Source organism: Trichoderma harzianum, assembly GCF_003025095.1.
Source record: "Trichoderma harzianum CBS 226.95 unplaced genomic scaffold M431scaffold_2, whole genome shotgun sequence".
NCBI classification, from domain to species: Eukaryota; Fungi; Ascomycota; class Sordariomycetes; order Hypocreales; family Hypocreaceae; genus Trichoderma; species Trichoderma harzianum.
The window spans coordinates 494524-624250 of NW_020209250.1; the positions used below are offsets into that span (position 1 = coordinate 494524).

The 129727-nt window shown below is 51.4% G+C and overlaps 44 protein-coding genes and 2 non-coding genes across 46 annotated transcripts; 28 read left to right on the top strand and 18 right to left on the bottom strand.

Annotated features, from left to right (window-relative positions):
• Positions 1-1157: 1157 nt before the first annotated feature.
• Positions 1158-1241, top strand: M431DRAFT_t26. The gene has a single exon. It is a non-coding gene; the product is annotated as a tRNA-Thr (tRNA).
• A 618-nt stretch (positions 1242-1859) lies between these two features.
• On the bottom strand, positions 1860-5846 carry M431DRAFT_503591 (hypothetical protein). Its single transcript, XM_024918331.1, has one exon. It carries the CDS (start codon positions 5739-5741, stop codon positions 2085-2087), a length of 3657 nt encoding a protein of 1218 aa, XP_024778316.1. The 5' UTR covers positions 5742-5846; the 3' UTR covers positions 1860-2084.
• Positions 5847-6060: 214 nt separating this feature from the next.
• M431DRAFT_13145 (hypothetical protein) lies at positions 6061-7442 on the bottom strand (the record flags this gene model as incomplete). Its single annotated transcript, XM_024912469.1, has 3 exons — positions 7276-7442; positions 6891-7224; positions 6061-6828 (listed from the first exon to the last, which is right to left on the bottom strand). The coding sequence occupies exons 1-3, from the start codon at positions 7392-7394 to the stop codon at positions 6061-6063; spliced, it is 1221 nt and encodes a 406-aa protein (XP_024778317.1). The 5' UTR covers positions 7395-7442.
• Positions 7443-7770: 328 nt separating this feature from the next.
• On the top strand, positions 7771-9749 carry M431DRAFT_75700 (hypothetical protein; the record flags this gene model as incomplete). The annotated part of the gene is made up of 6 exons (XM_024922377.1): positions 7771-7798; positions 7865-7893; positions 7947-9065; positions 9131-9395; positions 9447-9658; positions 9723-9749. 6 exons carry the CDS (start codon positions 7771-7773, stop codon positions 9747-9749), a joined length of 1680 nt encoding a protein of 559 aa, XP_024778318.1.
• A 724-nt stretch (positions 9750-10473) lies between these two features.
• On the top strand, positions 10474-11535 carry M431DRAFT_133192 (hypothetical protein). Its single transcript, XM_024912499.1, has 4 exons — positions 10474-10903; positions 10978-11010; positions 11141-11187; positions 11262-11535. Exons 1-4 carry the CDS (start codon positions 10702-10704, stop codon positions 11433-11435), a joined length of 456 nt encoding a protein of 151 aa, XP_024778319.1. The 5' UTR covers positions 10474-10701; the 3' UTR covers positions 11436-11535.
• M431DRAFT_503594 (hypothetical protein) lies at positions 11442-12332 on the bottom strand. The gene is made up of 3 exons (XM_024918332.1): positions 12157-12332; positions 11859-12067; positions 11442-11793 (listed from the first exon to the last, which is right to left on the bottom strand). Exons 1-3 carry the CDS (start codon positions 12289-12291, stop codon positions 11721-11723), a joined length of 417 nt encoding a protein of 138 aa, XP_024778320.1. The 5' UTR covers positions 12292-12332; the 3' UTR covers positions 11442-11720.
• Positions 12333-12551: 219 nt separating this feature from the next.
• M431DRAFT_527347 (hypothetical protein) lies at positions 12552-15635 on the top strand (the record flags this gene model as incomplete). Its single annotated transcript, XM_024920708.1, has 2 exons — positions 12552-13063; positions 13113-15635. The coding sequence occupies 2 exons, from the start codon at positions 12552-12554 to the stop codon at positions 15160-15162; spliced, it is 2562 nt and encodes an 853-aa protein (XP_024778321.1). The 3' UTR covers positions 15163-15635.
• A 3678-nt stretch (positions 15636-19313) lies between these two features.
• M431DRAFT_1378 (hypothetical protein) lies at positions 19314-20003 on the bottom strand (the record flags this gene model as incomplete). The annotated part of the gene is made up of 1 exon (XM_024912567.1): positions 19314-20003. One exon carries the CDS (start codon positions 20001-20003, stop codon positions 19314-19316), a length of 690 nt encoding a protein of 229 aa, XP_024778322.1.
• A 2108-nt stretch (positions 20004-22111) lies between these two features.
• Positions 22112-22824, top strand: M431DRAFT_282096 (hypothetical protein). The gene has a single exon (XM_024914022.1). It carries the CDS (start codon positions 22199-22201, stop codon positions 22691-22693), a length of 495 nt encoding a protein of 164 aa, XP_024778323.1. The 5' UTR covers positions 22112-22198; the 3' UTR covers positions 22694-22824.
• A 5772-nt stretch (positions 22825-28596) lies between these two features.
• M431DRAFT_282217 (hypothetical protein) lies at positions 28597-29431 on the top strand. Its single transcript, XM_024914023.1, has one exon. The coding sequence runs from the start codon at positions 28771-28773 to the stop codon at positions 29239-29241; it is 471 nt and encodes a 156-aa protein (XP_024778324.1). The 5' UTR covers positions 28597-28770; the 3' UTR covers positions 29242-29431.
• Positions 29432-30656: 1225 nt separating this feature from the next.
• On the top strand, positions 30657-31640 carry M431DRAFT_282245 (hypothetical protein). The gene has a single exon (XM_024914024.1). The coding sequence runs from the start codon at positions 30896-30898 to the stop codon at positions 31430-31432; it is 537 nt and encodes a 178-aa protein (XP_024778325.1). The 5' UTR covers positions 30657-30895; the 3' UTR covers positions 31433-31640.
• Positions 31641-32107: 467 nt separating this feature from the next.
• On the top strand, positions 32108-33918 carry M431DRAFT_282360 (hypothetical protein). Its single transcript, XM_024914026.1, has 2 exons — positions 32108-32431; positions 33382-33918. The coding sequence occupies exons 1-2, from the start codon at positions 32201-32203 to the stop codon at positions 33766-33768; spliced, it is 618 nt and encodes a 205-aa protein (XP_024778326.1). The 5' UTR covers positions 32108-32200; the 3' UTR covers positions 33769-33918.
• M431DRAFT_282333 (hypothetical protein) lies at positions 33917-35323 on the top strand. The gene is made up of 3 exons (XM_024914025.1): positions 33917-34955; positions 35118-35241; positions 35303-35323. Exons 1-2 carry the CDS (start codon positions 34069-34071, stop codon positions 35131-35133), a joined length of 903 nt encoding a protein of 300 aa, XP_024778327.1. The 5' UTR covers positions 33917-34068; the 3' UTR covers positions 35134-35241; positions 35303-35323.
• A 1203-nt stretch (positions 35324-36526) lies between these two features.
• M431DRAFT_105978 (hypothetical protein) lies at positions 36527-41588 on the top strand. Its single transcript, XM_024911600.1, has 8 exons — positions 36527-36830; positions 36916-37532; positions 37595-37990; positions 38885-39156; positions 39318-39972; positions 40058-40375; positions 40441-40504; positions 40572-41588. The coding sequence occupies exons 1-8, from the start codon at positions 36729-36731 to the stop codon at positions 41388-41390; spliced, it is 3243 nt and encodes a 1080-aa protein (XP_024778328.1). The 5' UTR covers positions 36527-36728; the 3' UTR covers positions 41391-41588.
• Positions 41589-41824: 236 nt separating this feature from the next.
• Positions 41825-42276, top strand: M431DRAFT_515835 (hypothetical protein; the record flags this gene model as incomplete). Its single annotated transcript, XM_024920290.1, has 1 exon — positions 41825-42276. The coding sequence occupies exon 1, from the start codon at positions 41959-41961 to the stop codon at positions 42274-42276; it is 318 nt and encodes a 105-aa protein (XP_024778329.1). The 5' UTR covers positions 41825-41958.
• A 404-nt stretch (positions 42277-42680) lies between these two features.
• Positions 42681-43454, top strand: M431DRAFT_76091 (hypothetical protein; the record flags this gene model as incomplete). Its single annotated transcript, XM_024922426.1, has 1 exon — positions 42681-43454. One exon carries the CDS (start codon positions 42681-42683, stop codon positions 43452-43454), a length of 774 nt encoding a protein of 257 aa, XP_024778330.1.
• Positions 43455-44114: 660 nt separating this feature from the next.
• On the bottom strand, positions 44115-44713 carry M431DRAFT_490269 (hypothetical protein; the record flags this gene model as incomplete). The annotated part of the gene is made up of 3 exons (XM_024916782.1): positions 44115-44413; positions 44522-44571; positions 44700-44713. The coding sequence occupies 3 exons, from the start codon at positions 44711-44713 to the stop codon at positions 44115-44117; spliced, it is 363 nt and encodes a 120-aa protein (XP_024778331.1).
• Positions 44714-45818: 1105 nt separating this feature from the next.
• M431DRAFT_1385 (hypothetical protein) lies at positions 45819-48446 on the top strand (the record flags this gene model as incomplete). Its single annotated transcript, XM_024912578.1, has 2 exons — positions 45819-48205; positions 48269-48446. The coding sequence occupies 2 exons, from the start codon at positions 45819-45821 to the stop codon at positions 48444-48446; spliced, it is 2565 nt and encodes an 854-aa protein (XP_024778332.1).
• An 824-nt stretch (positions 48447-49270) lies between these two features.
• Positions 49271-50194, top strand: M431DRAFT_74840 (hypothetical protein; the record flags this gene model as incomplete). The annotated part of the gene is made up of 3 exons (XM_024922275.1): positions 49271-49347; positions 49436-49647; positions 49767-50194. 3 exons carry the CDS (start codon positions 49271-49273, stop codon positions 50192-50194), a joined length of 717 nt encoding a protein of 238 aa, XP_024778333.1.
• On the bottom strand, positions 50019-51447 carry M431DRAFT_282587 (hypothetical protein). The gene is made up of 4 exons (XM_024914030.1): positions 51326-51447; positions 51122-51246; positions 50949-51024; positions 50019-50853 (listed from the first exon to the last, which is right to left on the bottom strand). The coding sequence occupies exons 2-4, from the start codon at positions 51151-51153 to the stop codon at positions 50398-50400; spliced, it is 564 nt and encodes a 187-aa protein (XP_024778334.1). The 5' UTR covers positions 51154-51246; positions 51326-51447; the 3' UTR covers positions 50019-50397.
• A 204-nt stretch (positions 51448-51651) lies between these two features.
• M431DRAFT_74492 (hypothetical protein) lies at positions 51652-53561 on the bottom strand (the record flags this gene model as incomplete). The annotated part of the gene is made up of 4 exons (XM_024922231.1): positions 51652-52334; positions 52427-52685; positions 52781-53071; positions 53142-53561. The coding sequence occupies 4 exons, from the start codon at positions 53559-53561 to the stop codon at positions 51652-51654; spliced, it is 1653 nt and encodes a 550-aa protein (XP_024778335.1).
• Positions 53562-54394: 833 nt separating this feature from the next.
• On the top strand, positions 54395-55561 carry M431DRAFT_105998 (hypothetical protein; the record flags this gene model as incomplete). Its single annotated transcript, XM_024911601.1, has 4 exons — positions 54395-54774; positions 54840-55023; positions 55219-55378; positions 55444-55561. Exons 1-4 carry the CDS (start codon positions 54688-54690, stop codon positions 55559-55561), a joined length of 549 nt encoding a protein of 182 aa, XP_024778336.1. The 5' UTR covers positions 54395-54687.
• A 265-nt stretch (positions 55562-55826) lies between these two features.
• On the bottom strand, positions 55827-56915 carry M431DRAFT_75261 (hypothetical protein; the record flags this gene model as incomplete). Its single annotated transcript, XM_024922321.1, has 3 exons — positions 55827-56500; positions 56560-56776; positions 56889-56915. 3 exons carry the CDS (start codon positions 56913-56915, stop codon positions 55827-55829), a joined length of 918 nt encoding a protein of 305 aa, XP_024778337.1.
• Positions 56916-57600: 685 nt separating this feature from the next.
• M431DRAFT_1391 (hypothetical protein) lies at positions 57601-58380 on the bottom strand (the record flags this gene model as incomplete). The annotated part of the gene is made up of 1 exon (XM_024912586.1): positions 57601-58380. One exon carries the CDS (start codon positions 58378-58380, stop codon positions 57601-57603), a length of 780 nt encoding a protein of 259 aa, XP_024778338.1.
• A 1440-nt stretch (positions 58381-59820) lies between these two features.
• On the bottom strand, positions 59821-61176 carry M431DRAFT_13163 (hypothetical protein; the record flags this gene model as incomplete). Its single annotated transcript, XM_024912471.1, has 1 exon — positions 59821-61176. One exon carries the CDS (start codon positions 61174-61176, stop codon positions 59821-59823), a length of 1356 nt encoding a protein of 451 aa, XP_024778339.1.
• Positions 61177-61241: 65 nt separating this feature from the next.
• M431DRAFT_503615 (hypothetical protein) lies at positions 61242-61791 on the top strand. The gene has a single exon (XM_024918333.1). It carries the CDS (start codon positions 61385-61387, stop codon positions 61544-61546), a length of 162 nt encoding a protein of 53 aa, XP_024778340.1. The 5' UTR covers positions 61242-61384; the 3' UTR covers positions 61547-61791.
• A 2310-nt stretch (positions 61792-64101) lies between these two features.
• Positions 64102-65400, bottom strand: M431DRAFT_1393 (hypothetical protein; the record flags this gene model as incomplete). Its single annotated transcript, XM_024912590.1, has 2 exons — positions 64102-65222; positions 65310-65400. The coding sequence occupies 2 exons, from the start codon at positions 65398-65400 to the stop codon at positions 64102-64104; spliced, it is 1212 nt and encodes a 403-aa protein (XP_024778341.1).
• Positions 65401-66429: 1029 nt separating this feature from the next.
• M431DRAFT_477851 (hypothetical protein) lies at positions 66430-67575 on the top strand (the record flags this gene model as incomplete). Its single annotated transcript, XM_024915613.1, has 1 exon — positions 66430-67575. One exon carries the CDS (start codon positions 66430-66432, stop codon positions 67573-67575), a length of 1146 nt encoding a protein of 381 aa, XP_024778342.1.
• Positions 67576-67957: 382 nt separating this feature from the next.
• Positions 67958-70529, bottom strand: M431DRAFT_282571 (hypothetical protein). Its single transcript, XM_024914029.1, has 3 exons — positions 70121-70529; positions 69545-69667; positions 67958-69484 (listed from the first exon to the last, which is right to left on the bottom strand). The coding sequence occupies exons 1-3, from the start codon at positions 70139-70141 to the stop codon at positions 68300-68302; spliced, it is 1329 nt and encodes a 442-aa protein (XP_024778343.1). The 5' UTR covers positions 70142-70529; the 3' UTR covers positions 67958-68299.
• A 772-nt stretch (positions 70530-71301) lies between these two features.
• On the bottom strand, positions 71302-71952 carry M431DRAFT_282536 (hypothetical protein). Its single transcript, XM_024914028.1, has one exon. It carries the CDS (start codon positions 71832-71834, stop codon positions 71445-71447), a length of 390 nt encoding a protein of 129 aa, XP_024778344.1. The 5' UTR covers positions 71835-71952; the 3' UTR covers positions 71302-71444.
• M431DRAFT_503620 (hypothetical protein) lies at positions 71829-72788 on the top strand. The gene has a single exon (XM_024918334.1). It carries the CDS (start codon positions 72071-72073, stop codon positions 72521-72523), a length of 453 nt encoding a protein of 150 aa, XP_024778345.1. The 5' UTR covers positions 71829-72070; the 3' UTR covers positions 72524-72788.
• Positions 72789-75533: 2745 nt separating this feature from the next.
• M431DRAFT_75793 (hypothetical protein) lies at positions 75534-76916 on the top strand (the record flags this gene model as incomplete). Its single annotated transcript, XM_024922389.1, has 4 exons — positions 75534-75617; positions 75751-75794; positions 75896-76534; positions 76736-76916. The coding sequence occupies 4 exons, from the start codon at positions 75534-75536 to the stop codon at positions 76914-76916; spliced, it is 948 nt and encodes a 315-aa protein (XP_024778346.1).
• Positions 76917-78011: 1095 nt separating this feature from the next.
• Positions 78012-81563, bottom strand: M431DRAFT_477854 (hypothetical protein; the record flags this gene model as incomplete). Its single annotated transcript, XM_024915614.1, has 4 exons — positions 78012-79093; positions 79164-79276; positions 79387-81039; positions 81118-81563. 4 exons carry the CDS (start codon positions 81561-81563, stop codon positions 78012-78014), a joined length of 3294 nt encoding a protein of 1097 aa, XP_024778347.1.
• Positions 81564-87865: 6302 nt separating this feature from the next.
• On the top strand, positions 87866-91571 carry M431DRAFT_477855 (hypothetical protein; the record flags this gene model as incomplete). Its single annotated transcript, XM_024915615.1, has 5 exons — positions 87866-88005; positions 88082-88393; positions 88466-88602; positions 88720-88849; positions 88937-91571. 5 exons carry the CDS (start codon positions 87866-87868, stop codon positions 91569-91571), a joined length of 3354 nt encoding a protein of 1117 aa, XP_024778348.1.
• Positions 91572-92374: 803 nt separating this feature from the next.
• On the top strand, positions 92375-93690 carry M431DRAFT_503626 (hypothetical protein). Its single transcript, XM_024918335.1, has 3 exons — positions 92375-92573; positions 92816-92888; positions 92963-93690. The coding sequence occupies exons 1-3, from the start codon at positions 92501-92503 to the stop codon at positions 93192-93194; spliced, it is 378 nt and encodes a 125-aa protein (XP_024778349.1). The 5' UTR covers positions 92375-92500; the 3' UTR covers positions 93195-93690.
• Positions 93691-96874: 3184 nt separating this feature from the next.
• On the top strand, positions 96875-101812 carry M431DRAFT_503630 (hypothetical protein). The gene is made up of 10 exons (XM_024918336.1): positions 96875-97434; positions 97536-97556; positions 97621-97628; positions 97734-97745; positions 97807-97844; positions 97927-97958; positions 98026-98145; positions 98212-98273; positions 98366-101410; positions 101472-101812. Exons 1-10 carry the CDS (start codon positions 97287-97289, stop codon positions 101577-101579), a joined length of 3594 nt encoding a protein of 1197 aa, XP_024778350.1. The 5' UTR covers positions 96875-97286; the 3' UTR covers positions 101580-101812.
• M431DRAFT_283392 (hypothetical protein) lies at positions 101457-102680 on the bottom strand. Its single transcript, XM_024914032.1, has one exon. It carries the CDS (start codon positions 102568-102570, stop codon positions 101950-101952), a length of 621 nt encoding a protein of 206 aa, XP_024778351.1. The 5' UTR covers positions 102571-102680; the 3' UTR covers positions 101457-101949.
• Positions 102681-103996: 1316 nt separating this feature from the next.
• M431DRAFT_477859 (hypothetical protein) lies at positions 103997-108064 on the top strand (the record flags this gene model as incomplete). Its single annotated transcript, XM_024915616.1, has 2 exons — positions 103997-104108; positions 104166-108064. The coding sequence occupies 2 exons, from the start codon at positions 103997-103999 to the stop codon at positions 108062-108064; spliced, it is 4011 nt and encodes a 1336-aa protein (XP_024778352.1).
• A 1729-nt stretch (positions 108065-109793) lies between these two features.
• M431DRAFT_477860 (hypothetical protein) lies at positions 109794-110527 on the top strand (the record flags this gene model as incomplete). Its single annotated transcript, XM_024915617.1, has 3 exons — positions 109794-109850; positions 109963-110208; positions 110318-110527. The coding sequence occupies 3 exons, from the start codon at positions 109794-109796 to the stop codon at positions 110525-110527; spliced, it is 513 nt and encodes a 170-aa protein (XP_024778353.1).
• A 3340-nt stretch (positions 110528-113867) lies between these two features.
• M431DRAFT_1403 (hypothetical protein) lies at positions 113868-114542 on the top strand (the record flags this gene model as incomplete). The annotated part of the gene is made up of 2 exons (XM_024912608.1): positions 113868-114034; positions 114155-114542. 2 exons carry the CDS (start codon positions 113868-113870, stop codon positions 114540-114542), a joined length of 555 nt encoding a protein of 184 aa, XP_024778354.1.
• Positions 114543-115529: 987 nt separating this feature from the next.
• M431DRAFT_477862 (hypothetical protein) lies at positions 115530-116345 on the top strand (the record flags this gene model as incomplete). Its single annotated transcript, XM_024915618.1, has 1 exon — positions 115530-116345. One exon carries the CDS (start codon positions 115530-115532, stop codon positions 116343-116345), a length of 816 nt encoding a protein of 271 aa, XP_024778355.1.
• Positions 116346-118598: 2253 nt separating this feature from the next.
• M431DRAFT_13175 (hypothetical protein) lies at positions 118599-120855 on the top strand. The gene is made up of 2 exons (XM_024912472.1): positions 118599-118915; positions 118983-120855. Exons 1-2 carry the CDS (start codon positions 118722-118724, stop codon positions 120466-120468), a joined length of 1680 nt encoding a protein of 559 aa, XP_024778356.1. The 5' UTR covers positions 118599-118721; the 3' UTR covers positions 120469-120855.
• A 266-nt stretch (positions 120856-121121) lies between these two features.
• Positions 121122-121230, bottom strand: M431DRAFT_t44. The gene has a single exon. It is a non-coding gene; the product is annotated as a tRNA-Ala (tRNA).
• A 503-nt stretch (positions 121231-121733) lies between these two features.
• Positions 121734-122820, bottom strand: M431DRAFT_74541 (hypothetical protein; the record flags this gene model as incomplete). Its single annotated transcript, XM_024922237.1, has 2 exons — positions 121734-122354; positions 122413-122820. The coding sequence occupies 2 exons, from the start codon at positions 122818-122820 to the stop codon at positions 121734-121736; spliced, it is 1029 nt and encodes a 342-aa protein (XP_024778357.1).
• A 638-nt stretch (positions 122821-123458) lies between these two features.
• Positions 123459-125091, top strand: M431DRAFT_13177 (hypothetical protein). The gene is made up of 2 exons (XM_024912473.1): positions 123459-124000; positions 124107-125091. The coding sequence occupies exons 1-2, from the start codon at positions 123742-123744 to the stop codon at positions 124742-124744; spliced, it is 897 nt and encodes a 298-aa protein (XP_024778358.1). The 5' UTR covers positions 123459-123741; the 3' UTR covers positions 124745-125091.
• An 845-nt stretch (positions 125092-125936) lies between these two features.
• On the bottom strand, positions 125937-128431 carry M431DRAFT_74664 (hypothetical protein; the record flags this gene model as incomplete). Its single annotated transcript, XM_024922250.1, has 2 exons — positions 125937-128183; positions 128258-128431. 2 exons carry the CDS (start codon positions 128429-128431, stop codon positions 125937-125939), a joined length of 2421 nt encoding a protein of 806 aa, XP_024778359.1.
• Between the last annotated feature and the right edge of the window lie 1296 nt (positions 128432-129727).

Sequence of the window (129727 nt, forward strand, 5' to 3'; positions counted from 1 at the left end):
GTGCCGTTGCCCCCATCCCGATGCTACTGCAAAAAGTATTTGCATTTGATTTCTTCTGCCGCTACCAACTGCCTGCTACATACAACCACAGCAACAATGTCTGCGCTTTCATACCAGCCATTGCTATTGGTGAATTCGGATGGCTTCTCTTGTCTGGGACACACCCGAATATTCAACATCCCGACCGCCTTTTTCCCTTTATTCCCGGCACTTCTCTCTCTTTTGTGCTCGTTAAGCTCGCGGTTTATTTTAGCCCGGTCCTGTTCTGTTCCCCCAACATCCATCCCATCCCATCCATCCCTCCACAGCCAACCAAAGGAATCGACTTCGGCAAACACGAAATCTATCCTTTGCCCTTTCTTTCTTTTCTTTTTCCGTTTTGTGCAAACTTATTTACGGCCTGCATTAGTAGCTGCACGCACTGCTTACTCCAAGTATCTGCTTCCTGCGGCGCTACTGCACGACGGGGCTTTGAATCACCATTTTGCTGCATGCATGCGGCATATGCACGCTGGCAAAGAGGGGAGAACGATGAAGATGGAGGCCATTTCATCTACTTTACAGCACATTACGGAGTACTACAGTATGTACGGAGTACGCAGCATTGAGAGAAGAGATTTTTTGGCTGCGTCTCTTAGCGTCGTTTCATTGTGCGACATTGTGTGCTCGTATGCATGCATGTCTCGTCTTGACTTGGTTTCTTGTCTCTCATTTTTTTTTCTTTTTCTTTCTCTCTTTTCTGACCTTTGCTTACCATGATGTGTAATTCGTGCTGGTGGCGCATGCAAGTACTATGCCGTAGTGACCATACATCTCGTAGTAGCACCAATCATCTCTTCCATGTTCTTGATTTCTCTCTCGGCGACTGAGACATTGCAGGGGGCTGGAGAGAATTGCTCACGCCCAAAGTGAGACATTGAGCGTGAGCAGATGCAAATCAGATTAGGCAGGCGAGATTTCAAAAGGACAACAGTCAAAAAGTCACAAAGGCATTGGCATCCAGTGACGTCAATCCCATTCTCATTTCTCTTGGCCTTTGCTTTTGTAGTTTTTACACATTTTGCTGTAAATGAGAACGAGACGAGATGAAACGAGATGAAATCGGCCAGTTTTATGACTCGGTTATGCCAGCCCGAGCATCAACTCACGAGCTCTCGGCCCGCTTGGCTAAGCGGTATAGCGTGTCACTAGTAATTTCACTTGACATGACAAGGTGATCAGTTCGACTCTGATAGTGGGCAGCTTCATTTTTGGTTGTTTCTGTAGCATTTTCCTTTTTGTTGCTACACCTCTTCTTTTTACCTCTCTTTACTCTTTCAAAGCGTCCATGTCGTTGAGTTTGCCGCATGATTCAGGCTCTAGGCTGTATATACGCAGATGAATCCATCAACATATGATCGTGTACTTGTACTTCATCAACTCAGGGTTTCTTCACCCATTGGAATGTCCAGATAAGAGTAGCGCAAAAAGCAAAAACTACAATAAACGATTCACACGCATCCAATGCGATGCAAGGCGATGAGACGAAACAAGTTCAAGGCGAGACAATGACGCAGGCTCTGGTATCCTCCATTCCGGTAAAGACAAGAAGCCTTCCCTTTCTCAGAAGCTGAAAGTGTCTCTTTGTGAAACGAGCAACTCAAGGGAGCTTTTCACATGTCTTGAGCCCTTGCTCACGGCGTCATCATACATACCAGTGAAAACAAGGACGTCATTGGCCGTGGTGAATACCTCTCGTATAGTTCGAAAGAGGAGATTCACCCAGAAATGGTTCGACCGCCGTCATCAACAAACAAGATACACAATCACCGTTGCCGTGCTAACAGCTGGCATATTCAGTTACTCCAAAAAGGGCGGATGGGGGGAAAAAACACATTTTCTTTTTGGTACCTAGAAAAATCTAACAGAATAAACGCCCAACGCATGCCACTGTAATTCCACCCTTACACATTATTAGAATTCAAGCAGAAAAATTCAGAGTATCCCCTATCCCACTCCTTCGTTCAGTATACGGGAGAAGAGCCCCTCCCCTAATCTCACCACGGTGGCCACTTATCGTAGCAGAGAGCAGTCGTAAAAAGCAATCATAGAATAATGGCTAGTTCTGGTCGGTCTGAGATGTCGTCGTCCAAGTTGGGATAGTATGGCACCATGGCATCGGCCGCAGCCACGTAGGCATCGTTGTACAACCGCCAGTACGGCGTTCGCACTTTTCTCGCCGGGTGGAAGAGTCCGGCCCAGACATAGTTGAGCACCAAGCCAGGACCGGCAGCCACGCGAATGGCCTCAATGGCTTCGATGATACGGTCAATGACGTGGGGACTGGTCTCGAAGAGGTTGGGATACAGCAGGTTGAGCAGGTGAATCATGGCGTCTTCACAACCAAGACCAACCACGCCGAGCGCAATATGCTTGACAACTGATGCGGCCGTCTGTCGATGCACTTGGTCTCGGTCTGTGAGGGCGTCTTCCAGCAGAGGCGTGACAGCGTAGACATAATCCTTTGCCATTTCGCCAATGTACTCAAACAGGAAGGACAAGGACTTGAGCACACCGTTCTGGACGTTGAGCTCAGGCACACGGTATTCGTTCATTAGGGCCGGCAGGACGGTGAACGGGGCACAAGTTTCGGCAACGATACCAATGGCAACGGCAGTGTTGACACGAGACTGTCGTTCCTGTACTCTCAGGTTGTTTAGCAGCGTGGCCAAAACATCCTGGGGACCGATGGCTTTGGCAATGAAACCAAACGTGTTGTTTGCCGCTCGACGGATTCCCTTCTTGTGAGCTTTGAGCATATCAAGAAGCTCAAAGCAAATTCTCATCCACTCTCGAGCATTGACACTCTCGGGGCCTCGGTCGGCAATGCGTCCCACCAGGTCAATCGTGTTTTCCTGCACCTTTTCGTGTCGGTTACGTAGAATAGGGGTCAATCGAGGAAGCAAGTCCTTGATAGGAGGCTGCATCTGAGAAATACCCACGACCGTGACAATGGATCGTAGGGCTCCCAGAATCGATCCGAGAACTTCAGGATACTCTTCTCCGAGGTACTCGTACAGGACAATGCCCAGTTTGCCCATGAGAGCATCCTCTCCGCATTGCTTCATCACCATGGCGATTCGAGAGATGAGATCCGCGGCCTGCTGTCGAACAGTGGCAGACTTGTTATTCAGCCTCCACAGGATTGTGCTGACAATTTGTGGCAGGTAGGGCTTGCATCGTGATCCCAGGGCGTTGACCACCGAACCAAAGCCGTTGAGCATAACAATGTCCTCGACACTCTGCTCTTGGAACGCATGAAGGATACCGTCAATCAGGCGTTCCTCGAGACGCTCGCCGATATCTGCGGCACCGAGACTGGCCACCACTTTCTCAACCGTCTCTACCGTCATTTTTCGGTAGGCTTCGCTCTCATCCTTGAGATTGTTGACAATTCTCTCCAGAATCTCACTCACGCCAACCTTTTGGCCAATGTCCACTGTGGTCTCAACGACTTGCTTGTAGTTTCGCTTGTCCAGAGCCATTCGCCGCACCCAGAAACTCTTGAAGAATTCGTCCAAGACGTGTTCCTTCAAGTAGCCGGCTGTCACTCCCTCTGTGCCTGCGCATTGAGACACCACCTTCAACACCACCTTCTTCATCTCCTCATCTGGGGAGGAAAACTCTCGCAGTAGAATCTCCATGATTTGACTGGTGTAGTAGTTGGCGTACTCTTCGTCCATGAGGGGGATGATGTATCCCACAGCCTTGAGAAACCCAGCCAGGCCCTTTCCTCGTTGTTTGCGGGCTCCAGTCCACAGTGGGTTGAGGATATCGTCGAAACTCTCGATACCATACGGATTGGATGCCTCAGCAAGGGCGGCAATAGCCAGACTCGTAACGGTTCTAACTTTGGTCTGGTCATCGCTCAGGTTGGGGGCGATGCAGTCTACCAAACCCTTAAGGTGAGGCAGCACCGCGCATCCCATGAGGATAGGAATCTGCTGGACGATTTTGACTCCGGTGTGCCTGGCTTGCCAGGACTTCTTGCTTCGGCACACAGCTCGGAGGAAAGGCAGCAGAGCGGGAATTCCGAGGGCAGATGCGACAACAGCAAATGCTCGGGCGGTCGTGTTACGGACATACTCATCAACATGGTCGATATCCGGCCGCATTGTACTGATCATGGTGGCAAGACCTGCTGCTTTACTGAGGTTGGAAATAATCTCACGACCTTCGACTCTGGCATAGTAGTCTTGATCAATCAAAAGTGGCTCGATAACGACAAGGATCTTGTGCACGTAAGGGCGGACCAAGTCGTCCAGCTTGTAGAGAATTCGGTCAATGACCTTGACGAGCAGATGTCGCTCCTGATCCTCCAGTGACTTTTCCATCAACAGGGGTAGAATCTGATCAAAGAGGGCACCGGCGCCGAATTGCCTGGCATTGTCCGTAATCTGTCGAAGAGCCGTCTTTCGCATGGGCGGGGTTCCGTTCTTGATTTTGAGAAGCAGTCTCATAATCTTTCGCTCTTTCAGCTCGTCCACGCTGAGGGCGTTTTCATCAGAGCCGTCTGTAAGCTTGCCAAAGTACGCCATGTCCTCGGGCTTGAAAAACTGCAAGTCTCCCACTCCGGGAATCTCAGCTGGCATCGGCTTTCCACCAAGTCTGACTTGGTCAGGGTCCTGCATCATGAAGCCAGTCTGAGGTGCCGGAGTGGCCATGATCTTGTGGGTTGGGGCCCGGACAGGTTCATATCCAGGAGGGGGGTCAAGGACTTTGTAACCCTCGGCTTCGCCTGGCAGGAGCAGGTCAAGCTCTTCGTCGCTCAGGGGCATGTTTCGTCCAGAGATGTCAGTTCCAAAGGTCGTGGGCATCGAGGTTGCCTGGGACTGATGCATGGGAGTTGCGAGCCCCTGGTTGCCCATGGGTGTCGCAGATGGTGCTTGATCCCATCGCGAGCGTTTCTTGGGGCCGTCCATGGCATCTGGTCCCGGAACAGAGGGCGTCTGATCCCACCGGGAGCGCTTAGGCTTGACTGCGTCCCCATTCTCCTCCTTTACTTCCTCCTCTCCAGCCGGCGCCGATGAGACATCCCATCGCTTCTTACGCTTGCGTACCGATGTGACGGCCTCCGTGGAGCCCGCCTCTGCGTTTTCCTTGTCATGATCGGCGAGTGTCGGCTTTGCGTCTTCACCACTGTCATCGTCCAACTTGGCTTTGATAGCTTGCTTCACACGCTCCTCCTCGCGTTCAATCTCGCGCAGCTCCATGATTTCTCGATAGCTGGTCCCATTCTCTGCAGCACCAGCTGCTCGGTTCTCAGCAAAGGGATCAGCTCGAGTTGGCGTGAGCACGCGATTGAACCGTCGCTTCTGATAATCCGTCTCGCGGTCGGTGATGCGTCCGCTCTTCTCGCCTTTGCCAGCCAGAATATCATCTTCCTCAACGCCATCGCCGCGGGCAAACTCGTCAATCATCTCACGAGATGCCGTGTACTGACCAACGAGTCTACGCGTGTTGTCTCCATCTTCCATCTCATCGTCATCATCCCCCATTGGCAGAGACGTGTGGTATCCCGCAAACTTGTCGGCTTCCTGTCGGTCGTACAGGTCGTTGTCTGCGCTGTCGGTGAGCCGCTGCTTCGTCGAGTCATTGCGTTGATTCGAGGCTGCCAACGCGCGGGAGCCTTTAGTAGCGGCTGCCGCAGCGTTGCGCTCCTGCTGGAGCCTCTTGATCGTCTCGAAATCTGCATCAGACATCTTGGCTCATCGAACTTCCTGCTTCATCCCGGTTCTAACGTGTTTGCCGTGGTTCCAACGAGAGCGTTGCGCATGGAGGTGTGCTGCTGAGAAGCTTGTTGATTTTAGATAGGGATTGCATGCCAAGCTTTGCATAGAGGCGGCAAAAAGTCTACCGCCAACGCAATTCCGACGTTCAGCCGACGCGCCACTACGTGCAGCCAATGCGACGACACTTGCGTTATCACGTTAGCCTTGGACCAAGAAAATATTAGAAATACAGAGAGAAGAAGGATGGAGAAAAGAATTCATATTATTATTATTATTATTATTATTGATTTCATGGCCGGGCTCTTGTTCGCCGCCTTTTGGTTGTCGTGTCTACTTCCAGAATGACTCCCTCCTTTGTATCTTCCTCCTTCACAAGTACTACACTTTCTACTTCAACCTCAACAGCAACTTTCCTCTTCCTTGGAGACCCCTTCTTTGAGACTGGAGCATCTTCTTTCTGTGATAATTCCTCGACTTTTTCCTCCCTGACTTTCTCCTCCTTGATACGGCTTGAAAACTCTCGCAGGTCGGCTGTAAACAAGACTGAATGAGCCCAGCCCGCATATTTGCCCCATATGCCTCTGAAATGGTCTCCGATCGCATCGTACATGACCTTGTTGATCGTTTTGGGGCCCTTTTTGCCAAAGCGATAATCTCTCTGCGCAATCTGAAGAACATGTGTATCTACCGGGACTGATTCTCCCCATCCTAGACCCATTAAGCATACACAGTCGGCCACCTTTGGACCTACGCCAGTGAGGGAGAGGAGTGCAGCCTGGGCATCTTTGTAGGTGGATTGCGGCGCATCCACTACTGCCACGGCGTTGAACGCAGGGAAATCTGGGTTGCGTAGTGAGTCTAGCCATGCCGAGGGTTTTTCTTTGGCAATGATGCGAGCCGTCTCTGCGATGTACTTGGCGCGATAACCAAAGCCGAGCTCTCTTAAATGGGCCTCAACTGTCTTCTTTGTTAGAGACTCTGGGGTTGGGAAATCGTGCATGGCCTCGCCCTCTATATGGCCAATCAACGGGCCATAATGCTTGCAAAGTTTATGGACCTAGAGTTCAAGTTATGTTAATCGAAAGTCGTCCTTCGTAAATCCTTCTCATGAGGACTCACCATTTGAGAGATTCGAGATATGTTATTGTTGCTGCTGCATATAAAGCATATCAACGCCTCCCACGCATCTTGGTTCAGGATCCGAACTCCCGTAAACTGCGGTGCCTTTTTCCGAAAGTTCGGATCATCCTTCGACCACTGCTGATACAGGGAAGCCAGATCAATGTTTAAGCTGAAATAGTGGCGAAGAAGATCTTCTGTATCGTCCTTCTCTGATGGCACGTCTTTGCCGGATGATTTACTCTCAGCACGGTGTTCTGGCCAAGTCACTTTATAATGTAGATGAGTTTCATCTTGCTTCAAGGACAGTATCCTCCCATGCAGGGTACACGTCCTATTTCTGTTAGTTCAGCATCTGTAAGAGCAACAAAGATGTGAGACCAACCATTCATCATTGAGTTTCCGCCACCTAAATGATTGGCCACATCGCAGGGTCGTGTCAATACAGAGTTCCGTGAGGCTCACTGGCAGTTTGCGCCAATCGACAATGCGCTTCATCGCCATAATTGATGTAACTATTGAGTTGGATTCTAGAAAACAAAACAATTACAGATACAGGTTAATACCGTATCTGCAGATAGTGTGTAAGTCGTCGATATGATAGGGGCCACCACTATGGACTTTTCGGGTCCTGAGGCGCGTCACTAAAGCACTAGCCGCAGATAATCCGGCAGGCTCTCTAACACTAACGCCGAAGTGGATTAGCGCCTATCTTGCAAAAAGCTCCAGCCTCGCCTTCCATGCAAAGCATTGGCAAAGGAGCTTTTGGCCAAGAATCTTGCCGGCGACTCCATCGACTGTCTTTTTCATCACAGAATCCGGCATCACCAATTTGAAGGAGTTGTCCGGCCGCTAGAATTGGCGACGAGAAACCACAACAATGAACGGCGACAGTTATTCATCTCGAGGTACGACGCGCGTTCCAGCCGCTGCTCAATTGGCGCCTGTGCTAACCAAAGTTTCGCGTCAATCAGATGGGGGGCGAAGAAACCGAGATTATCCTGTTCGTATGCCAATTGCTGTTTCCACCCGCCGTATCTAATTGCTTTGCTCTAGAGCTCGAGGGGCGAAAGAGATGACCGTCGCGACCGACACAGAGACCGTGATCGCCGCCGCTCTCGATCACCAGACCACCGTGGAGGCCATCGCCGGCCTGAGGGAGACGTCGATGCATACTCTTCAAGTCGCAGCCACCGCGATAGGGAACGCGAGGACAGATACTCATCGGCGCGCGACCGTCGGGGCGACCGTGAGTGGGACCGTGACCGAGGCTCTTACCGCCGAGATGCTCGACGTGACGATGACGAGAGGCCCAACCGACGAGACCGAGATGGATACGACGATCGCCGAAGAGGAGGACGAGGAGAGCGAGAGAGGCGCGGTGATGATGGATTTGCAAGGCAAGAGCAGCCACGCCGCAGCCCGTCGCCTCCGAAGAAACGAGAGCCCACTCCCGATTTGACGGATGTTATCCCCGTGCTCGAGCGTAAGCGACGTCTGACGCAGTGGGATATAAAGCCTCCTGGTTATGACCTCGTGACAGCCGAGCAAGCCAAGCTTTCTGGCATGTTTCCTCTTCCAGGTGCCCCTCGTCAACAACCGATGGATCCAACAAAGCTGCAAGCCTTTATGACTCAACCTGGTGGCCAAGTTACCAGCGCAGGACTCAAGGCGAGCAACTCTCGCCAGGCAAAACGTCTGCTCGTTTCCAATGTCGCAAGTGGTGTTACCGAAGACGCACTGATTTCGTTTTTCAATCTACAACTTAATGGGCTGAATGTCATTGAGAGCTCTGATCCTTGCGTTCTCTGCCAGTTTTCTCAAGACAAGGCATTTGCCGTCCTAGAGTTCAGAAATGCGTCTGACGCAACTGTTGCGCTCGCATTGGATGGCATCACCATGGAGGCCGATGATGCACAGAATGGCACCGCCAATGGTGGCAACCACGGGCTGAATATTCGCCGACCCAAGGACTATGTCATGCCTGCGCTACCAGATGAGATGCCCTACGACCCAGAAGTCATCTCCAACGTGGTGCCTGATACTGTGCACAAGCTGTGCATCACCAACATTCCGTCTTTCCTTTCCGAGGATCAAGTTATTGAGCTGCTCGCCGCCTTCGGCAAGCCCAAAGCGTTTGTTCTGGTGAAAGATCGCAGTACTGAAGAATCTAGAGTGAGTCAAGCTTTGTTTGCGGATGTGATTTATCAGTGTAAATCTGTGCTAACTATGTTATCAAGGGAATCGCTTTTACCGAATATCTTGAGCCTTCCACAGCAAACGAGCCTGCTTTGAACAGCCTGAACGGAATGGATGTTGGCGGCAAGAAGCTCAAGGTGACAAAAGCCAGCATTGGACCTACGCAGGTCGCCAACTTCGACGTGGGCATCACTGCAATCAGTGGTCTCGCTTCTCAAACCTCCAATGACATTGAGAGAAGCTCTGTCATCCAGCTTCTCAACATGGTCACTCCTGAAGAGCTTCTGGACAATGACGATTACGAAGGTATGTGAGAGTGTTGTTCTTATTATGTCAGTATTCTAATCCTGGATGCAGAAATTTGCGAGGACGTTCAGGACGAGTGTTCCAAGTTTGGCAAGGTCGTAGAGCTCAAAGTCCCCAGACCATCTGGCGGCAGCAGACAATCCACCGGTGTGGGCAAGATATACGTCAAGTTCGATTCTGAAGAATCCGCCACCAAGGCTCTTACAGCTCTTGCTGGACGAAAGTTCGCCGACCGAACTGTAGTGTCAACGTATTTCCCAGAGGTTTGTACTCCCTGTTCCCTGTTGCTCAACCTGACCAAGAAGACGAAAGCTAACCCATTGGTAGGAAAACTTCGAAGTGGGCGCTTGGTAAACTGTTGTAATTAATACTTGGGCGAGGCGGTATAATAGGTAGCTCATGACAAATCACATTCGCAGCCACGGGAAATCATGATTGCTTTGGTTAAGGGCGGAGCGGTGCAGATACAATGACAAACGTACTTTGTTCCAACGTGGGATCACAGGTACGAGAAAAGAAAAAAAGGGACGGCGTTTGTGTGCTTTGCTTGGTTGTGGCTGCGAAGAATAACGGATCAAGGCTCAATAGTAAGCGAATATGGAATGTCAAATCTCATTAAGATTACTACGGTGCTATCGCTAAAGAAAAAACAAGCTGGGTCTATAAAACGTCTATTTGCTTCATGTTAGCAATACGTCTCATCCATGAGTGTGTTGCAGTTAAGTAATGAAGAGAAGCGCCAAAAGATCAGAAGTCCAGTTAATTCATTGGCTTTCCCGAAGGAAAGCCTAACATAAGAGGTGCCAAAATGTAACAAAATGTGTCGTGTCATCATGTAGGTACGTGCCATGAAGGCATCGCCAGTGTGTTGAGATTGAGGAAAGAAGAGATGGCTTACCAGTTCAGAATGGCCTAATAACAGCGCTATAAGCCGGCCATACCAATTTCCTCTTCAGATTCTTGCTGCAGCCAGCAACATTTAGAATCAGCTGAGAAGAAAAGGACGGATCAAAAAGAAAGACGCGGCGCGTCAAAAGTCTTTCTGAGGGAAAATTTTGGAGAAAAGAAGATATAGCGGGTCGAGATATCGAAGCCAAAGAGAGACTGGTCAGGTCACGTGCCAGCGCGGAAATCTGGTTAGCTGGACCACTAGTCACGCAACGGCGCTTTCCGCCTTTTGCCCTAACTAAGCGAAAATTTCATACCTCCCCCCACACGACCTAATTGTTACTTGCTCTGGCAACTTCGCGACCAGCTTCTCGACAACTTTTTTGCATCCTCCGCAGAAACCTCCAAACCAGACAAGATGGGTAGACTTCACAGCAAGGGCAAGGGCATTTCGTCCTCCGCCGTTCCCTACTCTCGCGCCGCTCCTTCGTGGCTGAAGACCACCCCCGAGCAGGTCGTCGACCAGATCTGCAAGCTCGCCAAGAAGGGTGCCACTCCCTCTCAGATTGGTGTTGTCCTGCGTGACTCCCACGGAATCTCCCAGGTCAAGGTCGTCACTGGTATGTTAAAATAACGGGCATTGGCAAGACTGCAATGGGAGGAGCACTGTTGACTGACTGGTGAAATTTTGCAGGTAACCGAATTCTGCGAATCCTCAAGTCCAACGGTACGGAACCCTGAAGCGAATGAAGAATGTCATGTTCCAACGGCGCATGCATGGATATACATACATTTTTCATGAGATACCTCTCTCATGTGCCTCTGTGCGGTCTTGACTGACAGAGTGATCTATATAGGCCTCGCCCCCGATATTCCTGAGGACCTGTACATGCTGATCAAGAAGGTGAGATTTCTGCGGCTCTGAAAAAGAAAAAGGAGACTCTTGGGCGAAGTGAAACTAACAGTGAATAACTCCAGGCTGTCGCTGTCCGCAAGCACCTTGAGCGCAACCGCAAGGACAAGGACTCCAAGTTCCGCCTCATTCTCATCGAGTCCCGAATCCACCGTCTGGCTCGTTACTACAAGACCGTCGGTGTCCTGCCCCCCACCTGGAAGTACGAGTCCGCTACTGCCAGCACCATTGTCGCTTAAACGGGGAAAAAAAGACCACGGGTTATTTACGGTCATGGTCGTGGAGGTTTTCAGGTCTTAGGAGTTTGGGACGTTTATGAAAAGCTGCATTTAGAGCTATGATTCTTCTGCGTTGGTCTGGAAAGACCGAGCCGGCAGTCAAATGCTCAAATCGAAAGCAATTGGACTGCTCATTGATATAGATGTGCTCTGGGTATCCTAAAATCCCTGATCCTGTAATCTGAAATCCTCAACGCCTTCAACGTGCCTTTGTCCCATGATCTAATAATGATGCTTTGAATCAAATTACCCTGTCCTCTCCAGCTCCCTTGACTTTTGTATCAAATACTCGCCCAAAACTCGTAGGGGGTCTTCTGGTCTGTAGCAAGGTAGTTGTCAGTGACAGCTTCCAAATGATGATGCCCACCAAGGCTATCAACCTACTTTTCTTTGGCCAACAGTTTCATTCCCTCCAGCAGAGCACCCGTGACCTTTGAATTCAAGTATCGCCGCGTTGAATCGCCATGTAACGGCGGCTCTGAAGGCATTGTGAATCCTGAATCTGGGTGCGCTGATGCCGCTCTGGAGCCATGCGCTGGAGTTCCTGTTCGGCCAGGAGCAGGACTAGGTGCAAAGGCAGCGGGTGCCGGTGACTAGTAGCGGTCAGTGGATCAACACAGCGACAAAAGCAGCAGAAAAGCCATTGCTTGGAGCAAAATCAGAATCATAGAAGCCGCCTTACTGCTTGGTCTGTTAGCACATCCGCCATGACGACGTCGTTCCCTTGGCTCTGCTGCGAGGGCGGGTTTGAAGCTTCATTGTTGGAAATGGACACCTGCGGAACATCCACCGCGGGCTTGTGATCGTCCTCTGCCATGATTACGGAATGCCGGCGCCAATTGGTCGATTGCAAGCTGGGCGATGGGCAAAAAGAAGCTGCCATTCCAAGCTCAAAGAAAGCATGAACTGTGGTGGGGACAGGCACTTAGAGGGGTCAGCTGACTTCGCGTTTAGCTGTTCACGGGCCTCCGCGTCAACTTCCACTCTTCTTGTGCAGGACATCATCCATTCTTTCAGCTCTCATTTTTCATTTTTTGCTGTCAAGAGGCCAGAGTCTTGCTTTTGAAATGGGCTGCTATGGATGCTTTCGTGAAGCGGCTATCAGATCCAGACGCTGAAGCTCGAGATGCTGGGTGCTCACTTGGTGATGCATCGTCAGCTGCCCCAAGGCCGTCTAAGCGGTTAAAGAGGGACAATGGCACCGATTCAGAGTCGGAAGAGCCAAGTGAGCTTCCGGTTGAATATGGGCCACAAGAAGTTGCTGCTGCAGAAGCATTTTCGGATGAAACAGACCAGCGCCGCAGCAAGGAGCGAGTCACCGAGTTTGAGAATGCTCTGCCGCCCACCGAGACCAATGAAGAAGCAATTACGGAGTACGAGACTCTCAGGTCTTCTCAAAACAACGCCGGCGAAGAAAGATCGGGTGTGAAGACGGCTCCTCTATGGATCAAGGGAAGAAGCTCGATATATGTCGATGCATTCAACCTCGCACTAGATACAGTCTTGGAAGAAGAATCGTCCCTGTTCAGTAGCAGAGAGTGTGAGATTTTCAACCAGTGGAGAAGCTTGAACTATGAAGCGCAGTATTTGTAAGTCACTCTAGCGGCCAAACCTTCTTCTACTTATTGGAGAGGATAGATACGTCCGACTGTTTCTCCGGAAAACTGCGGCATGGCATCGATCCTCTCGCTTGGGGTATTTCAACGACATCTCGGACCATGACAGCGCCATCGCCACGCTGCAGGAGTCCCGAACTCTGCCTCTGGAACATGAAGAAGAGTCACCCGTAGAAAACAATCTGGAAACGCCTGGGGATGTCAATACTTTTTCATTTGCTGATGCCTCTGAAGACTATCTCGATACTATCGAGGAGGCTGCATCGCTATTGTACCTTGATGAGCTCAAAGCTCTAGCTAAAGAAGCCAAGATCCAAGGGAAGACCAAGATGGACATGATCAAAGCCTTGTGCCGGATGAGCCAGCAGCAAGCTGGGCTGCTGTCTTTGGGTATTAGCAGACAAAACAGCAGAGACTCGAACGCCTCTGAGGGAACGGACCATCCTACTTCCACAGTGCGCAAAGTGAAAAGGGAGAATTCCAACCGAGAACAACATTTTCTGACCAAAATCCTTGCCATTGTCGGTCCATGTATTCGAATATCACCTGCTACTTTCACACTATTCGAGAGAGTTCACCTAGTCTTTTACAGATCTACAGAATGGACGGAGAAATCACTGACGACTATTATTCTGGCAAAGATTGCTAGGCGGAATTTTCCTGAATACCTTGTGTGTCGCTCTTCCACAATATTTGCATCTCGATCTCACTTACTGGAATATGAGGCGGCCATTCGTATGGAAGCGGAAGTTGATAGCGTGCTTGAATTCAATGGACCACTAGATGAAAAAGGTTCACAGAAAATACTCGACATTTTCGAAAAGGTATATCCCCGCTGGAAGGTGTTGGTTGAGGAAGAAAATGAGAAAGAGCGCCAAGTCTACGAAATGGGAGAGGGTGCCTATCTCAGGAGATTCAATCCTGCCCACTCATATACACGAATAATCGTGAAAGCTGCCTTCGTCCTTGGCAAACTGAAGAGATACGCCAGGGAGCATGAGCTGTTGACTGAGCTTTTAGAACAGCGACTCTTTCACCTTTCCCGAAGAGGCTCCTGGTATCAACGCAAGGCTCTCCTAGAAGAGCATTACATGCCCAGCCTTGATCCGGAGCTCACCACCCATGAGTTGGAGCAGCAAAAGAAGCGGTGGAGGGCCATAGCAGTCTCGACTTGTGAGACTGGCCTTCAAGACCCCGATTGCCATCTCATACACCACTACGACTTACAAAAACGGTTGGTCAAATTAGAGAAGAAGCTTCGTATCCCCAAGCGTCTTCAGCATGATTTTGGACATGTACGGCTTGCCGATCCCTTGGAGTTATCGGTTGAAGGAATCCAATTGAAGAAACCCCCGCCACCGAAGCCTGGAGGCCAAGCTCAAAGCACGAGAACCATGTGGTTGGACGATTCAGACTCTGGCGGTGTGTGCACCGTGGAAGAGATGTGCTTGAATCACTTCCGGTCACAGGGGTGGAAGGGTTACCATGCTGAGGGAGGCATTATTCGCACCCTGTTTGCTTACTTGTTCTACGACATCCTGTTTGTCTACATCCCCAACGTATTCCAGACGGCCTTTCAGACTTGTCCGCTGGACTTGCATACAGACGCCTTCTTCCCTGCTCGGACCTCGGAGATCAACCATCGACTGGTCGAAATTGCCAACGGAGAGGGTGAAAGGCTACTTCGTGGGGTCTGGGAACGGGAGCATGAGCGGCGAACCAGTGTGATAGGTCTCAATTGGGATTTCCCAGTGGAGGACTTGACAGAACTAGTACGCTGCTTCCAAGGTAGCGCTTTAGCCGCTTTATGCAAGGTGATGGCTCAGGAGTACAGACAGAGAGGTGGAGGCATCCCGGACCTTGTTCTCTGGCGGATGGCGCAAAACGAGGAAGCAGACGACACAGACAAGGTGCCAGGAAAGGCAAGAGGAGAGGCCATGTTTGTTGAGGTCAAGAGTGCAAACGACAGGCTGAGCGACACGCAGCGGCTATGGATCCACGTCCTCACTGGCGCTGGGGTCAAAGTCGCTCTCTGCAATGCCGTCGCAAAGGAAATCAGAGAAATTGACTAGTTGTCTGCCCACTCAGTCGCCTGCAGGCATGTATGCCTTGAGATGGAGAAGAGGGGGGAATATTCCAGTCGTGATGGAGGGTGCTCTACTCAAAGGTGGAGTTGGAGGCGTGGACAATTGACCGCCCCTCCTCCTTCTTAGAAGCCTGGCCGTCGATGCCCCTGCGGGACGATCTTGATTTGCCATGTTTGCCATGTGCAGGCGTTAGGCGCGAGAATAAAGACTGCGTGGGACAGGTTCCCCGAAGGCTATGGAGAGTCTCCACAGAGCTCCGTGTGATATTGAAACGAGTGTTTTCATCACCGCTCCGTGCGTGTGAGTGTGCGTGAGTGCGTGCGTTTCCAATTATAGCAACAAATGGAACTCGTCTCAGAATGTTCCATCGAGGTAAAACGGATGGCATCTTCATCCTCCTCTTCCAATGTCGGCTTAACCCGGTTTCAGCAGAGGTGATACAGGCCAGGATCCCCGCCGCTCTCGTTTCAGGACTTCACATCAAATATGATTTTCTCGAAAGTCTTGCTAGTCTGACGGAAAACTGGGACCAATAAGAACACATGGCGGCATCCAGATAGCGTGACTCGCATGACTGAATGTCACAATACTACTCTACAGCACATACATGCCTTGGCAGCACGACGAGCTTCAAGTCGAGCGCTGGGAGACGGTGATTGAGAGCAGGCTAGCATCAGCAAAGCAGGGGTGGGAGAAGCTTAGAGTTCCCAGCCCAGCGGTGAGCCGATGCTAGTCCCGCGGATAAGAGGCCTCGCGTGTAGGAGAATTACCTCTGCGTGGTAGCTCGGCAGTTGGTGGTCAAAGAAAGATTGAATCTAAGCACTAACGTCTCCCACAGCGGTTCCAACTTGAGCTCACGAGGCAGCCTTCGCTTATTGAGTTTTTCAAATCTTGGGAACCCGGGATTTTAGCGTCTCTCAAGGGGGACAGTCAGTTTCCTACTAGCCCTCCTCGATTTGCTATTCGTTGCAAGTCGCAGCTTTGCTGGCCGCACAGATTAGCGCAGCTCGACGCAGCTGTACGAGCAGCAAATTCCTCGCCACATACGATGTCACGGCATGAAGGGTCCTACTCGTGCCGTCCATGTACATAATGACCGACTCATTTCTTCGTACATGCTGCCGACATACGCCCTCGTACATACAGCAGGGCCTCATTTCATAGGCACAGCAGCATAGGCAATGGACCCCCGAAAGCCACAGTAGCGACGGCTTAGTCTTCTGCATCTCGAACAATGTGTTGCCCACATATCAGGGCGCTTAGATCCCGGCCAATCATGTACACCGGACTCGACGGGTGGGTGACAGACATATCCACGCTAGCCAATGACACGGCTCGCGGGAGCTCGACGGCGCTTAGAGGTCCACCTAGCACGAACTGGGGTGGCATTGGGTCGTTTGTCCTGGGAGGACGCCGCTTTTAGCTGCTCCCAAATTATGCCCTTTTTTTAGGACCATGATGTCCTACGAGACCGGGGTTGGGGACCGAAGAGGGTGTGCGGCCAGTGACGTCGGCGAACGTCACGAACGCACGACGGATATGCCCGGACGACGAAGGATGGGGGTGTTCTAATCAAAGAAGGATGAAAGGAAAGGCAGCACAGAGCAAACGGGATGGTGTCGTAAGGACGTAGAGAGCAGAGGAACCTGAGGCGACCCCTACTACAGTAAGACGGTGCTTGCTATGACGAGCATGTCTTGATGGGGGAGGGGGCGTGTGCAAGATGACTTAAGCCCAGGCACGACAGGAGAGGGCTTGAGCTTAACGACAAGATTCGAGATCGAGAATTGGCCTCGGCAATGACGATGATGGGCAAGACAAGCTCTGCGTTTTCATTTGCTCCAAGCTCGCTGCCTCTCAGCAGGGAGTAATACGCTCTCTGCCTATCCTGCGTTCTTGAGTGGACAATCCATCATACGTGTATATGCAGCCATCCATATTGATGACACAAGACGGGATATAGCCGCTCAACGAGATGTCGAAAGAGGTCTCGCCAGGCGGCAATTAGGCTCGTTCCGATGGCCTGGCCTTTCGCTCAACCCACGGCGCTACGATCCAGCAGATTAGATCACAGCAAGCAAGTAGAAAACAAAACAAAACGATGGGAATTTAACGTAGCACTTCTTGGCCTCTTGCATCGCGACCTAGCGGGAAGCATCTTCCCGTCCGGCCCATTATCCGGCCCAGACACACGCCCACCACCGCACACGGCACGCACGCACGCACAACCGCTCATCTAGCATAAAATTTACCACGCGGCCAAAAAAGAGAGAAATAGGAAAGTGTTGATACCACACAAAACTGTCACGATGGTCCTCTTCTTCTCGTAAGGGGAGGGGGTTGAGTGTCTTTGACGCAGTGACTTGTTTAGGGTGGGAGGATTCGAAGGGGATCTTGTGTCCCTTTCATAATGAGAGACAAGACACATCTATAGAAGGGGAGAATAGAGAAGAGAAAGACGAAAGGGATTCAAACAAAGGGCAAAACTCTCTCTTTCTCTTTGTCTCTCTCTCTCTCTCTCTCTTCAACTATGAAAAAGCCCTAACATGCACAAACAACTCACAGATACGCCCACCTATATCCTGCATATTCGCGCCCAGTCAACCACAAGACCATCCACATTCATTCACACTATAAACACACATTCCATGTCATAAAAGAAAGTGTATGAAGACAAAAAAGCCCATGCACATGCGCCAAGGACTCTTTATAAGGCCCCATAACTGGTACTAGTATAAGCAAAGGACTGGTACTAGTCTTGAGCAAAAAGACACAACTGCAGTGGCACTAGTATAAGCAAAAAGACTCCAGGCGCCCACTCCCATGCGACCGCCTCTGCGACCATCCTCCCCCGGCCTGGCCTCTTTTTTTTCTTTTTGCTTCCTTTTCGCGCAAAGTTCTATCTACCTGCAGCTTTGCGTGAAATAAAGGGAGGTGGGGGAAAAGAAAGAGAGAGAGGAGAATGACAGAGGAAAAGAACAAGGCATGCATGAGAAGGCGACGAATGAAAACCGTCTCTTATACCGAGTTTTGCTCTTCACGCAGTACAGAGTCGCTGCTCCATATTGCTTGATGCTGGTACACACACATACATACACATACACACCAGCAATTGGAAATCCTACATGTCGTAAAACGGGCCAGAGTGATCGCTGTCGCCAGTAGACGCTGCATCTGTCATGATCGGGCTTGTGTTGCAATCGGAAGTTATCCCACTAATCAGAGCTGTCCCTCGCCATCATGATTAGTCACAAAGCAAATTCTCGCCCAATGGTTTTCATCAATAGTCTTTTATGTGTTCTCTAAATAGTGTATAAGTGCGTGCTACGAGCATCCCATCTGCGCTGTGCAGCTGTGCCCGTCTTGTTATTCAAGAGTGAAACTGCCTCCGTCAACCCTGTCCTGTCTTATGCGACCTCGCAAACAGCCGGCCCCTCTTGGTTCCCGCTCCCGGTGACACACGCCGCATCGCCTGACCCTCTGCCGCCCCCGCCCAGACTCGAGCAGGCAGACTATTATCCACAGTCCGACTCAAGCTGGTCGATGCGCTGTTCAACGCCCGTCAGACGTCCAAGGCCGTGCCCCAAGGAAAACGCCAACAAACTCCACAAGGAAATCCCTTGATTCTTTCAGACAAAGCCTCCACCCTCACACGTCCTAACGGACATGGAGGAATGCGGTAACAAAAAAAAAATGAGATAGCCGACATGGTGATGGGAACGGGACAAAAACAAAGTAAAAAATAGAAAACTCCCCACACCACTCTTCCATGATACGCCAGTAGTAGTGTCATGCCGGGACTCGCCCGGGTTTAAATGGTTAACCATCACATCGTCGACTTCAGCTTCGACCAGCGTATTAGTGCTGAAGGTTTCGTTAATAAAAAGGAAGAATTGGAAGCACGTCCCCCTTCCAATTCTCTGATCATCCGTTTTTTTGGTCTCCCACAGGGAGACATGTAGTCGTCTAGACAAGAAGCGAAAACACCCAGTGATGTCGGATCATGGTTGGTATACAGTTGGTGCGTTGATAGTTAAAAGATGTGCAGGCTGATGGCATCGCCATCAGCATATGAAGAGGTGATTTGAAACAGAGCATCGTAATCTGCCGAAACATGGCTTCCCGTTGTCGTCTCCTTACTCCACCTTCCGTCGCTTGCCTCGGGGGGCGGGGTCCATTTTGGGGGTGTAAGTGACGGTTCTTGTCACCACCTCACGGATGTGCCGTACACTTACCCGTGAGGACTTTTGCTTCTTCACTTCTCCTAGGCGAGCCTTGAGAGCAGCATCCCAATCAAACACAGAGTGGATGGATCGGGCGCTGAATGGGGAGCCAATGAGCCTTGAGCTCAAGGGCGAGTCCAGGTTGGAAATAGCAGGACTAGGCGGCACCTTCAAGCTAGGAAAGCAATTCGCCCCAGTAGGAGGCGCGGACATGGGCAGCGGCGCCGTGAATGGAGTTGGAGGAACCGCCATTGCCGATGCTGGTGATGAGGGCTTGCTGCTGGCGGCGCTGGAAGCCGGAGATGGACGCCCATCTGTTGAGCATGTCTCCGACTTATCGCTAGCGGCAGATGTTGGCGCAGAATCGGGAGAAATCTCGCCCGGTGCAAGAGCCGGTGAGTTGAGTGATAGAGCCTTTGAGAGGAAATCGGTATATGCCAATGGCGGGCTAATGGGCGTCTTGATGTAGCTGGGATCAGGTTTATAGGCGAACAGAGCGGACCTAGGAGTGGCCGTGTTTGCTGAGTGTATATCGGAGGGAAACGTGCTCGTCACTGGGGTGGAGAGCTTGCCCAGCTTAGGCCTGGCTGTGGCTGCGGGCATGATGGCGGTTGTTATTGAAGATAGCTGGTTGCTGTTGTTGAAATAAGATGATGGGTGATACGCAAGTTAAACTGTGCGTGTGAGCGTATGCGTGCGTGCGTGCTGCGTGTGAGTGTAATTTGAGTTATTCTTGTATTCCCTAGTAGCAGTGGTACGTAGGTGGGCAGTCGGTGATGGTCAGAGGCGAGCAATGTTGAAAGAGATGTGAGATGAGTAGCAGTCGTGGCAGCTTGTAAGCCTCGAGGCTTCAGAGCGTTAACCAGTGATGCCCTTCAAGCGAAGATACGCAATGAGATGAAGCCAGAGAAAAGTTTGGCGGGGACGAAAGAAGGCAGGCCACGGCGGATTATATTGTGTTGGACCGTTGGTTGGCAGTAGTGGTAAGAAGAGAAGAAGCGGATGGGGCGTGTTCCTAGGGAGGTGTGTTGGAGAGCGTCAGAGACAGCAGCACCCCGGCCGACGAGGGGTTTGGCGGCAAAGGCGAGCCGGGGTTTGGCTGTTTGAGAAGAGCCAGTCAAACCAGAGCAGGCAGTGTAAGGCTCGGGCAGGGGCTGTGTTTTGGATATGCGCCGGTGGCCTGGATGGGGGGCGTTGGAAATCCCTGCCGCTGGACGCCTATTGCAGGCTGCCGATGGCCAAGCGGATTGGGCGACGACACAGGAAGGATTTCTCAAGGGGGGGTGGGAGCAGGGGATGGAGTGGAAGACGGAGCGCGCGAGAAGGAAATTGGCCTGTTGCTTGTGTCTATGCCTGCCTATGCCTGCCTGTGCCTGTGCGTGGGCGGGTTGCTTTGCTTTTGGGCGGGTTGACGTCGGCGGATGCGCTGTGCTGTGAATGGGCTCTTTGGCGCCGAAACAAAACGAAACAACGAATGGCAATGAATAGTCGAGGTTGAAGGTGAAGGAGATCGTGAAGAGGAAAAGGAGAAGTCTTAGAGGAGACGGGAAGCAGGAGAAAAGAAAATCCAGGCGTCTACAGAGTACATAGGAGGGAGACGAATGGATCTCCCTGGAAAGAGCGAGTGCTTCAGCACCTGCTTGTTGGTGATGGCAATGGTGATGACGGAGGCTCAAAGTGCAGGCACCACCAGGCTCCAAACCCTCTGAGGGAAGGGGGAACCAGAGGGGCGTTGGCCCTTAAAGCAGCGCGAGGCCGAAGGGTGTGCGCACGGGTACCTCGATGCTACCTTACCGGTGCGGTGACGATGGCCACGAGTAGCGGCAGCTGGAGACTGTCCTCGAGGTACTGAGCAAGTACAGACCGTTCAACCGCTGGGGCGCTAGAGATCCAGGCACTGGAGGTGCTAATGGCAAAGTTCAACGGCGGTTGGCTTCAATTCAATTCCAGGTCCCCCAACTACAACTACATGTACGAGTACACTCTACGGAGTACTATCACCACTAAAGGCATGGACAGCAGTGCTCGTTGCCCGAAAGCTGAGATAAGAGACGACGCCGCTGCCGCTGGCTCTGGACAGTACTGAACGCTTCGTCCAGCTTGGTCAGTCACATTGCAAGGGAGGGAAAAAGCAATGACAACCTAAGCTGAAGAAAAAGCAAAGAGAAACCGACAGGCCAGCTGGTACAGTCAGTCCTAGAATGCTGCTACTACAGTACTAGCACTCGTAGTAAGTGCTTGGGCTGAGGGGTGAGCCGTAGAGACACAAACTAACTGACAACTTCGCAGGTCTTGTGGTTCAAGGGGAAGATCTCCGGGCGCTTCTGCTAGGCCGCTTTGGTCGTCGGGAGCGACTGTGATTCGACGGCCAAGTACGAAGCAAAATGGGCGCGGGCTACCGCCGTGTCCAGCTGATTGGCCGGCCTCCCAGTTCGGTGCTAAGGGCGGCTTGGGAGAGAAGGGCGAGCGAAATCCATCACGGCATCGCGCGAACTGGTCCCAGAGACTTGGGATGGCCGAACGTTCCTAGCTCGCTGACAAGTCACTGGTGCTATTGTGCTAGCGAGATAGAGGTGATGGGACTGGATGGATCGGGCCCTGTTAAGCTTTCTCCAGGTCTGTGATTCAGGCCACTAGCTTCGGCCTCGAGCTCCCAGAAAACAGGTCACGATGGATGGTCCAGTCGTCGCTCTTTTCCCACTCGGCTGGCCGTACCGTTCGCGTGGTTCGCAACTTGGGGAGGTGAGGGTCCGAAAACTGGGGGATGACGCGATTCCCTTGCCCGGTCCCAGAAGGTGATGCTTGGTCGGTCACGGAGATCAGAAGCGGATCCAAACAGCACCCAGAACCGCGGTGATGTGGCGGTCGAGATATCAGCGGCGCTATTCTCGAGTCCCTGCCCGGCGCTGAATTCAGGGGACGATGAATACGGTCAGGCAGGCCAAAGCGAATTGCCTGTGCACCCAGCAGGTCCTTTGAAATTAGGAGCCAGAATAAGCAGCTGCCAAAGCAATGGGCAACAGAGGCCGTTCAATATTTGTCAATGCGCATCGCTGCCGTTTTCGTCTGGCGATATCTGGGGGTGGCTTGAGCATTCAGCTGGGGTTTTGAGCGAGGATCACGATCCAGCATGTCGTACAAGTCACAAGTGCTGTACCCAGGCGACGACATGGACGCCCCAACACCAGACTCCAACTCGCTTTCCAATTAACCTTCTCTCAACTTCCCCTCCTGAGGCACCAAACCAACCACCACAAGCCGACCTTCCCTGCTGTTTGGTTACATACTCGTAGATGTACGACGCAGCATCTGGGGGCGCTTCTCGCCGTCCATCCCGTCCATCGCATGCCAATCATGTTGCGATGAAGTTTCCACGATCTGGCACAACCTCTTGATGCATCGATGCGCGCGCATCAGCTGCTCTGCGGAGCACCATCTCGGGCCTTGGTTTCGAAGATCAGATATCAGACCCCAGACAGCTTCAGTTTCTTTCGTTCCAACACCATTCACTTGCCCAGTCTTCAGATCGAGCTCTGGCAACAGCCGGCGCTTAGTCACACTTCAAACCTGTACCCGCGATGGAACCGTAGCAACAGCCGCTGGCTGCATGTCGGGAGCAGACGCCGTACGAATGCGACCGGGCCATGGCCATGAGCTATTCTCCCGGACGCTTTCTGATTGACTGATCTCTCCAAGATGACCGCCAAAGCGACCCGGCTTGGTTTTGATAGGCCGCACACGAGCGCGCTTGTTTGAAGGCGCCAGCAGAGCACTGCTGCCATGCTTTTGATCCAGCCTCGGTTTCGTACTATTCGATGCGGCCACTCAATGCGGCCAGTGGACGCTACTTTGGATGGCAGCCAGGGCATTTCGGTCCAGACACAATCTCAACAGGTTGAAGGCGGCCACCGCTACTCACCCCAGTCTAAGCGCCGCCGCTCTGCATACATGCATGCATGCATGAAAAGAAATGAGAGAAAAAAATTAAGCCGCCAGGATCCTTCTCGCGCTTCATTGGCGTTGTCCGCTAACGAAAGTAGGCGCATCAAAGGCCCAGCGACCGGATGGCGTTGAAATCGTCCAATCCGCCTCGCGCCTCCTGCCTGAGATGTAGGCAACATGGCCGAAGTCGTATTCCGCTGCTCCTCTTCGATTGTATTACCTTGATACAAAGCCAAAGCTGTGCTGGCCACCGTTTCATTCAGATAGATACGAGTACGAAGTCCAGCGTGGCCCCTTGTTCTTTGGATTTTCAAATTGTTGTTGGTCGTTGGTATGCTCGACCAACATGCATCATAAGCGGCTCCGCCAAAAAACCATCTTCATACCGCATCTAGGAAAGCTGTGTTCGTGTGGATCTGCAAAGACCTATAACATGCAGCATCCCAAATTCTTGCGGCTCTTCTTGGTCCATGCGTGTTCAGTCCGTTCGGCCTCGCCCTCGGGCATCGCTGCGTTGTTCGCCTTTGTCGAGACGGTGCATGCACTTCGCTCCGCAGTCTAAAATGAAGATGCAAGCCTCCATCCTTCTCGTCCATCCTCAGAGGAGCGGGCATCAACGCTATTCGCTCCACGGGGACCCCCTCTTCATCGTCTCCCATTCCTTCCCGCCGGGCTCTATCCTCTAGTTGATGGCCACGACATCATGGCAATATCCATCCTGGCCTAGGCTCGCGGCGCGCCTATGACTGCGTAACACCACTACAGATATGAGTGGACGCCTTCTCCGCCAGCCCAGCCGGCGTCATTCAGCTTCATGCTTCTCCCATGTCCGTCGGACATTGGCATGAAAATTACGTACAGAGGGTGTTGGCCCAGGGTGTTCGAGCTAGAGGCAAAAGATCAACTCCTGGATTTTCAGATATCATATGTTGCCATGTCGGTACTCCTTACACGGTGAGAAGGCAGCGTCAACAGACGTTTTCTTGACTAGACTCGATGTCCCAGGGTGTGATTCTCACGAATGCGTTTTGAAGCTTTAATATACACACTTGTGGATCTAGTCAGCTCCTAGAAGAAGAAGAACATCTGGCCAGCTCTTTGCCACCATCGTGGATCTCCCTGCCAGTGATGGATGCGCCAAAAGTAGATGAGCTGCGTTGGATACATCAGACGACCTTTAGCGAAGCGTTCGACCCTTGCAGTAAGTAGGGACCAATTCTTTCAACCTAACGATGTCGGTGAATCGTGTGCACCAACAGGACTAGGCCATAAGCCTCCCAGCCATCCGTGATGGTCTCTTACTCTGTTCACCCTCCCATGTACTTGGCCTTATTGCTTTATCACAGTCTTACCTGACCGCGGTCATTTGGGTTCTTGAGGAGTCGCCGTCACATATCAGAGCCTGAAAGCATGTAAACTGGGCCTGTTATGGGGCATCACCATGCATGTTGCCTATAGAAAAAGGTTTCAAAGGCCGTTGGTTCTCAAAGGTAGGTAGGAGGCTCAAGCATGGATGTTCTTCTTTTTCTCGTGAATTCGTTCACCCAACAACAAAAATACGCCCCGTATGCGTTCCTTCAGCGGTAATGAATCTGATTGACCAACTTCGGCGTCAACGCTGCACTAATTTCTCTTTATCTCCTCTAGGCCGAGCATCTGAAGTGTTTGTAAACGCTACACGGCCTAGATAGACTCACCCCTCCATCACAGAAAGGTGAGGCATTGCCTGAGACATTCTAGACAGCGCATAAGTGCCTGCATTGGTCGTGTGGCAAATCCTTTAAGTGATTGCTGAAGAGGAGGGGATGGAATCCAGTAGTTTACACCGCTGTTTGAGCTCAGACTTGCATCTTCATCACCACGTGTTAGTGTATATGTATTGTGATGAGTTTTGTTGATGTCCAGAGTTGAATACAATATACGCTCAGAGAGCTCTTCGTCTATCGCTCTCAATATATTCCAACTGAGGCAGCTTCGAGGGGGCATACACTAGCATTCCAATACAACAGAAAGACATAGAGGAGAGGGCGAGAGGCAGCATGCGCGATGAGAGGGGAAAGAATATCGTATTGCCAAGTACAGATGAACAAAGCCGAAACACAGCGAATGCCTCCAAGGTGACATTTTCTTCGGATCTAGTTAGTATCGTCACCGTAAGCCACAGCTGAGGAATGATATCGACAGCGTGTTGCTCTATCAAGATTACTTTGTCACAATGTTGAGTTCGGTGGTCCAGGATGTCACAGGGGAGAGCTGCTTGATAACTCTCAGCTTCCTTACAGGCCTCGTAATACATGCATGTACATGTATACTTAAAGAACTTTTTTGTCTCCTGAGTAGATGCTAAGTACATACTATTACATGTATTTTCCGAGTGTATTGTAGGTACTTGAGTTGCCTGTGTAGACCCGCCCCCCTATTCACTCATCTCATCCGCTGACTGCCGTTGCTTCATTACGCTGGAGAAGTGGTTGTACGTTTCAAGAGCTGTTGAGAAGAAATCACTTCTAGGCATATGTCTCGTACAATACGACCAGTTAGAGAGACAATCTTCATTTTGTCGGATTGCCCGAGTTGGCGGTATCACGCCAGCAGAACCTTGGCAGCTGTGTAAGCCGACAGTGGCTCGTAACTGCATACACCATGACACTGCGTGTTCTACAATTCTGCTATGCCAGCAGTAGGTTAAATTAAAAGAACCTACTGATTTAATCTGTTTTAGTGCCATCGTTGCAACGTGCATTCCAGAGGGAAGGAAAGGTTTGGTTTCGTTATCATCGTTACCCATTCAGACGGCGTGCCATATTGCCTACGGGAAGTTGAATGTAGCTATAACCAGCAGTACGTATCCTGCCATCGCTCAAGCCGTAGAAGAAACAAACATCCAGTTTGAAATACTAAAGAGATGTTATATTCCCATGTGACGTAGCTCTGGTATTACCCGGATCAAAAGGAAAAGACGCGGATGTTCCCGATGGAGTAACCATAATGTGAGACATTTCAGTGTGTCTGAGGAGACATCTTTTGGGTATATGTGATCTGTAGTTCCACTTTGAAGAATATCATGCCCTCATTAGAATCACTCTTGCTGAATTATTATAATTTCCGCGCCTATGGATATTTGAGTTTCTCTGCTTCATAGCAGCTGCTACGATGTATTTCTCAGAGCTGCTTGCTTGCTTCGTAGCGATGGTTAGGCCAATCATGTCCGAAACAAACGCAAGTTTTTCGCTCCACACATTTTACTCTGTAACTTTTGCAGCTAATAAGTTTCTAGGTATGGCTATATAATTTGCCCAACTACCAAGGGGCTGGGAGTCAATATGGATGCCAAACGATTGGCAAAGGATTGTATGTGCCGTTTTTTATTTACCAACATCATTCGCAAGACGAAAGATTGACCAAGCCAAAGGTATGGAAACGTACAGTCGGCCAAGATTGTACATTTTGAACCATATCCTTGTTTTGTCTGCAACTTGTTCTAATAAGTTTCTCTTCTGCTATCCTTACATCTCATAATTTCTATCCAAGATTAATTAATGATTTATAATTTACAAGCACCGATGATTGCCATCTAGGTTCTAGACTCTTCAACATCTCAGCGGATGGTCGAGATTGCCCGTTCGATCGAATGTGAAACCTGGGAGCCGTAGATAGAGAGACCGTAGGAGCGATTTCGAAGGTAGTTCATCCAAAATTTGATGAGTTCTCTCAATTTTCTTTCTCTAGTTTCTTCATAATGACACGCATTCCACGTAACCATTCAGTTCTGCCTCCTTTGACGGCCAGGAATCTCACAGGAATCACGAGTGACTCGCCGCCTCTTACTCCCTGTCGGAGCAAATTGAGGCTGAATAAGTCAAATGCTGATTACATGATCAATCAATTAAGCTCGAAGAAAAATGTGAAAATGGCTGATTTAGGGGCAACCAACGCGCATAAGTCACACATGGCAAGTCGGGGACCCTTGAACGCGGGAAGAAGAATGGTGGTAGTATTACGGAGCACCTCCATGTTGCTACAGCCATTGAGACGATTGCAAAGTGCGCGGGATCAGGGTGACGAGCGCCCAATCGGAATACGTGAGCGATCAGCGCACGGGGATGGTGGAGATGAGGCTCTTGTGTGGTGTGAAGGGTTTGTGGTGATGAGTGAGGTGCACATATCAAGTGTGAGAGGCTTTGGATGGTTTGTTTTGATTACATTCTCTGAACATCTACAAGCTCCCGTATACGTATACGATGGTGTTGCCACCCAGAATAGAATATACATAGGATTACGTATTATAATTTACTACTCCTCGTGCCTGAAGCCTCTTAGTCTTTCTTACCTTTCTTCTATATCCTGTTGGTGAGGCAGTGATCAACATTGATGTGCGGTTTCGTCACCGAGCCTACCCTGGAATAAGAACACGGGCATGGCAACTCTGTGCCGATATTGCCTGTACCCTGTGCTCTGTTACCTCGTGCAGCATCCGTCGCCCTTCGAATCTGCATGTTTACGTAGCCTGGATGCGCCACCATGCGAGGGTCATACCAGCTGGCCAGGCAGACGGACAAAAAAGCTGAAGATGAATGTTCGACTGATGCACCACCCCATGTCAGGTGATGCAATGCGTCCAGGTCCAGCCCTTCGGGGGATGCGAAATGACCACAGGTGTTGGTAATCGACTAATCTCTCCCTACAGCACGCATGTACAGTACAATACATGGTTCGCAATAGATTTCCATGTTGGGCGTGATAGAGGGTGGTTCTCTGATGCTGGCCAGGGCTGTCGCTCAAGTTTACAGTACGAGATGCTTCACATGAAGTACTAGGTAAGTCGGGTATTACTCCGGGCTCAGCTCGTGGTTCTTCGGCAGCAGATGCTCCGCTCCCAAAAAGAGTGCAATTGCCCGTATAAACAAACAAGAACAGGGCAAAGGCGATGGCAAAAAAACAACAGCCCAGGGCAAACAAGAAAACAATTGGCCCTGGCTATCTCCGGGACCGAGGGCCCAAACAGGGCCATAGGCCGAAATCCTACAGCCCCCAGTGTCCACTCACGCAAGCGGACCAAAAATGCCGCCCTCGAATTTTAGCCACTCAGCTGGGCTGTACCGTACGATGGGCCTCATGATTTGCTGGCCTGGTCAGTCACAGTCACACGGGCCGCCCCCACTGATTCGATGAAAAAAAAAGAGAGAAGAGAATACGTAAGACTGCAGTCGGGCAACGATTGGCTCTGCGCCCTCTGCCGCCGTTAAGCACAAGAGAGAGAAAAATAGAAATGGGACGGAGAGATAAAATTGGGCTTTCTTCGACCCAGCGGCTTTTTGTGACAAGGAGCCTAGGTTTTAGTTTAGACCCTGCCCGAGATGTGACTCCGAGATTGGTTGGGTCGAACCCTTGTGGGCTCTTGTCACATCGAACTGGAAATTAAGCTGCAATGGACAAGAAGCCGCCTAGAATGCGACATCATCACCAAGGAGCTGCAAAAGAAAACGAGGCTGCACATGTCGCCGAATTGGCCCTCCAACAGCTCGCCAAGGAAGAGCCTGGCAGCGTTTTGAGTGCAGTGCAGTGCTTCATTGGGCACACCGACTTTTGGGCGACAATTTGCTGGGAAGGGCAAAACTTGTTTTTTTTTTCTTTTTTTCAGGCGCGTTTTCGTCACACCCAAGGTCCAAGGTCGGGCCAATCTCGTCGCATCACGTGCCGCGCGGCGCTGACATGCGTTGAGTTGCTTCTGCGTTGCCTTGCTCTGCTCTGTGTACCTGTACAACAAGCTCATGGACGAATTGACTTTTGGTATAAGCCTCAAAGAGAGTCATGGCCAAAAACACAATGCACGCCACATTCTTGTCGATGGCGGCACTGGTGCTTTGTTGCTTGGACATGTATCATATTGTCCTCGTAGCTGTAGCTGGTTGAAGCTATCATGCAGCTGTAAACAAAAGACCCTTTCTTCGCATCCCGATGATCTGCATGGATATAATCACAGGCAAAGGTACCCTAGGACTATTGCTCAACAGTATTCGTACCTGGAGCCTCATCGCACTCGCGGTTCGCGGCTGTCTGGCTTATATTGGCTTTCCAGGTTGTCTTTTTTCTCCTTCTTCAGCCGCACTTGCGAGATGCGTCTTGCGCCCGCTTGCGTTGCCCCCTTGTTTGTCACCGCTTATTTTCCCCAAGAGTATCCAATACGTAGTGCTTTGGCTCAATGCACGGCACGCAGTAGGGAGCTGCAAGTATAGAGTACTTGCATTGGCCTCTCTGATAAGACAGACGCTCACCGGTTTCAATCACCTTCATCTCCACGGAGCGCCTTTGTAAACAAAGACATGCCACAAAGACGTAGGTAATGTCCGAGCCATCCTTTACTTGATGGGCGACCTGGCATGGGGGCCTGATTCATGTCCCTAGCAGGGCTGGAAGTCCGGGGTGGGAGGATTGACAGCTCACACGGAGCACCCAAACCAGCCGCATGAGAGAAGGGAAGACGATCTTTCCGAAGGCGGGGGAGATGAGAGAGGATGCTGCTCCGAGCGATGGTGAGCATGGGCAGCTTGTAGGGGTAGCTAAGAGTGTTCGTATATCCGTAGGATGCTAGCAACTCGCGTGGAGATGGGACCTTTGGTGTTGTTTCCAAGACGCCGCGTCTCATCTTGACGTTGTGTTATCAGACGTGTCGTGAGGCGCGAGTACGTCCTGTAAGATGGGTGGCAATACAGCGGCAGAGCGGAACGACGGAAAGATTACGAAAATAGGCTGCCTACAAGCAGTAGGGTACTTCTTTGGTAAAGACGAGATACGAATACTCGAAACACAGGAGTCGAGACAGGCTGTGGGAGGCTTGTCCGTGCATGTGCGAGTCCTGTCATTGCTCCGTACGAGTATGTATATCTCCTGGTGTAGACTTGGGAAATGCTGCCAAACACACTCTGCTATTGGGTACCAACAGCAGACGACTTTGGACCACTAAGGCTCCCGAGACAGGGTACCTTGGGCAAGACGCACACAAGGATTCCATTTCCTTTAATAGACTTTATCAATGCTTTCGACTTGCATGGGCAGGGGAGGCAACATGACGCCTGGCTGCAGATGACCGCTGCAACAGCATGAGACCTGCTAAAGATTCGCAGTGCTACCAGTGCCCTGTACGAGTACTGTAGGGAGCATCCAGTAGAAACACGTGCATCTTCTCAACCAGGCATGGACATGGGCCGCAAGTACTGGTACAGCTTCGTATCTGCTAACGGACGGCACAGAGCACGCTTTGACGGTGCAATGTGCAATGTCCTCGGGTACAAGGTTTCGGCACGTATCGCAGCACGAGTACTCGTACACTCTACCAACGGCACGATCAATGATACAATCAGACCCCCAGCATGGTTCGGCAGTGGCAAGGTCATGACGGTCGGGCTCAGGTTCCCAGTACGAGCGGCTCCGTGCCGAAGCGGACAGCAACCAGGAAAAAAAGCATCTCGCGGCGCTAGCAGGCATCAAACAACAGGCCAGAGGGAAAAACTGATGAAAAAAAAAGAGCGCCACAGTGGCCCGTGCGTCGTCTCATGGCGCGCGGGCCAATCACAGCGCAGGCGCCAAAAGCCAGCCACCGGCGTGGCCCCACCCTAGGGCTGAATCAGCCAGTCACAAGTGTTAAAAGACTACCTGGCCCCCCGCCCCTCAAATCATATCTTCGCATTTTCCCTCGTCCTCTTTCGCGAGCCTTGCCATCTTCCCTCAACCAATCAATCCGCCTTCGCGCGCCCTGCCGCCCTGCCCTGTCCAACGAACGAGCAGCGCAAAAGCAAGCCCGACCAAAGGGCAAAAAAAGGGCCCTTCCCGCGCTCACGCGTGCAATCAGATTCGTCCGCAAGGGAACAAACGAAACACTTGCCTCTGCCTCGCTGGCCATTCACAGCGACTCGACTATCTCGTCCCGATCCGCTTGTCCAAGCCGCGCGCCAGTGAGCGCAAACCTTGAGCCACGCCGTTCCCGGGCTTTCTTTCAGTTCAGTTCTGACGAGAAGCGCACACAGCTTTCAGCCTGTGCTGTGCCCTGCCCTTGCACGCTTGTTGCTGCGACTGCGACGTCAGCGCCCTGAAAGCGCCGTAGCTGTCCGAAGCTGTACGAGTAGCTGTTCTGTCAGTTCAGCTATTTTTGCCCGGCCAGAGCACATTGCCTTACACGGCCTATTTTGTTTTTTCACCAACCCAAGCCCTGCATTTCTTCTCGTATTGCATTGCATTGCGCTGAATAGTTCTATTTTTTGCTCTTGTTCTTTTTTTACTCTCGACTCCGCTGCCCTCGGATTTTCGGAGCCCCTCAATCTCGGCGCAGTGCCACAACGCCCGAAGCAGAAGAGCATCGCATCAAAAGCCATCAATAGCTTCCGCCTCTCCCCCACTCTCTTTGCGGTTCGCTGCGACGTCAGCCATTCCATTGACTCGACAAGCTGCTGCTTTGCCAGAATCAGCCCGAAACAAGGCGTGCACAGGCACCCAGGGCTCACCTAAAAATTCAGCCTGCCCGCCAGCAAATCAGCTTCCTGCACTGGCGTAGCTCTTCATCATCGATATCGCAAGCTCCAAACCCCAAAGGCCTATCATCGTCGCCAGCCTCAACCTCGCTCTCTCCATTGGCGCAACACGCCATCAGGTGACAGCGCGCATCTGCAGTGCCCATTTCTCAATTATCCGAGCCTTCAATCAGAGCTCTGCACGCCTCTGTCCATTCCCAAAAGCTGGGAATAGGCCCAACGCAAATCACCGCCAGGTACCTCATACCTTGTCTGTACGCGCTCTACTTGTGGCTGCGTATAAGAGGTACGTAGTATTTCTTTCGTTTCTTTCGTTTCTTTTTTATTCCCTTGATGCCGTTATTGCCAATCCCCAGCACCCCGGCTCTTCTTTTACCTACTCGATTCATCTCTCCAAAGCCCTTGTCTTCTCTTTTCGGCCATACGACTCCCTGTTGGGGTTGCCGTTGCTTTGCTTGTTACTTTACTTTTGCTTTTGCCTTGCCTTGCCCTGTCTTTTGTATAGCCCCCCCGTCTTTGTTGCATTGCTTTCATGAGCATCTACCCTCTTTTATTCCCAGTATTGTTCGTATTTTTGTTTGTTCGTGTATTTGCACGTCATCCAGTCAAGGCACATACAAGGCATTGCCGCTCGCTCACCTATTTACACCGACTCTTCCTACTTGCTCAGCCCAGCTCAGCCCAGCCCAGTCTACTGAGTCTCACAGCCCAGATTCTCACAGCCTCTTTTTTGTTTTCACCCTGACAGCTGTTACATCACTTTCACCCTTGCTGGGCTGAGTACGTTCGGCCAACCCTTTCCTTGCCTCTCTTCTTCTCTCTGCCCCCAAAATCTGCCCTGTCGTCACCTGTTTGAATCGAGCTCCGCAACATGTCCATTTTGGTGCGCCAGAAGCTCGAATTTTACCTGCCCGATTGCCTCACTCGCCTCTATCATCCCGTCCCTCCCTCCCACACATGATTGCCAACCTCGGCCAAAAGGTCGTTTCCTCTGACCGGACACGGCCAACACCCACCACCAGCCTGATCCCCCACCTCATGGCGTGTCTTAGTTTCCATGCCCAACTCTCCGCTTTGCCAGTCGGATGAGACAATGAGACAATCTAAATCCCTTGGCTCTTGAGGCCTTGAAAGCCCTTCTCATGCCGTCCTCGAGCTTGCACACTGCATCGCATTAGGAGATGCGAATCTCATGGCGCTTATCTGGATCGGCGCGGCCTCGTTGGCTTCCCCTCGACGGCGCCGGCTTGGGCTCTCATTTGCTTCTGCCAAACTTGTGTGCCGACGTGTCGGCAACAAGTTGGGGGCTTTGTTGTGGGCTCCGTTGGCCTGGGTGGATCTGGCTGCATATTCCGTCATGCATGAGCTACAACTATGCCAACGCATCACAAGTGTGGCTCCCTGGTGCTGGTGGCTCGCACCCCTGTCCCATCCTTGCCTGGATACCTCTGGCCGTCTCACCATTCGCAGCGTCTCGCCTATATACAACTGAGCTAACGCCTGTGGTTGGATAGATCTTTGTTAATCCTCGATTGAGAAGTTCTGGGGAAGTGGAAAAGGCGACTCGCTCTCCATCCCGTACCGTACAGTACCTTGTCGCAACGACTTGGGAGGCAACAACGACAAGACCTCTCTCTTCTTCACGTGGCTCTGTTCTCGCCCGGCAACTCAGCCACCCTCCACTCTGCCCCGCGGCTACATCTTTGCCTGCAGACGCCTTGCGGCTTTATGAGCCACGTACTTGGCACCATCCCACCAACCTGCCAGCTCACCAACGCATGTCTGGTAGACTTGGGTGCCTGAACATTGCACGCTTCTCTTGCGATTACCCAAGCATCGAATCGCCAGCTTCCCAGCCGGACGTGCCCAACCTATACCCAAGCGACCGGCGCGCATTTTAAACCTGTTTCCAAAACAGAATTAAGAGGAAAAAAACGAAAGGCAAAAAACACAACGAACTACTGTCCTAGCACGATTTTTTTATATTTTTTAGTTTCTTCATCTTCGGTTGTTCGTCATTGGGCTTTTCGCGGTCCTCGTTGTAAGCAGTCGTCTAGCGTTGCGCTGTTGATATTATTCGTCCCGGATCTCCTAGCTTCAAGTTTCGGACTTGTGATAGGGCGAACCGCGATAGCGCCACCCCACAATTTGGCTCGCGACATCTTCGCGACACCAGCTTTGGTCCTTGTCCTTCTTGGAGGATGATGGAATACGCGCAATATCCACAACAGCAACACAATTCTCACCCAGGTTACGCGAACTCTGCCGTCGGCGCAAGTATCACCTCGCCCACCAGCCACGGCATCACCCAGCACGCAGTGCAATCATCCCCCATCGCATCGCAACAGCAGCAGCAACAACAACACCAGCCCGGTCAGGCCCCAGCTCACGGCATGTATCAACCACAGTATGGCGTGCCTCAACCCAGCATGCAGCCGGTTCCCTACGGCATGCCTGGAATTCAGGCCGCCGCAATGGCCGCCACGGCCGCCGCTTCAGGGTCCAGCTACCCTTACATGCACCCAGATCCGAGCATGCCTCATACGTCCCCGCGAATGCCCAATGCTAAGAAAGATGGCCGGCCGTCTCCTCGTATGAACAGCATTTCCCAAATCCCCGGCCGCCGCATGAGCCAAGTCACCAGCCCCGGTGTACCGAGCGCCCCGGGCATGATGAACCACGGCGGACCCCGGCCCCCGCCCATGCCTCCGGCCCCTGCCATGCAGCACCCACAATCTCCCGAGATGCCTGCGGGGGCTGTCGAAGAATCGCCCCTATACGTCAATGCGAAGCAATTCCACCGAATCCTCAAGCGACGCGTCGCTCGCCAGCGCCTCGAAGAGCAATTGAGGCTGACGTCCAAAGGACGAAAGCCATATCTCCACGAGTCTAGACATAACCATGCGATGCGCCGACCCCGTGGACCCGGCGGTCGCTTCTTGACAGCCGAGGAGGTGGCGGCTATGGAATCCAAGGGAGAGCTAGATCCCAGCGGCAAGGGCCCTGAAGATGTCTCACCCTCAAAGTCCTCTGAAACCTCAAGCGGCAAGCGCAAGTCGGAATCTGGACCCTCAACTTCGAGTAAGAAGCCCAAAACGCAAGCCGAGAGCGCCGAAGGGAACCCGGAAGACGACAGCTAATAACTGATTTCGTCTTTTCTGCTTCTCTTCCACTCTTTTTTTTTCGAGTATGCTCAAAGCACCTCGGAAGGTGCAAATGGGCATTCTCGTTTTCTTACTCTCTTTACTATAATGAGGACACGATGACAGGGATTTTGAGGACAGATACGTCTTTGCTATCATTCTCAGTTGAGGCATCGAATGGGACGGGGAGTTTTCTTTGATGTTTTCTTTTATTATAACGGCCGACAAATGGTGTGTGATCTCAGAACATTCTCCGATTCGAGAGGCTCAGCATATCCCGCTGTCTAAGTAGACTATTCCGCTCCATTATTCGTCAACTTGAAGACTGATAATGTTGAAGATGGATCTGTCTTGGTCTGGCGATGAGCTGAGGCTCGTCATGGTCGGATATGAGACTTCGGACGGCTGGAAGGGGGGGAACTGGTTGGGCGGGCAGAATGCATGGATGACTCGACACGATGGATACCCCTTATTGTTTTCTTCTTGCCACACACTTTTTTTTTCTTATGTTTATTGACTTTCTCTACTCACGGAACGTTCGAAAGAGTTGAACCTTTGGAGGAATTTGGTCTGGCTACCATGGAGATGCATCAAGGCAATATGGCATTTATCTTCTTCTTTGACTTTTTGCTTTTCTTCTTCTTCTTCTTCTTTTTTTCTCGATTCACCCTTTATTCTTTCCCCTTTTTTTTTTCAATTTTTCTTTTCTTTTTTTGCATCAGCTGGTATAAAACAACCGACAAAGCATAAAAAAAGAGAATGGGACTGGGAAACAAAGAACCAATTAAAAAACAGGACTAGGCTGTGTGCAGGACACAGATAGACATCAGCATTGTTTGAACAATAACGGAGAAGTAAGTGTCTGGACACTTGGAGAAGGGGGGAAAGAAAGATTATGTAGTTTGTGTGGATATAGAGGTGAAGGTGTCGTCCGTCACCGGATATGCTCTGGGCTTTCCTAGCTTTCAAATTGAAGATATCATTTGATATGCAGCGATATTATCCAAGTACAAGAATCGTGATGAATACGTGTTATGTGAGTATTAAAGCGTAGACTATTATGTACAAGTTGAGTTGGTATGAATAGCTCAAGTCGGATTGATCAGAGTTGAGGAATTGGCGTGCTTTAATTGCTCAACTTGTCGAGATGCGTTGGTATCTGCTTGCACTCCGTGTCTTTGTCCGACATGCAGGTACAAGAGGGAGCAACAGTTTGGAGCTGTCATCGTGGCATCTAATAGGCAATTGCTTTTATTTTTTGTTTTTTTTTTTACCTGATTGGGCGAGCATCACTCATCAAGTTAGTAGTCATCTTCAACTTACATGCTGTCCAATGGGGAGGAATAAAACCAATGCCCTGGCAGAGATCCGGGCAAGGGAAAAAAAAGAAGAGGGGGGGGGGAGGAGACTTATCGGGGGTGGCTGAAAATCTGGGGTCGGTACTGGGTAGCTGCCAACCGCCGAGCCTCGGTATGTCTGACGCTGGCCCGTCTTTACCTCATCTTCTGCGATCCGAGGACAAGATGAAAAGCTGCCCTCTTCTCCCCTCCTCGTCCTGGTATGTCTTTTGATCTGGAGCTGGGAATACCAATCCATTTAGACCGACTGCCGCAATATCCCGCGTTTCTGGAGCTGCGTCTTCTGTTTTTACGACAATCTGGTCACTGGACGTGACCTGGAGAGCACACGTGATTAGACGTTAGAGTGATAGACCATCGATGATGGCGGGCGCAGTGCGGCAACCCATTGACGAAAAGGCGTTTGCAAAGTACCTTGAGGAGAATGTGCCGGTAATCAAGATGCCGATTGATCTGAAGCAGGTTCGTTGGCATTCATTCCCACTCGCGAGCCCAGCAGAATTCGAGAAGCACAATGTAGCTAACCAGCCGCCTCTCTCGCCCATAGTTTGGCTTCGGACAATCCAACCCAACATACCAGATCACCGACGCAACGGGCAAGAAATATGTGCTACGCAAGAAGCCGCCGGGGAAGCTGCTGTCCAAGACGGCGCACAAGGTGGAGCGCGAATACCGGGCGCTGCACGCGCTCGAGACGACCGACGTGGCGGTCCCCAAGACGTTTTGCCTATGCGAGGACGACTCGGTCATCGGCACGCCGTTTTACATCATGGAGTTCCTCGACGGGCGCATCTTTGAGGACTTTCTGATGCCGGGAGTCACCCCCGCGGACCGGACGGCGCTGTGGAAGGAGGCGATCCAGACGCTGGCGCGGCTGCACGCCGTGGACGTGGCTCAAGTCGGGCTGGACAAGTTTGGTAAGGCGAGCGGGTTTTATAGTAGGCAGACGCAGACGTGGGCGACGATTTGCATCAGCCAGAGTAAAGCGGTGGATGTCGAGACCAAGGAGCCCGTGGGACAGCTGCCGCACTTTGACGAGCTGGTGGGCTTCTTCAAGGATGAGAGGCTGCAGCCCAAGGATCGGGCGACGCTGGTGCATGGGGACTTTAAGATTGACAATTTGGTCTTTCACAAGACGGAGAATCGGGTGATTGGCATCCTAGAGTGAGTTACAATATCTTTGTTTTTTGTTTACAAGGGCTGACATAATGGGGTGATATCAACAGCTGGGAAATGTCTACGATAGGCCACCCCCTCTCGGACGTCTGCAACTTCATCACTCAATTCTACCTCGCCCGCTCTCCCGGCGCCTCGGCCTACAGCGACAGCGAAAAGTTTCTCCCTGGAGCCACGCCCGGTCTGCCGCAGCCGGACGAGATCCTGCAGTGGTACACCGAGGTGTCGGGCTATGATCCGCGCGGGGCCGGAGAGCTCAGCTGGGGCGCGGCGTTTAATATTTTCAAGCTGGCGGGCGTGTGCCAGGGCATCGCGGCGCGGTACGCGGCGAGGCAGGCTAGTAGTGCGAAGGCGAAGATGTATATCGGGACGAGGGGCCCGTTGGCGGAGTTTGCGTGGGAGTTGGCGCAGCAGGCGAGGGATGCGAAGGCGAGGGAATCGAAGTTGTGAGGAGGTTTGGATATGGTTGAGGTAGGTGAGCGATGTAACTGGTATAGTCATCGTTAGGAATGGGAGCCTAGCTGTGTTTAGTTTGTTCAACTAGAATAATTTTGTTTTGATGCATGATTTGAATAGTTGGGCGAGTTTGGGATAGATGTAGGAGAGGGTGTCATGACCTTGGATGGGCATCAAGATGAAGCATGTGTTATGTCTCTGGTGCAGCACTAGCAGTTGTACCATGGATGGATTCGATATAAATATAGCAGCGAATGACTTAGTGTGAAGCTCGGAAATAAAACAAATGAAAAGAAAAATCCATATCAAATCCATTCAACAGGGGTGTTTCTGGCGGCAAATGTGCTACAAGTAATATAAGCAGGGCCCCCAGCGTTGCAGTAAGATTGAATCCCATCGGCACCTGATCGATCCAAGACAATCGGTTCGTCGAATCGAGACGGCGTTTGGACAGTCGTGGGGGCGCGTCCAATCAGGCGCGTGTCCAAGCCCACCAAACTCGGTGCCCAGCGGGAAATGCCATGACGCCAAGGGGCGGATTTTGGGGAATTGGGTATTTTTTTGTTTCTTTTCCATGTTAGCTCTCTTGACTTTCTACTTCATTGGAGTTTTTGGCAACTGTTTGCAGATTAGAGTAGACTTATTTATCTTATTTCATTTCTTTTACTCTTTTCATCTTGTAGTGTTGTTTCATTCAGGCCTGACTGAGAGAGCTGCAGACACTTGTCGCTCCCTTATAAATACAGGGCCGGTATCAGTGATCAGCCACCATCGTCATCATCACCACAGCACATTTACTCCCAGCTATCTAGCACCTGGCCCTTCAAAACCTCCAACCTCCAACTCCCAAACCTCCGCCATTCTCTCATGGCAGAACGACGCAGGAGGCTCCAACTTTCCGTTCCGCCCGACGAGCGCCGGCCGCTGCTCAGCAGGCTGTCCACGGAGCACGAAAATGGCGAGCACGTCTTCAGCTGCCGCACGAACCCGCACAGCGACCTGCCCGTGTACACAAACATTCACCGCATCAGGCGCGACATTGTCAGCGTCGTGGAGGATTACTTGACGCTGGAGCAGCTGCGGGATGTTAAGATCAATGTTACCGTTATAAGGCCGCTGGTCGACAAGTTTTATGAGCTGGGGGATGTTTCCATTGGTATGCTGCGTTTTCCATTTCTTTGCTTTCTTCTTATCAGGATCAGGGTTGGCGATTTCGAGTGTCTGGGTATCAATTGATTTCTTGATGGGTTGATTTGATGAAAGAAAAGAATAAGAATGAAATAAAAGAAGGAATCAGAATGCTAACTTCACCTGCAGTATACTGCTTGCTGGTCAACAGAGCCCAGTTCCTAGACGAAGAATCGCGGTCCACCAACCGCCAAAACGTCAACTGGACTCGCGCCACTCTGTGCGAGCTCATCGCCACACGCATCCTGCGCCGCTTCGGCGAGGACCACGATGGCGACCATGAAGGCCTGCTGCTACTAGCGCACATCCTCGTCGCCGGCTTCGAGCCCTTCCAGCATGCGCCGGCGCACGTCCGCGAAGAGGCCGAGGGCAAGGCCTGGTGGACGACGCACCGCACGCTGCCCGCGCTCGAGGTCGCCATCTTGACCGAGAGCAGGCACTTTCTCAGCTCGACGACGGCGCAGAGGGTCGTGTCGGCCATTTACGAGGGCCGCGTCATTTACACGCCGTCGACGTCGTGGGACATTATCCCGGACCACTACAAGCTGAAGCCCATTTCCATCTACGAACCACGCGAGTCGCCGCTGCTGAACCAGTATCGGCTGATTGTGCCGCGGACGCGCAATTACCTTGAGGCGATACAGTTTACCATTTTGTTGGGGCTGTATGTGGCTGTCATGATTTTGCGGAGGAATGGTGAGATTCCGTATCTGGAGGCGGCGTTTGCAATATTTGCGTTTGGATGGTGTTTGGATCAGTTTGCGACGATTCTGGCACACGGATGGTGAGACCTCTTCCCCTTGTTTTTATTTCCGTCCAGGAGAATATTATGGATGTTATTTAGAGGAGAGCTGACGTTTGCATCACAGGAACGTGTACACGCAGAATCTATGGTCTTTCCTCGACGTCACCTTCATCTTCCTTTTCGTCATCTACAGCGGTCTGCGCCTCTGGGGGGTATGGACCGGGTTGCTAGGGCCCTCGGAACAGGCATTTGATGTCTTGGCGCTCGCAGCACCTGTACTGGTACCTCGCCTGGCCTTTAACTGGCTGTCTGACAACTTGGTCTTCTTATCGCTGAGATCCATGATGGCCGACTTTTTCCTGCTCACTGCGCTTTCGGCGTGGTGCTTTTTTGGATTCTTGCTATCTCTACTGTGGCTGGGAGAGGGAGCCCATCCGTTGCTGTATGTTTGTTTCTTACTTCTTTTCCCGATGTTATCATGTGCTGACGGATTGTTTGTTCGCTTAGTACGATTTCGAAATGGATGATTTACATCTGGTTTGGACTCGATGGCACTGGAATTCACCGATCGGTAAGCTCTGCGATAAAGGGAGATGAGATGGGAGGAAGTCTTGCGCTGACATGTTCTGGCTCTATAGGTCGAATTCCACTGGCTACTGGGACCCGTCGTCATGATCACATTTGCTTTCCTTGGCAACACTCTCTTCCTTACTATCCTCGTCTCCATGCTGTCGAATACGTTTAGCAACATATCCACCAATGCCACAGCCGAGATACATTATCGAAAGGCTGTCCTCACGCTTGAAGGCGTCAAGGCGGACGCTGTTTTCGCTTACCAGCCTCCTTTCAATCTCCTAGCCGTCTTCCTTCTTTTGCCGCTCAAATTCGTCGTCAGCCCGCGATGGTTCCATAAAATCCACGTCGCCACTGTTCGCTTGGTCAACCTTCCACTGTTACTCTTCATCGCCGTCGCTGAACGCCGCCTGCTGTGGCCGGACAAGACTTCCGAAGGAGGAACTGTCAGCTCGCTGGCCCATAAATGGTTCTGGCAAAGGTGGCAGCTCTCAGCATATCAGTATATCCGCGCCGTGTTTGATGTGCCACCCCCGGAGGATGTATATGATGACATTGCCGTGGACGACGACCTGACGCACCACCTCATTCGGAGGCAATACACGCGGCAGGAGACGCATGACTCGGTGAGGAAGCCCTCGCGCCGAGACTCCATGTTTGAGATCCCGCCCAAGCTGCGGGGGTCGCTCACGGAAACGGGTGAAGATTATGCAGATATGGCGGGTAGACTGGCTGCCATGGAGAAGGCCATGCAACGGATGGAGGATATGCTCTCGAGGCTTCTGCCGCAGGAGGACAGCGAAATCGGGGAGAGTGACACACTACCCATAGGCGACGGCACTACTCTAGAATCGTCTTTTAAAGGACGCGAGACGAACTTTTGAAGGTTGAGAAGTTGCGAGAATGATTTTAGAATAGCGGGCTATGTATGGATTTTTCGACATTTGGCATGAGCATTTGGCGTTGGTTTGACATTTGTTGCATTGAATATGGGAGCGTTGGTAAGAGGCATGTAGGTATGCATATACTCAAATTGAATCTTTCAAATATGCATTGCTTCCAATTGTACGATTACTTTTATGGATGCTTCTCACTGTGATTGACTTGGAGTGTGTCACTGTATTTTGGCTTGTCTGGGACTGGCTGGATTCACTGCCGGCTGTCCACGGTCCGTCATTTGTCTTGAGATTTCAGCTTCCAAGCTGCTACAGAATAATGTTTGTTCTCTTATTATCATTACTATTCTATTGTGTGGATCTACTGTGTTGCTATCTCGTCAAACCAATCTTTAGTTGAACGCTGAATCCAAATGTCCAAGCCCAACTCCCGAGACGCAAAATCTAATAAAAACCAGCTCAAGCCCGCATACAAAGTAACACCCACACAACATATCTTCCCATCCATAAGAAAAAAAAAGAAACCATTAAAGCAAAAAGACCAGAAAGAAGCATCATGTGCAACGTCACCTTCTTCCAACACAAATCATGCAAACACGTCTGGGCCATCATCTCCCACCCCTGCGGCCCCTACATGGATTTCCACACGTGCCCAACCTTCTGCGGCGCCGGCGGCATCAAAAAGACGCCGGGATTCTACAAGACGAAGAGCAGGCCGTGTCCGCGGTGCGATTTGGGCGGGCTGTATGATCGGCGGTGCGTGCGGATGGTGGAGGGGATGGGATGGGGGATGCATTGGGGGATGGATCCTGATGGGGGGGATTGGGCGGTTGAGGTGAGGATGGGGGAGACGAGGAGGTGTGTGATTTTGTGAATGTTATTTTTGGAAAGGTTAGGGGGTTGTGAGAAGAGAGGCTGGAGTTGGGTGGTGAGAGTTGGGTTTATGGTGTTTTTGGAGGGGCATTTTTGGGGGGCTTAGGAGGGTTGAGCTATGTCTTGAGAAGAGCAACTGCGAATATTTGATTCCAAAGAACACCACATCTTGTTACCAATTCGGTCTTTTAAATCATATATATAAACGACGAATTTGTTAAAAATAATAATGATCATATATATTCACTTCATCTCTCATGACATCACGTGGCCCCACCATCCGCTATTCTATCACTCAACTTTCTTCAACCTACCTAAAAAAAGTCTTCATGAAGCTCTCACCATCCCCAATCTCATATACCAAACAAACTCACCAATTCATCTCCTCTCATCAAACATAACATCATGCTTCCCACACCAGATACCTCTCACGTCCCCTACGAGCGTGTCTACGAGCCCGCCGAAGACTCATTCCTCCTCCTTGACACCCTCTCCTCATCCTCCGAGACGCAGTTCCTCCATGACACATTCTCATCATCTTCTTCTCTCCCCTTTGTCGTCGAGCTCGGCACCGGATCCGGCGTCGTCCTCGCCTTCATCACCGCCCACGCAAAAACCCTCTTCGGCACCTCCCACATCCTCACTGCCGGCATCGACATGAACGCCTTCGCCTGCCGCGCAACAATCACCACCGTAGCAAAAGCCCAAGCCGATTCACTCGCCGAGAGCAGCACCAAAGAAGTCACTCATGGAATGTACTTAGGCTCCGTCATGGGCGACCTCGCCGCTCCCCTGAGGAACCGCTCCGTCGACGTGCTCGTCTTCAACCCGCCGTACGTGCCGACGTCGGAAATGCCCGAGCGCCCGCAGACCTTCACAGAAGACTTCTCGCCGCGGACGACGTTTGACGATGATTCGTATTTGCTGGCGCTGTCGTATGCTGGCGGGGCGGACGGCATGGAGACGACGGATAGGCTGATTGACGGGTTGCCTGAGATTTTGTCCGAGAGGGGTTGTGCGTATGTGCTTCTTTGCGCGCAGAATAAGCCGGAGATTGTCAAGGAGAGGATATGGGCTTGGGGGGACGGGTGGAGGGCGGAGACGGTTGGGTCGAGTGGGAAGACGGCTGGGTGGGAGAAGTTGCAGATTGTGCGGATATGGCGAGATTCGGCGCCGTGAGGGTTTACGGATGGATGCTTTGAGATTTAGGGGTTTATGAGTGAGAGACACTTGGATAATGACCTCCAATGCCTAAACTGGACGATTGCTGTTTAGATACTGAGGAGGAGTGAGTTATACGACATCCCTTCTACCGCCCCGTCACTATATCAGCTGGATGTCATCAGATATCAAAATCTACAGCTGGGAGAGAGCATGTTGTTTGATGCTGTGAAAGGACTTGGACATTATTCCTCCAAGAATAACAGCCTTCATGCTACAAATTAGCCTCTTCATATCAGACGAACTCAGCAGCGTACATAGAAAAGGACTGGCAATTTATATATTCGAATATCTTGTCATCTCGAAATAGATTTTTTTGGCCGAATATCAAAGCGCTGAACCCCACCTCTTCCATCTTCCCCCCGGAACAAGTGTCGTTTGTTTCTTTAGTTTTTTTATGTGGGCAAAACGCATCCCAAACGCCGTTTCCATCGCAGCTTGCGACGCCTCCACAGTCCCTGAAAGTCGAAAAATGGTTCCCTTTGTTCTGTATCGTTTTACAAAGACCCTTCTCCCAGTGATATCGGCCCTCGGCCCGGACCAGCTTTGAAAATAAAAAAGATATAGTGCCTCGGTTTCTCTATCCTTTGTCGTATTATTATCGTCCCAATTGTTGCTTTAGCCACGTCCACGTCCGCGGCCACGACCGCGACCTCGGCCACCACGACCACCACGGCCTCCGCGACCTCCTCTATCAGCCTCCTTTCTGGCTTTGTTCTTGGGCTTGGGTGCGTCGTCGATTAGCAGGGTGTCGAGAGGCAGGGAGTCGGGGAGGATGAAGTATCGGATTGTTGAGCCTCGGATGTTCATGGTGTCGAGGGCGATGGAGTCCTGGCCGCGGGCCGTCATCTTGACCGTGCGGAGGGCGACGTTCATCTGGGGAGTGACTGAGGAGATGGTGCCGTGGACGATGGTGCCTGACGCGGGGTTGGTTAGTGAGACTGTCATGTCAAGTCATGCTCGTTGATCGAAGCTGCGCGTTGCTGAGAAGCAACTGGAGCTCGCATGGTAGGATTGTAGCGTACCATTTTTCAATTCAATGGTCACCGTTTCGTTGGCGCACTTCATCAAAAACCTGCCATGGCGCAATTGTCAGTGTCGTGAAGCTCAAAAGCTCAGAACGTGCATGGGCAGGGATAGAGACGCTGCTCGCTCGACGGGACAATTCAAGCGGAATTCTGCAGCTTGGGGGATCTCGCTCACCTGACGAGCTTCATGGCGACGGCAGAGGCCTTTGTGGCCTGTTGTGGGATGGATTCAGGGATTCCGATATGCCTCGTCGCGCGCGTTGCCTCGTCTCACGGTTTATATTGCAAGGCTGGCGGATGCCTTCAATTGTCGGTCGGAAAAATAGTTGCCCATTCATTAGCTGGGCAGTCGTTACTAATGGGAGTTAGCTGGGTTTGGGGAGCCAAGGCGGGCACGTGACTCTGTAGCTGGCGAGAGGTACCATCGTACAGGTACCGGGTTTCCAGGTTCATTGATGGAAATCGACCTCACTCACGTGAAGGCATTACCTTAACGATGTACTCCGTACTTTTCTCCCCGCCACATCGAATGGCAGCTGCCTTGTACTTCGTACCTCGAACTTTAAAGCTTCTGCTTACTACGAGTGTCTCCACCCAATTGCTACTCGTACTAGAAAACTGTTTATCGATAGCAGACGATGCTTCGTTCAAGAGGAAACCCCGGCAATTCTCTTCGGGCCGGAGTTACTATTCGATTCACCCGTTTGATGCTTTGTCACAGGTAGCTTCAAGCTCCTTCACCTTGTCCAGCAAGCGTTCGTTTCTTGTCCACCTCGATAGGGAGAATGCAGATACTCCCACCATCACTATCTCGTCTATTCTTCCGCTGAATATTGAATATTCACGCCATCTTTGGCCCTCTGCCGAACTCACCAGCTGAAGCCCTGACCAGCCAGCTGCCTACCATTCTATACCTCTTAGCTCTGCAAACCCCCACTATCTGTGCGACCAGCGTTTTTGGGGCCTCTTGTGCCGCGACTGGGCTTCCACGACAGCTGTCTTCCTGACATTTCACCTACTCGATACTGCCTCTTGGGTCCTCACGGAGAGCTGAAGCAGCAATGATTTCAGGGCGAGGGGGAGCGGGGGCTCGAGGGCGCATCCGCCCACCTCGTCGGATTGTGCGTGTAAGTTGCAGGCTGGACCTGGACCCCCAATTCACGGCGCATCCCCTCCTCACTGCTCAGCGCATCTTGGGCGCATCCTGCTATGCGAGGCTGAGGCCTATCAACGCCGCTGCTCTCCATGCGTTGCCGTCTCGATCAACTTCTTCCGCTTCACCAGACGTGCCACGATGGGTTCCAGCGAGAGCAAGCAGTTGCCTTCCCATGCGCAGGCGCAATCTCCAGAGCCCCTTCACTCTAAGTCCAGGGCTTGCGCATTAGCAGCTAATCATTCTTCACAGCCCAATGGCCCTGGCGGCGAGGGAGCCGACTTCGATGCATGCTGGAACATGATTCAAGAAGCGTTGCGCGATATCCACAACAAGAGCTGCGGCCGTCTCTCCTTCGAAGAGCTATACCGAGCGGCGTACAAGATCGTGCTTAAGAAGAAGGGTGAGGTTCTGTACGACAAGGTCAAGGAATTTGAGGAGCAATGGTTTGCCATGCACGTCATTCCCAAGATTGAAGTCTTGGTCACTAAGAGTCTTATCAACATTGGCATCGACAATTCGTCAGCGGCTTCTGTCAACGAGCGGCGACAAACGGGCGAAAAGTTCCTCAAGGGCCTTCGAGATACTTGGGAAGATCACAACATGTCCATGAATATGACGGCCGATATCCTCATGTACCTAGATCGGGGCTACACGCAACAGGAGCCACGCCGAGTCCCCATCTTTGCCACCACCATTGCCCTATTCCGAGACCATATATTACGCTCATGCCTTAACGCGAATTCCGACAGCTTGATTGTGGACATTCTTATTTCCGTCATGCTAGATCAGATTGACATGGAGAGACGTGGAGATGTCATTGACCGAAATCTCATCCGTAGCTGCAGCCGGATGCTGAGCTGTCTGTACGAAACCGAGGACGAGTCAGAGAGTAGCAAGCTCTATCTTACCATCTTTGAACCTCGATTCCTCAGCAACAGCGAAACTTTCTACTCGAGAGAGTGTGACCGGCTTCTACGGGAGTCTGATGCCAGCACTTGGCTTCGGCACACTGAGACCAGGCTTTTGGAGGAAGAAGACCGCTGCGGCACCACTATAGAACGCGAAACCCTTCCCAAGGTGTCGGATGTGCTGGACAAGAAGCTTATTCTTGGTCACCTGGATGACTTCCTTGCCATGGAGGGCAGTGGCGTAAGGTGGATGATTGACAACGACAAGATAGACGACCTCAGCATTTTGTACAGACTCATCTCGAGGGTGGATGATAAGAAGACCGCTCTTCGTGAAATACTACAAAAGAGAGTTGTTGAACTGGGACTGGAGATTGAGAATGTATTGAAAAACACTGATTTTTCGACAGGGCAGGGTGAAGGGGAGGACGGCGGAGATGGCGACAAGGCCAAAACGCTCAATCCGGCCGCGCAACAGACGGCAGCAGCTATCAGATGGGTCGATGACGTGCTTCGGCTGAAGGATAAGTTTGACTACATGCTGGAAGCATGCTTTCAAGAAGACCTGGTTCTCCAAACCGCCCTGACCAAGAGCTTTGCCGATTTCATCAATTTGTTTAATCGAAGCTCGGAATACGTCTCTCTCTTCATCGACGACAGCCTGAAGAGAGGCATAAGAGGCAAGACGGAAGCCGAGGTGGATGCCATCCTGGAAAAGGCAATCGTCCTGATTCGTTACCTGTTGGACAAGGATCTCTTCCAGACCTACTATCAACGCCACCTGGCTCGTCGACTGCTCCATGGCAAATCAGAAAGTCACGACGTGGAAAAGCAAATCATATCACGGATGAAGCAGGAAATGGGACAGCAGTTTACAAGCAAATTTGAAGGCATGTTTAGAGATCTCGTCACCTCGTCAGAGTTGACATCGACGTACCGCGACCATATCCGCAAGCTGGATCCCGAAGGGCACACCATCGATCTCAATGTCAACGTCCTCACCACCAACTACTGGCCCCAAGAGGTCATGGGCCGCTCTACTCAGCTTGGAGAGACCCCAAGGATGGGCTGCACCTACCCACCTGAAGTGAAACGACTGCAAGCTAGCTTTGAGCAGTTCTACCTGACAAATCGCAACGGTCGAAAGCTCACATGGATTGGTACAACCGGCAGCGCGGATATCAAGTGCGTATTTCCGGCTATCGAGGGGAAATCTGGCCCATTGGCGCGGGAACGTCGTTATGAAATGAACGTTCCCACCTATGGCATGGTTGTCCTCTTGTTGTTCAACGATCAAAAGGACGGCGAGAGCCTTAGCTTTGAAGAGATTCAGGCCAAGACAAACATGTCAACGTCAGATCTGACGCGGGCACTCATGGCGATTGCCGTGGCGCCCAAGTCTCGAGTTCTGGCCAAAGACCCACCGACAAAGAACATAAAGCCTACCGACAGGTTTTCTTTCAATGCTTCTTTCCAGAGCAAGACGATCAGAATCAAGGCACCCATCATCAACGCCGTGTCCAAGGTCGAAGATAAGGACGAAAGGAGGACGACGGAAGAGAAGAACAACCAAACCCGAGCTCACATTGTCGACGCGGCGATTGTGAGAATCATGAAGTAAGTTTGAAAACCAGTTGTTACTGTGATTTTCCGGGGCAGTTACTAACCAGCCATTATCAGGGCGCGCAAGGAGCTCAATCACTCTCAGCTTGTAAGCGAGGTTCTGTCGCAGCTAGTAGGCCGCTTCAAGCCCGAAGTCTCTTTGATAAAGAGGCGGATTGAGGATCTCATTGTGAGAGAATACCTGGAGCGGCCAGACGAAGACGGTGCACCCTCGATGTATCGCTACGTGGCGTGATCGAGGATTGCCGTTTTCAGTACATATGGATTTGGGTAAGGGTTGCTTTTGATGAGTTACGAGCATGGGGCTGTGTCTTGTTGTATTTATTCTTCCAAACGTGGCAAGGCGTCCAGAGAACGACGGATTATTCTTTTTACTCTTTTTTTCTCAGCATTTGTAGTACCTGGAGAGGGAAAGCATGCATCTACAGAATAGCATAGGTTGCGGTTGGATGAAGCTGGGGGTTCAAGGGGGGAAGACAGCTAGATGGATTGCTTTTATGGTCCATACATTTTGATGCAGGGGAAGCGTCAAGCTCAAGCATCAAGGAGAGTCTGGTGCATTAGTAGAGTATAAATGAAAAAGGTACATTCGGTCTTTGTCTTGTTTTGACTCTGTGGAACTCAATCTGCTTATAATACACATGTAGATGTCATCACGGGTGAGGCAAATAGTGGTGACATATAACGAGGAAATAACGAAATGGAAGACTGCGAGGTCGGACACGATGCCTGTTAGGCTATGAGTTTTACCGACACCTTTGAGCAACGCTGAGGCCGCTTATAGCACCGAAGATGCCCTGTAGGATAGCGGATTTCTAGGGGGCCTGATGCTGTAAGTCGGAGCAGCTCGTGTGCCGAGGCTAATCCGAGCACCAACTCTCTCACCCGCATTGAGCCTTCATGTCAGCAGCTTGAACTTGATTTGCTGGCTTAAAGCAGAGCTGTAGCTATTTCAACACGCAGCTCACGCACTGTACTGGGATCAACATTGAGATTTTTGGACATTCATAAAAGGAGAATACAAATTTGTTTATCACAATGTTTGGACTAAGGAGATCAATGGCCACTGCGGCCTCACAAGCTTCTCTGTCTCTGAAGCAGGCGGGCAAAGTCGTCTGCATTGGCCGCAACTACGCGTAAGACGATTTACTTTAACTTTTTCTACTTTGGTACTCATGAAAGAGAGAGAAGAATATAGTTGCTAACGTTATGTTTCTTCGACAGGGATCACATTGCAGAACTGCAAAACGCAAAGCCAAAGAAGCCTTTCTTCTTCCTCAAGCCTCCTTCGTCCATCGTGTTGCCCGGCGAGGGCCCTTGTCTGCAGCCCAAGGGCGTGGACATGCACTTTGAGGTTGAGTTGGCGCTCATCATTGGGTCGGTGGTGAAGAATCTGCATCCGGAGGATGAGAAGGGAGCGCTGGATGCCATCAAGGGTGAGTTTGAGCTTTGCTGCATAAAGCTTCCTTTTATTTTCCTACGCGTGCTATATATCATAATTGGGAGGATATGACATGATGGATATATATACAGATGCTAACAAAGTTGATATAAGCATACGCCATCGCCATCGACATGACAGCCCGCAACGTCCAAAACGAAGCTAAGAAGAAAGGCCTCCCCTGGGACATCGCCAAGGGCTTCGACACCTTCCTGCCCATGAGCAACGTGATCCCCAAGTCCGCCATCGCCGACCCGCACGACGCCGAGCTGTACCTCGAGGTCAACGGGCAGCCGCGGCAGCGCGGGTCCACGGGCCTGATGATTTATCGCATCCCGCGCATCGTGAGCGACATCTCGCGCGTCATGACGTTGTTGCCGGGGGATGTTGTGCTGACGGGCACGCCGGCGGGCGTTGGGCCTGTGGTGCCGGGGGATGTGATGAGGGCGGGCGTGAGGGTTGATGGGAGGGAGGTTGAGGAGGGGAGGATTGAGGTGCCTGTGGAGTTGTCGGGGTCTGCGTATGAGTTTTCAGAGACGTGAGAGTGTATATAGATACGGTATGGAAGCGTGAGTTGTATGGATGGATGGATAGATAGATATATATATGAGAAAGAGAAGATGAGACAAAACAGGGGCACTGCCTCCTTCAACTTGGATACTTATTTTCATTCATCATGTTGTGCCTGTCTCCTAAGAGAATCTACTTATACAGCACATATCTTCATACATCCTCATCCTCATCCTCACTGCAAATTAGGATCCTGAATCGACCCCGGCTTCGGCGCCCAGTCCGCCACCGTCCCGCACCTCCGACACGTCCTCTTCTCCTCATCCCCCCTAAAGTCCTCCACAGCCTGCTTAATCTGCGTCCCCAAATCCGTACAATGAAACGCAGCCTCATGCACAACCACAGCCTCAGCACCAGGCTCACTGCAGCATTTCGCGCAGTACCAGCGCATGCGATCAATAGAATCGGCGGGGCGGCGCTGCTCGAGGACGACGCCGACGGTGTTTGCGAAGCGGACCGGGTTGTGCGGCGTGTTGGCGGGGAGGAGGAACATGTCGCCCTCGCGGATGATGATGTCGCGGAAGGTCGTGCCGTCGACGACTTTGAGGGTCATGGCGCCGCGGTATTGGTAGAACCATTCGGGGGTTTGGTTGATGTGGTAGTCGGTGCGGGCGTTGGGGCCGCCGACGATCTGGAGGGATGTCAGTGAGCTGGGAGATATAAAGTGAGAGCTGGATATGAAGCTATATATGTGTGTGTGTGATATATCCTGAAAAAGGAACATACCATGACGGTGAAATCATCGTTGTAGACGCAGTAGTTGTTGATGGGCGGCTGAAGCAAGTGAGAGTTTTCCTCGAGCCTGGTGAGCAAGACGAAAGAACCAATGTTGTTAGCACACTCACTTTTGTTCCTTATACACATACACGACGAGACAAATTGGAGATGCTTCGACTCACCACTTGGGCAGGTTGACCGGCGGTCCAAGCATTTGTAATATCGAGTGGTATGACTCTTACAACACGAAAGTTGGGGTAAGTGGCTTAGTATAGAACCAACTGAAGTTGAAAGAAGCAATGAAACGCTAGAGAAGCAGAGTTAACTAACAGGACAAGTCTTGATGTAAGGGAGAAGAAAAGAGAGAAGAGAGAAAAACAACTCACCAGAAAGATTATTGTATAGCCGCACAGAAACACAAGTTGTCAGATCACAAGGGAAGAGGCAAAATCCGAAACTCGTCCAAAAATGCTTGTTTATCAATCAAAGCCTCCAAATTCCTCACAAGGGACTAGCTAAAGCATTCTACGTCTATTCCGGCTCTCCGAGCTGCATAATATACAGTGCGAAGAGCATCCATATCCCCGCATAAACAGCTGTTAGGTCTCGCACCGTGTGGGCGTCAGCTCGACATCATCCCACTTGGCCAAAAAACACAATAGGTTGTTGATATTTGCCCAGATTGAATATAAAGCAATATACCATCTCATCCCTATTCTACAGTCCAGAGCCCCTCGTCGACTCCCGCCCACTTGAGGACGTTCTCCTGAGACGCCTTGAACCTGCGCCTAAAAGCCCTCGTTCCAGGCACGGGTCCGTTGTAGCTGCCCTTTTCTTGCTGTAAAAAGGTGTGGACGATGCCCGTCGTCCGTCCTTGGGGCCCGTAAAAGTTGAGCAGTATCCCGTGCAGCGTGTGGAGGTGACCGATGAAGATGTCTTGAAACTCCTTATGCTTCGGCAAGGAAGGGTCCCGCAGCGACGGATGACTTGGGAACATGGTGAGAGTCGACAGACTGAGCACAAAGTCGATGAGATCCTCGGACCAGGGGAGGCCTTTTCGCCACTTGGTAAAGGCCAAGGCCTTGATCCGGATCTTGATGCTGTTGATGAGGTCTCCTTGCCTCTCGCATAGCGCTGCCAGGGCCTTGAGCACCGTCGGCAGCGGCTCGAGGTTGTTGGGCCAGGGACCCCCAGCATAGCCAGTCTTTAGGATATGGTTTACTTTGCCCAACTGCAGTTCGACGTTGAATGCGGTGGGCGTTACAAAAGCTTGTTTCTTGGAAACGTCTATGATATCGAACAAGGCTGCCTGTGTGCTCAGGATGAGCGGAAGCACGTCGGACTCGTTCTTGGCCTCTTTATAGTGACGATCGGACTCTTCTCTACATCTGTCGCCTAAATTATATCATCTTTTATAAGCATCCGAAGTTGTCTAATTGGCTTCTTTTTCGTTGTAAAAGAGGCAAAGGGGGGTTGATTAGACATACACTGGCATCTGAACTGATATCTCGCCGCAATTCGCGGATTGCGAAAGGTGAAGTCATATGCAATGTCTCGGTAGCAATGAAGGAGCTCCTCGCCGGCCTTGAGCTTTCTGAGAGCCCGAACCTGCACCTGAGTGCTGTTGAACACAATGACAACATTGGGATCGCAACAGTGGTTGATTAGAGCTCCTCCAAAGTCAAGGGCGTTGCCAAGCGGTGCGTTTCGATAGGTTTGATCGACCGGCAACGAGTTGCAACGAATCTAGAAGAAAGAGGGGAGACAAGTTAGCCACCATCTTATGCATAGATGTACATGCTGCCGATTTCACTACACCTATACCGTGGGGGAACACTCACAATACCATACAGCATCAATATCTCACCAATGCTAAGCTCGCTCTTGGTCCGTTCCCTGGCTTCGCGGGCAATGCTAATGATCCTCGGCCAGCTTTTCTTGGTGCGCCTCTCAAAGTTGGCCACCTCGTGCTCAAGCCTGGCCAGGGCTTTTACCTGCTGTGCCAACAAGACTTTCTTTCGCATCAGAATCAAGAGACGGTATAATGTTCTCGTCTCAACATCGGTTGACGCGCCGGCAAGCAAGCCGCATTCGTATAAATGGCCCGTGTCCCAGGCCCGTTGCCAACAAGACTACACACAGACATATTAGTGAGTATGATGACGACAAAGAACAAGCTCTGGCAAGTGACATTGTACTTACCTTCGAGCAGTACTGGTACATGCGGCAGCCATTGCAGATGTGGAGAGGGGGTAGAACCTCTCCAGGTTGGAGAAAGCGGTCCTCCACAGGATGAAAGACTCTTCGTCTCTGTTGGAAGCAGAAATCGCACGCCTCCATGCCCTGGCCAACCTCTGCGCACAGAACAAGCGGCACAGACGTAAAGATGAGCTCGCCCTCTGCAAGATCCCGCTTGATGAATAGGCCCGAGCCAGCATCCGGAATGGTGGATTCTTGGATGCTGAGCGAACCTTCGGGGGCCTGGATAGTGCTCATGATGTTGCTGCAGAGCGCCGTGTCCTTGTGTATGGGCCAACGCTTCTGGCTGTCGAGGCTCGCATTGACCTGGTCCGGGTCCATGGTGTTGATGCTGGCCGAAAAGGCCTGCTCGATGGCATTCATTGTGCTTGTTGTTTCTCTGTCTTCCTTTGAGTGATGGTAGCAAGTTTTGAATGACTATCTTTTGGAGATGAATTGAAAGGGGAATGGGAATCAATTTGTACGAAAAACGCCTGGAATCCTATGGAAGAAAGGAACAAGGCAGGACAGAAAAAGAAACGTTATGCAAGGGGCTGGCTCGCAGTTACACCGAGGCTGGGCTCAGATGCTTCTGTCGTCACACAGCTTCGGCCTGGACTGATGTTTACGAGGCAATGCAGCATGCAGGCGGCTTGAATGGGAGGATTGGGATAGACAGAGAGTGGTGGAAAAGGAGGCAGATAAGGTATAGAGACGAGCTTGTATTGGATGGAAGTTTTGGTGGTGGTTGATGGATGGATTGTTTGCTATTGAACCCTCTTGGCCTTTCACTGTTTCAGCGCGGCCAGCCTGCACTGCACGAGGCCTGGCGTGTTGTCGAGATGCGATTGGCTGCCATTGTTGGATGCAATGCAGTTGCTACTGCTGCAGCTGTTGCTTTTATTGAAAATGTACTTCTTTCGATTCCATCTTCTTCTTCCATTTAATCCCCTATATCCATCTATAACAGTATAACAGTATAAGATCCATTAAAGTCGTTGGATCGTCATCTCCATACTGCTAGCCAGCCCCAAAAGCAGTGGAGTCCCCTATAAAACTCCACTGTAGCATGGCAAGCTCCCTGTAGCGCCAGCCAGCGCGTCGAAACTCCGAGACAGGCACAGGCACAAGTGCCGCAACCAAGTACATAACCTGCTCACATGTACCTTTCCGTACCCCAGCTTAGTCCCGCCCGAAGTTCATCAGCCCGCCACAGCCCGCTGCAGGTAGTTGCACTACTGCTGGTACAACCGAGTACCGGCACATCCCCCGCGGTACGCCCTTTGTTGATGGCGTGAGCTGCCCTGTGTGATGAATGGATGTTTCAGCTCCACCAAAAGCCACCGCTCTGGCCGTTGCCTCGATAACAGCATCAGCTTTCAACCACCAACATCCAGCACTTTTCTCCTTCTCATCTTCTTTCTCTCTATTATTGTCTGCTACTTCGGAATCTTTCTCTCAGCTTCATCGCCATCGCCATCTCGTCATCAAATAACAGCTATTCCTTACAATGGATCACAGCCATCACATGCATTCCATGGAGGGCCACGAAGGCCACGGCGGCCACGGTGGCATGGACGATATGTGCAGCATGAGCGTGAGTATCTGCAATCTAGTATCCTCTTCCTACAATCCAGCTCATCAGACTCACCTTGACTCCAGATGCTCTTCACCTGGGACACGACCAATCTCTGCATCGTCTTCCGCCAGTGGCACATCCGCTCCAACCTCTCCCTCGTCCTCTCCCTCATCGCCGTGGTCCTCATCGGCATTGGCTACGAGTTTCTGCGCTCAGTCTCTCGTCGCTACGAGGCGTCTTTGGCGGCGCGGCTGGAAACTGTACCTAGTGAGTAAATCCATGTCTCTATCTATCTGCTTTGATCCCGCCTCCTGTCCCTTACAAGGACAAAAGCTGCATACAGAGCTGTGGCATCTGCACACTCTTATACAAGCTTGATACGGTATCAAACATGTCACATCCCCATCACAATCGTCCATCCCCTTTCAGAAACGAACATGCGCATGCTAAGATGCCGTTGAGACGCCACTGCGCATGCTTATCGCGATGATGATGATGAAAACGTTACTGAGACACCCGCCTTCCTCCGCTCAGGACAGAACCGCGAAAGCGTCAGCAAGCGAGGCCACGTCATCAAAGCTACGCTCTATGCCATTCAGAACTTTTACGCCTTTATGCTCATGTAGGTCCATTGATTCTCCTTCTCGCCAACGTCTTCAACCCTGACTCTTCTTCTAACGAATCAAGGCTCGTCTTCATGACATACAATGGCTGGGTCATGGTGGCTGTCTCGCTGGGTGCCTTCCTCGGCTACCTCTTGTTCGGCCACTCTACATCGGCCACAAAGGATAACGCTTGTCATTAGACAGTGAAACGTGATACGTATCGGCCAGCTTCGATTTAAAGCAGCTTGGATTTTGCATTGGAAAGCGACAATGGCGTGTTTTATATGCAGCAACGGTAGCCTTTTGGCTGAGGAGAAACAGTTATACTGAGCAGTTCTGTGAACCATTCAAGGCCAATTGAACATTCAGCGTCTAAACCTACTCCATATACAGGGGTAAACAACATTAAAGCCGACTCTAGGTTCATACAGAGACCGTGCCTTGTCCCGTGCCGCGTGTGTTTCATTACATCTTAGCTGGCTTGTCTTCTTCTCTCTTCGCAGGAGCGCCGTGATCATCCAGCGCACCCTCCTCCTGGGCAATCTTGATGACGTCGTAATCGCCAAAGTCAAGATTGTGCAACATTTCGGGGTCTTCGTTGTACGCAATCCTTGCTGCGTCGACGAGTACTCTACCAGTCAGGCCCCAGACCTTGAACCGTCCTTGATGGTCCTGGCTAACCTCCAGCTGATCCGCCAGCTCTATCTGAGCCGCGCTTCCCCTTCTAGGCCTTGAGACTTTCTGGTTGTTCACTGGCACGTAAAAGTTGTGTACTCTCCACTGCACCCCCTTGTAGTTTGTCCACGCGCCTTCATACCAGTGGCCCGGCGGCAGCGTCTCGCCGTGTCGAGGTGGTAGATCCTTTTCCTTGAGGAAGTTGTAGAAAGGGGCGCTAAATACAGCGGCGACCTCGCGAGCATCTAATCGGGGGATCATGGAGTCTTCAACGAGAGCTGGTGGCGAGTCGGGAGAGGTGCGATCGGCGTGGAGGAACGCAACGCAGGGAGTCACCACGAGGTGCGTCCGAGCCAACGACGGCGGGAGATTGCAGAGCTGCTCGATGCGAAATGGTTTGGGAATCCGTGAATCGTCCATGGGGAGGCCAATCTCTTCATATGCCTCTCGCCGCGCAATCTGGTCTGTTTCCTCAAGTCAGCCGATGCCCACTCCTGTCTCTATGCATGAGAACATAACATACATGGTGTTTCTTCTTTGCTATCTGCTTTCCCTCCCGGCAACGCAGCGTGGCCAGAGAAGCTCCTCAGACTGGCCGCGCGCATGGTGATGACAACTCTCAGGTCGCCCCATCTATCCGCAAACAAGAGAACCAGGATGGCCGCTCTCTTGCGCGCAGGGAGCGCATCCCATAACGGGAACGGGGGAGGTTTGTACGCTCTAAATCGGTTGAGGGCGGCCTATTTTGAATTCGAATTGAGCATGTCAGCAAGCATTCACATGGTGGACGCAGACCGGACAGGACCGGACCGGGCCAAAGACGAAAGCGATATAACCAAAGCACAAACCGACCAGAGAAAAGGGATTCAGTGACGCCATTGTCGATGCATCATAGTATAGCGACGCGCCGCTGTAATCGTGCGCAACAGCAACGCCCAGCGCCTCGGCGATCTGGCTCTTGACCTGCGCAACCTCGGCCTCGGACAGAGCAGCGTCAGCGTCGGAGGCGTCGACTTCCGGCTCAGCGGCGGATCCGGCGATGCTGCTTTCTGAGTTGCGCTGCTGTTGTTCCTGAGCGGTCATTTTCCAGCGTCAGCAGCAACGCGATTCCTGAGTCGCAGTGCCAGCTTTTCTTTCTTTGTCGTTTTTTACAAAGAAAAGCTGACGGGGTTTCGCTTTGCGTCGGAGGTAATGAATGGATGATGAGGGAATCAAAGCAAAGGGCGGCCTATCGCATTCGCCATCTGGAACTGTTTGAGCGGGGGATCCGATGACACAAGCCGAGGAACGGGCCGACGGCCGGACGGGGCCAAGTTTTGACAAGCCGGTGATTAGTCGCGTCTTACTCCGATCCGATTTGATTCACGGACGGAACTACAGTGAAGCTTGAGATTCGATGAGATGGAAGAGATTAAATGTATTTTGCGCCTTGTTATGATTAATATGCCTTATGCGGGATGAAACGACAAACACGACGGCACCGACATTAAGCTACAGTTTATTGACTTGTGAACCCAATCAACAATTCCCAACCACCGTCTCGCACAATCAGACTCAATCCCCTTTACAAGAACGCAGCAACACCGGCAGCCAACAAGCTAAACAGCTCGAGCGGCCTCACGCCAGAGCCGCCAGAAATGACGGGTGTTAGCGTACTCGTAGGGTGAACGGGAGGCGCAGTCCCGTTGTGAGGAGGCTTGTGATCGTGATCGTGATCCTCCTCGCACTTCTTGATGGTCTGCTCTCCCTCAGCGGTAAAGGGGTTGAAGCCGAGGCATCCCGCGTACTCGGACGCGCACTCTGCCTGGTTGGCATCGGGCTTGCCTCTGCACTTGTCGCGCTCTTCGCCACACTCCTTGATGTGACGGCAGTCTGGTTTAGGAGGAGGTGTAGGAGTGGGAGTGGGAGTGACGATGGGCTTGCTGCACTTCTTCTCAATCTCCTCCGGGTCATGCTGCCCATCAAAAGGATTGTATCCCAAACATCCTGCATACTGAGACGCACAGTACGACATGTTTGCTCCAGGGGCGCTACGACACATGTTGTACTCGTCGTAGCACTTGCACTCGTCCTCCGGCGTCTTTGTCTGCGTGGGAGCAGCCGTCGTCGCCGTCGTCGTCTTGGAGCACGCCGTGGGATTGACGAATGTGCCTTCATACGGGTTGTAGCCCAGGCAGGCGGCGTACTCGGAGGCGCATTCGGCCCTGTTGGCGTCGGGCTTGACGAGGCATGCGTCGTGGGCGGTGGTGCACTTGACGGCGCATTCCTCGGGGGTGCCGTCGCTGCCGGTGTAGTCGGCGAGGGCCGAGGCGATGAAGGCGGTGATGATGATGGTGGAACGCATTTTTGATGGAGTTGTGGTTTTGCAAGTATGAAGGATATTCAGAGCGAGCGGATGATTGGTTTCAACGAGTGAAGGACGCTGAAGAGCATGATTTTGCAAGAGAAAGAACAATTGCAATTCTTATATACCGCTGAAAGGCTTAAGGGAGAATGAGATGAGCCCATTGAAAGAAAAACAGAGAGCTGGTTGGCAGTGCCGGCATTCCAGCGGATGAGGCGAATATGATCGGCCTTGCTACTGAGACAAAACACACGAAACTTGGTTACCCCGTTACCCGGGAGAATGGGAATGAGGGATACTCTTACGAAGTTGTTCGGTCGATCGGCCGATGATGAAAAGAAGCCGCATGTTGTGTTGATGATTGAGATTCTCAAGGTTTAAGACTTGTGACCTGGTGATCAATAAGTATATGGGCTTACACTCTACCATACTACGGATCCTGTCACTTTACCAACTCCAAATATTTCAACAACAAGAAAACAAACCATTGAGTAACAGTGATAACAAGCAAAATAGCCCATCGGGCGATCGACCGCAAAACATACCAACCCATTCCAACATTCCTCCTCCCCTTCCCCCACAGCCTCATCAACCAACATACCTACCCAAATCCCATCTCCTCCTCACCCATTCCAAAAGTAAACATCAATGACGATGCTATAATAAGAACAAGTATTTGACCAAAAAAGGCAGTCCCCGGCACGGCCTAGTTCTCACAGCATCGAACAACCTTATATCGTTCTGCAAAGAAACCAATGTTACTTCGTCATCACCAATCGTTCCAATCGCATCAGGGCACGGGCCTGCATCTCTTTTGCGCCCGTCGTCCTGCAAGCCAGTGGAGTTTTCTTATATACCTATGCACGATATATATAGGACTATCCTTTTCGGCCCGTCGCGGGATCTAAACACTTCCCAAGCTTCTTTTTCAAAATCTTAGGCCTCGTTAGCGTCGGCAGATGAGGAAACTGGCTGATGAAATCTGACATCAATTCACAGGAACACTCATAGTCACAGATGCAGAATGTCACTCAGACTTGGGATTATGTGATGTGCTTTCAGTTTTCCGTCAATTTTTTATGCTCCGATATTATAGTCGTTGTTTAATCCAAATACCCTTCTATCAACGACCTTTTTTATATGTGTAACAAATTCAAGGAAATGTGGTATATAGTCGTATACAGACAAAGGCAATTTGCCAACCAAACAGGGGATATCCATGTGCAAGCCCATTACTCCTTATAAATGCACGAAAAGAAAAGAAACACAAGACAAAGAAACCAGGGGAGGGGAAAAACGACAGTCCAGATAACGTCCACCATGCTTGTACATAGATTCGTGCCCATTGTTGATCATGTCTTCGTTTCGTGAATAAGACTGGGGGAAAAGATAAAGAAAAGGGGAATTCAAGTTGGGGTTTTTTTTCTCTCTCGCTTGCTTTTACGCAAAAACATTCTCGCTCACGACGCCAGCTTGCTGCTGGTCCCTCCGTCTTCTACCGACGGTCAGCAGCCGGTTCATTGAGTCTCCTGTCTTCGCCCATCCTCGCGACAGGCTCGACTCGTCGTCTCGGCGCACCATCGCCGGCGAGTCTCTACCTCGTTCTTCCTTGTGTGAAGAACGGTTGCGCCATCGGCTCCTGCTGTTTGGTCGCGAGTCGCTATCCGAGTCGCTCTCATCAAACGCACTCTTGGGAACCGAGGGCTCCTCGGGCTCAGCAGGTGGAAGAGCAGGGACAGGAGGTATCTCGACTGAACCGCTGCTGCCCACTCTCCTAGAGTGCGAGTGCGGATCAGCAGTGGTTGGTCGAACGGAAGTGGTTGCTTTCCTTCGGAGGCGAGAGAAATGAGAGCCTGATTTGAAGCTCAAGATGGATGACCGCCTCCCCATGGACTCTGCAGCATTGACTTCGTCGAGGCTAGTCTTGGGCACCGCGGAGGAGGCCAGCTCGACAGCAAACTTGTGATACTCGCCAGCTGTCAAGTCTTCGTCACTCTCATCGCCTAGCTCTTCCTCCTCGTTCGACGGCACGAAGCTATCTTCCTGCGCCGCAAGATGGCCTAAGCCATCCTGGTCAAAGATCCGGGCACTTCGGCGGCGGCGAACAGAATTCTTGGAGCCCAGGGGAAATGCAGACGTCGAGTGCGGCGATCCTGGTCCCCAAGAGCTTTTCTTGCTCGACAAGCTAGCCATACCATCATCGTCTTCCAAAACAGGGATTAGCCCTTCCTCTGGAAGCTGCAAAAGAGCAGCCGGATTCGGGGCAGATGGGTCCTCAAAGCTTCGGCTGCTTCGAGTCACAGCCTCCTTCTCGGCCTCCTGGGAAGTGATGCCGACGAGATTCGTAACGTCGACGTCGAGCCCCATGAGCTGCAGCACCTTCTTTGACTTTCGGTGCCTAAGGCTGGCCACAGGGCTAGGGAGGCTCGACTGGCGAGGCGGATGGGCGTTCTTGACGGGGGTGCTCGGGGCTTGGCGGGGCGAGGGCGCGGGCGAGGGCGAGGCGATTCGACTTTCAGCTCCAGCTTCAATTTGCGGCGCATTCTTCGGTCCCGGCCCCACTGGCAGGGCGGCTGGCTTGCTCCTCTTCTTGTTGATCTTGAGAGGCGGCGGAACAGCAGCCGAGTTGTTCTTCATGGGAGGCAGAGGCGGGAGAGGCCTCTTCACATAGGCGTCGGCATCGTGTGGTTGCAGTGCCAGAGGCGTCACAGGCCGACTCGTCAAGATAGGCAAATCCCAGGAAGCCAGCGTCGAGGGACTCAGTGGTGGATCGGAGTTGGACCTTAGGTGGAGCATCTTCCGGCAGTGAATTATACCCAAGGACCAACAAACTACTAGTAGTAAGAGCTAGATGAGGAAGTGGGAAGAAGTGGTATGTTAATTCAGCTCGAGCCCAAGACTGGCCTGCTTGAGATTTGTTAATGAGGGAGAAAGGGCAGAAAAGCAGAACGGCGGGCACACACCTGGTATAAAAAAGATAGACAGGCAGAACCCAAGGCAAGCAATGTCAAGGCAGGGTCAGGCAATCCCAATGGTACCCACGTGGAAATGGGTGCACCGGCCTCTGGGGTATAAAATTGACAGTGACAGCGATGGAGCAGGAAAACCACACCACGGAGTCTGTGCTTGGAACCACCCCCACAAGGCCACCCCCTTCGATTGCTAAGCTGTGAGAGACAAGAACGCACAGATAGTATAAGTGATTTGATGCGAATTGGTCCTATGGACATGCATACAAAGCGTGAATGTGAGAGAGGGGAGAGAGGAGAGACAGAGGGAGAGAGACGCGGAAACAGATGGGCGTATGCATGTAAGTGCGTATGTAAGTGTGTATGGGCGTCGGGTGCAACAACGCGGAACGTGTGCTTGTGATGCACAAAGTCGTACAAAGATGCGACAACGAACTCGATATACATATACTTTCGCGCCTTTGTATTCCGGAAGGTCATACACAAAGGACGAGTACAAAAGTATATGCAACGTATACTCGTACAAACCCCAAGGGGGGGTGGGTGCAGGGCGTGGATAAACGAACAAACAGTAAGATCATCAGCAACCTCATCCGGCATGGCCGATCATCAGTGCCGAGTGGAGGAACGATTGCCCGCACCTATGCAACAGATTGGCAGGACAAACGAACCGTCGACATAAAGGGAATGTACTGAACGAGTAAGCCTGATGGCAATCGTCCGGAGGAATATGAACAAGGCCGAAGAAGAAGAAGAAGAAAAAAAAAACGGTTTGCATCAGGGCTGTTCAAACGACAAAGGCCAGAAGAACGACGACGGCACAGGAATGAACACCAAGAGGAACAGAAATCGTCATGACAACGACATATACGCGGCCCGTGACCCGCCCGAGAGGAGCCTTCATCCTTTGCCAAGCTTGCACAACCTTCTGGGGGAATGCAGCTCAAGATGCTTGTAAGGCTGCCTGGCCATGGGCTTCATCGTCGGGTTCTCGGTGTGTCATCCTATATGGCCCGTGTAACATCTTCAAGCCGCTTTGTCTCTTCCTTCTCCAGCCTTTTGTCCTATCAGCACAGACGAAACATGCAGGACCTGCAGAGAAACGGGCGTGTGATGGGTTCCCATCATTCCAGTCTGACATGCCCATCGATACTTTTCCCTTCATCCTCATCCTCCCTGCTTCTGAAGCCTTTCGCCTCGGTCGACGGCCCAGCGTCCCGTGCCTCGTACTAGCAGTACCCGTATCCATATCCAGGGCTCCCATACGAGTATACCTGGCCGAGTATTTTCCCCCCGTTTATGCAGCATGGTGGTAATCCTTGAGTCTTCCCAGCATACGAGTGCTGCAGCTCGTCGGCCTGGAACGCAATTTCGCTTTTGCATCTCCGAGGCCCCTTGTCCGGGACATGCAATCCATTCACCCTCACCCTCACCCTCACCCTCGCCGTCGCACCGCCCCGACGGACCTACATTGTTCTCCGTACGGAGCACGGAGTACATACATGCATGTAAACTGGCCAGTCTTTCGCGGCTGCTCCATGCAAACTCTTCGTCTGCCCATGTCTTGCTGCAACGTTCTGTCGCACTGCCAACTTCTGTCAGTTGACTAGCTCAACCCAATGCACCGGAATGGAGCACAGCAGACGTGCCAATGCTGACGCTATCGTCTAAACTGGCCATTGCCTGCAGGGCACTGACCTGGGAGCCCCTCTAACGGGGACTCGGTAACAAGGCATGGGCTCCTGGTCCTGTCCAGTTCGGGGAGGTCTCTTTTCCAACCCCCAACGCCTGACTCTTTGTGTCTTTCATTTTGCATGGCGAGGCCCCCATGTCGCTTCTAAAACAGCTCTCCTCTCCCCCGAGTGACGTCTCATCATGCGAAGCAGACTTGAGACGCAATGCACGTGGCGCAGGCGCAGAAACTTGTTGCATGGGCATGTTGATTTCGAAGTCGCGTGGTCCCCTGAGCAATTGAACTCATCCCTGCGAGCGGAGTCCGTGGAGAGCAAAAGGCGTGCTCCGTACCTGTAACCTGTAGGCCAAGCAATTTTTCTTGATCCGTAATATCTGCTGGATCATCACTTTTTCATGCTCACAACTGATTTACGGAGTTTAGGACCCAATGCAATCAGCGGCGGACTTCCTCGGCTCATTTCGTTTGCCTGTGTAATCAGGATGATTATCCTCCGCGTGGGGGCTGCCCACTGCCTGTCAAAATATTCGCATATACTCGTAGAGCCTCGCCTTGCTGATGTCTTTAATTTGCGTTGTCAAATAGCCGTCGATGCCGGTGATAATCGCCCGCGCGCCAACTGACTGGTCGGAGAAAAAGACCCATGATCGTCTAGCCGACCTCTCTGGTTCCTCCAATCAGCCATAAGCATATCGTTCGCTTTCATCCCTATGGTGGTACGACGGCCGGCATTTGTCTAGCCCTGCATCTGTATTCATATACGCTTGCCAAGCTCCTAACCTGCCGCCCCCAATTTCTTCTGACCCCTTGTCCCAAGTATGAAATAGTGCAGACAATGTGTATGCAAAGTGCTAGGTAATACCGAATGGTCCGTAAATGTCTATATAAATAGAAAAGACAAAAAAAAAAAAAGATTACCAAAATGTATCGAGCCCAAGTACGCCAACTGCCATATACAGAATATGATGTCTCCTAAAAATAGTCCTTTCTTTTTCTCTCTCTTTTTCGCCAAAAGTGAATATGACAAACCTCAAATCTTTATACTACTGCAATCGTTGCTTAGTCGTCATCATCTTTCCCCTGATAGTCGCCCAACAGAATATCGTCAATGCCGAGGCCCGTAGAGGAATTCCTAATCCACTCCGTCTCAACGCGGAAGAAGATCCACATCCACCGCCGGAACACCTCGAGTAGCTCAATCAAAAAGATTCCGCTCTCATAGTCACTAAATTTGTCCAGATGAGGGCTCAGCTTCATCGACCACGAGCAGCGCAGCATTAAATCGAGGCCAATGACAAAGTAGTACAGGCCAGCTGAGCGGAAGACGAGCCGATCACGCAGCCCCCACGGGTGGTGCACTGATGCTCGCTCTCGCGACGAGAAGAGTGTCAGATCCCAATCTTTGGCAACGTCCCAGTAGAAGGAGTAGAGCGAGTTGACCAAAACGGCGACCAGCCAAGCTCGGTGCAGCGCGACCATGTCGCTCTCTGGCCCGGCCCCCCTTTGCATGGCGCTTGTGATGATGACGGGGAATGCGGTAGAGTACTTGAGAGCGTTGGCCAGGTGTTGGCCACCCCAGCCCGAGGACTCCTTGTACGGGGCCCGTCGAACTCTCAGGTACTCGATGAGGCACTGCCGGAAACGGATGATGCTTGGCACAGCCATGAGCAGCGGAACAAAGACCGTCCCCCCGCAGCTCCTGTTGGGGTGGTCTGTCGAGGAGCCTCCGGCGCTGAGAAACATGCACAGCGTGACGAAAACGTCTCCAAACACCTTGGCATATGATGTCAAGACATCAGCCAGCAAGATGTCTCCAAACTTGCCATCCTGCGCCTCTGCAATGCCGCCTATGCTCACCCGCCGCAGCGTCGCAAGGAAGCGTCTTCGGCCACCGGTAGGCAGATTTCGCAAAGGAACGAAGAAGATGGCCACCAGCGCGACCAGGTATGTCATTGGCATCCAGTCGTAGTCAATGACCCGGGCTGGCACGTGCCAGGTGCACAGCCAGAACAGCGTTATGGACAGCGAAAACAGCGCCGTCAAGACTATTGCGAGTCGGTATGTAGACAGATGATGTGATATGTGCTGCGGCGAGCTTCGTCCAGGGTATCGGATCAAGGCGGGAACGTCGATTCGGAAGCCATGCAGCCAATGGAGGTTAAGGCCCCATCCCCAAACAGCTATTCAGCATGCTGTCAGCATTATCAATGCCCTCGTAGAAACATTGTTTCCCAAGGGAAAGCCCAAGGGGTGCAAACGGGACTAACCTAGAGTGACGATAAAGCCGACTCGGTACGGCAGAGGAAACACCAGGCTGAAGCCATCGAGCTGAGGCTCTACGGCCGGATCGCCATCCATGATGGAAACGTGTAGTCAACCCAATTGCACCCGCAAATAAGCATGAAGGGGTTAGACATGGAGCGGATGCCTCTGCGATTGATCCCGAGAGGAGGGCGAACGAACGGCTGCGTGTCTTGCTGCGCACGCTTTGTGTGTTGGTCAAGGCCAATGTCTGGGCAGTTCGATGAAGACGGGAGAAGTGATTTGATGTCTGAGGCGACAAAGGACCAAGCTGTCCCTTGCATTTTTTGGCGCCAAAATTAAAGGGTAGGTGCGGAAAAAGGTCCCTGCCGCAGCGCAATCTAGCAGCAATACGTCACTGCTAGTTTCTTAGCGGTAACTGTAACCGTAACTGAACAATGCCGAGATTCTGCTAACCCAAACAAAATAACAAGCGTAATCAAACTGATCTTCTGACATCTCTGATCAAAGGATTGAGGTTTTCTAGGTTTCGATACTGATGCCTCATGACTTTACCTATTAAAAGATTGATCAAACAACCGTCCGGAATAATGTTAGTCTTTGAGCATCGTCTTTCAACAAGTCTCCAGAAGTAGTCATCTCCAAACAGAGCATTTGCCCCATAGATGAACCATTTGCGTTCAATGTCGAATTCCTGAAAATAACAATCTCCAGGCTCAAAAATACGTTTCTCCATACTCACATGAAAGTAATGCCCTTGATCAATCTACTTTAGCACCAAACGCAATCTTGTTGCATCTGTATGTCACCACATGGCTTCGGGCAATCTTCCTTAGCCTAGCCGATTTCAACGGTAGCGGCACATGGGGCTCTCGTCAACTGTCCCGAGGTCCAGCGTATAGCGCTACAGTACAGCCGAAAGCTGCAATGGACCCAAAACTTTCAGCTTCCAAATCAACATCAACTTCCTCCAAACCGTCTCGCCATCCAAAACACCACTCCTCAAACACAATACATTTCAACACACAAACATTGCGACTTTCTTTAAATTCCACATAGCGAGCCTATCGCTTCGAACAAGAGAGAGAGGGGATTAAGAAAAAGGAGAACCCACAGACACCAACCATGGCCGCCACAACAACAACATCACCATCACCATCAACACCATCATCACAATCCTCATCCTCCACAACGCCCTACCCCTTCGCCGCAGCCCCCGACATCGTCCGCTCCCACCAAAAGGACGCCTACTTCACCGGCCAGCTCTCAAACTCCTTCACCGACCTCTACCGCCGCCTCTTCGGCGCCCGCTCCGCCCACTCCCTCGCCCCCGAACTTCGCACCGCCGCCTCCCTCCTCTACTTCGGCCTCACCACCCTCCCCGGCAACCGCACCCTCGGCGAAGAATACTGCGACCTCGTCCAAGTCGACGCCAGCAGCGCGGGGCTTTCATTGCCCGCCCTCCCCTCACGCGCCGCCTACATCGTCGGCACGATCCTGCTCCCCTACCTCGCCAGCCGCATCCTGCCCGGCCTCCGCGCCCGGCTACGAGCCCTTCTCGACCGGCGCCTCGCTACCTTAAAGCAGCAGGGCAAGACGAAGACGCGCCAGGCTCGCCTTCTAGACTACCTCTCCACACACCTCTCGTCCGTCACGTCCGCCGCGCCGCTGCAGGCCGTCGTCCTCGCCCTCTTCTACTTCAACGGCACCTACTACGAGCTCTCCAAGCGCCTCCTCTCCCTGCGCTACGTATTCACCCGCACCGTCCCCGACACCCCCGACCGCGGCGGCTACGAGCTCCTCGGCGTCCTGCTCGCCATCCAGATGGGCGTCCAGGCCTTCCTCCACGTCCGCGAAACCTTCTCCTCCGTCGCCTCCTCCCAGCGCGAGAGGGCCGCCTTCCACTCGGGCGAGCTTGACGTCTCGCTCAGCCACAACAACACCTACACCGCATCCAACAACGAGCTTCTGCTCAGCGGAACCAACGGGGCCCCAGCCAGCAAGGTAGACATCGCTACGACAACACACACGCCCATGAGCGGCATTCCGAGATTCCACCTCGAAAACGAGTCCACCATGGGATACATCAAGGGAAGCCAGCAGCGCAAATGCACGCTGTGTCTCGAGGAGATGAAGGATCCCGCCGCCACGCAATGCGGTCACGTCTTCTGCTGGGAATGCATCGGTGATTGGGTTAGAGAAAAGCCCGAGTGTCCTTTGTGCAGAAGAGAGGCCATGGTACAGCACATCCTCCCCTTACGCGTCATGTAACGAAACTCTTTTTTGAAATAAAATTCAGATGTTCTTGGATAGCTAGGTTGTAATACTCCATACATGTAGTAGTAGTAATACGTTGTTTGCAGGAAATGAAAACAAGATGTAGAAGAATAGATATGAAATAGAGCAGATGCCTCGTAAGGCTTGTCAGCCAATGATCCACCTCTTATGCCACCATACACAAAGAAAATGAAAAAAGGACAAGATAAATAAAACAAAGAGAATTGAAGCTTTCCCATCACACATTCCTCCCTTCATGGTATCATTCATCTCCGTCATTACTGCCCTCAATGCCCATCTTTCCGTCTCATACCACAGTATTAATGCCACAAGATTAGTTGACGACTTCCATTCCATGGCCAAGAGCAGCTACCTCTCGCAAACCCCAAATGTTTGCTCCGTAGGGGCGCGCCTTTTGCCACAGAATTCCTGGAAATGTTGTCGTCGATGTTGATGTTGTTACAGGGGGGGAAGACCAAGTGTGCCCGTCTATCCATGACCCTTTAGAATAGTATGACAGATAGAAGACATAGTAGTACAGTTCCGTTCCGGCCAAAACATATAAAAACGCTGTCAAAAGAAAGCAAGATGATCCAGCAAAAACTCCTTGTATCCAAGTAACACTGAGCAGGACCCGTCCTTTGGACGAGGCCGTCGAATTTTTGTTTTCCATTTTTTTCATGTTATGTTTTTTTTTTCGTTTGATTTCTTCTTTTGTTTATTCTTCACAAAAAAGAACAATTTCGCCTCGGTCGTTGCGTCGAAGTCGCAGAGATCGCCACAGTTCCTTCTCTTCCTTGCCCTTGGGGGAGCTAGAGCCGGCGGCTTGGCGCTCCCGGTGGAATCGCTTCAAGGCCTTGTTCATGCTGCAGCCGCGCTCACTCTCAGGTCCCTTGTTGACGAAGCTGAGGAAGACATCGGCACGGGGCTTAAAGACAATCATCTGCCCGTCGAGGTTCTCGTGTTTGCCGTCCTTGGAACCAGGTCGGAACTCGATGAGCTTGGGCTCCTTCTTCTCATGCCTGTGGGAGGAGTGCTTCTTGGAAGACGACTTGTGCTTGCTCGACTTGGTCTTGGGTGGAGGGCCAGAAATCATGCCAAAGAGGCTGTTGCTCATCGTGTGGGAATGGTGGCTCTTGTGGTGTCGAGAGTGCTTCGTCTTCTTGAGCGGGCTTGTTGGGGAGAGATCGGCAATGTTGTCTCCAGAGTAATCGGGTGAGGGTGGGAAGGCAGGTCGCATCATGTTCTTCAGGCCGCCAGTGAGACCAGAGTGAAGAACGGGAGGTGCATCAGCCATGATTTGGTCGCCAGTAACATCGACGTGCAAGCGCTTCCGCTTCTTGTCCTTCTTGGCATCGCGTTCCTTTGACCTCCGTCGCTCGGTCTTGGGTTGAGGGGTGGCGAGAGAACCCGTGGGTACAGGGCCGGTTCCGTATTGTACAAGCGGCTCTCCGTCTCGGTCCATAAGAACCGGCTCCAGGAGCTCTCCGCTCTTTGTCTCGTAGCGCACAAGAGAGGTGCTGTCGCTGGGACCAGGAGCTTTTCGGTCTCGCGCATGGCTCACGTTTGAGGCAGTCGGGGTTTGAGAGTTGTCTAGAAAGTCAAAGACGTTGACGTGGTCATCGTCGGCGGCAGATGGAGGGGTTGGCGCCTCGGGTGGAGGTCGAGACTTGTCTTCGTACTCGTGCCACGACTCGTATTCCTTGTCTTCGTTGACATCTTCGACAAATGGCTGCAGGGCCAGCGTGTTGGCCATGCCTAACCGATGCGAGTTCATGGTGGGCTGTTGCTGTTGATGTTGTTGTTGTTGTTGCTGCTGCTGCTGCTGCTGCTGCTGCTTCTTGTTGTTTTGCTTCGGCTTATACAATGCGCCTTGGTATTTCTGCTCTTCTGTCATGCAAGACTTGAGGGGTGCCGTGTTAGCCCTACCAAACAACAACCCCAGATTCAAGCCAGGACTTACTGTATGAGAACGGTATTCGACGCCGGGAAAGTATACCATGCAATCAATACAGGTAAAGGTTGCGCCTCGACAGCGGCTGCGATGAGGGTCAAGTTTCTTTTTGGTTAGGATGTCACCGCACTCCTATATGTAAACAAAGTCAGAGGACAAAGTCGAGGTCGAGGTAGAGGTAGAGGGCCGGGAGTTGATAAAGAGACTAGTGCAATGCAGAAGAGGTGATGCGAGATGTGGATGGATATATGAAAGCGCGGTTGCGGGTAGGGGGAGGGGGAGGGGAGTTTGCGAGACGAGACAGGGGAGTGGACCCGAGGGATCAGCGGGACGCAGCAGAAGGGATGCTTGAAATAGTGTTACTCGTCCGGCGCTGGACAGTAATACTAGCAGCCCTCATGGAGGGTGGTGTGTGCAAAGCAAGTGATGTCAGGCTATGAATAGGGCCAAGGCATATCGCATGTTGGAGAAGCGACCGGGGGGTGCGAGCGCAGCGCCACGGAAGGGAATGGCAGACCAGGCCAGGGGACTAGCCAAAGCATGGGATGGACAAGACAAAAAGCATGTAAGTTGGTTAGTGCGTACCTCACACGAGAAAGAAACCATGTTTGCGTCGCGATTGATTGGGCGCCCGAAAAAAAAGTTTGCCGGTTCCTGGATTCTGAGTGGCCGCAGGCCTTTTTTTCTCTCCTCGACGGGGGTTGCGATTCGACGACGAGCGGATGGAGAACTCGAGGTGCAGCGGCTGCGGCAGCGTCAAAAGCAGGCAGTCGGGATTCCAGCTGGCGGAAGAAGACGCCGGGATTCAGCAGAATTTTCCTGCTTTGTTGTTTTGTGTCGCAGAGGCAGCTGGGCAAATCGAATGAATGCGCGCAGTGCTTCGTGGCTCGCGGAGACGCAAGGGGTTGCTTTGTGCTTTGTTGGAGGAATGCGTCTCAGGATTGAGGGCGTGCGAAAGAGCAAAGAGAAGAAAGAGAAAAAATTGCAAGAAGAAAAAATAGAATCCGATAGGCCCTTTGATCAACGGGAAGAGGGAATGGAAGTGGGCAATGGGGAATGGAGGGGCGATTTAGAGGGGGGGAGGGGAGAAGAAAAGCCGCCAAGCAAGGCCTGGGTCGTAGTGCCGGGGAAGTGAGAAAAGTGGCAGTGAGATTGATGGAAGTGAGACGAAGGGGAAGAGGCTTGAACTGATAGTCGGCAGCTGGGGGGGTTATTTAGGATTTTAGTCTCCAGGGCTCAAAGCAATATTAATATTGGGCTTTGGGAGGTGAGCGAGGGATTGATCAAAATGGAATCACAACCTGGAAAGGCGGTAGAGATTTATCGCCGTCCCAGTTCCCGTTGTTGTTGCTGGTATTGAGTGCCCAGGTGGTAATTCCCAGCTCAGGTGGTGCCTGTAAAATAGTGGCGGTAGGTGCTAAGTGTACCGGCTAACTGCACTAGAAGCGCGTAATGGATGGTGGATGCCACCCTCCAAAGCTGCAACATGAATCTCCATACCCAGAGTTTGTTGTTCGCTTTTATCCTCTCGCCAGGCAAGGCGGCTACAGCTCCGTCGTACAGCTGGCCGTTGCCTCTGCCTGCGCCGCTGCACAACGACGTCGTTTGGCGGCACAGACCCATGAATTTTTCTTCTTTCTTCTCTTTCGTGTTCCAGTCCTGAGCCCTATCTGGCCGCTCTGATCCCTGTTGGGCACCAGGCGGCGCGGTAGGGCTTCTCTTTGGGAGCAAGCGAAAAGTCCAAAAATGCACCGAAAATCCTGCCTTGCTGCGGTGAACGGCAGAGAACCCAGATCTTTGTTGCCACTACTACTATACTCACCCCATGCCAGCTCCCAAACACACGCCCGGCAACCAGCGCCACAACTCGAAACTCGAGTGAGGCAGCGCGGCGATTGGCTGCAGAGCTTCATTTCCAGCAACGGTCACATGAGCTAATCAATGCAGATGCACGCCCCGGCGTCATCTTAGGCCGTCTAGTGCACGGCGATGGCCACTTTGGGGCTCTGCTGGCGATGTCGCCCAAGGAGTTGTTTGGCAGGGAAGAGCCAAGGCAACAATCGCTTAAAACCCTACCGTCGACGTGGATATCAAATTGTACCACAAACCCGAATTTTTCTTTGTTCATGGCGGCCCAAGACGTCGGTGATGACGGTGATGACGGTGATGACGACGACCTTGTCCGAGCCTTGCCATGGTCGAGACGGCAAGAAGAGAATGGAACAAGAGAAAAAAAAAAAAAAAGAGGCGGTCTCTTTGTTGTGCAGCCACGGCAGTAGCACAAGCACCTAAAAGTCATGGGGGCCAAAGAAGTGTGTCAACAAAGACTCCATCTAGTGCCGGTACGAGCGAGTGCATGAGCACTGACTGACAAAGGTTGTGAGCTGCTGTTTAGAGAAGCTCGCGGCTGCAAAGGCGAGAAGCCGTCATCACCGCTCTCTTCTTTGATACCCCATAATTTGTGCCTGTGCCTCGCCTCGCCTCGCCTCACTCAGACTCAACAAGACAAGACAAACGAAATCTTGGCAGGATGGTATGGCAGCATCGCCGCAGGTAAAATCCATCCTGCGAGCGCCAACATCAGCGCCAACGCAGACGCAATGTGAGGCATGGAGAGCCAACCGACCCCGTCAGCAATCCAACTGGACGCTGGGAGAGACGGTGCAGGCGCCTCGTCAGCGCCAGCCGGCCAGGGATGGGAATGGGAATAGTAACAGACGGACAGACAGACAGACAGACCATAAACAAGCAGCCCATGTCGACGCAGGGACGGGCCCAATCCACGACGTGACTGTGATGCGCGTCTGCCATCTTGCATTGCACCTTGGAAGGGGGAGGCTTTTGGGGCTGCGTCAAGCCCCCATTTGCCCAGCTTGCCTGTGCTTGTCCACAACGAGTCTCATGGATCACCCAGATGCAGCCAGGTCCTGCTGGGTTGGTGCTAAGGTAGTGCATGCATATTCCGTTCCATGGAATGGAGCAGGCTAACGAGAGACGGGGGCAGCGGATGGGTATTCCGGGTGTGTATTACGGAGTGCTGCTGGTACGAATGATATGGACTGTAATCTTGCGTCTGCTACTGTACTGCTGCTAAAACAGGTACGAGATCATATGGAACAAAGCCTTTATTGCCTCTTAGCCCGTTGGCTTCTGAGCTTATCAATGTCTCATGCTTCGGTCTCGATATTCTGCATGCCCACGCAGCAAACACGCGATAACGATCGTCGGCCTCCTCTCGCCATCCACCTCACGCGCTCCTCGTGCCACCGGCCGCTTGCCCACCTCCAAGATTCCGCCAGAGGTCATCTGTAACATTTAAAATGAGATGCGCGGCACGTGTGGCGACTAGATGCGCAGATGGATGGATGGAGAAGGGCTCCGTCCATGATGCTAGCAGAAGTTGCAGGCCAGCACTGGCTTGACTGGACTACCGCATACCTGCTTCTGGTCGGTGGAGGGAGGCATGCATGCTGCATCATGCATGTCTCAGAACCCAGGGCGGGATGGTGTCAAGTGAATACGGGCATGATTGTCTATCCGGTTCAAACGACTCATCATTCAGGTCCGGTACGGAGTTGGGAGCGCGGGCTAGCATTTTCATGATTGCTGCCGCTCGAGGCGAGAGACAAAGTCGCGCCCAGTAAGGAATGGCGTCGCATTAAAATGCTGCCACAATGTTTCAGACTTGCTCAGACACCAGGCGAATGAGAGCAGCGGAGCGGCCAATCTTGAATCCCTCAGCCAAGCCCGGCGATGCATGGTGATGAATTGAGGTCAATATTGGTACTAGACTAGCCCCGTGTGGTGGTTCTGCGACACAACCACCACGGCAGAGAATTGTGACGAGCTACTGGCACATCCGTTTCGCCCTGCTTATTGTGATGTCTCTATCCTGGCCGGCGGGGGCACCTACTCGAAGCGGGATCTTCTGTCCGTTGCCTCCGGTTATGCAGGTCCAGAGGCGCACTGCTTGCAAGCGAGTCAAAGGAAGAGGCACGGCGCCTGGCCTGGGCGGTGCAGATGCAGCTACAGCAGCTCGTACCTGTGCAGTTAAGCCACGGCTAATGCTGCTTTGCTCATCGGACCATGCTTTGTACGGATGCTGTCGAATGTTTGTCCTCGATGAATCTTCTAGAATGGGAGTTGACGATGATGGCATCATGAATGTGGAAAGTAGCATCAAATGAACCGTACGTTTCTAAGTGACTTACCTTGGCCGCAAGTACAAGATCAGAGCCAAGTCCAAGCCGGCATTCCCTCATCCGGGCTGCGCATATAGTATTACTACTCGTATCAAACATTGCTTCACATGAGATGTGATTCATCCGAGTCATTGATGTCGAAGATGGACACCGCTTCTGTGGTCTGTTGTCCTCGTACGCATCAGATCAGCCATCGAGCTCGTCAGCAATCAGCTGTTTGTCTGAGGTGAGGCTGGGCTGAAGCTGCAGCCGGTCGGTGAGTGCATGATGCAGAGCGTTTGCATTGCAGCAGCAGCAGCATCCAAATCCCTTCTTTTAGAAGCCAGCTGTCAGCCCTTATCTTGTGTCGCCAATGACAATTTGCTGTGGTGGGCTGCTGCCGAGGCAGATGGAGACTGGTAGTGGGCGGTCCGGAGGTAGGGAGTACCTTGTGGAGAGACCGCAAATGGCGCTGCGGCTAAGGTATCGGGTACTGATATTCGCAATCAAAGCTCACTTCCAGAAAACCCCAGATTTCCAGATCTTTGGGCCTTCAGCTCCTCGTACTACGACTAGTGGTGAATTTAGTGTTAGGCTGTCAATAGTGCCTGGTTGGCAGCTCCCTCGGCCCGCGAGAACCTCAATTATCCCCAGCTCAGCGCTTCCCTTGGTATCAGTTAGCAAGGCAGCGCTTAACGAGGCCAATTGGGCCTGGAGAACATCATCTCCATCCAACGCTGGCGGCTAACATCTGGCCTTTTGCCCGAATCAAATCACGGCAAATGGCTCGAAACGCGCCCGCGATGCCCTGCAGGGCAGCCTGGCCACCGCTCGCGCCTGGCGGAGATTGAACGTTTCCACTCCAATTTTCGTTGCAATCACAGCGCTGGAGCTAATCAAAATACTAATACTACTCACTACTCGTACCTGCTCGTTACCGTAACCAGATGCGCCGATGCCGATTCAACTATTACGGAGCATCTAACCGGGAAAGCAACGGTCCGTCTGGCTCCCTGGATTCATTTGGTTGGGTTGGGGAACTTTTTCGGTCGATTAATTTTTTTTTCTCTTTCCCTTCTCCCCTCCTAATCTCTCCCTCTCTCTCTTTTCTCCAATTCCTGGATTCTCACCATCACGCTCCTTTCTTTATTTTCCTTTTCCTTCAAACTCTCCCTTCTCTTCTTCTGGCGAAACCCGGTCACCGACTCGACGCTGATGAACGCAATGCAGCCTTGACAAAGGGAACACAACGATTCGACACTTGCCTCCAGGCAGCGGCATAGCCAATCTGCACGGTGGCGTCCAGTTCAACTGCATCCAGCGGCCGCGAGTAGATCCACGTCGACTAAGCTGACCTGTCGTTATAACCTATAATCTATCATCCTTATCATTTTTTACTTCATCTGCCTTCATTGGCTTCTCTGGACGACGTCTCCTGCCTCTCTTCCGACACCCCTGACCGACAGCAAACTTTTGGCGCTTCCGAACACAAGAGGGTGGGCATTCGGCTGAACCGTGCCACAGCAGTCCGGTGGATTAACCGCGAATATCAATCTCAACAAGCGCTGGCCTCCTAATCCGAACAGCTCGCCTCACTTTTGTTCAGACCCGGGCCCTCTTTTTTCCTCTTTTATTCCCGAGTACTACATGTTGTCGTGTCATCGGGCTGAATTGCTGTGGCTTGGGTATGGGACCACATGCGATATTCAATCCGACGCTCGGCTGCATCACCTTCTCCCAAGAATGGAAAGATGACCCCAAACTCCAACACACCCCCTCCCGGCGCAACAAGCAATAATCACCACCACAACAACAACATGGCGAACGGCTACTTTGGCCAGACCGCCTCTTTCCTGACCTCTGCGGCGGGCTACATGCGCCTGCCAGCTCTGGCATCAACGGTAAGCCAGCGACATTTTGCATCCTGCATTCTGCATTGTGCATTTGCGTCTGCATCTGCGTCTGCCTCTGCGTCTGCATCGTGCCATTGCGATTGGAGAGAATCTCGACTGACCGCGAACCGTGACTCAACAGGGCATTGTCGCCATCCTCACATCCCTCCTCTACTTTAAACAAAAGTGCGTCGAGCTTACTCTTACTCCCCCCACCGTCCAACGTCGGCGCTGGCATTGGCATTCCTCCTCCATCGCGGGCATCGAGCTGACAATTCACCGTGCAGGGCGCTCATTTATCCCTCTCATATGCCGCCAAACTCTCGAACCGACATCCCACGACCTACGCAGTTCGGAATCAAGGATTTCGAAGAGCTGGTGATCCCCACCGACGATGGCGAGAAGCTCTCGGCTTACTACATTCGCGGCCCCCGTGGCGGCAAGAACTCGGACATCACAATCCTCATGTTCCACGGCAATGCAGGCAATATCGGTCACCGCCTCCCCATCGCGCGCGTCTTCATCAACATGATTGGGTGCAACGTCTTCATGCTCGAGTATCGAGGATACGGCGCCTCCACGGGCGAGCCAGACGAGGCGGGCTTGGGAATCGACGCCCAGACCGGGCTCAACTACCTGCGCGAGCGAGCAGAGACGAGGAACCACCGGTTTGTTGTTTACGGCCAGAGCCTCGGTGGAGCCGTCAGCATCAAGTTAGTGGCCAAGAACCAGGACCGGGGCGACATTGCGGGTCTGGTGCTGGAAAATACTTTTCTCTCCATGCGCAAACTTATTCCCTCGGTTCTTCCACCTGCCAAATACTTTACTCTGCTGTGCCACCAGGTATGGCGCAGCGAATCCCTCTTGCCGTCCATTGACAAGATTCCCATCTTGTTCCTCAGCGGACTGCAAGATGAGATTGTCCCGTAAGTTCAAACTCTACTTTCTTTCTATTTCCCCGGATCATATGATGAACAAATTGCATCACCCACAAAATCTGAACCATTCACCTGGCTCTGATTAAAAACCTTTTGATCAAACCCTGAACGATCCCACCCAAGACAACCTTTTTTTTTTTCCAAATACGAGTGCCGGATATCAAAAACTGACAAGAAATATCTGTCCAGTCCCAGTCATATGACCCAACTGTACAATGTCTCCACCTCCCCCAGCAAGACGTGGAAGACATTCCCTGGTGGCGATCACAACTCGAGTGTGCTAGAGGAGGGTTACTTCGAGGCCATCTCGGAGTTTATAGCTGACGCCCTGGGCAGCAGCGCACCCATCACGGACGGCAAAAGCCAGTGATGGAGCTGCACCTCACCTGTTCGTGATATAACCACCGTTCAGGCATATATCCCGTCCCGGCGGAGCATGGCGATAGCTGCATCAACGGGCCTCTGCAGAAACGCTCTGACGCGTCTTCTCTTTTGCATGCTGACTCCGTATACGCACAGCAGACGCAGCAAATGGGAGATGTCAGCTAGATAGAAAAGAGGGCGGCCCGAGGCGAGACAGGCCAAGCGTGTGGGATGTATGTGGTTCCCGTGCCCATGTGACGATAATATTGGAGTGTGTGTGGAGGGAAGAAGCGTCGCGTGATTATACCCAGCCCGAACATCTACATGAGTCTTGTTGTTTTTTTTGTTATCTGCATCTTCTTATTACTTGAAGAGGGAGATGGTTTTATTCCCATGTGCAACGAATTTTAATTTTTCGGCTGCTCAACGCAAATTTTTTTTGTGCGCATCATTTTTTTTTTCATACACGCACACCTGTGTTTTCTCCACTGGTGAACAAAAAAACGACGCGTGTTGCAAGCGATACCTATTATTGGTCGGCATATTCCTTTTTTTTTTTTTTATTCTCTCTCTGGGATTACTTTTTTTCTTCTTTTCTATACATCTGCATGATGAGGTAGGTAGCAGCAGCAGCAGCATATATCAGTACATTACGGGTACGACAACGGCCAACAACCAAAAAAAGTAGCGTGGGGAATTTTAGAGGTCGGGTTATGGAGATGGGTTATTTTTTGCTTAGGTCCTAGAATCGGGGGCGGTTTATATTCATAGATGGGATACGGCGTATGAGAAAGAGGATAATTAAATAATTTAATGTTTTTTTTTGATTTATTATTTTTTGACTTTTTTTTTCTCGTTTGTTTTCTTGGGTTTTTGGTGGGCTTTATGCATATGCATGTTGTCCACTGCGTATATCTACTTATACCTGTTTCCAATTACTTGAGCTCATCAAGTTGGATATACAGCTTCTAATTCCCGTTCATCACCTGTTTGCCAATACTGAAATGAATATCTTATTTGACATCCATAACCAATGCAATGCCGCCATAATGAAGTCTCGTAACCACCATGTATAAGAAAACTCCATCCCCACGCCCCAAAATCAACACTCAACATCCCCATCAAGCTGCGCCGTCCAAGACGCACTCGGCGTCACAGCCTTCTTCTTCTTCAACCCAAGCAGCAGTCGTTTTCCAGATCCGCCGCCCGAGGCCGCCGGTGTTTCCACCTTGACCTCGTCCTTCTTCGCCGCGGCCCGTCCCGCGACGGCGCTCCAGCCCGAGGAGTCGTTCTTGCTAATGTCTTCCCTGCGCGAGATGTTCTCGTTGTCGTCGACGTGGCAGAGCAAAATGTTGCCCGCGACATCAAGACGCTTGATTGTGCTCTCGAGGCGAGGTTTCATGTTCTGCAAGGCTTGCTCGACGGCGGCAGGCGTGAGGAAAGAGGAGTAGTGCGCCGTGGCGCGGATGAGAATCTCATCTGAAGGCAAGAATGCCGTCTTAAAGTGAAAGGCCGTCTGGCTCGCGAGGTCGGCACGAATAGCAGCGTCGACATCTTCCATGGTAAGACCAAACCGAGGAGAAGTGAGGAGAAACGCGTTGAACGGATCAACTATGACAAGCGGGGGAGGAGTCGGGGCTCTCGAGTTGGCAGCGGCTGCGGCAGCTGCTTCTGCCGCCTGAGAGTCTCTAATCTTGACGCACTGCGCCAGGGTCTTGCTCGGCGCAGAGACAAACTTGGCGCCTTTCCATACGACGACGTAGCGATACGGCTCGAGATCCTCGCTTTTGCTCTCCAGACCGTAGTCTTGGGCCAACACATGCAAAAACTGTCGTTGATGGTTAGGCATCGGCTTATATCTCAGTCGCTGCTCGTTGGGGCTCTTGGAAAAGACCCGGAACTCGCGCTCCTGAGTCTCTGCCCAGGAAAGATTCTCCTTGAAAAGACGAAGAGTCGTATCCGAGTAGGGAACGTGATCGTTGGCGTGAGAGGCGGGATCAATGTTGAGAGCCGCGGCAAGACGCCTGTTTCGCTCTAAGCGAAGACACTCGTCGTCACATTTAAGCTCGGGACGAGATGGCGTGGGATTGGAGCTGCTGGCGAGACACTTGACGTCCTGTTTACGCAGGCCGCAGGGGCAAGCGGTAGTCGTCTTGGCTGTACAAGGGGCTGATTCGTTGCAAGCTGTGTAGGTTTGGGTTAGAAACTCTTCTTACTCCGCTTTCAGTTGGCTTGGGCTTAATCTTGGACTTACGAGTCTGACCATGGCATGGATTCTGGCAAGCATGGTCACAGAACAGCTTAGTCTTGCCGCAGACTTGGCCGCAGGTCTGACTAGAACTGGCACTATCCTCGCACTCTCCTGGCCTATGACATAGTTTCCGGCACTTGTGCAATCTAGAAATACTATATCAGTACATGCCGAGAACCTTGATGGGTAGTTCAACAGAAACATAAAAGAAACACATGTCACGTACCCGCACTTCAAGCTCTTCCCGCAAGGTCGACCGCAGTGCGCTGCTTGAAGGTGGCAGGGCTGGCTGTGCAGCTTCTCCTTGCCGCAAGCACACCACTTGTCTACCAAAAACGGGCACTTGGGACAAGATATGTCGTCCATATGGCAGTTATGCTCAACGGGCGGGTGTCCGCAAGCTGGTCGCCTCGGGCAGTTAAATCGACACTCGGGAGCGTGAGTCCCGCAGGGCTGTGGCGGCTGAAGCACCGTTCGGCCACAGTTGCAACTGATCTCATGGAAAATGGCTTCGGGGCAGCTTGCGCATGCTCCGCGATGGCATATCTGCTGGCAGTCATGGCTGCGGCATTTCAGCGGCCGTCCACACGTCCTGATGCAGATGTGCTCGGCTTCGACGGCAGATTCTGCTGCCGGTCGATTTTTCCTTTTGCTCGCTGCCTGCCTCTCCGCAGCCTTCTTCTCTCCTGGACAGCAGCGCTCGCCACACTTGTGACGGCCGCAGCTCAGATTCGCTTGGCATGTTCTCATGCACCACGGCTGTTGGACATCTCCCTGGTGACAGACGGATGTAGATGTGGTTCGGCCACATCGACACGAAATATCAATCACCTCCATACAGAATCCACAGTCACCGGTGTGGCATTTGGCCTTGCATAGGTGGCCACAAGGGAGGAGCTTTTCACAAACTCTATCACAGTGAGGAACCGGATCTTCGCAAGATTGCCTTGGAGCCTGCAGAAAATTCTCAAGAGGTGTCTTGCCACAAGGGCAGTGGGTAACCACGTCGGGGGAATAGGGACAATGGGCCGGATGCTCATCCTGGGCGTGGCACGTCGCAGAGCAGCTGTGAGTCCCGCAATCGAATTTCCTCTCACAAGGCGTGAGGCAGCTGAAGGAGCCCTCAAACCATGAGGCGTCCTCTACACTGTATGAAGATTGCACATCCTGCCGCTCGAAGCAAGGGATTTTCTTCTCGACACGCCCGCAGTAACACTTTGCTTCAACCTTGAGATCGCAATCTCCACAGAGTCCGGGATGACATGGGTTTGGGCAAAAGTGCTCTCCGCAGGGCAAAAGATCACCGCAGATCTCCTGGCAGCTCCAACCATTTTCGTAGTCGGTCTCTCTGCACAGCTTCTGTGAGGTATTCTTCCCGCAAAAGCAAGACTGCGTAGGGCCCACAAGACCACACGGGGGACATGGCCCGGCATGACATTGAAGGCCGCAAGGATGTGGGCACGTTCCTCGAGGCTTTGAGCATGTCTGCCCACAAGAATGCGGCGGGAGCGATGTGCTTGAGGGCCTCGGGTTGATATCTTTCCCACACCAGCAGTGATACGAGCCCGGTTCATCGGACAGCTTGGAATTACATCCCGGGCATCTCCATAAATTCTCCGGCTGAGACTCTGTTGGCGGCCGGGCAGCATTCTGCTTCATTTGGTTGTGGTACCACTTCTTGGCACACTTGAGATGAACAACTGTCCAACAAACATTGCAAGACCACACGTGAGACTTGCGAAGGACCTCGTCCGTGCACACTGCGCACTCATAGTTTCCATGGCTAATGTCCTCATGAATCCTGGTTCCAAGGTCTGCGGCGGTTGACTTTGGAAGCTTCACCTCAGACTGTTTAGAGGTCTCAGCCTGCCTTGGCTTGCTAAATGGGTACGGCAATCAGTAACTACTACAACACTTACGGATACAAAGTGGTGAGCTGCGTGATTAGGATACTTACGCCCTCGGCAATACTGGCTGACCAGGAACAAACTCAGGAGCTTCCGCACTTAATGAAAGAGCATCTGATGGCGTTTCGTCCGCTTCAACGGTGAGGTGACCGCCAAATCGCCGCGTCGGGCCCGGCTGCGGACCTCGAGGGGCGCTTTGCCTGGCGCCACCTCGCTCGCCCTGCCGCGGCCCTCTTCTGCCGCCTCTTCCTCCGCGAGATGATCTTGAAGGGTTTGACGAGGATGCTGCTTCCTGCTGTGATGGAGCTGCAGTGGATGTTGGAGGGTTCTCTGAACTCTCGGTCTGTAAGGCTAGCTGCCCTTGAGTTCCTTGAGTGGAACCTGTGTGATGCCCTCGTCCTCTGCCACCACGACCCCTGCCTCTACGAGCTCGTGAAGCCCCTCTAGAGGCACCTTGCGCCTGACTCTGAGCCTGTGAAGCCTCGCCTTCGGGCATTATTACAGCTGAGCTCTGGGGAGAGCTTCCTTGTGGTTGGTTTGCGATTTGATCGTCGTGGTGCATGAAAAGTTGGTAGGGCTGAGTGAGAAGACGTATCTGAGTCTGAGGCTCCAAGCTGGGCAATATGGCGCTATCGCACAAAACGACGAGTACTAACAATCCGAACAAATGAAATTCAAAGTGATGAGACGAAGTTGAAAGTTGCGGCGATGCGCCAAAGGAGCGCTCGTGGCCTTGATATTGGAAAGATGGAATCTTTGAAATTCATCGAAACTTTGGTGGGTCTCAGTGCCTTGTGTGGCAAAGCGGCAAAGCCTCACGCAACGGCTGCTGACAAAGGCATCGTTTTTGGCTGCTAAGACGTGTGAGTCACTGAGATTGCGGAGAAGGTAAAATTGGCCAATCCAACCGTCTGTGGTAAATGAAGTTTTCTGAGAGTCATAGTCATAATAGCAGCATGATGGGAGTCAGCCTTCCTAATACTGGAACAAGCATCGAGGGTTTTTGTCGTTTGTTGACTCAAATCCAGGGGTGTAATAGTCCTGTGGGCTTATTGCGAGCAATAATTAGGTGGGAGTGTTTGCACTCAATAATATGCCCTGCATTTCATCTCTCTAAATGGGTAAGAATGGGGGCGGTGCGCCAACTGCGGAGTCGATGACTGACCAACAAGGAATTTTTCTTCTTTTTCCCCATGATCCATAGCAGTGAGGTGAAATCGGTAAATTGAGACTTACATGGTAGTTGGCAGTAAGAGGTAAATACATCGAGGTGGAGGAGTGGGCGGCTTTTATGGTGATGCTACCCTGTAGCTTCATGAAATCATGAAATTTACATACAATGCATCGAACAATCAATCAGCTTTTGGTACCATATTGTAAACTAAGGGAGCGTCTATTCAACATCTCAATTTTGCTATCCAGCATCTCGCGTCGCAAATAATACTGAGCACTGGACGAACACAGTTATAGTAGTGGTTAACAGAGAAATGTAATGGTAAATACTCGAGAAAATATAGCCATAGTGGCAGATACTTGAAGAACTGGGTACTATATATATTCATAGTAAATAAACGGCTTTCCGGTTCTAATGCTCGAAGTCCATTCAGTTGCTGGAGTCCTGGATAGCTAACTTGATGTGCTGAGTACCTAGTAGCTAGTCCCTTGAGTACCCATACATGAGAACATGTCCATACCTCTTGAGAGGAAGAGTATAGCAATTGCTTTCTTTTTCAACTAACACGTACTCGTAGGAATCAAGGATACATCTACCCCACGCCAGACCAGATGTCAAAAAGGGCATGAAAATTGGGCGCTGCGGGGGAGGCTTAAGTCAAATGCTATATGTACAGAGTATCAAAGACTAAAAAGCACTTTAGCCCAATGTCTTGAAGCCGGCTGTAGGAACACTACTCTATGTGCATTTTATATACAATCCTCGAAATAATTTGCTCTATTTACTACTCACTGCCGTAGAGTTTCTCCACGCATAGGTATGTACGTCGATGGCTCTCTGGACGATTCTCCAAGGACAATAGTACTCAAAAGAGACCAAAGATGAGAGTCCTGGGCTTCCATCCAACAAACCTGAGTGCAATATCGTCTCTGGCGGTGAGTCCAGTACTATCAATAGCTTCCTTTAGTCATGATCAGCAGACGGAATATATTAATGTGGCTTGAGCGGCTGAGACCAATACACCAATAAATGTAGGCTGCATGCCAACCGCCTTGGCGCACCCCAGGAGAGAACACAAGTATCAAGTAAACTCATGCATGCAACTTGGATTCTCTGAATCCCTTGGCATCCACCGCATCTGGAGGGTGTTGTATTTGTATTACCCGTTTTGATCATGAGTGGCTGTCTGCGGTGTGATAAACATACGGCCAAGTTACGTGAACATGGCCGCGTGCTCTTGGTCATGCAGGGCTCGGCTTGATGTCAAATGAGTCTATTCACTTTCAATACACTCCTTACAATCTCGGTAGATACGCCACAAACAACCCCTTTATGACCTTGGAATAGACACTTCTAGCCGCTTCTCAATGAAATGACTAGTAGTGTATGTATTGCTTTTCCCTGATTCTGCTATTAGTTGGTCTCGATGCGGTGCTGTAGGAGTAAAAAGTAGGGGCAGGGAACCAAAGGGCGGCTGTACAGACTCGCTACACATACTCTGCATTAGCCAGCGCAGAGTAACCCCAGTTGAAGCCAGCTTCTCTGGAGTTGACGACTGTTTGGATTCGCTGTTTCCCCCTGTTCGTCACATACTGGGCGTAAATAGTTATATGCACTGCACTTCGTATCGAGCAATGTTTACAGTAGGTTGCTTTCTCATCGCAGCACGCATCCTCCCCAAAGCGGACAATGTTAAGCCCAATGTGGTGCCGCTGGGTTCAAGAACGAGACTCGGGGCGCTCCCCAAGGCAGCCATTCAACGACGGCGAGGCGCAATTTTTCTGTGTGCTCAGCTGCATGAGCGTACATATCGTACGTGGAGGTTCGAGTGCATGTAAACGATAACGCAGAGTCGCTGACAGGGGGGGCCAAAGGGCTAGTGTCCTGACGCTGGCAAGGATGGGGGGACTGGGACTGCTGATAAGTTCGCAACTTGGTGCGGCTGATGCTCCCCTTGGCTCGATTCGATTCCGCGTGGATAAGAGATCGGCTGGGATGCCCCGAGAGTGGGAATTGGACGGGATGTCGTTGGCGGCATGGCGCAGTCTATTGGCCGCGGCGAAAAGGCGCCTGGGCTTAGCATCCAATCCCAATACTGGAGTATCCACGTCCGAGGCCTTGTATGTACGGATCATGGATGTACGAGTGCTCGTACTTGTACAATCACCGCTTGATCGCTTTTGCCGATACGAGATGCGGCCTGAGCGCCATGCATGAGCATTAGCATGAGCGAGGGCTGGCTCGGAAGAAAATCTCTAGCCCAGGACAGCTCCATTGCCCTTGGCATCACCAGATGGATGGACAAGATGAGAGGCAAGGGCCCGCACTGTCGACACCCGAGGCCTGCACTCCACGTGCCTGTGGTTGGTTGTTCTACTTGTAAGGAATTACTAGATACCTGTGAGTGATACGATACGAGCATTGATTATCCAGCATTGCCGAGCAAGAAGCCAGCGGGTGTCGGCCAATAGACGCCCGGAGCATCGAAGGATGTGTATCTGGACCCAAGTCTCGCATCCAACAGTGGGAGCAATAGTAGCATTGAGCTGGCCTTGCATGAATTAGCCCTGTGGAATAGCAATGCTGGGCACTCGTAATGGCAAAGGGGAAAACGGTGGGTGCGTGTGCTCGTATGTGCGTGTCTGCACAAGCAAAAAAAGAAGAAACGAATCAACTGCACCGCCGACTTTTGTGCCTCCGGTGGCGGGGCATTTTTCATGCATGAAGGCATCCAAAGTGGTGGCGAGGAACAATTGAATGTGACGTCTCTGTTTTTCCCCTTCTCCCTTCCTTTGTTTTTCTTTTGTTTCCTTTCTTTTTTTTTGCCCCTGGCAGAATTAGTTTGAACCGGTGCTGACCACTCCGCCAATAGAGTTTTATTGTTGTTTTCTCCAACTAAAACCAAAGACTCGGTGCATTCCCAGTTGCCAAGACGGACTGCGGAACCCATTGCCCACAAATAAGCACTTGGCAAGTGTCTGTCATTACAGTACCTTTGGTCTGCAGAATGAGAGGGGAGCGTCTCTATGTGGTTTGGTTTGGGACAAAGCCAGCGAGCTGGACACTCTCGCTTCCTTGCATTGAACTATTATTACTACTAGCAGTACCCAGTACCAGCCTAGGAAGCTGCACAAGTAATACCTACAAAGCAAGATGCACGACAAGACCAGGCCGTGAAAAGTCTATCCAGGCCGGCACGGGGATCCCTTGCTCAACATGGCAGTACTTTATGTAGCAGTACGGAATATTACAAGGTACGGTAGCTGTGCGTGTGCGTTTGCGTGTGTATGGCTAGCCTGGTTTGGTTGTTGGATGGTCAGTCGGCTTCCAAGAGCCGGCAAGACACGACAAAATTAGAAATGCTCACAAGTGGCATGACGATTTGCCCTTGAATGCTACCGCATGTGTACATGTAGGTACTTACTTGCTCGCATCTCTCAGAAATGCAACAGCAAGGCAAGGGGGAAATACAATGGAAGCCAAGCCAAAGCGTGGTGGTGACAAAACTCAACACCACATCATGTTTCAGGTCTCCCGCAATACATACTTTGTACGCTCTCGCCCTCCCGCTGACTGTTGCCCGTTTCTGCCCTCTACACTAAGGAATTGGCGTCGACTTGGCTGCCGACGCCGGTCAATCGCACCCGATTTTCCCATCCACACACCAAGCGGCCCTTTTTAATTTTTTTCGCTGGCTTCTTCCTCGTGCCTTAGTTCAGCCTGAAGAGGGAACTGTGCCTGAGCCACCTCAGCTTCGGCCAATCCCCCACTGGCTAGTCTTATCATGCATGTTTGCAGCCTCCAGGGGAATCGTTGCCAGGCAAAGTCCGTCAAAAGTCCCGATAGCCAGCCGACGAGCCTCGGTGCGTGCCTCGTATAAAAGTCTATTACACTGGCTTTTGCTTGTAAGTCGTCTTAGCGCTGAGAGAGATCAGGCTCTGAATCCGATCCGTCACATACTAATAAGAAGAGTAATACGGAGGATTGTTGCTTAGACTTGGAGATGCCCACCAGCGATCCTGGCCACGGGCAGGCTAGGATCTAAGCCTAAGCCTAAACTTTGATTCGCTCCATGTGCCGTGTCGATATTCAAGGGCCGTTGTGGCGCCCAGCACTTGAGGTCATTCCTGGCATCGTGGACCTCAGCCCCACGAGAATATTGAATCGACTGACCCCAATATGAATCCCGGGGGAGACAAGAGACTCAGTCTGATTGCATGCCGCATCTGATCACACACATGCAGTGGCTCTGGGCTCTGACCCAAGCATCTCCGGTGGCTGCACAGTCCCCAGGCAGGCACCCGGATGATCAAATAGTCGTACCACCGGGTTGTTCAGCTGCTGCGTGTGGATGGTAGCATTCGAATCCAGTAATCCTCCTACATACCTGTGTCCGTACTCGTACATGCACACTTACTCTACATTAGTACTGTAGGTGGTGTTTAGGCACCATCCAGCACCGTCCAACACATTACATCAAATTTGATCCAGTGCCCGATGCACAATGGAGGCCCTGTCCTGTCCCTGGCCGAGCTTGTTGAAGTTGACGCCGTGAGAAACTTCTAGCCAATGCTGCTAAGCACTGCTAAGCTCTGCTAGTGCTGTGCCTGTATTTGCTAGCACCGCTAGAGCATCGAATGGATGGATGGCCCGGAGTGCCGAGCCGTGCCTGGCCTCGTATTTCTGGCGCCAGTTGATGCGCTGTACCTGTGGCTCGTACCTGTACTTGTGCCTTGTGCTGGAATATTTTTTCATCTTTCATCCCACCAGCACCATACGAGTAGCGCCGTGATCCAGCTCCCCCACTAACTACCCGCAGCCTTCTATCGGGACGCTTTGGCTCTTTGCTGGCCTTGCGGGGGTCTGTCTTGGCTCCGGCATTGGAGGCGTTGGCTTTTGCTGAAGAGGCGTCACGATAAGGTACGATTCGATACAGCACGATGCCGAAGATGGCGTCTCGTGACCTGGCGTCTCTGTCTGTCTGGCTTCTCCCTGCCTCTTCGGATGGCTGCAGACTGCTGAAGACGACGAGAACCCGTTCCCTGATATCGGCCACTTCCATCTAGCTCAGGCTGCTCGACTCCGGCTGACCGACCCTGGATCGGGACGGGGGGTGTGGCTCTCGCCTGCATACGCGCCCTACTGGATTCTGATTCTGCGTGGATGGACAAACAATTGCTCATGCGTACGGTACGGCGGATCCAGCAACCCTCTGTCTGTGTGAGTGGCTCCTTGTCCCCTGCGCGCGCTTTGCTGGGTAGCCTGGGATGGCATGATGGCCCAGCTCTTGGCTCAGGTTCAACCTACAGTAGGTCGAGACTCGATCCTGGCCGTGTCAACTTGGGAAAACATATTGCAACGACGCCAAGTCTCCGGCCTGCCGCCTCAGCCCCATTAGTCTCTTTCCCGAGTCCCAGGTAGGCCTCTTCTGTCCCTGGCTCGCCATCGTAGAAACATGTCCTCGCCGAGTACAAGAAGCTGGGGGTTATCCGCAATTGGACGCTGCTGTCCCTCTCTTCTTTCTCTCGTTCAACCCTAAGCCGACTCTCTTTTGGTTTGGGCCTACTACATCACTCGTTCCCCTTGCTGCCTCTTGCCATTGGCGAGAGCCACAACCCGCAACCATGAAGCCTTCTCCGGCGGCTTCGTTCTTGTCGATCTTTCTGCTCTCTCTGACGTCGTGCCGCGCCCAGGAGCTCCAGAAGCGCGCTCTCGTTGCGCCGCCCTCGTTGGACAATGGCTGGACATATCAGGGATGCTACATGTATGGCGTCTTCCTTTCCCCTCTTGGCAAACTTTAGCTTGCATTGCCTACTCGTATGCTGACTGGAGCAAAACAGCGATGTTGGACGTACAATCAGCGACGCGGCCTTTACGGATGATGAAATGACCAACCAGGAGTGCGCTACTTATTGCTTTGAGCATGACTTCCCTTACGCCGGAACAGAGTACTTCACCCAATGCTACTGCGGTTCCACTCTTGCAACGGGAGGTGTAAATACTACTGCTACGGACTGCAATGCTCCATGCGGCGGTAACTCGACTGAGGCGTGTGGTGGTCCCGGCCGTCTTACTTTGTATAAGACAGCTCAAATCACAGGTCCAGAGGTCAACCCGGGCCCCGATGGATGGGTGTCCAAGGGATGCTATTCGTAAGTTTTGCGAGCCCTAAGCATGCAGCTAGCCTCAGCACCGAATCTAATCATGCTAACGCATGCTCGCAGTGAGGGCACCACTGGGCGAGCTTTGACGTTTGGTTATGGTGGCGTTGCCAATGCCCAGATGACCGTGGCCGCCTGTACATCAGGATGTAAGGCTGCTGGATATACCTTTGCTGGTGTCGAGTACGGTGGAGAGTGCTGTAAGTGAGCCCGACGCCCGCCAAGCGGACCACGTCTCGTGTGACGGGGTGTGGTTATTCGTCTTTTATCGTTCCCCTCCAGATAGCTGACCATTGGTAATCCATTCCGACATGCAGATTGCGGCAAGTCAATCTCCAATGGCGCGCTGCCGGCGACAAGCGGCTGCACAATGACCTGCAACGGCAACCAGACCGAGTACTGTGGAGGACCCGGCCACCTGAACATTTATGGCCTCAATGCCGTCCGGTAAGCAAAGCAGAAGCCAGATGATGAAAGAAGCTAGGATGGCGGCGATCCTCTCGTATTGCAGATATGCTAACATGCCTTGTGCAGCGACGGAACTGGCACCACTTCTGCAGCTCAGCCCGCCCAGACTGGTGCCTGTCCTGGCCAACCAGCTGTGGTGAGCAAATACAACTGGTACGGTTGCTATACCGAAGGAACAAACTCGCGGGCCCTCGCTGCCAAGACGTATGCAGATGACGCCATGACCTTGGAGAGCTGTGCGACCTTTTGCGTGGGCTACACATACTTTGGAGTCGAGTACAGCCGAGAATGCTACTGCGGCAACTCCTTTGGCGCCGGCTCCAAGCTCACCACTGCATCCGACTGCAGCATGACTTGCAGTGGTCAGGACTGTGAATTCTGTGGCGCCGGTAACCGATTGTCCGTCTACTCGCTCAATGCTCCCGGCACGGGTACCTCATCGGGGCCCGCCGTACCCCCCTCCACCACTTCAGCTACGACGCAGCCGACTGGATTCCCTCAGGGATGGCAGTCTTATGGATGTTACGTGGACGGGGTCAATGGCCGCATTCTTAACACCCAGCTCCCCGACGATGATGACCTGACCCTCGAGTCTTGTGTCCAGTCCTGCGCCTCTCAAGGATTTACCATTGCCGGTGCTGAGTACTCCAAGCAGTGCTTCTGCGGTAACAACATCGTCAACGGCGGTGCCAAAGCTGCCAACCAAGGCGACTGCAACACTCCTTGCGCCGGTGACGCGACCGAAAACTGCGGCGGCGGCGGCAGAATGAGCATCATTTCCAAGGGGGCCCCGGCGGTCCAACAGCCTCCTGGACCTATCCAGCAAGTCGGTAACTGGACCTACCAAGGCTGCTACGAAGACAATGTCAACCAACAGCGCACTTTCTTCTGGCAGAACATCTTCGCCAACACCATGACCCCTTCGCAGTGCCTGAACCAGTGTGCCGAATTTGGTTACATGGCTGCCGGCTTGGAGTATGGTCAGGAGTGCTACTGCGGCGACCCAGAGAACATCAAGACCTCTGGTGCTACGAAGAGGCCCGAGTCTGAGTGCGGCGTCCCCTGCCCGGGCAATGCCAGCGCCATCTGCGGTGGTGGTTCTCGCCTCACCACTTACTTCTGGACCGGAACACCCTTCTACTCTTGGAGCTTCCCTGCTGCTGGCACTGCCGCTGCTGGTTCCTATGAGCAGCTCATTGGAGGTGTCTGCATCCCCCTGATGACCACCCAGTCCATCACTGGCAAGGTCACCTTCCTTGAGAAATGGGGCACTGGTGAGCCCAACTCTACTGGTGCTTATGAGCTCGACCTGTCTCTCGTCGACCAGTACCAGCTTGCATGGCGAGAGATGCACGTCAAGACCGACATTTTCTGTGCTGGAGGTGTCACTCTTCCCGACAAGGCTGGCCGACAGCTTACTGTCGGAGGATGGTCTGGTGATTCCACCTATGGTGTCCGTCTGTATACCCCCAACGGCTCCCCTGGTGTCAACGGCACCAACGACTGGCAAGAAAACGTCGACATTCTGAAGCTCCAAAACGGCCGCTGGTATCCCACCGCCATGAACATGGCCAATGGCTCCGTGCTCGTCATCGGTGGTGAGACGGGATCTAACAGTGCTCCTGTCCCGACTCTCGAGATTCTCCCTTTTACCGGCACCGCACCGCTCTACATGGATTGGCTGGAGCGTACCGACCCCAACAACTTGTACCCCTTCTGCACTGTCCTTCCTTCTGGTGGCATCTTTGTTGCCTACTGGAACGAGGCTCGTATCCTGGATGAGAACACTTTTGCCACCATCAAGACTCTGCCCAACATTCCTGGTTCAGTTAATGATCCTCTTGGTGGACGAACCTACCCCCTTGAGGGAACCGCTGTCTTGTTGCCCATGCACGCCCCCTTTACTGATCCTCTCAACATTCTCATCTGCGGTGGTTCTACCGAGGGTGCCTCATATGCTATCGATAACTGCGTGAGCACCTACCCCGATGCTGCAAACCCTACCTGGGAGCTTGAGCGCATGCCTTCTCAGCGAGTCATGCCTTGCATTGCTCCTCTTCCCGATGGCACGTACATTATCATGAACGGTGCCCACCACGGTGTTGCTGGATTCGGTCTTGCTACTGACCCCAACCTGAACGCTCTTCTCTACGATCCTCAGAAGCCCCTCGGCTACCGTATTACTGTCATGGCGAACACTACCGTCGCTCGTCTGTACCACTCTGAGGCCATTACTCTCCTGGACGGTCGCGTGCTTGTCTCCGGCTCTGACCCGCAGGATGATGTCAACCCCGAGGAGTACCGTGTCGAGACCTTCACCCCTCCTTACCTGAAGAGCGGCAAGCCTCGCCCATCTTTCACCATCACCAACAAGGACTGGGGCTACGGTAAGCCCATTACCGTCACCCTTGGTGCCGCTGCTCAAAATGGCGCTATCCAGGCCTCTCTGCTTGGTGCCGTCACCAGCACTCACGGCAACTCCATGGGAGCTCGCACTCTCTTCCCTGCCATCTCCTGCACTGGCACCACTTGCACTGTTACTTCTCCCCCATCCAAGTACATTGCGCCTCCGGGATGGTACCAGTTCTACATTCTGGACGGCGGAATCCCCGCCGTTGGTGTATACGTCCGCATTGGCGGCGACCCGGCCCAAGTCGGTAACTGGCCCAAGGGAACTGGTTTCACCACTCCAGGTGTTTAATTTGCTTGTTGGATTGTTTTATTTTTCTTGTTTTGGATATGACGGATATTTTTAAAGCTACTACTCTAATGTAGAAACTTAGTGAAAGGGAAAGCGGGAATTAGGCTTGTCTGTATTGCAAAGGCAACCCATGGTAATAGAATTGGGAACGGGGAAAAAGGGCCACAGAGACAAAACAAGAATAATATACCCCCAAGAACATTACTTTGTCGCTTGTCATGAAGAGTGTCATTCGACGTAAAGCTTTTGCTTTCTTCTATTATTTTTTCCCGGTTTCGTCAAGACGGTAGCTATGAGGTTGATGGGGAGCTTTGTCAGGATAGGTCGTTTTATGAATGAATGAATGCAAATTATCATAATTCTTCTTCAATACTCGTTGATGATGTTGTTTGGCTCTGATGTAAATGAGAAGCTGATAGCAATTGAATATTACAACCATGTTCACATGTTTCCCCTGAATTGTCGTCTATCAGATTCTGTATTGGGGTAATCCTGCATTCCGTACCTGAATTGGGGGCCGCACAAGAATCGGTACCGTTATGCTTATTCCACTTTCTTGTTGCATACCGCAGGCTTCATCAATTCATTTGATGAATTAGTTGGTACAATAGCAAACTATTTTATCATCCAATTACACAAAATTATGATTAAATTAGGCATACACTGCAGCTACAAGTGAGGTAGCAATTGATACCAGATGCCTTGTTGTCGTATCTCGCAGGTCGCGAAGCACGTGACCCGCATGCGATCTTTCTTCGGCCTCCAAATTTCGGCCGACATGGGTAAAATCAACGCCGCTGACAACGAAACTGAGATCGGACTTTTCTCGCCCTCCAACAACCCCTTCGAAGAAAAATAGCCTCAGCGGCCAGTCCCAACGTCCCTTTTCGCGTTCCCGAAACCCATCTCTTCGTCCATCGTCTTCCAAAATGGCTGCCCTCGCAAAGGCCATCAACGCCAAGATCCGGTCCAACCCGATGCTGAGCTATGTCTGCACGACTCGTACGTGTCAACGCTTCGCGAGTTTCTTTGTCTTTCTTTTATCGGAGCCTAAAAAAGGCGCCTGGGTGCGCGGCAGTGAGGGGGGGAGCTATCTTTTGGCGATAAATCGCGCCTAAAATGCTTCTTGCTCGACTTCTTGCCTCTGTCATCCTCAAGGAGCAAGCCCTATCGCCGAGTACCCAGGCGATCTCGAACATGTTGGTTCCCGAGGAAGCCATAAGCTAACACTACTCGGCCAATAGACTTCTGGGGACCTGTATCGAACTTTGGCATTCCCATTGCCGCCGTTTTGGACACTCAGAAGAGCCCTGATCTGTAAGAAAGCTCACCCTGCAGCTTCCGCCGATACCGGCCCGTTTGCTAATCAACTCTCGTTTTCGTCCGTATAGGATCTCCGGACAGATGACCGCCGCGCTTTGCGTTTACTCTGCGACTTTCATGCGATACGCCCTAGCCGTTTCCCCCAAAAACTACCTTTTGTTCGGATGTCACGTCGTCAACTCGGCGGCGCAGCTGACCCAGGGCTACCGATACCTGTCATGGCACAAATGGGGCGGAAAGGAGAATGCTGCGCTGCAAGCTGGTGTTGAGGCTGGCAAGGAGACGGCTCCTCTTAAATAAGCAATATCGGGGAAAAAAGGGAGCTCTGTTTTGAGCAAATGGAACTGAGATAATTAACAGATGGATAGCGTCACGTGGAAGAAGACGTTGTTCGCGGTATGATACCGCAGGGAGGGCCGGGGGTTGATGAGAGGCTAGTTCGAGGAGTTTGCATCTTGAGACTTAGGGGTTTTCAGTGACTTATAGACTCTCTCTTATGTGCTGAAGATTTTGTAGCCGTTGGGGCCATATGCTTGTTTCTCTGGATGCTTTTGTTGAAGATATTTGAGGGCTGAAGGAGGTTGGACAAAAACGGCAAGGCTGGATAATAGAAATGGATCAATGCTTGCAAAGAGCGTGGACGAAGCGTAAAGTGAGATGAACGTCCATTCTTGTAACAACATTGTATATCTATTGGGTAGTTCTAGAGCCAACATGTGATAAACACGTGGTTTTGTGCCTTGCATTACCTGTACTAAGCCATAAGTGGTGGTCAGAGATCGATCCGTGGACGTTTTACAGCTCAAAGTCGGAGACAATCACGGCATCGTTTTGGGGGAGGGCCTTAGGCTGTGTCGTCTGATATCTCCAGGATAGGCAAAAGGTGTGTTGCCCTGGTAGGCATAGTTAGAGTAGGTAGCTGCTTTTGGGGCTTTTGCGTCATGTGGGCCGAATCTACAGGTGACAGGAAGTAAGTGGCTGACATGCTTCGTTTCTGTCTTCTGGAAAAAAGAATTATGATTAGAGGTGGAACATCCCGAGTCCCTATGACGGAAGCAGAGAGTACATTTGGAAAAGTACATAATGGGTGCTTCGCTGCGATTCGGGACTTTCCAGCAGGCTTGCCCGAGGCTATCCTCTTTTAACCGGGGTTAAGAAATCGTGACGAAGGATATTCGCTATGAGGTATTACAATGGGATTGACGTATGATGGAAGTAGGCTATTTGAGGACTTAGCCAATCAAGGTTGGTGGGAATGACGGATGTTTTGGTGGAATGATTCATGTGCTGCTGTTGAGATGAGCATGAGCAGGGCTGGAGATGTGCGTACAGGAGTAATACAGGAGTAATACGGTAGAACGGGGGAACTGGGCCACGTCTCACGAGATGAGAAAAAAAAAAATTATCAACTTGGAATTGCCAGATTGTCCAATGCCATGATCGAGCCAAGAAACCGATTTCGGTGACTGCGAGTTATGAATACTAGTAATTCATGACTTCAGTTCTACGTTACATAGCTACGTTGAAGCTCAATGGAGGATCCGACGTCGGAGAAATTTCGCTCTCTTTTTTTTCCCAAATGGCTATTTTACAATCTTGACTCCGTCCGAAGAGGAATAGTTTAGTACAACAATGGAAATTGCTAAGATGCAAGGGCGGATATGATTGCCATTCGCTCGATGTGTTTCGATTTAGGCGACGGGATTTGTCTTGGGGGGTTGAGATAACCAGGCGCGCTAATCGGCCCTGCTGGCTATCGGCTATGGCTATGATGATGTGCGAGCGGGAGAGGGAGAGAAAAAAATCTTCAACTACAGTGACTAGCTCCCCAAGTTCTGTCACGGCCCAATAAGCCGACTCAGGGCGCCCATTTTACTCACCTCCACCGGCGCTAGATGGCGATATCCAGATGGCTGAAGGGTAGTGCAAAGTCGGCTTCATGCGCCGAACTCGAACTAGAGCGGGGGTGCCTCATTCGTCAGCCCGAGTTGGGGGGAGACGTGAGATGCAACCCGAGATCTATCTAAAAGGGCCCCCTTATTTGCACACGGAGTACATCTGCAAGATGTGCCGCCCATGAAAACTAGATCGGCCCTTGGAAGTTGGAACTACCTGGGAATACGGGGGTCCTGAGATGCGACGGATCCGAAGACGGATCCCCCAGCAAAACACCCTCGGGCCGGCGTTACGATACCAATTACGTTTTACGGGCACTTCCTCCGAGCCGAGCAAGAGGTGTGACCAACAGGATGACACGGCGGCGGCTCAAGCGAAATGCTGGCACAAACGGATGATCATCACGCGGACTGGCGATAAATGATCGGGCTGGGACGAAGTGAAGTCGTGTCGACATTTCCCGAATCTCCCATGCTGAAAGGCATCAGCCGCGTCTAGGCGAGCTTTGCTCGAAAACCAATGGTGCTCTGATCCTCGGCAAAAGCATCAGATGAGAAGAGAAGACGCACGACGGAGAGAGGGGTTGCTCCCAATGGACCAAAGGCAGCGCCGGGATTGGCGAGACGTACAGTAGAGCGTGGGTGGTCATCTCTTGGTTAACGGAGTTCATGCACGAAGATCCAGATCCAAAGTGCTTGCGGTGCGGTAAGCACTTCTAGCTCCGGGCGTGCCAGATACTGTACAGTTACAGCTTGAGAGAGAAGAAGAAAAAAAAAAATCCCCCAAAGACAGAAGACGGACTGCGACAACGGCGGCTGATGCCATGTTGCCTCAACAAGCTCCATCCATCTCAGCAAGCCAGCCCTCTTCTTTCTTGGCTCTCTCGGTGGATACGAATCTGGTTAATGTAGCATCTCGCACCGTCCGCTAGGCCGGGTATTGCGCAGATTTAGTTAACCCAGGACAGCCGCAGAAAAAGAGAGCACAGAGCAATCCCGCTCTGGGGACTGAAGCTTAATATAACAGCGCCAAACTTGTAAGAGGCTGCGTTATCCCGGCGGGCTGATTGGCCAGAGGGAGAGGCTCCGCCCGTTTGAGCTGGAATTTCGTCGAGCTAACGGTGATACAAGTTGGTTTTAGTTGGTAACGATCCAAGCTTAGGGCCCCCATCTGGCGGGAGGAAAATCTGGTATGTAATGGGAATGACTTTCCACTATGGCTTTGGTAGGACATGATAAGATGAGATGGGTGTAAGAAGAGCCAAAACAGAAAGGGAAAAAGAAGAAAAAACCAAGTTACAGAGAGAGAGAAAATTGAAAAGAGCAATTTTCGAGACACACCCTCAATTGCCACATTCAATACTCCCTCTGTATGTAGTTTTTTTTCTCTTGGCTTCGGGTGGGTGCAGAGTTTTGGTTTGACAGACAGCTCCCCCTCATCTCCTATACTGTACGTCTGCTTTCAGCCAAGCCTCTTGGTAAAACAACATGTTAAACATCAAATGTCTGTTCTGCTCCTTGTCTCACCGACAGGTCCATCAGCTGACGAGGCGCCATGGAAAAAGCTGAGACAAGATACTTGCTTGCTTGATCCTTTTGTCCATCCAACGCCGTGCCGTCCATTTTGCTCCAACGCCGTAGCCGCCATATTCCCAGATTTCCTGCCCCCCCTCCTTACACACCTTATACCGCCAATCTTGGCCCAGGTTGAACGAGGCACTACAGCGAATAACGTAAGGACGCATCTGCCCCAGGCCATGTGCTTGCGTGGGCGAGCCAGAGTGGGCGCCCATGGACTAGGTAGGTAGAGAGAGTGTCTGGTCTGTGTCACATCACGTCAGGATGGTTGGCGTCTCAGTTGCTTGCGCTCGGTCCACTCTCGCTCCTGCTCGCGCTGGCTCGGAGATTTTGGCTCTCTTGCCGCGGAGATCAAGATCAATGCTATGTACATGTATTGATTGCAGCGGCAGTGCTCCTCAGTGGTCTTCCTTGTGTGTTCTGTGCTGTTGGATACACATCTCTAGGCTACATAGGGAGAGTCATTTGATGCTTGGATTACCCAGCTTAGCAGCACCTTGATAGCCTCGGCCATCATTTTAGACTTAGTAATGGAACATTCAAGGGAAGCACAGTGCCGAGTGTCCAGTAAAACTTGTTGAGCTCTCCCAACTCCCGCCTGCACCGATGCAATCAGCGTCACAAGCCGCTGAAGCTTTGACTTTCCGGCGCTCGTCGCTCAACTGTGACTCGAGACCCCGCCCCCACTTCAACAGCACTGCAGACCCCGCCAGCCCTTCCAAGTTAAGTTCCTACCCCCAAACCGAAACCAAACCGGCCGAGCTTGTGGCTTCTCAGTCTTAAAAAGCAGCCGATCCGGCCGTTTCCCTCGAGCTATCTTTTTGCTGAGCTGCTCTGTTTTCCCTCTTTTCCCTCTCCTCATATCCTCTTTCTGGGCCAGTATCTCTTGATTTTTTGCTTGCAGCCGACCCTGCCCACCATGGCCGGCACTCCGTCTCCTCACCCTCAGCAGGCGCTGACCTTCAACGATGTCTTCGAGGACGACGACATCGATGAGCCCAAGGAGGCGCAGACCATCCACCACATCCGCGCAAACTCCAGCATCATGCAACTGAAGAAGATTCTCGGTGAGTCGCAGCCTTCAGAGGTGCTCCGCCGGTGCCAATTGGCGTGAGACCGAGCCGACAAGAGACTGTTACTGACTTGTGGCTGCTGCTGCGCTGAATAGTTGCCAACCGTGGTGAAATCCGTAAGTTCAACAACCCCACCATGGCCTGTCGCGTAACTCCTTGCTAACCTAACCCCTCGCGCAGCCATCAGAGTACGTTTGAACCAGAAAAACCAGCTTCGACTCATGATATTTCCTATTCCCATCTGTAGCGACGCATTTCAGTGGTACTAACGCGCATTTGCGCATCGCGAATAGATTTTCAGAACAGTCAGTCGTCCCTCTGTCCGCCGCTGCCGCAAGAAATGCAAATGCTTACCCCTCCTCGCAGGCCCACGAGCTGTCATTACACACAATCGCTGTCTTCAGGTGAATAATGGGAAACCCCGATGAAACAATCTCGATGCCGTCTTGGGACAGGCTAGCTGACTTTTTATTTCCCCCTCCAAAGTTATGAGGACCGACTCTCCATGCACCGTCAGAGTATGATAACCTTTCCTTAGATGTGCCCCGCGCATGATCTGTGCTCTGTACTGACTTATTTTCCCAGAGGCCGATGAAGCCTACGTCATTGGCAAGCGAGGCCAGTACACCCCTGTCGGAGCTTATCTCGCCGGCGACGAGATCATCAAGATTGCCGTTGAGCACGGCGCTCAGCTGGTTCATCCTGGTAAGTTTTTTTCCATGCCTTCCTTCTAATTTTTTTAAAGAATATTTTGGTGCTAATATCATTCAGGATACGGTTTCCTGTCCGAGAACGCTACATTTGCCCGCAACGTCGAAAAGGCCGGTCTTATTGTAAGTCTTTGGCCTGCATCCTATATCTACTCCAACCTCTTCGAGCCATTCTATTTTCTTCGACCTCCAGCTGACTCTGATGCCCATTATAGTTTGTTGGCCCTACTCCCGATGTCATTGATGCTCTTGGCGACAAGGTCTCTGCCCGCAAGCTTGCCATCGCTGCTGGTGTCCCCGTCGTCCCCGGCACTGAGGGTGCCGTTGAGAAGTACGAGGAAGTCAAGACCTTTACTGACAAGTATGGCTTCCCCATCATCATCAAGGCTGCCTACGGTGGTGGTGGCCGTGGTATGCGAGTTGTTCGCGATGCCGAGAGCCTGAAGGAGAGCTTCGAGCGAGCCACTTCCGAGGCCAAGACCGCCTTTGGCAATGGCACCGTCTTCGTCGAGCGATTCCTCGACAAGCCAAAGCACATTGAGGTCCAGCTGCTCGGTGACAACCACGGCAACATTGTCCACCTGTACGAGCGTGACTGCTCCGTTCAGCGTCGACACCAAAAGGTCGTCGAAATTGCTCCTGCCAAGGATCTTCCCTCCGAGGTCCGAGACGCTATCCTCAACGATGCCGTTAGACTGGCTAAGTCTGTCAACTACCGCAATGCAGGCACTGCAGAGTTTTTGGTCGACCAGCTGAACCGCTACTACTTCATCGAGATCAACCCCCGTATTCAGGTCGAGCACACCATTACTGAGGAAATCACCGGCATTGACATTGTCGCTGCCCAGATCCAGATCGCTGCTGGTGCTACTCTCTCTCAGCTCGGCCTTACCCAGGACCGAATCTCCACTCGTGGTTTTGCCATCCAGTGCCGTATCACCACCGAAGATCCCGCAGAGAACTTCCGACCAGACACAGGAAAGATTGAGGTCTACCGATCTGCTGGTGGTAACGGTGTTCGTCTTGACGGTGGCAATGGCTTTGCTGGTGCCGTCATCACTCCTCACTACGACTCCATGTTGGTCAAGTGCACAGCCCACGGAAGCACTTACGAAATTGCTCGCAGAAAAGTCCTCCGTGCCCTCATTGAGTTCCGTATCCGAGGTGTCAAGACCAACATCCCCTTCCTGGCCTCTCTTCTGACACACCCTACCTTTATTGATGGAAACTGCTGGACAACTTTCATCGACGATACCCCGCAGCTGTTCGACCTCGTAGGTGGCCAGAACCGTGCACAGAAGCTGTTGGCTTACCTCGGAGATGTTGCCGTCAACGGCAGCTCTATCATGGGCCAGATTGGTGAGCCCAAATTCAAGGGCGAGATCATCACTCCTGAGCTCTTCACTGCCTCCGGCGAGAAGATTGACGTCAGCCAGCCTTCCCAGAAGGGTTGGAGGAAAATCATCCTTGAGCAAGGCCCCAAGGCCTTTGCCAAGGCCGTTCGCGAGTACAAGGGCTGCCTTCTCATGGACACCACATGGCGAGATGCCCACCAGTCTCTGCTGGCTACCCGTGTCCGAACTATTGATCTCCTCGGCATTGCCAAGGAAACTAGCCACGCACTTGCCAACCTCTACAGTTTGGAGTGCTGGGGTGGTGCCACCTTTGACGTTGCTCTGAGATTCCTCCACGAGGATTCATTCGACCGTCTGCGCAAGATGCGAGAGCTGGTCCCCAACATCCCCTTCCAGATGCTTCTTCGTGGAGCCAACGGTGTGGCCTACTCTTCCTTGCCCGACAACGCCATTGAGCACTTCGTCGAGCAGGCCAAGAAGAATGGTGTCGACATTTTCAGAGTCTTTGATGCCTTGAACGACATCACCCAGCTCGAAGTCGGCATCAAGGCCGTTCACAAGGCTGGCGGTGTTGTTGAAGGTACTGTTTGTATCTCTGGTGATATGCTCAACCCCACCAAGAAGTACAACTTGGCCTACTACATGGACCTTGTCGAGAAGCTTGTTGCCCTCGATATCCACGTTCTTGGTATCAAGGATATGGCCGGTGTGCTGAAGCCCCACGCTGCCGAACTCCTGATTGGAGGCATCCGCAAGAAGTACCCTGACTTGCCAATTCACGTTCACACCCACGACTCTGCTGGAACGGGTGTTGCCTCCATGGTTGCTTGCGCCAAGGCTGGTGCCGATGCTGTCGATGCCGCCACCGACAGCTTGTCTGGAATGACCTCCCAGCCTAGCATCAACGCCATCCTCGCCTCTCTGGAGGGTAGCGACCTTGACCCCGGTCTGGACCCCAAGCAAGTCCGCGCTCTTGACACCTACTGGTCTCAGCTGCGTCTGCTCTACTCTCCCTTCGAGGCCCATCTCGCTGGACCCGATCCCGAGGTTTACGAGCACGAGATTCCTGGTGGTCAGCTGACCAACATGATGTTCCAGGCTTCGCAGCTTGGTCTCGGATCCCAGTGGCTTGAGACCAAGAAGGCCTATGAGCATGCCAACGACTTGCTTGGCGACATTGTCAAGGTTACCCCTACCTCCAAGGTTGTTGGTGATCTTGCCCAGTTCATGGTGTCCAACAAGCTGTCTCCCGAGGACGTCAAGGCTCGTGCCTCTGAGCTTGACTTCCCTGGCTCGGTGCTTGAATTTTTTGAGGGTCTGATGGGCCAACCCTACGGTGGCTTCCCCGAGCCTCTCCGCACAGACGCCCTTCGCGGACGCCGGAAGTTGGAGAAGCGTCCTGGTCTCTACCTCGAGCCCATCGACTTTGTCAAGGTCAAGCGCGAGATGGGCAAGAAATTCGGTGCGCCCGTCACCGAGTGCGACATTGCCTCGTACGTCATGTACCCCAAGGTCTTTGAGGACTACAAGAAGATTACGGCCGAGTTTGGCGACCTGTCAGTTGTGCCAACTCGATACTTCCTTTCTCGACCTGAGATTGGAGAAGAGTTCAACGTGGAACTCGAGAAGGGCAAGGTCCTCATTCTTAAGCTTCTTGCCATCGGTCCTCTGAGCGAGCAGACTGGTCTCCGCGAGGTCTTCTTTGAGATGAACGGCGAGGTCCGACAGGTTACTGTCGCTGACAAGCAGGCTGCTGTTGAGAACATTAGCCGCCCCAAGGCTGATCCTGGTGACTCTAGTCAGGTCGGTGCCCCGATGTCCGGTGTCTTGGTCGAGCTTCGTGTTCACGAAGGCTCCGAAGTCAAGAAGGGTGACCCTCTTGCTGTTCTGTCAGCCATGAAGATGGTACGATTCCTCCTTTCCCTTTTTTATTTACATGAAAGCATGTTGCTAACAGTGATGATAGGAAATGGTTATCTCAGCACCCCATAGCGGAAAGGTTGCCAGTCTGCAGGTCAAGGAGGGCGACTCCGTGGATGGCTCAGACTTGGTGTGCAGAATCACAAAGTCCTAAGTTTGTTACAAAAATGCAGGTAGAAGGGTTGTCTGAAATTCTATGGTGCTTCTTAACGGGATGTTTGGACCGGGCAAACAGGTAAAAAGCAAAATACTTCCCTAGGGATTAGCACAACTGGCGTGTGGTGGAGAAGAAATTTGTTATCAGCATTGTTATTCAGTATGACTATACAAGATATGAAATAAAGTTCAGTTAAATCATTTGGCTCTCCAATATTTCCCTAGCAAAAGAAGATGTGTCGTACTTGGCCAGACGTCAAATAACAGAGGTGATGAAGCAACATATGATAGCAAAGAACATAAAGAAAAGGGACACAAGTATAGTGAGGAGAGAGCTTAGATTGTTCGTCTCTTGCAATAAAGCCCATCTATAGCTCTCCACTTGCTGCGCCTCTTGAAGATGAAGAATTCGGGATCGTCCTACGATATGGACGGTAAGGACAACACAGGATGACGCGGTGACTCGATGGCGATGGGCGGCGATGCGTTGAATCTTGGGCAATGTTTGCAATGGGGAGACAAACTAGTAAGTAATACGGGGACTGTATGGCTGGACGATGGCCCGGTTGATATGGCATGACGTGAGCGGCATATGATAGAGTAGAAGTGGTGGAGGGGAAAGGAAAAGGTCTCTCGTGGGCGAAGGCTTGACGTATTGTGGGTGAAGAATATGGGGTCTCTGGGTATGGAGTAGACTGCCGAGAGGTGGGATGTTGAGGCACTGGCGATGACGAAATTGAGTTACGCTTCTTCTTGGTAGGGAGGAGAGTGTCGAGATGGTAGTGTTGGTCGTTTGCGAGGGAGCGCTCTTGGAAGGATTTCCATGCGCGAGAGGTTCTTTGTAGGATTTGGGAGGAGAGGGAGTTTAGTTTTGAGAGGGGGGTTGGTGGAGTTTGTTGGTGAGGTGGGTTGGGGACGTTGTTTGGGATTTGTCTATGATGATGTCTTGGTTGGGAGATGTTTGGTACGATAACTGGATGGGTGGGCATGTTTGCGGGTTGGGTGATGGGGATTTTGGAGGAGGGGAGGTTTATGGTTATGGTAGCTTTTCAGTCTGTTGGGATGGATTTTGTTATTGGGCTATGTGTATGTGTTTAAGATTTAGGATGTGGAAAATGGAGATTATGATTTGGTTATTTGAAGGGCTCTTGTGTTTGGCTGTTTGAGGTGAAGGTTTAGAGGAGAGCAAAGGTTGGAGAGCAAAGGTTGTCTATTTGTAGTTGATGCAAAATGTTGTATTCACTCTACGTAGAGGTAAGGTATTGAATGGAGGGCTTAGGTAGTAGATTGCAGAGGTCATCATGAGAGGTTGAAGCAAGGACGTGGAGTTTAGTGAAGTTGGTCCTTGATTCTCTCGTGGTGTTATATTACATGCAGCGCAAACTTCTCTTTACTCACCGTCTTCATCTGCTCAACTTATCTGGTGGGATTGATATGAACGCCCTCACGCACTTTCATCAACTTGGGTCTTATGAACTTGGATAAGTATTCGCGTTGGCCAATTGACATGAAGCAAAAGAGTTGTTTGAGGAATAATGCTGGCCAACACCTTTGGTTATACAGCATCCTAGTGACTGCTACTTATCTGGTTTGTCAAAAAGCCCCGATTTTTACCATCACTATTGTTACTTTCTTCTACTACCTTTACTTCTTCTACTACCTCTACATTCTTCCTTTTTTCTACTATGTCTACTTTCTTCTACCTTCTCTATTATCTCTACTTTCTCTTGTGACGATTTTTCTTGCGACAAGGCTTCTGAGTTGACTTGAGGCCGAATCAATGGACGGGAGGGAATTACTAAGGTAGGCAGCACCCTAGTACGTTAATACATGTACTCGGTTCTTGAGGTTTCCGCTACTATCCATGGATCGCTATTTTTTCTTTAATACCTGCCCTCATTATTAGTACAATTTTTTAGTATCTGCTACTATAGTTATATTTTTCTAGTATCTGCTCTTTAGCTATATTTCTCTGGTTTCTAAGACTAACCCTTACTATTTGATAAGGTAGCTTCAATCGGAGACATGGGATGCTGGGTAGAGACTTGGGCTACTGGGTAGTATTTTCTTAATAAACGGCGCATTGAGACCTGATTTGATTACTCCCACAGATATACGTACTTTCTGTTGTAGTTACCTATGAACTATTGGGCCAGTCATAAAGTGTTAACCCTGGCTCGTATGTTAGGCTATTGGGCTACTGATAGAGTACTGTATAGAGTATTGCTGCCCAGAGTTCATGTATTGCTGCCTGTCCGAATAGCAAAAACGTACCGCTACGGCAGCAATATTCATTATATAACTTTTCTTTATACGGCATCTTTAATTCACGGTTATTTTCTTTTTTAATTGATAGTCTCTTAAACTTTTAGCATCTGTTATATACTTCAATCCCCTCTCGTACTTAGGACTAGTATGGCCAATTTCACGCATTCGGTGATTACGGGGAACAGTATTGGGCATAATTCAAACATCCACCAAGGCGACACCATCATCAATGTCCCTCAGGGCAATTTGCAGATCTCCTGTTTGTATTCCATTACACTTTAGGACCCCAATGTTTGTCTTGTTAACTTTCAAATAGCCTATCCTGGAACAGGACAACTGAACCTTGAATACGTTCCCGCCAGCTTCGACGATGCGAGCAAACAGCATCTTTCCATGTGCCTTCCACATACACGAGAGCAGATACTCAGTGACATTCGGGCATGGATTGATGGCAATAGCGAAAAGGGCATTTATTGGCTCAACGGCATGGCTGGTACAGGGAAAACCACCATCTCCCTAACAATCGCTCACGAATATCATCAAAAGAAGCGACTGGGAGCAAGCTTCTTTTTTTCCAGAGGTGGCGGTGACCTCGCATCAGCGAAGAAGTTTGCGGCTACTATATCCGTTCAGCTTGCAGAGCAGTCTCCAGAATTACGACAGCTTATTTTGAATGCCGCAACATTGAACCCTCGAATCGGTCACCTCAATCTATACAACCAGTGGGAGAAGCTTGTCCTGGAGCCCTTAGGCTTATTGGAGTCGAACTCCGTCCAGCAGCCTCTTCTTATTGTGGTCGATGCCCTTGACGAATGTGATGATGAAAAAGATATTGGAACGTTAATCGAGTGCTTTGCTAGCACTATTGCGAATGTCAAAGAGATACCAATCCGAATATTTATTACAAGCAGACCGGAACTTCCAATCCATCTTACATTAAGTCGCGTATCTATTAATTTACGTCAACACTTTGCCCTTCACAGCATTGAACAAGCTATTGTGGATGGCGATTTAAGGATATACTATCAGTATCACCTAACGCAATTATCACAGCGGTATGTGTGGGACAAACGCATTATACTTGATAATGCTATTCGGACTCTTGTCGAAAAAACTCATGGATTGTTTATCTATGCCGCTACAGCCTGTCGGTTCATCAAAGAAGGAGGTATAAACTCAGAAAAACGGATGTTGAGTCTTTCTGCTCCTGGACCTTCTGCCTCTGAAGCAGAAAAAGAGCTTGACGGCATTTACACCACAGTGTTGGAAACTTCGTTCAGGACGGAATTATCTTCTAAGGAAGCTATAGAACTACAGCCTGAGTTTCAGAAGATTGTTGGGTCCGTCATGGTGCTATTTGATACGTTGGCCTTAACCGACCTCGTTGATGTTATCAATGGGGAAAAAGAAAGAGTTGAGTCAATGATCAACAATCTTAGATCTGTCCTAGATATCTCAGAGGACGAGAGACGCCATATTAGCATCCTCCACCCCTCTTTCAGAGATTTCCTCCTCAACCCTGGAAGATGTTCTCACAATACATTTAAAATTCCCGCCAAACAGTTGCATTATGATCTGTTCGAACGCTGTTTGGCAATCATGCATGGTTCTTTACCAAAAAATATTTGCAAACTCAGAAGTCCAGCTGCCAAGGCACGAGATATTACCAAAGATCAAGTGGACACATGCATTTCATTCCCGATTCAGTATGCTTGCAGATACTGGATACAACATCTTCAGAGCAGTGGGCGAAACTGGATGAATCATGGAGGCATGAAGGATTTCTTCTGGACAGACTTTCTCGGCTGGCTAGAGGTTCTTTCTCTACTAGGTCGGCTATCTGAAGGAATAAATCTATTAGCAGGGCTCCAGTCTTGGCTACACGACACATCAAAGAAGAAGAACTTCCAGCTAAGCCTTCAAAGTCAATGGAAGAAGATAAACTTGTTTCCAAAGAGTAAAGCCTCCGACGCGGTTAATACCAACCATGCGAGCGATACTTCTCAGAGCCTTGGTATGCTTATACACGATGCCAAGCGATTTGCCTTTCAGCACAGTGGTATTATTGAAGAGACTCCGCTACAAATATATTGTTCAGCATTAATATTTAGCCCTGAGCAAAGCCTCATCCGTCAACTCTACCATACTGAAATTCCAAGCTGGATTATTCCTTCCTTTAAAAGGCACAGCACATGGCCCAGATATACGCAGGCCTTGTGGCACCCACAACCAGTCTGGTCACTTGCATTCTCGCCCGATGGCAGTTACTTAGCATCCGGATATCACGACGGAGCTATTTGGCTCTGGGACGCTGTAACAGGTGCAAAGCAGCGCATGCTTGAGGGGCATGGGAGTGGAGTTAGGTCGATTGATTTTTCTCCCAAAGAGGAGCTCATAGCCTCCGGGTCAGAAGATAGCACGATTCGGTTATGGAACTCTACGACTGGCGCAACTCGGGGCATCTTGACACTTGGCATAGATATTATTTTCCAGGTTGCGTTTTCACCAGATGGTGCCTCACTCGCATCATTCTCTACAGATTCAAACCACTACACAGTATGCATGTGGAATATCGCGAGCCATGCAAAGCAATGGACATTTAAGTACGATGATGGACGCGTGCATATCTCATTCTTATCTGATGGTACGCATGTTGCCTACAGCAGCAGCTCCGTGACCGGCCTCTTAGACTCCAATACAGGAAAATCTGTGTGCATTCTGGCTGAATATGGAGGGAAGATTTGTTCATCTAGACTTGCTTCCAGCAGACAGATGGTAGGAGTGAGAACATACACTCAAATTATGCTCTTTGACATTCAACCGAGTGCAAGACGGCGGTGGCAGTCTAAGTCTGAGCTTGACTATCACATCAAATTGATAACTTTTTCGCCTGACGATCGGGTCCTCGCTGCACATGTTAAGGGCCGCATCGAACTACTCGATACTACATCTGGCCATAAAACGCATACCATAAGCTGCGACACATATATGGAAGAATTTGCATTCTCGGCAGATGGAACATTCATCGCATCATTTTCGTACGAAAATAAGATCCGGTTCTGGGACTTGTCTGTGGGCAGGCAGCAGTCCGCCACCGATTTCGACTTTTTGGAGTGGTATATCACTATAAAATCTAGTTGCGCCAGATTTGTTGCATTGTTGACAAAGCCCTCCAAACGAATTACAGGCCTCTATGAAAGTCAGTTGTTCATCTGGGATGCTCAAGAGATGATGATGAAAAAGAATTTTCGTGTCACAGGAAAAGCAAAAATTCTAAGCATGACATTCTCGCCCAATTCTCAATTTATAGCAATCTGCTGGCATAATAATGTCGTTGACTTGTTCGAATGGGAGTCGGGAGAAAACATCCTCACAAACATCGAGGCGAATAATATTATTGTATATATTGAGGTCAGCAGATTTTCCCCTGACGGCAATTTCCTTGCCATATACACTCCCCACCATGATACGCAAATTTGGGATATACGACGAAGAACCGTCGTCCACAAGTTCCAGTCAAGATATTCAAAGGTGGCATTTTCGCAGGATTCAAAGCGCATTGTATATCTATTGACAAGCGAGAAACTATCCATGTTCGATCTCGGGACATGCGATCACTTGGCTCAAATCGAGGTAGGTATGGGAAGATTGTGTCATTGGAGCTTTGACTCGAATAATCGGCTTGTTCTATTTTACTCTGCGAGCTCAAGCGGTCCCTCTCAAAGACAGCTCAGGGGTGCTCATACGGAGTTAATCTCCCGTGTCATCCAACTACCCTCTTCTATCTCTCTTCTCAAACCAGTCCCAGCTACCAACATCGTTATCACAAGATGGGATGGCAGATGTGAGATCTGGGATTTGACAACTGGCACGGTGATGGGAAGTTTTGAGAATGCTGGAGAACTAGCATATAGCCAATTGCTTCCTTGTAAAGCTCACTTGCGAATAGATGAGGCTATAGTACCAGTTTCGAAGCCAGACTCATTGGGCTGCTGTTCTCACAGACTATCGCTCGAGAGTCTTTGGATCAAGCGCGGCAACGACAAGTTGGTGTACATACCTCCTGAATACGCATCTGCTCTCATCACTGTGGGGTGCAAGGGTGTTTTATTTCAGCCATTTAAAGAAAGCAGGTGGAATATTTTCCGTTCCAATTCGGAACCTATCAATACTTTGGAATTTGACTTTTCCGGGATTGAAGACAGGTATATCTAATGCTGCGCGGACTTTGTCCAGGGAAGGTTGAATAGAAGAAGATACGTCACTAGGTACTTGATGATTTCTCTCATTCTACCTACCTTAGTACCTAGTAGTGCCTACTACCTAGGTAGGTAGTATAGTAGTGTCTTGAATTCTCGCCGTGTGGCTTCTTATGCTAATGTCAGCTAGCACAAAACATCCGATCGGACGCCGCACAGGAAAGTCAAGATGCAGTGAATGAAAATGAAGAACCGGTTTATGCAAAGAAAATGAGACCATGTACCAACAAGTAACCTTGGAAGTAGTACTAATGCAGCATGCAGGCATATCTTGGTTCGTGAGGGGGAAGCTCGAACGTTGTTCGACCGGACCGGATAAATGGACGGCGCAACTTGTACCAGCTTGGTAGCAGCAGTACTAAGAAGCTACTAGGTACTTTCTCCGCGTCGGCCGTCAGTTGTAGCGCCCGGGTGGATGGGATGGATTTGATGGGAAAACGGAAGAAATGGAAGATGCGCGCGCAAAACAAGTCGAGCCATCAAATGTTAATGCAGATACAATAGCCTATCAGCTGAGGTTTGCATAACGGTTCAAATCATCTCGTGTGTTATCTTCATGTTGTCTTTATGTACATGGCAGGGCAGCGGTTCGTATTTCTGTACAGTACAGTACAGGTACCGGCAGGTGGTCTCGTGCTCTCAAGTACTTCCATACTTCCGCCATCAGCACCAGCATCAGCATCAGCATCATATCAAAGCGGAACGGAGGGATTATCCCGCCATGCCCGTACATGCAAGGGCCCCTGAAACTTTGCCCGTTATCGGTCAGACTTTTCGCTGTCGTTGAGAAGTAGATTACGAGTTACAGTACGAAGCAGGAGTACAAAGTATAACAGGCAGAAAGATTCCCGCGTTTGGTGTCTAAGCTCCCTGCCGATTGATCCATCCTTGCGCTTCCCCGTAAGCTGGGGCTAGTAGTAACCCTGCCAATTCATAGGACGGCAGCTGAAGAGATCGGGCCTATGGAAGGAAAGGGAAGCAAGGGGGAAAAGCTTGCAGAAACTGGGCGCAGTACAATGATTGGAGGTGCCTGATGGATATGTATAGTAGATAGCTGATAAGGAGTTGAAACTAAAACTAAAAGAAACATGTACGAGGTTTGCATCTGATCTCAGTTTGAACTTGAAACCTTGAATACGGAAGATGCCATGCCCACGCGGGATTTGTGGAGCCCTGGAGACGAGCTTTTAGCGGGCTGCAACAGCGCTGGGGAGCCCCCGCAAAAACACTCAGCGAGCCTCCAGTTTCCAGTTTTTGCGTCGTAGCGCCGCAGAGTTTGATGAATTCGGTGGCAATCTGCCGGATCCCCGCTTCCAGGCTTCTGCTTTCAGCACCTCTTGGCTCCTCTGTGTCTTGACTTTTTTCGGCCATTTTGGCTTCTTCCTCTCCTCCTCTTCCTTGATTTCTTCTTTCTCCCTCATTCATCCTCGCTTCTTCCACCTTCCTCAACAACACCGCTCCTATCGGCTTTCCCTCCAGCCCAGTCGCAGATTTTGCACCTCGTCCACGCTCAGTTTTTGAACCTTCACAGCTACTCCCGGCCGCACACGCGATCTTACTCGTTTATGCGCCTGCTAGGAGGAACTCCAGTTTCCAAACTCGCCGACCGCTGCGCTCCATACTAGATCCCTCCCGCCGAGACAGAAACAGAATTATAGAACACAAGAGAGGGAACTACTATCAAGATGGAGAGCCTGCAGCTGTCCCAGGTCCTCGCCGACTTGAGCAATCTCGGCGCAGCTGTATGTCTTACTTGCCATTGGCTTACCTCTTCCCAAACACCGCCCGCATAAGAACCTTTCCTTTTTTTTCCCCTATTTTTACCGTTTCTGACTGTTGTTGTTTCAACGATAGGAACCTGCGGCCGCAGCCGCCATTGTCAACGCCAACCTCCCCGTCATCCAAACCGAACTCATTAAAGACGACGCCCATGCATCTTCTCAACAGCAGTCGAGGCCATCGTCCGGCCTGAGGCGCGCATGGTCATCCGAAGCTGCTATGCAACCCAAATTCGACAAGATGGGGCGCCGCATTCTCATCAGCTCCCCCAAATCGGGATCTGCCGCCAATTCCACCCCCGGCACTCCTCAACCCTCTACTGTAAGATGCGCCACCTTTTGCTTGAGAATAGGAGAGAAAAAGTTCACAACTAGAGTTTTCCCCAATCTACTTGCAATGTATAACTAACCGAAGCTTGCTCTTCCTTTAGTACGATGACGATCTCGAGCGAGCTAATACCCTCATGGCTCTATACGACATCCGCGCCAAGCTCAAGCAGCAGGACAACAGCAGCCTCATGCGAGCGCGCGAAAAGATTAACGCTTTGGCTCAGAGGCAACAGGCCCAACAATTCGCCGAGCTCAATATGAAAAAGGCCGAAGAGATGCGACGAAACCGATATTCCTTCCCAAAAGTATAAAATACTACGCTTTCGGCGCTTTCTTTTCGCCTCGTTTTGGTTTGCACACATAGCATAGCGCAAACCGTAAAAGCTGGCGCGGCCAAACGAAGGGTCCTTGAGTTTCCATATGGTACTCATTTTGAAACCCTTTCTCTTTTGATCGAAAAACAAGGCGACAAAAGTAAATAATGATACACGTTTCTTAACCAACACGACCTACGACCTACGACCTAAAATTATACGTTATTCTCAACGATGAACAAGCAAGTCAATTTTGTACCGGTGGCGAACTGGGATATGGTTGACTTTGGAAGACGGGTTTTACTTCTTATACCCTCCTTTTTTGGTATTTTTGGATGATATTCTTGGGTTTTTGAGTACACGGCAAAAGGACGGTTTACCTGGCAGCCACTCTCCTTTACACAAGCGGAATCAAGCACGGAGTCTTGGGAGAAAAGGCGTCTCTGTCTGTCATGATCGCGCGCAAAGCCGACTATTGGTTTCTATATGCTTATTTTCTTTCTTTCTGTTTTTGTTTTCTTTCATTCATTTCTTTCTTTTCTTGAGAGAATGACGGAATGACCCTCTATTTGGTGGCATTTCTCACCTGGCGTGCGAAACGAGCACATTTGGAGCTCTTGTACGATATAAAACAACTAATACAACGGCATACTATCTCTAGCATTGAATCAACAAGCAAGGTCGTGAATGTTACTTGAATGGCAGAATTGAGCATTATTAACCCATCAGAGCCCCGGGCTACCCCGCGTCGATTGATTCATCGGACAGTCTTGAGCCCGAAAAATCCGGACGGATGCAGCGGCATCAGACGAGGTGGGTTTGGAACATGTGCAGCGATGGCAGCGTGTGCCTCAAAAGACGCCCTTGGTTTTCTAATAAGTTCGGGGGGTGACTCTTGGCCTGAAAATCGGATCGGAAAAGAAGAATACAGAGGACAGGAACGTAGGCAAGGCGAACCTGTCAAAGAATGGACGACTACGATTTCCTAATTCGATTCTTTGACAAAGGAAAAGTGCTCTCTTTGGCAGAGCTGGGATTTGTACAGAAACAGGAGTCGGCACATTCCTATTTCAACAATTACCATACGAATAGGGCATGATCCGGGCTAGGCAGAACATAGCAGTCAGATGATGAAGGCTGAGTGCTGCTCAATTTGATAAGAGGAGGCTGGGCTATGATGTAGATGGATATATTATGTCAAAGACGAAAACAGCTTGGTGTTGATGGCTTGATAGAATGCGCCGTTTCCTGTGCCTGGCGGCATTGTGCTAGTACCTGATAAATAGGAAAGAGGCGTATTTGAACGATGAGCCTCTCAAGCTCTACAGTATACACAACAGACCAAAAGACGACAATGACCTGAGCACAGCAAAGCAAAGCTGAGCAGAGGCGTGTTGGCGTATCCCTTTGAGTGCGAGAAGGTGCAGCCTAAGTACTCATGTCCACTTTTCTTATTAATCGGGAAGAAATACTCAAAATCTGGCTGCTTGATTGGTCACAGCTGAAAAGATACTTCGCTCGCACCTTCTCGCACTCAAAGGGATACGGGCATGGCCGGGAAGGGCTCCTTGGCGGCATGGCTTAGGACGTACGCCAGGAATCAGAGTGCGTCATAAGCCGGGGTCGATGATATAATCACAACGAAGCCATACCATTGATCGGTCGCAGGCTTTAAGGTTCCGGCTGGCGATGGGTTTTTATGGAGCAGCCTCGTTTGCGAAACGAAAAAAGCTGCCAGAAGCGATGGAGTGGAATTACGGAGTATATTTGCAACCGATGCTGGTTGATGGAGCTCTGGATAAAACGGATCAAGATGGAGAACCAGGCAGAGCAGATGCAGCGAATATTTGTCATTACATGCAGGGCTTAGCTTCCGACGTCAGATTCAGTAGAGTACGAGTAGAGTAGAGTAGAATGCACATGCTCTCTGCTCTTTTCTTTCTAGAACCCTTACAGTAGAGTAGACTAGCATTCTGGTCGTATTCCCTATGCGGGTATTCCATGCGATTGCGTTTGAACAGCGCCACCCGAAGTGCTGGAGCCTTGGCCCGCTGGATGGGGGGCACTGGGGAGAGCTGTTTTCGCTGATGGTGATTGGCTGAGATGGAGAAGAAGTGGTTCTGCACAGCCACCCCACGCGGAGTCGGACAAGAAAATAAGTTGGAGAGAATGTCAAGAACTGGCAGCTTTCATCCTTATCAACGGTTCTACGGAGTACTGTACATACACACTAACGGGTGCCGAGGCGAAAGTAGTGCGCTGTCAAAAATCTGGCAGCGTCGGAGCGTTTGTTGCCGGATGCCGTTGGTGGATATGTGTTTTGAAGTTGGGTTGCACGATCGGATGCTTTTTTCTTTGAGCCAAGCTCGTGTTTGCAGGCCGCTTGTGCGCTGTGGCTGGTGTGCCGGTGGTGTGAGATGCTTTCCATTTCTCGAGGGCAGTACGGAGTACCGGTACTTACTTTGCGATGGTTGTATGTTTGCAGCTTTTGCTGGACTGGATGGATGGATGATCAAACAAAGGAGCAGCAACGGGTAACTCACTTGATGTGTAATACTGTCATACTCTAGACATGGACCCTTGGCAGCTCCTCTGTCCATCACCCGTCACGCTGCGACAGAAGCACCCTCAGAATAAGCACGCTAAGAGGGTCTGGCATCAATGCGGCGGGCAGTGCTGTAACTTGTTACTTGTCCCAGTGATGTGATCACTCCCAGTGGCGGGCTGGTGCGGTGGCACTGCTGCTGGTACTTGGAGCAATCCAAAAGTCCGAACGCAAGCGCAAGGATTTTAATTCCATATTCCAATGCCTTCCATTGCGATAAAATACGCTCGGCCCATTGTATATAATGCGACGGGATTTCTTTCCTTTTTTTCTTCTATTCCTTCTCGCCCTTTTAGACTCCACTGCTTACACTTAACTCTTACCTTACAACAAACCTCGTACTTGTACTTTACTCGCTCAACCTAAAATAAAATAAAAGAGGGGAACTGGCGCCGGGCTTCTGATTCACAGGGATTCCGCAACGTCATACAAGCCAAGTCACAGCTTTGTTGCGGCTGCACCACGCACCAAAAGCTTGGCCCCGAAAGTAAGACAAAAAGGACAGGACACGCGCAACGCAACGCAAGCCAACGAATTTTTAAACTCTCCTGCCATCCCTCGAAAACCCAAAACCTAACCGCTCATACACGTAACCTTGTTTTTATCTCTCTTTCTCCTCCTTTCGCATCATCCATCGTCGGCTTCTTTCTATCAACTCATCGGAAAAGAATAGCGATCGCCTCTCTCTCTCTCCTCCTACTTTAGTACCTACGAGTACTACATTCTGCAGACATGGCCCCGACAATGGTGGACCTTTTCGCGCGAGATGACGGCTGTGGATATGGCTACTTCTTTGATGGAATCGGCTGTCGGCGCAAGAGTGGGTGGTACTTTTGGGGCAGATGGGTGCTCGCTGGCATCGCCATCGTTTTCGCATTGATTCTCTTGTTCTGTTGCTTGTAAGTTGATTCCCCTTTGTTTCCTTTCATCATTACCTCTTTCTCTTTTCCTCCCTTAATTTATTTTTTTCTCGCCCCTATCCGTTTTCGCATATTTTGTACTAATCGCCGTCATCGCAGGTGCATTTCAAGACGCAATCGCAGACGTGGTGTGACGCCCGTGTACGGCACCGGCTGGTTGGGTGGCGCCCCAGCTCAGGGAAGTCGGCCCCATGGCAACAACAAGCACAACAACAACAACAACGGCTACGAGATGAACAATTACCAGTCTGGATACACTCAGGGCGGCTACACCCAGCAGCAGCCTCCCTACGGCGAAGGATACGGATATACTAGCCCTCCGCCGTATGGTCAGGCACCTGTGGGCAATCAGCAGACAGGCACAACGTTCCATACCAATGATGGATACATGACCGGCCAGCCTCAGTACGGTGTTCAGCAGCCTCAGACCTCATACCAGCCCGACGGTCATTATCAGCCTCCTGCGGGACCTCCTCCAGGAAAGTAAAGCGTCGCGAAGCAAGAGCAGACGCCAGAAAGCCAAAGTGAAGAGGGCCCGAAGGTGACTCTTTCACACACACAAAGAAAAAAAAAATTCACAAAGAAACACAAGAGAAAAAAGGGTATACACAGGGAATGGGATTAGTCCGGCGTTTCGGTAGGGACTGGGAGACGGTGGGAGACTGATATCCAACTTTGCTTTTTTTGCTTTAATGGGATGAGAGAGGCTATGATCCTTGATGAAACGGCATGTGCCTTGACGAATGCCTTATGCGACGGCGTTGAACTACTACTTCTTGGAGTGGCTGAAGAGCCTGAGCCAAGACTAGTACATGTCTTTTTTTCCTTATTTTCTTTTTATTTCTTTCGGCCTGGTACATTTCATTCGCATCTGATAGTCAAGTTTTAATACGCATGCTCCGAACAACGCTTCCAAATGCTGTGATGAACAGACGAAATTGTGATGCTCTCCAAGATACTCCTCACAGTGTCTACATGTAAAAATGATGCAGCCAAGACTGGCAGTGCTCGGAGGCCTCTCTGCTGCACGGCAGCGGGGATTGCGTGCCAGTCAAAGGCCTATCAGATTAGATGTCCTTGGACTTGACGCTCTGCAGATGCCGCATACTGCACATGTTTATTATTTTCTCACGGGTATTTATATACGAGTTTGTGCTTGACATTTACAGTAGAGACTGAAATAAATGCCTGGCTGTGTGAGTATTGAACTATTGAATCTCTTTTCGCATAGACAGCATCATAAAGCTTGCAACGTAAGACGCTATGTTTGGAGCATGGCAAAACTTAATTTCCGTCGACGCCAGGAACCATGGCTGCGTGTGTTGCATCTCAGAGCCCTATGTGGTTCCTTTGTTGCTGATTAAATCAGCTTCGCCTGAGGACAACAACAGCACCATTGAACGATCACGGCCAGTTCATCCGTTGATGGACAGCATCCGGACGTGATTAGGCCCCATTCATCTCTCGCTGCACGATGCAGTTCGGCGCGACAGTTGGAGAGGCTTGCGCCACATTTGCCATCACCAACATCGACGACTTGTTCGTTTTGGTCACTTTCAACGCCGAAGCAGCAACGAGTAAGGTTATCACACCTTTTCGAATAGCCCTCGGACAATTTATCGGATTTACCGTCATCATTGCTATTAGTATGATTGGGTTTGGCATTTCGCTTGTGCTGCCTCCTAAACCTATTGGGTTTCTTGGTCTACTGCCTATCCTTCTTGGAATATGGAAGTTTTGTCACCTTTTCTTCCCAGAGTCTGAGGAGCACACTGAGATTAGCACTGCGGCTTTGATGAAGGGTATATTGAAAGTCGCGCTTATTACGATAATGAATGGCGGTGACAATATCGGCACGTACATTCCGTTGTTTGCGCAAGTCGAAAGGGCGGCAATCGCAGTATACGTTGTCGTGTATTACATCTTGCTTGCTGTATGGTGTTTGGCTGCCTCTCTCGTCATGAGGCAAAGACATGTTCTAGCGCTCGTGCAGAAATACATTGATTACGTTATACCGCTGCTCTATACTGGCTTAGGCATATTCATCATTGTCAAGTCTGATTGCTATCCGTGGACTATTCAACAGATTAATGATTCGACCGCGTCGGATCCGGGACAGGGGACTATGGCTGGTGTGACTACGTTTATTCTTTTGGCGGCGGGGTGTGCGATGGCGTGGGCTACAGTGGCGAAAAGAAAGACTCAGAGTACGGTGGACATTGATCTTGCTAGAACAGATGGCACACCATTGGAAGCTGTTACTAGAGATGCGGATGCAGATGCTCATTGAGAGGCGAAAACTTGTTACGATCTCATACCTAGGTAGTTAGCTTCAAGGAAGACGAGGAGGCTAAATGATTGACAGCCGCAGTGTACTAGCCACATTACGCCACGGAACTACCTATCCGTGTGAAAGACTTCGAAGGCTCTCTTTATAATGAAGCCCGGATACGGATTTCAAGTATGGCCTGATGTCTCTACCGCACTCAATACCCATCTTTTACGCTTATTCCAAATTTTAATACTAGAGTTAGGCACCTGCATGTCCCAACCCACATTGCAGTGTATTTGGTGGCACTGGGAGCCTATTCTTATGATAGTGGAACTGCTGCAGGGGAAGACTGTGGCTTTTTTTTTTCAGGTTGTCTTTCTTTTCTTTTTTACAGCCCGTTCGAGACCTTTTTGACACATTCTAATAGGCTGGCCATGGGACGTGCGTGCCCAAGAATAGCCCGGGTCAGCGGGCCGTGAACAGCTAAGGGCTGGAGGCTGAGAGCTGAGAATCCAGGGAGCGAAGAGGCTGAGAAATGGTGAGCTGCAAGGAAACAAAGGAGCATGAAACGAAAAAAAGCAAATCACAATTTGCATAGAACAAAAGGAGGGAGAATGCATATGGTACTGTACTCTTACTCGTATGTTCAACGGAAGAATTGGTACAGTACCCAGAAAAGGAAAGGAAAGAAAGAAAAAAAAGAAAGGAAAAAAGAGGGTCTTGACTGTCAATCCCCACGACGTTGATGCTAGCGGCCCCCATTGCGAATTGGGATCCTCTTGTCCCAATTACCGTTCTTGGCGCAAGGCCAGATTTTGACGAGGCAAGGGGAGACGATCCGTGACCCGGTTCATTGTCCTTTTCTTTTATTCATGCTGGTGCGATGACGTTGATTGATGTGCGTCCCTTTTTTTGCTTTTGTCGATGCTTATTTTACGTGATGACTGGTGGAACTCTTGCTTTTTTTCCTCTAAGAAGACGGGCTGAAAGCTCGGGCACAGGCGCACGGGTCGAGATTACGAGAGCTTCCGGGTCGGGTACCTGACTTCAGTGGACGCCAGCGATACAGTAGCGTGCTGGGGCTGCTTAGTGCGAGTACCTGTACCTGTACAGCCTGTACAGCCTCCAGTTAGTGCTTTGAACCTCCACTGTAAGAAGCCCCAAAGTATCCAGTACGGGGCATCGCCGACGTCCCCAGCCCGCCTGACAGGTACCGGTACCTCCGCGGCTCCTTCCCCTGCAAGGCACGTTCCCAGCTCCCTGCATTGCATATGCGTGATAAACGGCTGGAGCGACAGGTGCCCCTTCCCATGCCGGACATGCGGCACGATGCCCGTGGCCTCCCTCCAGATTAATTTTCTTTTTTCTCTCTCCCCTGCGCTTTTGTCTTTTGGAAACCTTCTTGTTGGATCTTTTTCTTCCTTTTCACACTCTCTCTCCCCCAACATCTTCGTCGCCTCCTCCCAGGCTTCGTTCATTCTTTCTGTTTTCTCGGGCCCCTGCACCAACGGCCACGTTCATTCTTTTTTTAGGAACTGGATTTTTTGTCCTTGTTTCCGCCCCTCATTTCATCGTTACTGGGAAGGGAGGATTTGAAAGAAGAAACGACGACACCTTGACGGTATTACTAGCACAACGACGCACAACATCCTGAACGCGCGCGCGCTAAATCGACCCGAGCTTTTTCGTCAGCGTTTCTGTTGGATACGACTGCCTCTCCGTCTCGACGAGCGACGTTTTTTTGTTGCACAGCCCTTCTCTGCAGATTCACCTCAAAGTTTCGCAATTTACGCGCGGGCCTCTGTAGCCAATCCTTCATTTTTCGGCGGTTTCGGACCACCTTCATACGATCCTTGCTTTTGCGGAGAGGAACTGTGTCACGTCTGTGCTACGACACCTCTAGCGAGTTTTCGCCAGGGGTAACATTCACGTTCATATCGCTGTTGTAACAGACTACACAGCGTGCGACGCCATTCTTTGTTTGTTTTTTGACCAGAAACATCTTTTGATTCTGCAGTTCTGCGACACCGGTGGTGGTTTGTGGAATTTACAAGTCGCCCATCTGTTTAGATTTACGACTCTTTTCTATACTTCAGAGCATACTGTTTTTTTTTTTTTTTTTTTTTATATATATATTTCGACTCGCGAGAACATAGCACATCATCTGCATTATCACATCGATTAACGCATCAAATCCGATATCGAAAAGACCGAGCCGCTTTTGTGCTGCTAATTTCGCTTCCAAGACTCGCCAATTGGAGCATGACTTAGACACCCGTTCGCCAAAGACGACATCCATTTCGAGCTGCAGGTACTACCAACCTTATTTATACTCGACTACATCCAGAATCAATCACACCATATACATCAAAGACGCCAGTCGAAACATACACGATGCCTTCGGTCGATGTTGCCATGGTCCGAAGCCTTCGTGGCGGGCTGTGGGAGACCGTGGTGGACACTGTTGCAAGGAGCCTTGCTGCCCAGGTTATAAAACGAGACCTTATCTCCGATAGTGAGAACAAAGCCTCGGAAATCAAGCAAGCCTTTTCCAGCTGGGATGGCTGCATGGCTCACGTCTATTGCAAGTAAGTTGAACAGCTTCAGCATCCCATGACGGATCATCCATGAAAGCCATTGCTAATCGCTCAATAGGTGGCCTGCTATTGCCCTTATGATTATCGGCGGTCTCATCCTTCTCAGCATTGTCATCTGCATTGTCCGATGCACCTGCTTGGGCATGTCCTGCTGCTGCAGCTGCTGCTACTGTCTCAAGTGTTGCGGCAACTGCTGTGGCTGCTGCGATACCCCCGGTGGAAAGCCCCACAAACATCTCGATGAACCATACAATCCCCAGCAATCTGGATACGGAGGATATCGCCAGGAGGCTCCCATGGCAGCTCATGTGCCGGCCCCCGCGCCCGCGCCAGCCTTTGTCCCGCAAGCTTCTCACGGACCTCCGCAGTACGCCGAGTTTGACGTCTCTAAGCATGATGCTGATGCCCTTCCCGCCATGCCAAGCTGGGAAACCGCCAACTCCAAGAAGATGGTACTCGAAGAGGAGGTCGAGATGGATGATTTGCCGCCGCCCAAGAAAGAGGCTCTCCCTCAACAGAATCAGGGCATGAACAGCCCCAGGTTCGGAGGACCTCAGCAGCAACAGCAGCAGCGACGACCCCCGCAACAACAGAGGGCCATGGGTCGAAATGACCCGTACAACCGCCAACAGACCACTTCCCCTGGCCAAATGAACAACTATGGCCAGCCCGCTAGCCCATACGGCGGACACGACCAAGGCTACGGTGCCCATGACCAAGGCTACGGTGCTCAAAATCAAGGATATGCTGCCCACGATCAAGGCTACGGTGCTCATGATCAGGGTTATGCCGCTCACGACCAAGGCTATGGTGCTCACGATCAAACCTATGGTGCTCACGATCAAGGCTACAACGCACACAATCAAGCCTACGGAGGACATGACCAGGCCTATGGCGCACACGACCAAGCTTACGGTGGACATGACCAAGGGTTCAACGAACATGGACAGAACTATGGCGCGCACGAACAAAACTACAATGGCCACGACCAAGGCTACGACAACCACGTGGCGGATGGATACGGTGCCCATCAACCTTATGATCATGCAGCTCCTGCCGCAGGCATGAGAATGAGCCCTGTTCACCAATCGCCTACTTCCAGCCAGAATGGATTCGGCATCCCACGACAGATGACACCAGGCCCGGCGCATATGCCGATTGCTCCTCAGGAGCTTGATGGACACACCTCACCAGACCACTATGGCGCGGATCCCAATATGCGAAAGTCTCCTGGTCCCGGCCTGAACCAAAGACAGTCCCCAGGCCCTCAGAGTGACTTTGGCATCGCCCCGCAGAACAAGCCGGTCCCTTACAGGACGTATACTCCGGCGCCGCAGAAGGCCGTAAATGAAGCTCCTGTCGCTCCTCCTCCCATCGCCAACAATGGGGGATTCGACTTTAGCTCGGGCTATTCCCGTCCTCAGACCCGAGAGGGACCCAACTACGATCGCCGCCCCAGCGAATCTCACGAGCGTGAAGACCACGAGGGATACCCAGGCTACAAGCCCTACAGCCCGTCCCCACAGAACTGGACCGGTGTCTAGAGAGCTTCTGCCAAATGATCGAATATTCATGTTTAATCCCGTTCTATCTGCATGACATGTATGTTGGTGTATCATATATTCTGAGGACATTTTTGCGTGGCGTTTTTTAAAAAGGCGAATCAGCAGCCAGATAGAGAGGTCTAGTGGTGTTTTTCTTTTTCTTTTTTATACAAGGCAAACCCTCGTGTTTCGGTGCTTGGATCATTGCTCACATGATGACGATATTGTTTTGGATATGCTCGCTTGGTTGATTTCTTTTTTACGATTCTTTGACGGGCATTGTTTGCCTTGATCTTTTTGGAGGCATGGATGATGAGCACGGCTTGGAGCTTTTGTATGTATGACGCAAAGGGACGGGAGTTTTTAACGTAACTATGATGAAGAAGAAGCTATTTACATGGATTTTTATAGAGTTTTGCTTATTATTTGTGAGATGAATTGCATTCACCAACATGGATCTATCATTGATTTGTACTATCTTGGTGCAATCCAGATGGAATTAGTTGATGGACTACCAGCTTTGGAAAGGGCTCAATGTCACATGTCTGTCACGCACGCATAAAAGGGAAAAAGAAGACTACAAGAAATAGACTAAAAAAAAGGGCAAAAAAGGCAAAAAAAGATTGTGAGAAGGAATCCTTCATCGCTTGTTATGGACGAACGGGGAATCGAACCCCGGACCTTTCCCAGGCGTGGATACCGAGCTTCCTTCAGGAGGAAGCCAGATGCTAAGGGAAAATTATACCACTAAACCATCCGCCCAGCTTAAGCTGTTCGTTGACGCCTCGGCTCGCAAACTCCGTACATGAACGGAACGGGGGTCTGTGCTTTATAGCAGCTACGTTTTGAACACCAACAGTATCTATCTATCTCTTGTTTTATGTGATGCACGGACGGACAGCGTGAGGAATGAATGAAGAAGCTCCACTGGGTGGGTGGTGCTCGTGTATTTCTCCAGAGGGGATTCTATCCTGTATAAACCGCTACTTTGACATGAAACAAGCCAGGACTGTCACAAAAATACGGGACAAAAAACAGAAAAAAAAAGGAAAACAAGAAAAAAAATCAATCGCAGCCCAAAAAAAGAAGTGCGCCCCCATAAGTCTCTTGCGCCAGAGTATGAAAATGAGCCAGTAGAGCAAAAAAGGCCCTTTCAGCAGAAAAAAAAAAAAAAGAGTCCCAAGCAATGATGGCGTTGTGTTTATATACAAAGTGTAGCTCTGTGTGTGAAAGAGGAGAGTAAGTCTCAATAAAAACAGTCGATGTTACTCTTTGGGGAACAGTTCGACTGAGACTCCGCTAGGTGGCTTAGAGGAAGACTGATTCGAGCTGCTGCCGATAATCGTCGGGGCGTCTCCGTCCACTTCGGGATCGTATTCTTCGCCAAGGTTGTTGCGCGACCGTCCGTTGATCTTGACACGGCTCTCGCTCCGGTCATCTGAGTTGGTGCCATCGGCGCTTGATCGCCTTCTTTCGTAGTCATCGTCGTCGTCGTCATGGTCCTCGGACGGGAGCATCTCGTGGTCCGTCACCTTTTGCTTGATGAAGGAGTCGATGATGTAATACTGGAGAGCGTTCATGATGAGGGGGAAGATCATCATGACGAATGCGACCTGTAGCTTTTCGTTGCCCTCTGTCCATCCAAGCGCCCAGTCGCCGACCTGCGAGATCCAGGGCATCATGATGAAGATGATGAGGACGCAGACCTTCATGCCAAACAACCCAGCAAAGTATATAAAGGACTGCTTGAGCCACCACCAGGCGTTGGGGGGGTTGCCGTAGTAGCCCGACTTGATGGACTCGACAGGCTTGCCGAGCGGTGTGAAGCTCGCCAGGGCGCTGAAGACGCGCAAGAGCACAATGAGGATGGGAATACCGACAGTAGTCTGTTTGCACAAGTTAGCGCTCGAATTCAAACAAGAGCATATTCGCGATACTGCTTACATCTATGGCCAGATTCAAGAGATAAAAGGAGCACGGGTTGGGCACGTAGTCGTCGTCGCCTCTGGCCACCAGCACCAGCCTCTCGACCACGGTGGGCTCTACCTTGATGGAGAAGCGGCCGCTGGTGAGCATCGACATGAAGATGTTGGACATGTGCACCAGCACCGACCCAAAGACCTGCTTCGAGACGTCAAAGAACCAGACCTTGACGGGCCGTCGCGGGTGCTCCCTCCAGCGCTTGTAGACCAGCGACAGCATGGCCAGGCCGCCGAGCGCCGCCTGGACCAGCAGGGCAAAGGGCCCCAGCAGCTGACACTCGCCCTGCGAGGAGTCGATGTGGAAGGGCCCCGAGGGGGAGGATGTCGCCGTGGCGGTGGCCGAGGCCAGCGTCGTTGTGAGAGTGGCCATGGCTGTGAAGATTGCGGGAGTAGGAATGTCGACTCCTATCGCCGCATCACGAGCGAGCTGCATGCCGTTGGGAAGAGCGTCGTCGAGGGAATATGAAAGAGAAAAAGGGAAGAAAAAGGCAGATATATCGCGGGTTTGCAAAGGGAAAAAAGGGTAGGACAAGGTTGGCGGATATCGCCCGAGGCTGAGTGGCGGAGCAAACGTTCAGTCGAAACTGCAAATTAGGCACGGGACAGTGATTTGGGATTGTCACGAGAGCCCTCCCAGAAGACTTTTAGTTGCCTTTTTCTTTTCTTTTTTCGGAGGGGTGCGTGCCCAGCACAACGAAAAACCGCAGCCAGTGAAGGGGGAAAAAAAAGCAAGGAAGCTCGAAAAAGGGAAAACGACGAGATTGGCCGATACGAGATGCTCAGCCGTGCTTTTGCCTCGTTGGTTACATCACTCGAGTGTCGTTGATTACCTTATTTTCGGCGCGGGTTGGGTTTATTAAGCTGCCGAGAGTACCTGGGACCGGGGCGGCTCGTATTGGGCAAGGCGCGAAACGGGGTAGGGGCTACAAAGGCGGGACGGGCCAATCATGGGCCGGCGTTTGGGATGACGGTCTCGATCTGACGGCGGCATTCCGTCCCAGGCCATCCCTGAACTGCCGGTCCAACACTTTTTCCGTATATTACAGTGACTTGTAGTGACCTGACAGCTGTGGCTTGTGGCTGTGCTTGTCCTGTGGCTTGATAGTGGTCTGGTACGAAGCGCAAAGTACCTCTCTCTCTCTCTCTTTTTGGTGGGGCAATCCGATCACCAGCGGGAAAAAGTTGGAGGCTTCTGAATTGATATCAGTCTCACGACCACGATCCCCCTCTATCTCTCCCTCTCTCGAGAACTCAATTCCCAGCTCTCCGCCCTTCTACAACCCAGCCCGCCATGTTCCGCACGCGGCTGCTACGGATGCCCCGGCAGGCATTGGGCCTGAACCTGCGCGCATCCGCCGCCAATGGCTCCAGCTTCAGCGCCAACTCCAGCTTCAACAAGATCAACGCCGCAAGAGGCCTGCACTCGGTGCCTGCGCTGCCTCATGACTTCTCCGAGGGCGTGCCCAATCTGATGAGCCCCGGCGGCTTCTCCCTTGCTTGGACAGACTACATGACCGTCACGGTGGACAAGCTCAACGCCATGATTGCCGGTAAGCAAAAATGCCTGTTATTGAACTCTTTGCTTCATATAAACTCTCTGCCCTCTCTCCCTCTCTCTCTCTAATCTCTGAACCGATACTGATGTCTTCTGTCCAGGCACCGAACTTGAAACCCACGACGTCAAGACCATCCTCCTCATGACGGCCCGCGAACCCAGCCAAGCCCCCATCTTCAACCACGCCTCCATGGCCCACAACAACCACTTCTTCTTCCAGGGCATCGCCCCCCAAGGCACCCCCATGCCCGACGAGCTGCGCCGCGAGCTCGAGGCCTCCTTCTCCTCCATCGAGTCCCTCCGCCTCGAGTTCATCGTCACCGCCTCCGCCATGTTCGGCCCCGGATTCGTCTGGCTCGTCAAGGCCGGACCGGGAGACTACCGCCTGCTGCCCACCTACCTCGCCGGGTCGCCTTACCCGGGCGCCCACTGGCGCATGCAGTCCACCGACATGAACACCGTTGGCAATGATGGCTCTGCGCGCTCGTATCTTAGGAACCAGAGCCTTGGCGCTAGGAGGAGGGTTGGGGATCTGCCTCCGGGAGGTATTGAGCTGGAGCCGCTGCTGTGTCTTAATACCTGGGAGCACGCTTGGTTGCTGGACTGGGGCATGGGTGTGGATGGAAAGGGCGGGAAGGCTGCCTATGTTGATGCTTGGTGGAAGTTGATTGACTGGGAAAAGGTGCACCAGAGGTCTGGCGTGCTGCGCCCCGAGTACATGTCAGAGACGTCTCCTTGATATGGAAACGATGAGTAAGGGGAAGATGAACAAATGAAAAAGAAAAGAGAATTCGGACGGAATAAGAAGACGGGGGAATTGGGCAACGAAAGAATAAGAGAGGGCCAAGATTAACGTATATATGTCATGCTAAGAAAGAAAAAAGGGAAACCGGTCCGCTGGGCGTACTTGATCCGAGGGGTTGGTTATTGTTGGATCAAGATGTCTGGTCGGAAGAGATGTAAGATAGTGTAAAGGTACTATATATACTTATTATGCTCTATCTGAAAACTATGAGTAGAAGTGTATCTTTTGGAGAGGCAGATTGAGTTGTCATGAGGGTGTGTTGTTGTGATGGCTTCAGAGGCGCCCTACCCTGAAATAAATATTGATTTTTGACATTTTGACAATTCGTGGCACCGTTGTCTGATTTCGCTTTTCGTGTATTATATGTTTATTCTAAGTCCAAGAGATCAAATCCATCTGATTAACACATGAAATATGGTTCGTCAAGGACTGTTTGTAAAATTCAACAAGGCTCATAGAAAACATGGGTAGCAGAGACCCCCATATAATCTATTGTCGAACGATCCAGCCAAACAATATGGCTCTACAATCACAAGCAATCAAAACTATGCACAGAATATTCAAGTAAATTTTCATATATATATATATATATATATATTTGATTGCATCATTTTCTGTAAACCAACACTTCCCCACGTCGAGTAAATCCCCAAGCCAACAACAATATTTTTCCAAAAAAATCGTTCTCATAATCCTTTGAAGGACACTTTCTAACTTATAAATAATAGGTATCATCAATCTTAGCTCTCAAAAAAAGTACAACAAAACAAATTCGCGCGTCTTTCGCTATGAAATCTTTGTTCTTTCGCTCGCCAATTTTTTGTCCTTTTGGGGGGTTTGTTTTCTGCATGAAGAGAAGAATAGGGGGTTCAGGAGAAGTATAAATAACAGCGGAGGTGGGTGCATGCAGTCTTGCTGCTTTTGGCCTCGGCGAGAGAAGGGGATATAATGGAATTGAAGGAGATTGAGAAGAGAGAGAGAAGACAGAAAAGGAAATGGTCATAATTCATTCTTCGTTATAAACAAAAGGAAAGTCATCAAAACTAAAAAGAAACAAACAGAGAAACGAAAAACAAATTGAAAAAAAAAGATTGAATATGGTATATCCTTTCATGAAAAATATGATTTAAATCATGTTACCGTTGACGCTAATCTCGAAGCCATCGCCCTTCTGCTTCAGCGCCTTGGCCAGCATAAGCTCTCGCATCCAGTCAATGCGCTCGTCACGGTTCTTGACAGCAAAATGGTGAGTCTTGCCAGTGCCGTTGACACCCTCGGCTGAGGCATTGGGCTGGAGAGAGCTGTCACGCTTGCGCAGGCGAGCTCCGTTCTTATCTTGAGGAATGAGCTGGAAGCTAAAGGCACCAACAGGATCGCTCTTGTCACGGTTGTGAGAAATAGAGACCGCCTTGAAAGCTGCGCTAAGCTTGGAAGTAGATGCGAGACTGGAGCAGGCAATAGCGTAGTCGTCAATATCGACGTACTCGAGCGTGCGATCAACCTGCTGAGCATCCTTGTGCATGTTCAGGCGGGTGCCCTTCAAGGTAAAGTAGCCGTCCTGCCATTCGTGACGAAGCAAACGCACCTTGCGCTTCTTCATGGGGCCCTGGAAGCTGACGCCGTTGGCAGGCGCTGCCTCTGGTGCCTCCTTGGAGACACCCGGGCCCATTGAAGGCATGGGAGGGATGGCCTGCTCATACGTGGTGCGGTCGACAGGTGACCAAGGATAATTGAAGCGAGGGGGGGCTTGGGTAGGTTGGGATTGTTGCTGGGGCTGCTGCTGCTGGTGTGGTCGGACTGGAGTTCTAGGAGATGCCGACCTGGGCTCAGGGGCCCTTTGATAGGTGCGAGTGGCCCGGTTCTCGTCCAAGGCGGGAAGAACAGGGAAAGACGGGCGGCGACCAGAAGCTCGCGACTGGGACCGGTTGTGGCCCACGGTAGGAGCAGCCCGGTAGTTCATATCGGGAGGCACCGACTGAGAGACGTCACGAGCAACGGGTCCAAGAGGCACGGCCGTGATCGGGACATCCATCTCGGAGAATGGAGTCCCGAATCGATAGGGGTTCTTTGCGGTTTCCAAGTCGGGAGACAATGGATCCGCCTTGTCCATCTGATATGGTACAAACTCCTGCTGCAAGGGAGAGGAGCGGCGCGACGCCTGCTGTTGCTGTTGAACGGGCTGAGATACAGGTGGTCGGGGAGGTGCCTGTCGCGCCGCGGGTTGAGAGTTTCCTGGAATGGACAGCTTTGGTAGGCGTCTCAAGCCTTGGTGAGGTTGTGCAGACGGTGTAACTTCAAAGGGGGGAGTGGGTGGCACTTCGTTGCTGCTTGGGTTGGACCTCTGAAAGTTAAGGAATTGGCGGACATTATCCTGGGGATCGCGAGTCTGCAGGTTCCGAAGGGTCGTTTCCTGAAGATACTGCAGAGGTGGCAGGCCGCCAGGGCCAAGGATGTCAGACGATGCCACAACAGACGGAACTGAATCGGAAAACGGCCGAATTGCCTCGTTAGGATCCAGGGCCCTGGCTGTGTCGGGGTTGCCTGCATCGCCATAAACGAGAACAGTCCCACTAGCCTTGTTGATGTCGATATGGGGATTCATGGCCTTGAACTCCTCAATGATCTTCTGCTGCTTCTTCCACTTTGAGCACTTCTCGCCCTTTGAACAGTTGTGCGGCTTTGGGATGACTTGTTCAATGCCAATGATGGATACAGATTCCATTGGTGTAATGGGATCGGTAGCCCGGCGGACTCTGCGCTTGCTCTCATGGCGGCGTGTCGAGCCACTGCTGTCCTTTTTCATCACCTTCCTGGCTTCACGGCTCGGTCTATCCTCAATCGGAGTCGTAGCCTGGGGCGAGGCAGGCCTGCTATCCATCAAGGCCTGGATTTGATGCCATACTCTTGTTCGAATTCCGAAAGACGAGATGCTTAGCTCCTTCAGGTCTTCAAACTTCAACGTGATCAGGATAGCACCATTGATGTCATTCTCGATGAACCTCTCCGTAATCGCCAGCTCAATACCGGCATCGAGCATTGACTGTGCCACCATCTCGGGCGTCCAAGATGCTAGCGTCGATGGGTCGAGCTCTGCATTGGTATATTGGAAGGGGCCGTTCCAGCGAGATGATCGGGCATGGGAAACAACCTCCCGAGGAACATGCGGAGTCATAGGCGACAGTGTCAACACTGCATCGTCCTCACCTGCTTGGTACCTCGAGTACTGGTCGGCAGGGAATTGGAAGAGGTGTGGGCCGCGAGGGCCTTCAACCTGCTTCGGAGAGTATTCGAGATAGAACTGCGGCACTCTACTTGAACGAGGGGTGGGGACCTCGTCGTACGAAGAGAGGGTTGTGATACTTGGCTGCCCGGACTGCGAGGACCCGATGTTAGCGTCTTGTTTCCGCTTCCGAAAAATACGGACAGGATGAAAAGGAATCCACCTACTGATTGCAGACTCACTCGGGGTGAGTTATCTTCCGCCTCGCTCACTTCATCTTCGTCGTCTTCTTCATCCCAATCCGTGTCCACAAACTCAGTGGCTACTGACGTCGGTCTAAACTGCTGCGGCTCTTGCTTGAGGTTAAAAAAGGTGTTCTGGGGAGCGGGCTTCTGGCGCATCTCCTGGTATGTGCGGCTCTCGCCGACATGGAAGGAGTTGTAGTCCTGGATAAGCTTCCAATTAGTGGCCGGCCGGGTTGGAATCTGTGCAAGCAATCCTGCTACGTACCATCCTTCTAGATGTATATACTCTTTTTGCTTAATCTTTTGCTTTCGTCCTTTTCTTCTCTTTTCTGTAAGGTGGCCTGTTTAATACATGGAAGTGGTGAGGGTAGCTTCGAGGTGCTTCGGGATAGCTTGGGAAGAGGTAGAACAAAGATCAGCAGCCGTTGCCGGCAACTTCCCTAAAGACACGGAAACAGCTGAACAATGTAACAATGTAGGTCTTCAGAGTTACGGTAGTAAAAAAGAAATGCAAGACCAAGGAGGAAATTAACAGCTCGATACGGAGTAGACGTCACCAAAACGAGACAGAGGTCGCAAAGGGGGAGGAGAATTCTGCGTCTCAGTGGGCGGCTAGCGGTTGATAAGTATTCTTCGTGAGGGCCGAAGGTCGCATCTCAGGGACCACCCGTCGAGTTCGTGCGGGCAAAAATACGCATACGCCTACAGCTGCGCGTTTGAGCAAGGGGACTCAGTCCCGGTAGTCAGCACCAGAGCTAGTCTGTAATGCGATGTGATGAGCACACCGATCCGGCTTGCAGAGTCGTTGCGGGGGACAAGAATAGCAGTCCCACAGGCCGAAAGAACGACAAGCACAGCACAGGCCCGTACGAGAACAAGGTGACACAACTGGGCGCGGTGCTAGAGTCAAAGAACTGGTTCCTATTGGCGCCTGAGGCTGGTCTTCTGCCGTGAGGGCGGCGCGAAGACGACGGGATCAATTGGACCGTCAGTCAAACACTGGCAGATGGTGTCGTTTCTTCCAGCCAGTCAATCGTCTTGGCCGCCCATGGAGGCTGCCGCACTGGTCCCATCTGTGGAGCATGTACAGGGTTGTCGAGCTTTGTGATTTGCTGTAATGATCAAGACCGTTGTCGCTGGTGCTCGTCCAAATATAGCCGGCGCTTAGGCGCCGTGATCTCTAGACTCTAGCAGCCGACTAGGATGCAGAGAGTTCGGTCCTTGTCGACAATGACGGATCATTCATGCACAAGCAAGGATCTCAGTGCAGTCTCTCTGTGCCTGTATGCACGGAGCATGGGAAGCGGGCTTCCAGTTGCTGCGAGAAACAGAAGCACTCAAGACAGACGAGAGAAGGGAGGCAAGGGGGCCGAAAAGGCTTCGTCCATCTTGCTTCCGTCCTGGCCCTGCACTCATGCATCCCCGCCCCGTCTCGCAGGTGGTTGAATGTCT

Excerpts from the sequence above, each read along its gene's own strand:
- M431DRAFT_283392 (XM_024914032.1), bottom strand. The coding sequence starts at position 102,570 with ATGCCCACCCATCCAGTTATCGTACCAAACATCTCCCAACCAAGACAT.
- M431DRAFT_282360 (XM_024914026.1), top strand. The coding sequence starts at position 32,201 with ATGCCGTTATTGCCAATCCCCAGCACCCCGGCTCTTCTTTTACCTACT. Across the intron at positions 32,432-33,381 it reads CCTCTTTTATTCCCAGTATT|ATCTTTGTTAATCCTCGATT; the intron begins GTTCGTATTTTT and ends GTGGTTGGATAG.
- M431DRAFT_133192 (XM_024912499.1), top strand. The coding sequence starts at position 10,702 with ATGGGTAGACTTCACAGCAAGGGCAAGGGCATTTCGTCCTCCGCCGTT. Across the intron at positions 10,904-10,977 it reads CCAGGTCAAGGTCGTCACTG|GTAACCGAATTCTGCGAATC; the intron begins GTATGTTAAAAT and ends GAAATTTTGCAG. Across the intron at positions 11,011-11,140 it reads GCGAATCCTCAAGTCCAACG|GCCTCGCCCCCGATATTCCT; the intron begins GTACGGAACCCT and ends TGATCTATATAG.
- M431DRAFT_282245 (XM_024914024.1), top strand. The coding sequence starts at position 30,896 with ATGGCGCGCGGGCCAATCACAGCGCAGGCGCCAAAAGCCAGCCACCGG.
- M431DRAFT_282587 (XM_024914030.1), bottom strand. The coding sequence starts at position 51,153 with ATGCTTGGACCGCCGGTCAACCTGCCCAAGTG. Across the intron at positions 51,025-51,121 it reads CCGGTCAACCTGCCCAAGTG|GCTCGAGGAAAACTCTCACT; the intron begins GTGAGTCGAAGC and ends CTTGCTCACCAG. Across the intron at positions 50,854-50,948 it reads ACGATGATTTCACCGTCATG|ATCGTCGGCGGCCCCAACGC; the intron begins GTATGTTCCTTT and ends ACATCCCTCCAG.
- M431DRAFT_282096 (XM_024914022.1), top strand. The coding sequence starts at position 22,199 with ATGCTTGGTCGGTCACGGAGATCAGAAGCGGATCCAAACAGCACCCAG.
- M431DRAFT_503620 (XM_024918334.1), top strand. The coding sequence starts at position 72,071 with ATGGCAGCATCGCCGCAGGTAAAATCCATCCTGCGAGCGCCAACATCA.
- M431DRAFT_282536 (XM_024914028.1), bottom strand. The coding sequence starts at position 71,834 with ATGACTTTTAGGTGCTTGTGCTACTGCCGTGGCTGCACAACAAAGAGA.
- M431DRAFT_503594 (XM_024918332.1), bottom strand. The coding sequence starts at position 12,291 with ATGGCAGAGGACGATCACAAGCCCGCGGTGGATGTTCCGCAGGTGTCC. Across the intron at positions 12,068-12,156 it reads ATGTGCTAACAGACCAAGCA|TCACCGGCACCCGCTGCCTT; the intron begins GTAAGGCGGCTT and ends GACCGCTACTAG. Across the intron at positions 11,794-11,858 it reads AAACTGTTGGCCAAAGAAAA|ACCAGAAGACCCCCTACGAG; the intron begins GTAGGTTGATAG and ends ACCTTGCTACAG.
- M431DRAFT_282571 (XM_024914029.1), bottom strand. The coding sequence starts at position 70,141 with ATGGTTTCTTTCTCGTGTGAG. Across the intron at positions 69,668-70,120 it reads TGGTTTCTTTCTCGTGTGAG|GAGTGCGGTGACATCCTAAC; the intron begins GTACGCACTAAC and ends GTTTACATATAG. Across the intron at positions 69,485-69,544 it reads TCGAATACCGTTCTCATACA|TCTTGCATGACAGAAGAGCA; the intron begins GTAAGTCCTGGC and ends GCACCCCTCAAG.
- M431DRAFT_503630 (XM_024918336.1), top strand. The coding sequence starts at position 97,287 with ATGGCCGGCACTCCGTCTCCTCACCCTCAGCAGGCGCTGACCTTCAAC. Across the intron at positions 97,435-97,535 it reads GCAACTGAAGAAGATTCTCG|TTGCCAACCGTGGTGAAATC; the intron begins GTGAGTCGCAGC and ends TGCGCTGAATAG. Across the intron at positions 97,845-97,926 it reads CACACAATCGCTGTCTTCAG|TTATGAGGACCGACTCTCCA; the intron begins GTGAATAATGGG and ends CCCCCTCCAAAG.
- M431DRAFT_282333 (XM_024914025.1), top strand. The coding sequence starts at position 34,069 with ATGATGGAATACGCGCAATATCCACAACAGCAACACAATTCTCACCCA.
- M431DRAFT_503626 (XM_024918335.1), top strand. The coding sequence starts at position 92,501 with ATGGCTGCCCTCGCAAAGGCCATCAACGCCAAGATCCGGTCCAACCCG. Across the intron at positions 92,574-92,815 it reads GAGCTATGTCTGCACGACTC|ACTTCTGGGGACCTGTATCG; the intron begins GTACGTGTCAAC and ends CTCGGCCAATAG. Across the intron at positions 92,889-92,962 it reads ACTCAGAAGAGCCCTGATCT|GATCTCCGGACAGATGACCG; the intron begins GTAAGAAAGCTC and ends TCGTCCGTATAG.
- M431DRAFT_503615 (XM_024918333.1), top strand. The coding sequence starts at position 61,385 with ATGTCAAGGCAGGGTCAGGCAATCCCAATGGTACCCACGTGGAAATGG.
- M431DRAFT_282217 (XM_024914023.1), top strand. The coding sequence starts at position 28,771 with ATGGACAAGAAGCCGCCTAGAATGCGACATCATCACCAAGGAGCTGCA.
- M431DRAFT_105978 (XM_024911600.1), top strand. The coding sequence starts at position 36,729 with ATGATGGCGGGCGCAGTGCGGCAACCCATTGACGAAAAGGCGTTTGCA. Across the intron at positions 37,991-38,884 it reads AAGGCGAGGGAATCGAAGTT|GAGGCTCCAACTTTCCGTTC; the intron begins GTGAGGAGGTTT and ends AGAACGACGCAG. Across the intron at positions 39,973-40,057 it reads ACGATTCTGGCACACGGATG|GAACGTGTACACGCAGAATC; the intron begins GTGAGACCTCTT and ends TTTGCATCACAG.
- M431DRAFT_13175 (XM_024912472.1), top strand. The coding sequence starts at position 118,722 with ATGCCTTCGGTCGATGTTGCCATGGTCCGAAGCCTTCGTGGCGGGCTG. Across the intron at positions 118,916-118,982 it reads ATGGCTCACGTCTATTGCAA|GTGGCCTGCTATTGCCCTTA; the intron begins GTAAGTTGAACA and ends ATCGCTCAATAG.
- M431DRAFT_503591 (XM_024918331.1), bottom strand. The coding sequence starts at position 5,741 with ATGTCTGATGCAGATTTCGAGACGATCAAGAGGCTCCAGCAGGAGCGC.
- M431DRAFT_13177 (XM_024912473.1), top strand. The coding sequence starts at position 123,742 with ATGTTCCGCACGCGGCTGCTACGGATGCCCCGGCAGGCATTGGGCCTG. Across the intron at positions 124,001-124,106 it reads GCTCAACGCCATGATTGCCG|GCACCGAACTTGAAACCCAC; the intron begins GTAAGCAAAAAT and ends TCTTCTGTCCAG.